Here is a 144,179-nt window from a genome sequence, read left to right on the forward strand (position 1 = left end):
CTGTCACTTCTGCTCTTGGTATTGTATCTAGGAAACCAAAACCTATCCTAGGACCACAAAGATTTATACTGTGTCTTCTTTTAGAAAGTTTATAGGTTAGGTTATTATGTTTCTGTCTGTGATCCATTTTGAATTAATTTTTATTTGTTATATACAATATGGGGGGTCCAGATTCCATATTCATTCTTTTGCCTGCAGATACCCAGCTGTCCTTGCACCATTTGTTGAATAGACTATTCTTTCAATGGAGTGTTGTTGGCACTCTTGTGGAAAACTGACTGTAAATGTAAGATTTTCCCCTCTGGGTTTTATTGTGTCTCATTGACTTATTTATCCAAACTTATGCCAGCACTATACTGACTTGAGTACTATAGCTTTTTAGTAAACTTTAAAGTGAGTCCTCCAACTTTGTTCTTCTTTTTCAAGATTGTTTTGTCTGTCCTGGTCCCCTTGCACTTCCATATGAATTTTGGTATCAGTTTTTCAATTTTTGAAAAGAATTCAGCTGGAATTTTGATAGCGATTCCACTGAATTTGTAGATCACTTTGGGGAGTCTTAACATTTTTAACAATATTGTCTACTATTCCATGAACATGGGATGCCTTCCATATATGTAAATCTTTTAAAGTTTTCTTCGGTGATACTTCAAAATGTTCAATGTACAAATCTTGTAAATTTTTGTTAAATGAATCTCTCATTTTATTTTTAATGCTGTTGTAAATGGAAAGGCTATGCTTCTTCAGGCGGACTATATATCAATTTGTTTATTTCTAGGATTCCTACACAACAAATACCCTAGGTTTAAATTTGCTACATAAATCTATCCACATCTCTTCCCAACCCTGTGTTATAAGAAACCAAGACCCAAGTTAGGCTACATGAACACCTATGTGGAAGTGAGAAATGAGAAATGAGACCCTTGGGTGGGGCTTTGTGTAGATGATACTGACAGCTTATTCAGGATGGCTTTATCTTAATTTCTTTTAAACAACTCTTTCGGTGTATTTAGTCAGATACATTAAGAACATGCCCTTTTGATGTGCAGAGGAGCTAAGATTATCATTTTCAAATAATTTCTAGTAAGAGTGTTGTACTTGAAACCCAATTTGCATCAATCTTTGAAGATTTATGTTTCAGGAGCTTTGACTAAATTACACATGTTTATTCAATAATGACAACTAAATGCTCAAGCAACATGTAAGAGTTTGAGCAAACTGCCCCCGCCCCATAGTGCTGGTTGGCTGCAGCTGTAAATGGAGTCAGCACTTACCTCTCCCTGTACGCTTGTGCTGATCTGCTCAAAGGGTTTCATCCAAAAGTTTGTCTGTAGTCTGTTGGACAAAGCCATAAAACGTTGATTTAAGTTTGCTGGAATGGAATATATTCTTATTAATATTAAGTAAGCACATATTGAGCACTTACTGTATGGTGGAATTGTCCCTCAGCCTCACATGAATATTATTTCTCTTAAAACCTCACATATTTCCTTGTTATTCTCACTTTACAGATAAGGAGACTGAGAATTAGGTCTTCTCTCTTTTGGGGGGAGCTCATTATCAATGACTGGAAGTTGTGAGGAAAAAGATATTGATTCATCCTGAAAAAACATTTTTTTGAGAGTCAGCAATGAAGAGGGTGGCCACTGAAGAAGGTGATCATTGTTCGAGTGAGATGAGCCCCAGGTTGTACGGAGTCAGCATCCTTGTCTTGGACACGGCCAGTGTAGAGCTGCGTTGTGGGTGAGGTGGCGTGGCCGTGCAGGGAATGAGGATGCCGGGCCATTGGGCTGTTCTCAGGCCCAGTGGGGTTTTCTCTTAAGGGCAGTGGACCGTCATTGACAGATTTTAAATAGGGGAGTAGGGTGCTCTCATAGATCACTTTTGTATTGTAGAATGCTGGGAAACATTTAGAAGGCTCGGCAGGAGGTGATGTGATGAGTCAGAGTAGGGTGGCTGCGAGGTGTAGCAGTGTTCAATTTTCAAGTGGTTTTCAGTCCCATGTTTGTGGCTTAGTAGCCGTTTCACTTTGGATGACGCACTCAAGGAAGTGAAACAATTTATCTAATCAATTAAAGCAGTGACGTACCGACTTCCAAGGACTGCTGTGGAGATCCAGTGAGATAACGTGTTCACAGTGTGCAGCATGGACCCCAGCACAAAGTCAGTGCTGAGTGAGTTCCAGTGAGTACCTGGTAGGTCAGGTGTGGGTGGTGGGGCTCGGTGACTGAGGAAATCTGGGCCCTGAAGGATGGGTCCAGTCACATCTGTGAGTGATGGGCCTGAGCTGGGAGAGGCAGAGAGACCTTGCCCCCCAACCAGTGGCCCTGGGCAGGACGGCTATGGGAGGAGATCCATGAAGTCAGCTCTTTGCAGGTGGAGTTGGAGGTGCCCATGAGACATCTAAGTGCAATGTCACGAGCTCAAAGAGGAAGTCTGGGCTCAGGCTGTGCATTTTCCTCTAATCTCAATCCCTGAGGACGCCGAGGTATTGATCACTGAACGTGAAGACATACTTTACAGGACAAGTGAATAGTAGTATCATCTCTGTCATGAAAGCTCACGTCTCTTTATTCATCACCCACTTTCCTAATTGGGTACTTACAGGGCGGTTCTTCACCGCCCTCCCCTGGGCTCTGGCTCCACATTAAAGAGCTGGTGGGCCTCCCTCTTTTCCAGAAGAAGACACATTAAGCTGGTAGCCTTCTGTACCTTGCCAGACGTAGAATTTCAGTTTGTTGTTTTAATTCTATTTTCTTTTGGCCATCTCCTGACAGGAGAGAAGTTCTACCTCATGGTCATGTTTCAATTAGCTGTTACTGAGAATTGCTGCTCTGATCCATTATGTATGTATTTTATTAACTTTGTAGAGTATTTCTCATTTTTCTGTCTTTGCCCTTTAATTTTGTATGCCATTTCAAGGTTCTATCCTATTTGGGGCCTTATTTTTTTTAATTAAACAGTATCTGTTAGTTAAGAAAAGAAAAGCAAAGAAAAAATGCACATGATACCTAAATTTAGAAAATATCTACTGTGTTTCCTGTCTCGGCAATGGAGTGATATAGAAACTCGTTAAAACCTTCATTACATAAGTTCCTTAAAATGCTGATTAAGAAATAAAACCTTCCTTCCTCATCTTTCCAGCTGCACAGCTAATTGCCAAGAAAGTGAGGGGAAATACTCAGAATCCAAGACAAAAAAGAAAGGGATTCTGGGAAGTAAGCGAGCATTAGAAGCGCTTGGGGGGCCGTTTGGCTCCTGAGCTGGGTTTCAAATGCCCTGACAGGAGGGCAGGAGTTGAGCCCCAAGCCTCTCACAATGGGAGTTGAGTGGCTGATCTTATGTAAGGCCAAGCAGATCCTGAGAAGCCTGGTTTACTAAAGGGTGAACTAAGAAAAAAAAATTCCTCAAGGCAAGAAAGTAAGGAAAGTCAATTTTGTTGGGAGAGGGGAAAAATAACAAATCCAAAGTAGGGATATAATTTAAAGCTGTTCTGGCATGAGAGTGACCACAAACTCCTGGCAGAAAAACACAGCTACTCCTGGAATGAGAAATTGTGTTTTGAATGGATCAGTGAACAGCCATTCCGAAAAAGGCCTCCAGAGTCTTGTGGATCAAGATACTGGACCGCAAACACCTCTCTTCCAAGGTCTCATTCAAATAACCAGAAAGGTTTTAAAGGAAAGAAGCCATAATCATAGTTCTATTTATTGACATTACTGTATGCTAGGAATTCAGAGGTGACTATGGAGTCACCTCTTTTATGGACCTCACTTTCTGTTTGGGGAGACAAACTGACATAGTTTGGGAGCTTGGTGGAGGGAGTTGTTAGTCTGTTGCAATTAGCTAGGAAAGGAGATTAAGAAATCAGTGAAGAGTGGGTGAACTTTTTAGCTGAGGAGAGTCTTGTTCAGTTGGCTTTTAATTGCAGGCTCGATGAGTTTTCACTGGAGGGAACAGATCTTATGGAGGATGGACTTAGCTCAAGGCTCTTTAGAATGGACAAGTGAACCTGGACAAAGACAGTCAAATCTGTGCAGACATTGAAGTTCACTTGAATGAGCTCCATCCCTGAGCCAAAAATAGGACAAATATTCAGCACTCCTTGAGGACAGAGGAGTGGTTTTTAAGGTTCTCCAAGAATGAATCCCAGGGAACTCTGATGGCCAGTTGTCAAACTGTGACTTTGTCCTTTGGACGGTGTACCCACCAAGTGTATTGGAATTTTATAGGTTTCCATTTCTCTTTAATTCATGTCAGGTGATGAGGACGTGGTCACAAGCATTTGACACCTTGTCGAGGTGACTTTGGGTACCTGCCTAGAAGCGCAGGCACAGCTGAGGATGCATCATACGTCTTGCCGCCCTTCCCGTTCCCTGGCTCCGTGATCACGGCAGAGTGGTTCCTTGTTGACCTGTCCGTCTCCTCTGTGACATCATAACCCATGAAAAGACTGGAGCATATTAACTTGGCTTTGTTAAAGTCAAAGGAACAGATCTAATATGGAGTCAGATTTGTTCTTTCCTACTTCAGTAGTACCATGGAGAAGGCACTTTGGGCAGCTTTTTATAGGGTCCTGGAGGCTTTCTCTCTCAGCCTCTGGGCGCCTCTATAACAAACTCTTCATAGATATCTGGCTTGCTGGAAATCACTCCGACTCTTTTGCCCTGAAAATGTGTTCTGTTTATAACTCATCCCTACACCTTGGAAAAAACTCAATAAAAACTCAGTGGGTTTTACACAAACCAAGGGCAGGGGTGAGGGATAGCATGTTACAATTTTATAAAACTAATAATAATAATAATAATAATAATAATAATAATAATAATAATAATAATAATAATAATAATAATAATGATGGAATACTTAAAACAGCACTGGGCACATAGGAGAGAGTCAATAAATGGTTCCTGGCTTAAATCAAAAGTGATGGTTCAGTGATTCCATGGCTGCTGTATTTGCTGTGCTAGTTACTCCTTTGCTCCATTACAATTTTTTTTTACTGAAAAAGAAATACATGCATGTGGTTAAAAAAATTCAAACAGAGCACAAAAATACACAAGTGAACGAAGTTTTCCCTCATCCTCTGTTCTTTCAGCCCTCCCTGGAGATGCCACTGTTTACTAATCTTTGTGTGATTTTCCAGATATGCTATGCACATTCCCACCTATGTATGTAAATTCCTTTAAAGTTTTAGTTATATTTAACTTAAAGTGATGTAAATACTGAAGTGGCTTCTTCCCCGGTAACAGAAAAGAACAAATCTGTCTCCATATTAGATCTATTTTTTTGATTTTAAAACTGTGCTTTGCCTCCTAGGCTTCATCTTGCTTGTATGAAAATGTTGCCTAGAGCCTGAAATATACAGGAGAGCCTATTCTGAAGGCTCTGCCCTTTAAGGATATTTAACACTTTTTCATTCATAAAAAGATTACAAGTTGCAGAATAGAAAATAACGTTTGTTTTGCTGGAGGTTTACAGAGATTTGACCCAGGCAGATAGCTGCAAGAAAAAAGGATTCTAAAAACAAAGAATTCCTACACCAAGAAGTTTGCTACAACTAAGCACGTAGGAAAGGAGCCTGAATTCTGACTTGGGGAGATGGTTTTCCAGGACATTAGTTTGCCATCTAGGTCTACAGAAACTTGCTGTTCCATGCCCCAACACCTGGTCTCCGAACTTATTGGCCTGTCCTAAACTGAGGAGAATGAATTTGGACTCGGTAACACTCCTATCTACCTAGCAAGCTGGGCACTGGAACTGAGGACAGCTTTCCCACACCCAGGGAACTGCTGTGAGCCCTTGATGGTTCCACTAGGGTGGGGTGTGGTTTATCCAGGAGGGATAGGGACTATGCACCAACACTGAGGCAGTCTGCTCTGTCTGGGGCTCTGATCTACCTCCCGCTCCCCACCAGCCCAACAACTGGGACAGTGGAGCCAAGGCAGAGATCGTGCCTGCCTGTTTCCTAGCGTGTAAAAGCTGAATATGTACTCTTCCCAAGGTAGTTCTGAGCGACAACACCTTCAGGCACTTGGTTCCCAGAGCAACAGAAAACCCAGCTCTGCGTGGGGGCAACGGGTGTGATCCCTGTAGGGGTTCTGCAGAGGCCTTGGCTGGAGGGCTGGACCAGGGAGGTAAAACTTGAGCTGCGGGCCTTGAAGTGTTAGAGAAGGGTACAGAGGCAGGACTGCCTCCTCCTTTGTGGTGCCCCCAGAGGTAAAGATTTTTCTCCCCATCTCCGCTACTCCCCTCCCCTCTCCAGATCCCTCCCTTCTCTCTGCACCTCCTGTCCATCTGTTTCACTCCACTTTCCCCTCCTCTCCTCCTTCTTCCATCTTATCCCTCCATTGCTGCCCCAGCTTTTCTCGCAGAACCAAGAGGATCCCTGGTCCTCCTGCGCATGCGAAGTCGGTGCACGCTGGACCGCCGGGTTGGAAGCCCCAGCTCCAAGCCGGGGATCGGCCCCAAAGGCTTCTCAACTCTGTCTCCCTGTAGGCTTTGGCTCCTTCCAGAAGCCTGGGCCTCTTGCTGTGGAAGTGCAAGTTGGGGTCTCCCGGGAAAGGGGTCAGGCGGCTGCGGGAGGGCGGTCTGCGTGTCACAGCACGCGAGGGTGTGAGTCAGAGTGTGTTCAGCTGAATTCCTTGGACCAGGCACCTCTGACCGCACCACCTACCCCGGCGCCCCGGCCACAGCTGTCCAGGGCCAGGTGTGCACCTGCCGCCTCTCGCCCCTGCCGGGCTCCCCTCAGTCCGCGGCTGGCGTCCCCTTCCCCTCTCCCGCTCGTGAGTCCTCTCCTCCCGGGCTTCCTCTCCTCGGCTGCCGGCCCGTCCCTGCCCCTGGGAGGGCTGTGTCCCGGGCAGGCGGGGTCTGTGGACCCAAACGGGGGCGGGCGGCTGGGGCTGGAGCTGGCCTCCGAGCGGGGCTGCAGCCTGCGTCCACACACCGCCACTTTCCCTGCACCGCGACCCCGGGGCTCCCCTCCTCTCCCTTTCCCGCTCCCTGAGGACAAGCTCAGCAGCGTGGGTGCTGCTCCCCGGGCTGAGAGTCTCCAGCTGTAAAGCCCAGCTTCTCCTGGTGGAGTCAGGAAAAGGGAGCGCCAGTGCTGAGCGAGCTTCCTTCTCCTCCCTCAGTGTTTCTGCCCCAGGTAAGTACCTTGAACACTTTCAGTTTTTATGATGGCGGTGCTTGTTGATGACACGTGTTTTTATAGTGAGAGGGATTACACTGTTGAAAGCAGGGCTTTGTTCAGTTAGAAATGAACTGAAGGCATGAGGCTGCGACATCCTCCTTCCTTCCCTCTCCCAGAGTGAAACATGTGACCGCTGATTTTAGGAATACAGTTACAGTCCCTAAGTAGTCCATCCCAGCTAGTATGTGTTAACAGGAACAGCACCACCAGAGGCGTTGAAGACCTAGGGACATTGCAGTCCTAAAGAGCTCCTGGCACAGTTTGGTTTGTTTTGGTTTTTTCTTTTTCTTAAATTGTGGGGCAGACTAGTTGTATAGAGTGAAAAATAATTGTCAAGAAATATTTTTTCATATAACAGCTTTATTGTGATATTCTTCACACACTGTGAAGTCCATCCATTTAAATGGTACAATTCAGCAGCGTTTAGCATATTCACAGTGGTGCAACCATTATTATTCCAGAACGTTTTCATCACTTCAGAAAGAACAGTGGAAATGAATGACCTAAATACCCTTCCCCAGTGGTGGTTCTAAAGAAGTTTCTTGGCTGTTCCTGACCCTAAATTAACTTGTTACATTCCATGTAATATCTGGTTGGTATTCTAATCAGAATTGCATTGAAACTGTCTATCAAAACAGGAAGAATTAATGTCTTTATGGCTTAAACTTCTTCTATGCATGAATAAATCTGGGATCCTATCTTTTCATCTGTCCAGAGCCTGGCCTATGGGAAGTCCTCACTAATTTTGGGGCTTGTGAATGATGAGATTCTATACATCGTTAGTTGCAACTGTTGCCTTTCACAGGAGAGAAAAGTAACCTCAGTGAAGCCAAGTAACTCTCTGATGGTGAGAAAGATTTCAGTCAGTGCTGGAGTGATCCAGTGGACTTGGTGCTTGCAACCAGAATTCTCCACCACCTACTGCTAAGGGGATTAGAGTTTTCTTCTATTTTTTTCTTAATGGCGTTGCTTTTATTTTTACTTATTTTTTAAATTATTTTTATTGAAGTGTAGTCAATTTTCAATGTTAGTTTCAGGTTTACAACAGAGATTCAGTTATAAACATATTCATATGTATATACATATGTTTTAGATTGTTCTTAGTACAACTCATTACAAGAAATTGAATATAGTTCCCTGTGCTATATAGTAGGTCCTTGTCATTTATTTTATATTTATTAATGTGTATCTGTTAATACCCCCTTTCCTGCCTGCTAAACACAGTTTGCTTTCTATGTACATGAATCCATTTCTGGCAGCACCGTTTTTCCTAGTAATATATGCTGGTTGGCTGCTTTCAGTTTCAGTAATTCCATCTTATCTGTGGGCGTTTTTCTTCTGGTGGGCCTCTATGTGTTTTGCACACGTGGTATTAGAGATCTGTATTTGGGAGAACTCCAGGCCTAGTGTCGTCCCTGGTATGGAGCGCCCACTGAGCTGATGCTTGAACTGGGAAAAAAGCATATTAAATGTTGGAATTTCCACTATGGTTGAGAATTCCAGGTTTCTATAATCTGTTTAGCCCACCTTAATATTGGCTGCACCCATACTGGGTAATTTGGTGGAAATTCATGGTATTGTGTTGTAGATACAAGGACGTGTATGCTTCTTCTCTTTCCTTTTTCTAACACATATTCTCCTGGGCCTCCCAGATCCTCCCCCAGAAGTGCCGAGGGACGGTTTGGTGCTATGCTGAGGCAATATCTGTTAATAAGGCCCTTTCCTCATCTCTTCTGAGCATCCATTTCCTTCTCTGCACAATGAGGGTTTAGACTAGATAAGTCCTTTTCAGTTTCTTTTTAAGCCATGTTTCCTTTGAGAAACAAATATGCAAATCTCTCCTCCCATCCCAACACTTTAGATTTTGATAAGTCCTCCAAGGAGTGACATAGCTCTTTGTGGAAAATTGATGTGATTGTGATTCCAGGTGTCATAGAAAAGACTCTTCAGTGATTTATTGCAAGGAGAAAGCAGGAAAGGGTCAGTATGTCACACTTTCTAGTGTGAGCACTGGAGTAGGGGCTTGGGTTTAAATACGGTGACTGACGTGGCCTCTCTCTAATCTTGCACAATGTGATAAACCTCTCTCCCTCAGTTTCCTAATGTGTCAAGTTGGGGTGATAGTATTTTAAGGCTTTTGTGAAACATTATACACATAAACCATTTGTGTCTCGGTAGAAACAAGACCTGCTAAGGAGTCAGGGATTTCTTCGAAAAAAAAAAATCTTGTCCATAGCAATCTGTCTGTGTGTATTTTGAAGTTTCTGGGGAGTGAGGGTTGAGTCTAAAGTCCATCATGGGACAGGTGGCCCATGGGTCTGTGTGCCTCAGATTGCCCCCCCTCCCCAGTCCTCTTCCTCTCAGTCCAGGATGAAGTTCCCTAGTATATTTACACAAAGGCCTTGTGGAAATGGCTTTTCATTTTATTGTTTCACCAAGAAAGGCTGCCATCATGATCTCTGTGGTCAGTTTTTGGTGACCTGAAGGCTATGCAACTGGGGGTTTCTATTTAATAAAAAGAAAAAAAAATTACGAATACAAAATAAGACCTAGGGTGGTGACAGGGGCTGTTGGAAGTGGGGAACATTAGCTTTGTTAGTTTCAGGTGCAATGTCCTCTGGCCACGAGGACACATCCTCGTGCTCTTAAGTTGGAGGGACAAGTGGGTTCAGTTTGAAATTTAACTGAGTGTATCTCATGGGCTGGGCATTGTTCTATTTGTACTGTGTGTTCCTTATTTGAGACTGTGAGCTCATTTAACCTCAATAGCCTCTTTAAAAAATTAGACTTTTTATTTTAAGATGTAATGTAGATTCCCATGTAGTCGTAAGAGATTATATGGAGAGGGCCTATGGTCTTTTGCCCAATTTTCCTTAATGGTTCCACCTTGCAAAGTTGGGATACAATTCATTACTGACTCACTAACCCTTTGAGGTTTGTGTTATTGCCCTCATTTCTATTCATGATTAACCTGGGTCTTAGAGAAGCACACAGGCATGCCCAGGCCACCCACATGGTTAATGTAGAGTCAGGTGGAATGTGGGCTTGGAATTTCCAGGCAGTACCATTATGATGGTCTGTGGCAGGCAGCAGCATTCACTTTGCTTGTTTATTCATTCATTCAACAAACTTTTATTGACTAACCTCAGTGGGTCAGATGCTTTCATAGGGTTATCTGATTCTTCAGCAGTACTGATAATCAGGTAATATTTTCTTTTTTAATCTGAGAAAATTAGCTCTGCGAAGTTATAAACCCCCAAAAGGAAATATAGTTCATAAAGGAGGGATAGTAAATTTGTACAGTTCCCATTTTTTATGCAGGTGGTACCCTAGGCATTTTACATTTTACATATCCATAATCCAGATATATTTTTGTAAGGCAAGGATTTTTTTTTAATTGAAGTATACTCAAGTTTACAATGTTGTGTCAATTGCAAGGTGTTTTTTGAATTTTGAATTAAAAAATATTTTTTGAGGAGAGTAATTAGATTTATTTATTTGTTTCATTTTTTAAAATGAGGTACTGGGGATTGAACCCAGGACCTTGTACTTGCTAAGCACGTGCTCACCGCTGAACTGTACCCTCCTCCCCAAGGCAAGTTTTCTTATCCATTATTCTGCAACTTAGGAGTTCAAATAAATTGGAGTTGAAATCCAGATGTTTTGATCCCACTGTGGTTCTTTTGTTTATATTCTGCTGAAGCGGGTTCGGGAAAGCAGTTCCTTTGTTCATTTCTTTATTCAGCAGTTTTGAGGACTGACTATGCATAAGGGTCTGGCTAGGTGCTTGGTACAGTAAACAATAAATGATCCTTCTCTGCAGGGCCCGGAAGCCTAGACCAAAAGCTGGGTAATGTGATCCGAGCTACGGTAGCCATGTGCAGACTCTGAGGACAAACTGTACCCCCAGCTTTGCTTGGACTTCCCTTGCCTTCTGGCTGGTACACACCAGGTCACCGCAACCCAGAGGGGCCCGCAGCCCACAGCACAGTATGTACTTCGATCTCCTCTCCCCTCTCTGCAGGGCCTGCAACACGAGCATCCCTGACTACGTTCAGAGTGCTGAGGACTACAAGACTCTCCCCGTGGTGGTCCAAGCCGTTGGGATCATCTCAGAGGAGAATTTCTTTTGCATTTATAAGCAAATCTCCTTGGTGAGCCGGATCATCCCCTGCGGCTCCCAGTGGGCACTCTGTATCTACTATAGGCACCACTATGCGCCCGAGAATGGGTGGAGCGAACTCCAGACCAACCGCAAGGTCGTGGGCCTTGTCACCATTGCGGACTGCATCTTGGCCAAGGCCTTCGATAAGCTCCACATGCAGAGGAGCTGTATGGCACCACGCTTAATGACTCTCAGCTCTTTGTCTTTGTTCTGCATGGGGAGGTAGCCGAGCAGACACGCACCGACGTGGCGTTCAATCTACAAGGACTGCAGTGTGGTGAAGAGGATCGAGGGCTTCACTGAGTCACTCTTCATCTCGCTCAAGTCTAAGTGGCTGGATGGGGCCCCCGACAACTCTGGGGACAAGATCCCGCTCCTCTGCATCCTGTTTGAGAAGGAGGACTTCATGGGACTGGACACAGACTGAAGGTAATTTACCTGGCGGCCCGCCCGCCCTGGTTCTGTGCCAGGTTGCTTCCCTACATCCAGAAAGGGATCAACAAGGAAGAGGGCTGTCTAGTAGCCAAGGGTGGAGGGAGGTGCAGCCCGCCGGTTTACAGACATTTAAAAGTGAATCCGCCTTTGTTTCAGAGAGATCCTTTTAGGGTTAGTGTGGACACTGCCTCCCACTTTTCAGACGGGAACCCTGGTGGGACACTTGGAGTTGCTGTCCAATAGATTAGCCACAGCCACTGATGCTAGGAGCTCTGGGGAGGAGGCTGGTCTGAGCTGAGAGGTGCTGTAGGTCAAATGCACATCAGATGCTGAGACTTGTCTAGGAAAAAGAATGTAAACTATCTTGTTACTTTCTATATTGATTACATGTCAAAATGATAGTATTTTACATACAGTAGAATAAGTAAGATCTGTTCTTAAAATCAGTTTCTAGTGTTTGTTTTTGTTTGTTTGTTTAGTTCTTTGTTTACTTTTTAAATGTGGCAACTGGGAAACTTTCTTTACATGGATCTCATTTCATTACTGATGGGCAGCGTGTCCTGGGATAGTCTCATCCCTTTGCTTATAGATGAGATGCTGAATCCCAAGATGCAGAATGAGGCTCCAGTTGAGGTGGGGGTGGAGCCTGTGTCTCCTGACTCCTAGGCTCAGCACCTGCACGGCTCAGGCCCTCTCTTCATGCCTGACAGTCACCATGCCAGGTTAAGACATCAGAAACACCGCCAGGGACTTCCGAAAGAACTCCTTATGCAGGAAAAGGCTTGTCACGGTGTTTGGGACAGAGCAGGGAAAGGTTCATATTCACTTTGTCCCTGTGATTATGTCAAAGGCCTCACTTTGCCTCGAAAGTGCAGACGAGCTCTTCTGGGCTGCCTACTCCCCACCTTCTGCTCTGTTTCCCCATGTGTCCAACATGCTGTCCCTCGGGCAGGAGAGGTTGAGATGCCTTTGCAGAGAGGTGGTACCCCTTTGCTGCGGAGAGTGAGGGAATCTGTGTCTCCCCGGCCTACGGCCTTGGGCCTTGAGTCTGGAGAGCGCTCATGGCGGTCTCACAGGTGACGGTCGGAGCTCCTAGAATGTGCAGCTGGGTCCTCTGTGGAGGCGGTGATCTGTGATTCTTGAACTTACTTAAGATCAGATCCTAATTTCTGGTTGTTGGTCAGTTGGAGGAGAAGGTGCCAGAGAATTGATAAAAAGAAAGTCCAGAACAGCCCTGTGAGTGAGAGGCACAGGGGACCCGAGTCCCACCTGCGTGTGTTGCCTGGCGAACTCTGGATGAATTTTCAGTTCCTCCCCGGAGATTCTTCTATGGCTTAAGGAAGGGGCAAGTAATGTCGTGGCCATGATCTGTACTTGTCCTCACAGGGTCCTGTGATCTACATGTCCGCACTCCCCTTCTGCTCCTTGGAGATGAGGTGGCAAGTTTAGGAGCCTGGGCACTGCTGAAGGCACTGCTGCCAGCATCGGGCTTCTCCCAGACTGGCTCCGTTCACCTCACCTGTCACCCCCTGCTGAGCCCCCAGGCATTAGTCCAGGTAGGTGCATCGGTGCAACGTAAGCAGGGACCAACTTCTCCCCCTGGACAGACTGCTGCGTGAGCAGTGGAAGCCTGGAGCCATGCCCCAGCCCCGTGGCCATTGCCTCCTCTATTGTCATAGGAGGCACTGGTGACATTTTTGCTCAGCAACTGCTTGGCTCTGAGTCTGTAGACCCACCAGAGAATGCCAGCTTGTTTTTGCCTTTTCAAGTCTTTCCTTGGGATTTCGCATAGTAGTTGGATGTGTGCTTAGCCCATAGTGTTTGACACAGTCACCATTGTTTACCCAGAACCTCGTGTACCAGGCATGGTTCTCAGCATCAAAATACAGCAGCGCATTAAACCTCCCTCCTGGTGGGTCTGTCTGTTGTGGTATAAAAAGCACCCAGCCAGCATCAGAACGTCAGTGAGATAACGCGGCCTGTGAGATCGGGTCAAGCACGTTCTTCTCCAGTCACTTTTACTCCATTGTTCCTTTTACTATTCTACAGTCATTAATTTATAAAACAATGCTTTGGCGCAGGAGCAGAGCCTAATCCTCTCCTGCTACTCTTGGTGGGAGTGAGTAAAACTGTCCAGCCTGAAATGTGACCATAATTTGTAGCTCAAAATCTATCTAGATGCATGTAGGTGGAGTTTTGGTTTGGGGCTCTGACCACTTTGGTGTCCCCCGGCAGCACTGCTCCACACAGGCCCCTGCCTTCCCTGGAGCAGGAGGTGAGAATGGGTCTCATTGTCCCTGCGTCCCTGGCCTCACACACTCATGTAAATTCTTGTACAGGCTGTCAAATTCATTTTTGTTCTTGTGTGTTTCTAATTTTCGCTTGTTTCTCTTTTCCTTTTTCTTTTTCCCTTTTTCTCTTGTACTGGCCTTTGAGTATGTTGTTGCGTCTGAAAAGGTGGGCTGTGCACACCCTGCATTGGAAATAGCTGAATCGCCCTCCGTGCAGTCTCCATCACTTTAAAAGGCAAAAACTTAACAGCTGCCTTGATCCATGTATTATCCTAGTCATCTTTTTATTTTCTTATTTTTGGAATGTTTGCTTTGTTATCACATCACCCACTGGTGTTTGATACCTGTTAAAATCCTTGCTTTGAGGAACCTGTTTGGTCCTCCTTATATTTGGTGACAAATGCGCCCTTATTAAATTTGTTTGATTGTTTTCAAGAAGTGAGATGCGAATTGATTTAGGCGGCTGCTGAGGGATTATTTTCATAGAGTATTTAAACTTGTAAATTCAAAGTCTGCAGAATCTTGCTCAATTCCTGCTTTTCCACAAACGTGCTCTGCACGCGGTTCCTGGCTGTGGCTCTGTGACGTGCGTGATGGTGCTGCCTGGCCGGCGGTCACTGGTGAGGAAGTGGCCGGCTCATGGGTGAGCAGCTGTTGGAGGAAGCAGTCACCGTTTTTTTTTTTTTTTTTTTGCATTCAACTTCCCAGTGCCATTTACTTTACTTTGCCTTCATAAAGGGGCAGAAGCGGGTCTAAAATCCATGCCACTCTTTTGTTCCCTTTACGAGGCTGTTTTTTCTGAGTATCAGGACAACATTGCCTTCTCCTAAGTAGCTGGCTCACCTGGATCTGGTGGACACAGGGTCCGCTAAAGGGGACCGTGGCTTCCTCTCTGCTTCAGCCAGTTGGCATGCAGAGCCAGGTCTGTGGTTTGGCTCAGCAGCCATGCAGTCCTCCCTACACAGGACTTTACTTTTAACACATGTTTTCAGTAAGTAGCTGACTCTGTGTCTGTTGCAGCTGACGTCCACCACTGACGGCCGTGTCGTTAGTTTGCCGAGTGAGTCTCCAACACCTAAGTCAGCCGTGTAGGAAGAAGCTTTGACCGACCTAGGACCTTGGATTTTTACCCCCACTCTGGTTCATCTCACCTGGGGTAAGTGTTTGGCCACCACCGTCATGCTGGCCATGAGGCCTTGTTCTCCTTTCATGCTCTGGTCCAAATGTCGACACTTCACCCTTCACTGACTTGGTCTCGCTTGAGACAGGCCAGGCTTTCTGAAAGAGTCCATCACATTCTCGGGGGGAAGAGAACAGATGTAAGTGTCACAAGTAGAAGGAGTCTAGGCTGTCCGGGTTGGCAAATGCAGGCTTGGATCTGTGATGGCTGGGCTGTGCCCTGGACACAGGCCTTTCCCGTGGCTCCTGAGAGCCCAGGGTTCAGAGTGAGAACAGCCTTGCCTGGGTTCCTCCATCCTCATCTGCTCACTGTCAAGTGTGTCTGCTAATTAGGAGCTTCCACAGACCTCGGGCCCTTCAAAGTTCAGACCACGGGAGAACCTTGAGTCCCTTCTCCAGGGCCTCCTTTGTGAGAATCCAGTGCCTACTGAGGTGACCCGTGCCAGGAGATGCCTCCCCATCCAGGGAGCACCCTTCAGAAGATTGTGACTCACTGCACCATGCTATGAGCTTGTGGGGTTCCGGCCGTAGTCCCTGCAGAACCAGACTTGAGATGGGCTTAGCGATGGAAATGACAAGACAGATTCCAGTGCAGGGCTAGGTGGAGGGAACAGGGGAAATTTAATGTGACCTCAAACACATAGGTGGGTGCTGGGGCTGTTACTAATATGGGGAGCGTGGGAGGTACCTCCAGAAATCGAATTCCAGCGTAAATGGTGGACATGAGGCATTTTTAAGATGCCATTTGTCATCCAAGTTAGGACTTCAAAGACGCACTCTGGTCTATGAGCCTGGGGCCCAGGTGAAGGTGCCGGTCTAGAGATACACGTTGTGAGTCGTCATTCTTAGCTGGTGTTCACAGCCGTGTAGGTGAATGAGCTCATCTAGAGAGGTGCAGACTGAGGCTGAGGGGGGGCAGGGCTGTGCCTCGGTTAGAGGAAAGCCCAGGCAATGCAGGTTTGGTGTGTCAGTCAGCGGCAGCGTTTGCGATTTTCAGAGCAATACCATTTAACCTTAAGGGGCGGGGGGATGGGGAGGGCCACCCAGGAAGAAATCTGAAGGGAAGGTTGTGGCCACGTGTGCGCGTCTTGGGACGATGCAGTGGCTGCAGGGTCCAGGGTCCGGGAGGGGAGTCTCCTCAGAAGCTAGAGTTGGAGTGGGGAGAAGGTAGTCACACCCATCTGTGAGGGAGAGAGGGAGGCCTAGGAAGTCCCCACCCTACTGGACTCGCTTTCCTATGAACAGAAGGCAATCAGACAGAGGATCTGAGGTGAGAAGGGATGGGGGCTGGGAGGGGAGTCAACCTGGAGAATGGTGCTTGGACAGTTTTGGAATAATCTCCCTGCAAAATAGAGTTAAAAATTCTCAGACTCTTAAGAACATTGATGGTGACTGGGGAGGAGACAGTTGTTTTTCTGGCCTCCTAAGGGTAAGTCATGTATCCGGGGACACACAGAAGAATCAGGCAGTCTGTTCCGGGGGCTTGACCCTTACCTGGGGGAACAGAGCAAGTTTGAAGGGGGAGGAGGGCAGCGGAGGGAAACGAGCCAGGCCCCGTGTCAGGTACCTGTTGGCCGCCCTACTTGCGTGTTGCATTCACATCCATGCCTCCCAGGTGGGTGGTGGCAGCCCCCTTTTGCAGATTGGGAAGCCTTCTCAGAGGGGTTTAGGAATTGGTCTGTTTTGCAGCTAGTAAATGCTGTAGCAAGATTCAAGCAGGGCCTTGTCAGATTTCAAGAGCATGTTTTCTCTACTAATTCCGGTACCTCCCTGTTGTACGTGGAATGGTGAAGTGGGTCAGTTTTGGAGCCTTTCAGAGAAAGTGCAACTTATGTGCCTCAGGACTGTTTCACAAATCTCAGTGTTCTTTGATGGTTCGGCACCGCAGTGCTTTTCGCCCCACAGAGGTAAGGTCTTACTCTTTTGACGATGACGTGGTTGCAAATGACGTACAGGTGCAAAACCAGACTTAGCAGCTTCTGAAGGGAAACTCTCTAGTTCTCCCTTGATAGACTTTCTTCCGCGGGATGTAAATGTGCTGCAGCGTAGGCCTGAGCTTTCCGTATGGAGTGAGGGTTTCATATATAAAGTTAGCATAAAACGGTCAGATGAAGAAAATCGACGTTGACAATTTATTTTTGGGTTTCACTAGACAAGATATACTATCAGTTCATGGCCCTTATAGCGAATGAAATTGAGTACAGAACATTGCATTTCTTCCTTTCTATTTAGAGTTCTCTTACTGCATAAGGCTGCCTGCTTTGGAACATCAGCTCCACCACCAGGGCGCTGTCTTTGTGTTGGTGTGATTGCATTTACACAGTGCATGTAATCTGGGCTTCCTCAGCCCCAAACACTCCAGTGCAGAATTACGGGCTGTAGCCATCTCTTAGACACGCAAATACTTCTAAAATTATATGATGCTAGAAAAGAAAAAAGAGAGAGAGAGAGACTGCCCTTATCAAAATTCATTTCAATTCTAACTGCAAACTGTTGTTGAGCAGCTCTGGTTTCCTTTGGATATGAATATATACATTTCTTTGCATGTAACCTAGATTTTGGACTAGAACACCAAGCTCTTGCTGTCCACAAGCCACAAAAATAGTAACCATATTGCATACGTGTGAAATATTTTATTCTTTTTTTCTGAGAAAGAATCCTTGAATTTGGGACTTCAGCTGTGATTTTTGCTTTTTGCTTCTCCCACCCCTCTTGTAATCTCTCACTCCTTCACACGTGGCCCCCAAGAGGTCGTGGTCTCAAAGGAGCAGGCAAACACCCAGTTGGTCTCCATGCAGTGCTGATGTAGAGGGAGCCCAGTCAAGACCTAAAGGACATTATCAGAGAGGACTTCCTGGAAGAAATGGGCTCTACATTCAGTTGTGAGGACATAGTAAGTGTCAGCCAGGAGAAGGCATCAAGAGGATGGCTCACGTGGCAGGAGCAGCCCGGGCAGAGGCCTGGAGGCTTGTGGGGTGGAAACTCGGGGAGTGTGCCTTGTGTGGTCCAGGGTGGAGGGTGCCCTGCTGGGGAGGACACTGGAGATGACCTTGGGTGGAGGGCTTTGGATGAGTTTGGGTTTTACTAGAACTGACACAGGAGGCAGTGAAGGGTGTCAGCAGGCAGTGACCCTCAGAAAAGGTACTTCTGGTTTTGCTTCTGATATTCTACAGAAAGAAGGGTCGGGATGGGCGAGAGCAGGTATGTCTGTAACTTGGAGTCCCACCCCGTCATTCATTTATTCATTACACTAGCACTTCTGAGTGGCCAGGGGAGAGAGAGTGGACCCACATTAGTAAGCAAAATGTATTTGCTTCTTGGGAGCTTAGCAGTGTCAGAAGTTGACAGCCTAGAATATTCTAGGAACAGAGGAACAAAGTGTGGAGGTTGGGGGGAGGGAAGGCTTCGAGAAACAGTCAAAATGAGCCTGGAGGCAAGTGGGAAGTAGGAGCAGGTCAGGGGGCCCCTGTGGTTACTGGGGACCTGGGAACTGTGGTGAGGCTGGGTGAGCAGTGTCGGGGGTGGGGCTAGAACTCCACCAGGGAGCCTCTGAAGGGTTTGAAGTGGGGGTGATGTAATCAAATTTGTGCTTTGGGAAGGCTGCCATTGCTCTGTGTGTGTGTGTGTGTGTGTGTGTGTAGCGGGGAAGAGCGGGAGGGTGCCACCAACTGGGGGGGTCATTAGAAAACCATTCACAGGCTGGGAGGTGACCCGTGGGAGAGGGGCGTAGGGGCTGCTTGGGGACGGCAGGAGCAGTGTGGATGACGGATTTTCTTATGGGGAGGGCTTGTTAGCGGGGCCGCCCTTGCGGCGCCTTTTGGCTGGAAGAAAACAGATGGAGGCCACCAGGTGGACTTTCCTCTTCTCTCCTTCCCTGCCTTGTGTGATGATCTTAGCTCAGCCAACATTTGGAAGAGAAGAGCTAAGTTCCAGGGTAGCCCAGGACTTTGTTGAGCTCGTTCGCTTGAGATCTGATAGGATTTAGGTTTGTGTTCAGATCTGCATATACACTCTGGTAGAAATATCCGTCTTTTGGATTTCCATAGGTGTTTTATTCTTGATAAAAATTGCGTTCTTGGTGAGAGGAAATTTAATACAGCTGTTATCTTTCTCAAAAAAAATCATATCTTTTAAGAACATTAATATTCAAAAAATAGGAATATTTAAAAATGATAAAGTAAGGCTTTGGTGTAGTTTCTTTGGTTTCCTAGTTAATGTGGACTTAGAGCCTTTGCATTACTTAATAGCACATCCTTGTCAGTATTTAAAGAGCTGTTAGGGAGCGCCCCAGGCCCCACCTCTCAAAGCATCATTAAAGTTTGCTCTGAAATAGTGAGGTCATAAAGGTCTTGTTTGCAGAAACCAAACAGTTGGTTTATAATATGCAGCATAGCTCCCTTTATAAAATAATAATAGGATCAACATTAAGAATGTGGAAGATAATTGATTTTTTTGAAATCTGAAACATAAACTTTTTTGTGCTAAAGTTGCAACTGGAAATTTTGAAATGAAAAATCCTACTGTAATATAATCCACGGAATACATATGGGCCTTTCACGATTCAAAAGTAACTGCGCAGTGGTTTTTGAAGTCAGGAGCATTCCAGCTCAGATACTGGCATTGATGGTTGCTGGTTTTCAATGGAAGAGCCTAAATTTGCCTTCTTAGCTGTTTTTGTTGTTGTTGTTGTTGTTGTTTGTAGTAAGAGGTTTGAGTAATACTTTGACAGCATGATTTTGGGGAAATTTAGGGTTAGATGTCGTGTAACAGCAGTGAGATATTTCCATGCATTTTATTTTCCGGACATCACCAGGGCACATGTGTGGTTTGTGCTTGCAGGCAGGGATGCTGCAGTACTCCCTGATACATCACCGCTATGTCCTGGAGCTGCTCCGGTCAGTGAATGATTTTCTGTGGCTTGGAGGTAAGGTGGTCTGATGCAGATGATCAGATGTGTAGTTAAAGTGCTATTTCTTGAAATAAGAGAAACCAGGAAACATGGCTCTAACAATACAGGATGAGGGAGGAGAACTGGCTGAGATACTTGCAGTGGGGCGTCTTCTCAGGTGATTCCCTCCCCGTGATTCCTGCCAATATCCTCCCCAGCCCTGCACGGTAATGCTGCCAAAGCAAGCATGCACTTTGCTCAGAAACGCAGTGAATTTCCTTGTGCCTCCATTGGTTGGCTTTTTTTTTAAAGCACATCTTGCCCTTTGTTTAATGTCATCCCTGCTAGTCACCTCTTAAACTCATTCTTCTGGACCTCGTCCATACATAGCTGCTGAATGGATGAACAGAATGTAGTATCTCCATGTATTGGAACATTATTCAGACGTAAGAGTGAATAAAAAAGAAAAAAAAATAAAGGGGAAGATGAAAATGTCCACCTGTTCTGGGAAGTCCACCCTGACTGCTCAACCCGACTTTTTCCCTTTGAAACACAATAACTTATGCTCCAATCTACTCTTTTTGATAGTACTTACCACCTTCTAATAAACTTTAACGTTTTCAAAAAAAAAAAAAAAAACAGAGCGAGATGCTGATACCACTTCAACATCTACGAGCCTTGATAACAGCATGTTAAGTGAAAGGAACCAGACACAAACGGCCACATATTGTTGATTTCAGTGATCTGAAATGCCCAGAAAAGGCACATGCAGAGGCAGAGAGCAGGTGATGGATGCAAGGGGCTGGCTGGAGGGGGGATGGGATGTGACTACTAGTGGACAGGGGGTTTCTTTTTGGATGATGGAGTGTTCTGGAGATAGATGGTGGTGAGGGCTGCACAACCGTGAGTGTGCAGAAGACTGCTGAGCGCTGTCTCTGGGAGTGCCTGTTGTTGGGGCTGCTTTATTTTGGCCTCATCCTGCAATGTGAGGAGTCATATTCTGCTGTGGCCTTTCTACTCCTGTGAGTGGTGAGGCTCAGACACTTTGCAGAGTCATGTTTCATTTTTCCCCTTTGCTAATTGTAGGCAAAAAAGGTTTAAGCCTGAGAAATTACTCCATCTGCAGAAATGTCTTTCAGTTTTGCATGGTGTAAAAATATTGAGAGCTTTTAAATCATTGAGGACAGTCTGTGGGGGGAAAGAGCCCGTGAAGCCTGGGCGTGACCTGGAAGAGCCACGCTTCCCTCCCAGACACGGGTGGGGACTTCACCCCCGTTCAGGCAGTGAAGGGCCCAGACCCGTGAGCAGAGTTGACACTCGTGAATATTTACGTGTATCCGCTGCTTCATCTTGGATATTAATTTCAAGCTGAGTCAGTTTGTGGCGGCAGCCTCATCCTACATCAGGAATTTATAGTATCTGCTCTTTGAGGTGAAGACCAGACAGACTTGATTATTTAACAGTCTCTCTTGAATTGATATCTCAGATTCCTTTGTCAAAAGCAAAACAGCAGAAATACAGACGTCCTTTAATGCCGATGTGACCTGGAACGGGTTTAGTCTCAGTGCCTCAGTAGCCTTGTCTGCGGGTGGAGAACATAACAATGCTTCCCTCAGAGGGGCTGGGGAGGGGGGAGTGAGAAGCACAAATGTAGGACTTACACGTGATGCTCATGAATGACCGAATTTAGTGCTCTCAGCCTGGTGAGGCCTCAGGGGCAGAGATGTCAGAACAGAGCAGTCCTAGCCGGAACTCATCCGTGTTGGCAGCTGTTACGATCACTATCACCACTGTGGGTTATCAGGTAGTTTTAAGACTTGGTAATATGAATTCTTGAATAATGTTAAAAGACTAGACATCTCAGACCCAGTTTACATAGTTCTCAAGAATTCCTCTGAGAAATGGATGTTTTTTTCCCCATCTTAAATCTGAGTTGAGTCTCTTAAATAATTCTGTATTCCTCCATCATTTTGCTTTAATTCTCCATTTCTTAAAAAATTTTTTTAAATGGAGTTACTGGGGACTGAACTGAGGGCCTCATGCATGCTAAGCACATACTCTCCCAAATGAGGTATAATCTCCCCCCTGTTTTTTTTAAACTTTACTTTCTTAATATTCAGAGTTTAGAGGCCTCTAATTCTTTTTCTGGAGACTTATCCGTGAATCTGTAAATCTATTATTAATGGACAATACTTGGTGTATTAAAAAAATCAATAGATTATTCTGCAATCCATCCAAAAGGAAATGTTCATTGACTTAAAATATTTCTCCTTTATGGTGATTTCTACTTTTTGGTCTAGCTTAATTTATTAACAGCCATCCTCATCATCATAATGACCAAACTCGCTGTGAGTGGACACCTGCCTAAGGCTAAAGTGCTTTCCTCATATTTTATTTCATAGCAGGTGTTTGAGCTTAAGTATCATTGTCTCCTTTTTTGCAGCTGAGGATTTTCAGATGGAGCAGCTTGTCCCAAATCATACGCAGCTGGTGGTGGCTACCTCTGTTCTGGAACCCTGGCTGCACAGGATGAATTTTTAATTGCTCCTCTAATCAGCCTCCCATTGAGTGCTTTCCCGAACACCTCTAAGTCCATAAATGGCCGATTTTAGTGATCTCAGCCTGATGAGGCCTTGAAAGGAGAGACACCAGTGAGAATGTGAGACAGAGTGGCATAAATTAAAATTGCACATTTTCAGAAATTATTTATTCTCAGGTAATGACTTAAAAATTTAGTATTTTTTAATTTTAGTGCCCTGTAAGCATTAAAACAAAACATTTAAAATAATTATTGTGCAAAAGAGAAGTGGGCTTTGAAAGTCCAACCATTGCTTATGATGTTACATGTTTTTCTCTAGTGGCCCTTATTGACAGATATACTTACAAAGACTGAATTGGTTTTATGTAGTCTTAGTATTGAAGAAAAGATTGTCAGTGAATATTGTAACTAAAATCTTTACTCTTTTCTTTCCTGATGATGAATATGTAATTTGTTTTCATGACTTAAGTACATTTCCTCATTTGTGAAATTTGAGTAATATGGTTTAAGTTGTCTGTGAGAGTTAGACGCCTTGTATAAAAAGCACCCATGGTGTGCTTAATAAAAATATGCTGTCACAACGCCAGATAGTTTAGAAGGATCAACTCTGAATACTAAAGAATGTGGCTTATTTCTGATGCATATTCAATATGTTTATATATGATATATATGAATATGGTTTAAGGTAACAAGGATTCTTTTTATTTTTGTGTGCAGTATGAAGTTTTAATGAAATCTGTATCATTCTAATGAGACAGGGACTAGTTAAATTGCCTTAAGCAGACGACCTTGAAGATTATTTAATCAGAATATGTATTGTTACATCTCAGAATTCATGTTGCCGTGTAACCATCCCCTCAGACATTTAAATTCGTCTGATTCTGAACAGATCCATTAAATTTAGAAAAATCCACATTGATCATTTTCAGGGAGTAAGCTTCTCAATTTTGTGATTAAAGAAAATTTTGATTTTTTTTCCTGCACTCTTAACAGGTTTAAAATATCAAAACATTGATTTGACGTGTCACTTTTTAATAGAGAGAATAAAGCTCATGCTGTTTTACTACGTAAATAAATGTTTTTGTATTTCAACAAACTTATATGATTTCTGGCTCTTTGAGAAGTATTTTGCAAGATACTTAGATTATCTGCTTTTGGATAAATACAGACGTGACTTTTATGAATATAGGCCTAGTACAGATCTGTTGGTTTTTGCTACAGTTCAAGACATGAGGCCTAGGGGAACTTTGCTCCGGATTGACAGGAGGACAGATCCCAGGTCTCAGTCTCCCCTCCTGTAAAATGAAGTGGCTGGACTGGATTCTTTCCTCTTCTAAGATGAGTTTCCATGAGCCTGTGTCTTTTGTTTATATTCAGGAGTATTAGCAATATCAGATTAAATACTGACTACCCCTCCCTTCCCCTGAAGCAAAGTGCAGTATGTGGTACACAAGATTTTAGTTACCTGATTCTCGTTTCTCATCCTACAGGCAATTTTTGTGTTGCATGTTTCCCGGCAACCTGGAAGGTCTTTTTAGCCATAGGTGGCACTGTTGCACATTCTTACAGTCTTAATTTTCCTGTTTTTAAAAGAAGGCTTAAACAACGTGATTTTATTTTGATTACTTTGCTTAATGCTTCAGAATACCACAATGTCCATTGTGTCTGTCTGCCTGGAAAAATTATTCTGCTTATATCTTAGTTTTATTCTGTCATCTCGCTGTGAACTTTTCAGACTTGCTGTGCAAACAATGGCAAAATCGGACTTTTCTTCCAGTGTTAGAAACCAGTGAGCGTGAATTTTATAAAACAGCTCTAAGCGGCCTCTGGAACACCTTAAAGGTGAAAAGTGTATTGAGTTCCCTGAGTATTGACCCCGCTGCTGTGTGCTTATTGGTGGGAGATGATTTGGTACATATAAGAAGGGGTGTAGTGTTTTGACTTGGGTTTGTCTGCACGTGCTGCCACTGAGCCACTTGAGCCTGAGTCAGTTCTTTCTGAGTCTTCCCCTCGTCTGTGAGATGGGGACGCTCGTATCTGCTTTGTAGAATTCTGAGAATTAGAAGTTATGTAAAATGTTTACCACAGTGGGTATGTCAAGAGGGCTCTTAAACTTTTGCTGCTGTTTTGTGTGAAGCCATCATTTGACGGTCTTTGGCAACTACTAAGAAGCACGAAAATAAGAAAAGCTGGTTTTATGATGAAAGATATTTGAGGAGGTTCCATAGATCCTATACCCATAATTTAGCATCAGCAGAGTCAGAACTGTTACACAGTGGCCCTGAAACAATGTTAAGCCACAGAATTTTTTGTTACTTCATATATGTTGGGGCTTAAGGGGATCCAATACTTATACACATGTTGTCTCCAGCAGCCAACTGAGAGATGACACAAAAGAGTAGGCAGGCGTTAAATGTCTTCTTTGTTACTGATGAAGCCACGTTCTCCATGAACTTCAGGGCTGTGGGTAAATGAGTGTCGTGATACTGTGTCCCAGAAGTAGAGACTTACCCTGTCCCAGGTATCTCTGGGCCACAGCGAGCCTTCCCTTGAGAGGATCTGCCCCATCATGCACAGGGATGTCCTGCCATGGAGCTGAGCATCCCGGGTGCTTCCTAAGGGTGGCCAACCCTGGAGGGAAAGGAAGGGTTTCACATGCCCTGCTTGTCTCCCTGGAATCACACCTCACTCTGTTAGTGTGAGGAGGGCTAGCTGTGGGCAAGGTGTCAGGGGTGTGAAGGGGGAAGCACTCTCCATGGCCCAGAGGAGTTGGGAGGAGGCATCCCCTCCCTCAGTTTAAAGACGTGGTGGGATCAACAGAAGGGTGCACCCCAAGAGTTTATAAAAGGAGAAATAAGGGTTTTCTTTGGGACATAGACTAGCCAGGAAACACAGAAGATGATTAGAAGGGAGACTTGTAAACCACTGTAATATTAAGTTGACATTTGTTGAGCACCATAAAAGTGCTACATTCTTTTCTGAGCGTTTTACAGAAGTGTATCCTTCAATCTTCTCAACAAGCGAGTAAGGAAGGTTTGATTTTTATCCCAGCTTTACAGTGTGGAAATTGAGGCACACAGAGGGTATGTTGGCCAAGGTCACAGAGCTAGTAAGTGGCAGAGCTTGTATTTAAAACCTGGCTGTCTGGTTTTGAGGCTCACAGAGACGGTCTTTGGTTGTTTAGATCTAACTGCATGCCTTGATCACTGTACATCTGTGCATCTGTTAGCCCAGAAAGGACAGGGAAAGGAGAGTCACACAGTTGCTCACAGTCGTGTCTCGGCCACTGTCCATGAAGAGTGCACCGTGATTAGCGTTATTTTCCAGGCAGTAGATCTGTTGGTATAACAGAAATTTAGTCCATTGAGTTAATCTAAAAACCCTTCCTGCTCTACTTCTGTCCATGCTTGCCATGTGACTGCCTGCCCGTGATTGGTACATTGAGGAGAAAATGTACTCATGGTTGAACTCTGATATTTCAGTCTGGTTCATAGTTTCACGTCTTCTGTTACATTAATAATTTAAGTTTCTGGTTTTCTTGCATCAGTGTCTCATGCGTTTGGTTAATGTGAAATCAGTCCATGGGAGCCCAGGGGTGCTGACTGCATAATTTTTGAGCACGTTGTGGCACTTCTACCCGTGCAGACCTGACTGGATGTTGTCCGCCTTCAGCACTTTTTTACCCCAATATCAGGGTCCTATCCCATCCCCGGATGTGAGGCTGGAAGCTTTCTGAGAAGGCCAGTCAGAGGCCAAATCCACCAATCAGAAAATGATGAACTACCTCAAAGTGGGTTTAATAGAAGAAAAGGGCTTCCAGGTAATCCGATGGGCTGTTCAAATCCCTTTGGTGAGAAGCTGTCCACTGTCTGTGGTTGAGCTGATTCTTTGCTGTTGAAAAGTCTGGAGTAGATGAAGGGACTTTAAAAAGCAGAAAGGAGCGATATCAGGTGGTACATCCACACCGGGGAGAAGTGATGGATGACCGCCTGTGTGAGGCATAGACAGAGTCCTACAAACTTCATAAAACAGCTTCAAATGATCTTCCATCTGAGTGCACTTCATATGGGGTCCAGTTCATCAATGGTCGCGCTGAGAGGGCAAATATTAATGATGGCAGAAAGGACACAGCGGCATCAAAAATTCTCAGTCATGTTCCCTGTTTAAAGGATGTGGCACAGTGTAATATATTTGAGCTGGTTTTTCACTGAACAATTTTTGTGTTTTCTGGGACTCCCCAGTGCCCCAACGTTCCATACAGCTGGGTGTCCCCTCAGTGCAGCTCCATCAGCGGTTGCCCTGGGCAGACGCGGTGTCACGGGGAGCAGGACGGTCAGCGTCCCCGGCTCCTCCGAGCCCCGTCTCCTCATCCGCAGTGCCGGGTTTCTCATCCATGTCTACTTAGTAGTGTTGCTGAGAATCACAAGTGATGGTTATCAGGTGTGATTTGTGGTTGTCTCTGTGATTGGAATATAGTCAATATTTGATAGAAACACTTGTTTTTTTATTCCAATTGTGGCTCCTAGATTGCAGTGGTTTTTAGTCTGCATTTTTTTATATCTTTACTCATTTTTAAATATGCACTTATTTTTATTTATTTTTTTGGAGGTACTGGGGACTGAAGCCAGGATATTTTGCATGCTAAGCAGGTGGCCTACAACTGAGTAAGACCCACCCTCCTTGTCTGCACTTAAAAATAAATATTGTAATACACAAAAGAGCTCTTAAACACCATCATGGGACATAGTCTCTGTATAGGCATTTGAACACGTATACTATATCAAGAAGAATAAATGTTGTTGGGACAAACCTTTCTGAATCTGTTAATGTGCTTAAAAACGATCATAGCTAGTGATAAACACGAGACTTGGATCCAGTACTTCTTAGGGTCTGTTTTGTCATCATGGGAAATTACATTCTACAGAGAAGGCTAATTGGGTCTCTTTGAAAATTGGATATTTTAGCAGATGATCAAGGCTTTCAAAAGCTGACAGTTTTGTATGTTAAACTAACTACAAATTTATGTTCTAGAAGTTGGAAGTCCTAAGCTTGTGAAGTGCCCAGTAATCCAGGGGGAATATGTTTGTGTCTCTGTGAACGATTGTGTGTGTGATTTAAGGAAGGTAGAAATAAGTTCCATATAGACTTCTGATACCATTCTCCTCCAGTTCAAGGTGTAGGCATATATTTACACAAGTAAATTGATGTTCTTTTGTCATTTGGCATATTGGGAATAAGAGGTTCTCATACTTGTTTCAGAAGGGTTGGGGAGCATGAGCTTAGAAAACGGGAGGAGAAAGAGGCAGGGAGGCACTTCACACTTTGTGTAGGATTTGAGGAACAGTAGCTTTTCTTTTCTCTTTTATTCTAAAGCAAACTGGCACTGAATTGTAACTTACTATTACTCAGAATTGCTTTTCTAATCAGATATAAGTGCCTCAGATTTTTCAAGGCAACATGAATGATGAAATGTGTTTTAACATTTATCTTTAAAAGTAGTTTTATTTTTCAAGGAAAAGGCTATAGCCTGTTCTTTCTTCCAGCTGCAAAAGAAATTCTCATTGATCTATGTACATGATCTATGTGCTTAGTTTCTTTGGGGTTTTTTGGTTTTTTTAAGTGCTTGTTTCATTGTGGTGTGAATGAATGTTTAAAATTTTTGGATTTTCACCTTTAGAACATGCTGATTTATCAGAACTGTTAAAAACTTGATTGTTCTTTGGTCGTTGTTTGGTGGAGCACCCTATTGATTTCTGCTGTGTGTTAAAGAGGGAAATTCTTCCTCTAGCCTGCATATCATTAAGTGAATGGCTTGCCGTGTGCCTTTAAAATTCATTGAATGCATTGAGCATGTTTGTCCAGTGAATTTTGAATTGACTCATAGTATTACTTTGTTTTTTTTTTTCTGTGGCTTTTGCTCCTCTCCACAAGAATTTGAATTCCCTGTTGCATTTTGTATACGTGTTCTTAACAGGGGAAGATATTTTGAATTTTTTACAGAGGTGGGTTTTCCTATCCCCTCTGAATGCCTTCTGTAATTGATACAACAAAAATCTGTTATTGCAGTGCTAAATAATTTCATAAACTATTTTTTGGCTTAATCAGAAGCAATGAGAAAGAGTGATAATAAAAAATACGAAAACCTTCCTTCCTTTGAAGAATATAAATCAGGTGGTTAGGCTGACGCATGCTTTGTGCCTGACATACTTACTCTCATGTCATTGTGTATCATGATTCGGAGATGGAGATACTTCAGGTTTATAGATTTTTGTTTTAACATTTGTGTTGAATTCTTTCTTCAGGCTGATGTTTCCTGTTTGGTTTGTGGAATGTGTAGAAGAAGGGAAACAAATGCTTTTTTTTTGTTTGTTTTCAGGAGGCCTGAGTTGCTGATGAGAAAAAAGTTGAGGGTGGGCTGAGGAACAGAGTGACACTCCCTCTCCTCCCGGCTGAAATTGATGAACAATAAAATCAATTAAGTGTATCGATATTTGACCAATTTAAGTTAACGAGCTCAAACTGGCTAGTTATGCCCAATGGAAAGTATTGAATTCACCTGCAGATTTAGGTGCTTTACCAAGTAGAAGCAGCTTAGAGCAATCAGAAAAATCAATCCTATGAGCTATAAAAAGTATATAATATCTTTTATTTTTGAAACTTTTCTAAGTTAAGTTGTGTAGAGCTAAAATTAAGTTTCAAGCACCAGGAGTTATGAGTGTGGGTGGTTCTGTGGGATCGTTATTCAGGGATGTGCATAGACCCTTCTAGAGTGGCTGAAGCTGGCAGGAAAAGACCCAAAACCAGGATTTGTCATCCCAGGATATTCTCCATAATGGTTCAATGTGGGAGCCCTTGATTGGGTTAACAAATTGTAGCAGACCCAGGCCGCCTGTCAACTTTAAGAAGAAAAACTATGCTTAGTAACTGCTTTGCAAGCAAGCGCCTGTGCATCCTCACTCCTGTCTCCTTGCCTTAAAAAGCAGAGACAATGCTTTGCTTGCGTAGTTGAGGTTTTAGATAGCACTCTGCTCATTGCAAAGCAAGGACCCAAGACCTCAGCTATAAAAGCTGGGCTTGTGTGCTGTTAGATAGTCTGTTATCCGCAAAACAAGGAACTGGCAGGTTTGGTGGTCTGTTTTGAAATTCACATATCTAAAGAATGTATTTAGTTCCCCTCACCCCATGACTTCCCTAAAGATACACTAAGACTTTGTACTCATGGTGGATTCTGTAATCTCTGTCTCATCCACTTTTCCCAAGTTTCTGCTTACTATCACACAACTGTTAATGACTATTTCCTTTGATTATACACAATAAATACGGGAGCATTTGATAGGCTCGTGGAGTTCGCTCCCTACTCCCTATCGATTGCTGGACTTTTTCCAGTCTTGAATAATCATTCCGTGTCTGTAAGATTTCTGCCAGCCAGAACCCACAGTTCCAGGTGAGAAAGATGCAGGTTTATCTCTCCTACCCGAGGGAGAGAGAGTAGAGAATTGAGATCTGCTTCCTTGTGGTCCCTTCCTGCCCCAGGGCAACTCCAGTTCACCTGCACCCTTCTGGCCTCTGCTCACAGGGCCTCTGTCCCAGGACTGACTGCAGCCTTTTCTTCCCCGGTCAACATTTCCTGTGCCTTTCAGTACTTGGTCTCTTGTCTGCAATTGAAACCTGGCAGATGTGATGGTGGTCTGCGTGCTGGTGGGCAGTCACTTGGGGCTCCCAGGAACCATGCTGATTCTCCTGAGTCTCTCATTCGGGGTTACAGAACTGTCGAGCACCGTAGGAAGCCCATTCACGTGAGGTCAACACAGCATTGCGTCGCTTTCATTTTATATTTGAATTTTCAGTGGAGAAATTATTTATAGCTAACTGTTCCAGATTTTCGGCCTCTTGCTTTCCTCACCACCATTTCCTTGTTGGCTCTGGTGCTTGTTTTAAGAACCAGGTTTCTTCTCTGGTCATTTTTAGCAGGTGGGCTTGCCGAATCCTTGATCTTCATTTGAAGCAGAATGCTTCCTCGTGATGTCAAACTGATTTTCCTATTTCTGAATATTTCGTGTAAACTCAGCAAGTGTTTCAAGTGAAATGCTCTTGTCCAATTTCAGTTTACCCACATTTGAAGATCTCCTGCTTTCATGCTGAGGGCAGTTTCTTCTTCCTGTAATAAAATTAGCAATTTGCGTTTACTATGGGAAGGTACTGGCCCTAGGTGCTTTTGTTCTTAACAGTTTTAATACAATTCACTCATTAAAATGTACAGCGGTTTTTACTCTATGCCATAATTGTGCATTGCAGTCAATCTTAGAACATTTTCATCCCCCAACAGGAAGCCCCGTATACATAAGCAGTTATTCACATCTTCCCCATCCTCCCCCAGCCCCAAGGAGCCACTGTTCTCTCTACGAGGATTTGCCTGTGCTGGACATTTTCATGTAAATCGAGTCATTTCAAGTAAATGAAACCGTCTATTATGACTGACTTCTTTCACACTGAGTAATGTTTTCAATGTTTGTCAAACTTGTGGCCTGGGTCAGTACTCTATGCTTTGCAATTGCTGAATAATATTCCACTGTATGACTGGGCCCCACTGTTTACCCATTCATCAGGTGATAGGCATTTTGTTTGTTTCTGCTTTTTGTCTGTGATGAATAATGGCGCCGTGAACATTCCTGTAGGAGTTTTTATGTGGACACTTGTTTTCAGTTCTCTTACTTGTGTGCCCAGAGAGCAGAAAGGCTGGGTCATTCATAAACCAAATGTTTAACTCTCTGAGGACCTTCCAGGCTGTTTTCCAAAGTGGCCTCACTGTGTTAAGTCCTCACCAGCAAGGGCTGGGATCTCCGCTTCCTCTGTGGCCTCATTAATGTTTGTTATTCTCTTTTTGAGTATATACTACTGTAGTGAGTGTGAAGCAGTTTCTCCTAGTGGTTTTGACTTGCTTTCAATTATAGCTAATGATATTGAACATCGTTTCTTTGTGCTTATTGGCCATTTGTATATTTTCCTTGAAAAATACCTTTTCAGATCCATTATTCAGTTTTTAATTGAGTTGCCTTTGTATTGTTTAGTTGTAGGAGATTTTATTTTTTTTTTGGAGATACAAATTCCTAATCAGATAAATGATTTGAAAAAATTTTCTCCTGTGTGTTGTTTTATCACTTTCTGGATTGTGTCATTTGAAGCAAAGTTTTCACTTTTGATGAACTCCAATTTATCTCTGTTTTCTTTGTTCCTTGTGCTTTTGGGGTAATATTTAAAATCTGAGGTATTTTATTTAAACTTTTATATATAAAATAACTTAATTTAGGACTGTTCTAGGAGACGGGTGCTGTTGTTGTCCCCAGTCTATGGACAGGAGACTGAGATGCAGAAAATTTCACTGTCATATCAGTGTCACAGCTACCCAGTGCTGTGGGAGTTCAGACCCTCATGTTTGTCCCCAACATCTGTGCTTTTCATCAACATGCTCCACTCCTTCCTGGAATCGTTATTGAAAAAGTGTTTCCGTTTTTGATTTCTTGTTAGTTTGTTTTCTCTTTGGGGACCTCATCTCCTCATTTTCCTTGCAGAGGTCAGTGTAGGTTTATTTTAGGTCTCATATAGGCAGAAGCATTGCTATCAGTTAACTTCTTTATTACTCACTCTCCAGTGATGATTGTTGCTAGTTGACCTAATCAAGTCATGCTTAAGTCTTTCCTGCTCATGACACTAAAAACACAGTCATGACTTACAGAATGCTCAAAGAAGAAAGTACTTGAGTGATTTTATTTTTCTAACAAATCAAACCAATGAAATAAAAACCCCTGTGTTGACACATATATAAGCCCTCCAGAATAGGGTCACTGTCTTCCTTGTGTTTCATTGGTTTGGTCACATTGTCTGGATAGTGTCTTGCTGTCCAGCAGTTTTTTTTAGGATACAGTGCTCGTGAACCATTTTAAGGACAGAATTTTGACAACAGACTGTGTTCATTTCACGAGGGAAAAGATCATATAGAAATACTGCTCTGATCTATTTTAAAATTTAGCTTGGAATTTTGAGAAGAGTTCAGGGAACCATAAAAAGATTTTTTCACTAATTTTAGAACTATCTTAGACAAATTATGGTTACATAGCAGAGTAACTTATCAACTAGATTTGACAAGAGGATTGTATTATTGATTATTTGTTTTAGTTGAAATATTCTACCTGGGAAAAAGTAATCAGTGCCCATAAATGAACAAATATGTTTGTATTTCTATGCAACATGGGAGCAGACTTCATATGTTTCTGTATAATATATATGACTGTGTTTTAATATGCCTGTCAATGTTTTTATAGTTTTTCAGCAATGTTGTAGCCTTAGAGTTCGTCTAAGAAAATCACCCCTGATTCTAGTGCAGTTTGTACTGCGTATCCTGTCTTATGCATGGGATTCCACTGTCCTCTCAGTGAGGAATTTCCTCTCCTACTGAGGTAGTAGCAGAGTTAAAGGAACTGTGATTTCTAGGACTTTGCTCTCCATGTGTTTGCAGTTGGCTGTCAAACATGATTTTACCTTTCTTGAGTTTTCATTGTTAAATTAGAATTTTGGAAATAAATATTAATATGTTGCATCGGTCTCCTTAGAATCTTGATGTGTTTGTGCTTTCAGATTTCAATTTATGAAAAATGAAAATGCACTCTTGTTTTTAAGTAGTCCTTTTTCACTAGATATTTGTTTACCTCTTTATAATTAAAATATTTTTTTTCCCAATGAATGAATCGGTGTGCATGTTTTAAAAGATACCTTACTTTTTATTTTTCTTATTGTAAAAGATATATTCATTTTAGAGAATTTGGAAAATAAGGATAAACACAATAATAACTTAAAAATGGCCTCAAATATCACTTGGAGATACAGTTGTAAGGTTTGAAATTGAGAATTACAAGTCCTCTCATTTTGTTCTTCTTTTACAAGTACGTTTTGGTTACTGAGACCCTCGAATTCCCATATGAATTGTAGTAGCAGCTAGTCAGTTTTTGCAGAGGAGCCTGCTGGGATTGTAATCGAAACCACGTTGTATGTATGGATCTCTCTGGGGAGCACTGCCACTCCAAGAGCACTGTCTTCTGATCCAGGAATGTGCGTGGTGTGTCTGTCCAGGTATTTAGGACTTCTTTAAATTTTTTCAGCAATGCATTTTTTTTATAGAGTATTATTTTACTTTTTTTCTTTGCCTTTATACTGAGTAAAAGTGTGCAAGTTACCGGGATCAGAAGTGTATTTGAGCCCTGCCAATTGCTGCCACCATGTAGGCTGCGCTCTTTCTTTGCCCTGTGAAAAATCTTGCACAAAATAGGACCTCAGTAACCCTCTCTTGAATGAATGATTATATGATTGTTGGATGATGCTTGAGAGTCCTTCTGATGATGTCTTTTTCCCAGCCTTTCCCCTCCTCTTAACTATGCCCTTTGTCTTCCTTTCATCTAGTCTGGTTTTCAGCCTGCCTGTGGCATTGATTTTCCCTCTCTGTACACTCTTCCTTTCACTGGTACATGATAATGTTACATGTGGGCTGTGGAAACTTGCTAGATATCAAGAAAGCGCAAATCCATGGCATGGTAGTATTTTCAAACTGTGGTATTCTTTTATCAATTGAAATTAAATCAGGCTGACCCCCTGAGCCCTCCCGTGAGCTCTTTTCTCCTTCCTACAGGTGATACTGCTCTGGTTGCTGCCTGTGCCCTACCCCCAGCCTTGGTTTTGGAGTTGAGTAAGTCACCATCACTGGAGCCCTCTCTTTAAAAGATGAAAACATTTGCTCCTTCTCCCTGGTTGGGGACTTGGATGAGATGAGGTACCAGATAAAGAATGCAGCCCCTCTTATTCTGACCCCTGCTCTTTCCGTTGTACTCTTTTTGAAATAGTACAGTTCAACTGTATAAAGATTGATTGTGAGCTAATGAGATAGACAAGACAACCGAAAATTTATTAAATATCCTTTCATGCCAGAAACAAATGTATTATACACACAAAAAGCACATAAAGCACGGTAGTACTGTGGTTACAAACATGGGTCTGAGATCGAGTCCTGCTCTGGAGTGACCAGTCCTGTGAGATGGAGAACTGGTAGGTCGGCTTAGCCTCTCCCATACTTGTTTCCTGTCCTGCAGAGACGGGTCTCGCTAGGCGTCCCTCCCCCTTAGAGGTGCTGTGGGGTGTAAATGACGCACGTGGGCAGCCCGAGCACAGCTGTTCATTCCTCGTAAGTGCAGGATAGAATGGATTTGCGGAGACAGCTTTATGACCACCCCGTGTAGACTCTCAGTGTGCCAAAGGGATGTCTTCTGGTTTGGATGTGGGATTCTCACTTCTCTAAATACCCAAAAATTGTGTTATTGGGCCTTGATGATTTGAATCTATTCTTTAGAAAGTACATATTGTAGATATATTTTTCAAGCATGCATGCTTTTTTTCTTTTATTATTTATAGTTCTACCCTCTCATCTCTTGTTGTGGCTTTTCATGGAATCCAGGGAAACAGCCCTAAGCCACCTGCCTCTTCACACGTCTCCATGGCGGTTTTCTTCCCTGACTAGAAGAGGGTTCTGCATAGGAAATTTTCTTTGTTCCCCTTTTCTTGGAGTCTCTCTGTCTGTCTGCCCACCTCTCACCTGTCCATCTGTCCAGTTCTCTACTCACTCATTCTTCTGACTTGTTCCAAAAAGCATTTCAGGCAGCTTATAGAAGAACAGATACCAAAAAACAGGTGAGAAAATGGGGCCAAGTTCAGACAGTGAGGCTAGGAGGCGAGCTTGTGTGAGGGTTGCAGGCGTGAGACATATAAGACTTATAAGATTGCTGTGACTTATAAGATCGACAGCAACAGTGTGCCTGAGGCTCCCAGCAGACACAGGGAAACAGGGTTTGTGGGAGATTCTCACTGGATGTGAAATAAATAAGTGGATGTGAAGAAGCCCAGCCTTTCCAGCTACTAAGGCTTAGGAGAATATTTTGAGTGTCTTCCAAAATCACAGTATTTCATCTTTTCCTTTGTCAGAGTTCTATGTATAGTTGGTTACATTCTATACCTGGAAATTTCTCCAAAACTGCTTCCCACGTGAGTCTCATGGCTCGGAATGGGGTGGTTCTGCTCATTGACGGGTGTTGGCCAGAAACAGAAAATGACATCCTCCAAGAAGCCTGGGATTTGTCAGTTATGTTTTGTCAGTTCTGTTGACTTCAGAAAATGCTTTCACAGTTCCTCTCCATCTGAGGAGGCAGCGTGCTCTCTTTGCAGCATCAGGAGCTCAGGGCCACGGGATGGTGGGGGCTGACTTCACTGCCGTCAAGACAGATGAGGTAGTCACTGCAGGCGTGGTACTTTCACGTAGTGCATTTCATGTTCTTTAATAGGTTTCAACAGGGAGTTAATTGAGTTAATTAACATTTAATAAATATGATGCTTTGTTGTACAGACAGTTATAGGCAGAATATAAGCTGTGAAGACTTTAAAAACGGTTTCATTACTTAAATTTTAGCAGGGAAGATTCAGTTTATCTTATTTATGCCTCTCTTTTACAGTAACAAAGAAACAAGACAGAAAAAGCAGAGGATGATTTCTGTTCTTCCTCTTGGCTTGCAGGTGCCCTCACCTCCAGTGGCATCCATCCAGACACCAGCACTGACACTGGCTGTGCTCAGATCTGCCTCAGCCCTGAAGAAACAACTGACAAATAGAAGGGGGCCATGCCCTGTTACAGCAGGTGCTCTCACTTTGTGGGTCCTTATGTAACTGCGCATTGTTATTCAGGATCGCCCATTCTACATTGTTTGAAGCTGCTGCGGTGTCTCCTAGTTATTTGTTTCTGTAAGTACTCATGTATTTTCTCCAATGCATGGTACTAGACATCTAAAAATGCTTTTTTCAGATGAAAAGTAATGTGTATTTAATATAATAAGTCTGAAAAAAGGGGCAAAAGAGGGTATCCTTGTCCCACTACTCAGAGACAGTAATTAACACTTTAACATCTATTTTCTGTCCTTTTCGTCAGTGTGTATCACCTCTGTCATAAAAACCAGCGATCACTCTGTGCCTGTGTACTGTGTGGAGATCTCCATTTTCCATTCGGCTTATTACATTTTTTTCTGCAATATTCTATCTCCGCTGGCATGATTTTTAATGACCAGTATAGCATTATGTCTTGTGGAGGCATCGTCCATTTTACTTCGGACTTAAATAAACTTTTAAATTCAAGTATACTTAACTGAAATACTGAAAAGAGAACTGTGGTGGTACCGAAAGGCCCCTAAATCCCTTCCCCTTATTTCCTGAGTGTAAAAGCTGTTGCCAATGTGGTGTATATATTTCATGACCTTTATGTCTATGACATATATATATACCCATAAATACATACATACCTACATACATACACTTATATGAGAAATCTATGTATATGTGTGTATATATGCTTTATTGAAAAATAAGACCGTACTATATGTGTTCTGCAGCTCGCTTTATTCACTCACGGGTATATCATAGACGTCCTCCCACTCCAGACTCACCCGGTCCTTTCAGATAGAGAGGAGGGGTCTCCTGATGTGCAGGTGTGGTCTCTTGTGGAAGGACACCTTTGGTGGGAGAGTGATGTGGACAAGGCCCTGGACAATGCTGAATCGCTGGCCCTTTCAGAGCCCACATCTTGCCGTGATTTACCGCATCATTTTCTTGATGTTGGACCCTTAAGTTTTCTCCATTTTCCACTTTCAGAAAGGATGTTTGACTGGCATCCCTGTTGTACAAACATACCTGTGATCTTGTATGAGTATTCCTTTAGTTAAGGCTTCTGGAAATTTAGTCCCTGGATGTGACATTTACATTCATCACAGGCTCCTTTCAAGTGACTCTAGAAATTGCTTCTCCAGTGGGGAATGAAAAGCTGTAGAATAGCTTATGTAACCAATTCTCTATCACTGGATATGATTTCACTTCAGCTTTTCATCCCACCATTGTAAACAGTGCTGTGTAAATGCTCTGATGAGTACATCTTTTGAACTGATATTTTTTCTAAATGAAATGATTCCTAGAAGTTGAGTTGAGTCTGTGTGTACACACGTTTTTCAGAGTTTACATATCCATTGACATGTCGTCCTCTAAAATGTCACTCACAGTTTGTTCTCTCACAGATGGACACTAGCTAGAATATCGTTTATAAATATTTGCCAATATGATGAACAAAAGTGCTTTTTCATTGTTTTAGTTTGTATTTGATGACCAGTGAGGTATTGAGCATTTTTCACTCATTAGCCATCTGACTTTTTAAAAGTGAATGATCCCTTTTGTCCTTTGCACACATTTAAGTGAGGGAGCTTCTTGTTGCTTTGTGACAGCTTTTTGTATGTTATGAACATTAACCCCTTGTCTTCATCAACATGTATCACAGAGCTTTTTCTTGTCATTTCTTGCCTTTCATTTTGTTCAGTAGTTTTTTTTATTTTCTTTGTGGCCCAAAATATTTTTAAGATTGTAAATGTCTTCCTTTTGGGTTTTATCTTTGGTATTATTCTTAGAAACACTTTCTTATAATGATATAAATCTCTTCTGTAAGTTTTTTTAATCTCTAAGATGGAGATGATAATAGTACTTGTTATAGTGAGGAGAAGTTGAATTAATATGAGCAAAGAGTTGCATTTGTTGTTATTAGTATTTTAATATTTACATCACTATCTGTAATTTTTCTTGTGATCATTAGCACAGGAATAGAATTTGTTCTTTCCAGGTGATTCTCTGATTGTCCCAGGAAAATTATTGAATTCATACTTTGCTCTTTGATTTGAAATCCCAAGTGTACAATATACTTATGTACACTAGAGTCTCTTTTTGAGCTCATGGTTTATTTCTGTCAATTTTACTTTCTTACTCCAGCGCTATATCTTACATATTGTAAAAATTTATTTAATAACTGAAAGTGTGATTTTTTTTGATTCTTTTCTTCCATCACAAATTTTCTTGGCTAGTATGAATTTATTATTCCTGAAGAATTCTAAAATACTTTGTTCAAGTTAAAAAAGACAGATATGGGTTTTCATGGGATTTTTTAGTAAGTTTTGAATTATCTTTAGGAGAACGTACATCTTTACAAAACTGCTTTCCTCCATGCAATATGTTGATGTCTCTACATTCACACCTCTTACTTTACTCCTCAGTAGAGTCCAGTTTTCTCCATGTAGAACATGGGCTTTAATTTTGAGTTTATTCCAGATTATTGTTGATGTATTTGTTAATTCTGTAAGTGAGAATTTTTTGCTATTATATTTTGTAACTGTTAAAACTGACACCTAGGAAGGCAGAATCGGTTTGTAAATACTCACTTTGTAAATTGTCATTTAAAATTGTAAGTATTAAGTACTTGTTCCAGAATCCTTTCTTTCCTGTTTTTAAAAATTTGTTTCCAAGATTATCAAAATGGTCATAGCTAAGTAGTATATTTGGGGAGACAGATGGAGAGAGGTAGTGTGGCTTATGTACAAACTCTGAGCAGTTTCATGGCTGCCTTTAGCCTGGAGAAGCCGCAGAAGAGCCCAGGTTAGACCAGGGATGGCTTTGTATGCACTGGAAATCCAGCTTTCCTGCCTTTGTGGAGAAGCCTGTTGGGCGTGACAGGTAGATGATCAAGGTCCGATGGAGGCCATTGGCTGCACAGAGCGCTGTGACTGTGAGAACTGGCGACCATTAACATGGGAAATGCTTGGGGCCAGGAACACTGCAGGGGAGCTGGGGAGCCTGTGTGTTAAGGATTTTCCAGTCCTGGGAGTGAGAAGAGCAGACTCTGCATTCAGATCTGAGTTTGAATTCATCCTCTCTTGTTTACTGGTCCTCTGACTTTTGTCAAGTTATATATATGCTTTGAACTCCTGTTTTCTTGTCTCTCAAAACAGGAGAATTACGGCCTGCTGCTAGAGTGTTTGATCAGGGTAAATGATTTGTGTCTATGAGATGCCACGTACAATCACAAGCTCAGTAAGAAATGGGCTGTCACCTTTCTTCTGCAACTCAGTGCTTGACAAGACTTGGGGGAAAGCCAGTCCATAATTTGTGTGTGATGTAATTAGGAACAAAATTAATGTCTTGCCTTTCCCTAGCAGTATTCGTACTCTTTTGCTTCATTTACTTCTTTCCTCCTTTCCTTTCCCCTTTCCCCTCTTTCACCATAAGAGCCTGAGACTCTCTCAGAACACTAGATTCAAATTACTTTAAAGGTTGTCTCATCCTCATGAAATGACTGTAAGATAAAAAAATCTGTAAATATCCCAGAATTCATTGTATTTCATTTACACACACACGCACACACACACGCACACACACACACACAATCAGGCTACCTCCCACTTGCTGAGGGAGAAGGAACACTTTTTCTGCGTCTCCATTCACTGAGCGTGAGAACAAAGTCTCTTATGCAGAAATTCTCCCGGCTTCTTGCATGGTGTTTTTAATTGGATTTCTGCTTTGTTGCCATAGAAATATTCTCCTAATAGAAGAGAGGAAGTGGAGATATAGACATTCTGCTGAGATATTGGTTTAATCATATTTGAGTTGGAAAGTACTTAAGATCATAGAGCCGTAAATTTTTATGGTTGAGAATCCATGATGTTGTAACTTGGACAAGAACCTGGGTCTTCTGCCATCGTGTCCATGCGGGCGAAGAGACAACTGGGCAGGTGATGGCAGGGGTCCTTCTTGCTTGAGTTCCAGGGTCTTGCTAGTTTTCATTGCTCACCTGCCTTTAGTTTATGTCCATGTGGCCTCTCATGGGAAGGCCACTATGTCCTGGTAGACTGAGTTTCTAATCAGCAAAAAGCTCTGGATCCACTCATATTTCCCAGAGTTTTTCTGCTGACCTGCTGACACTTTATATAAATGAGGCCTAAGAAACTACTGAATACAAAATCCTTATTGATATCACTTGCCCTCGAGTTCCAAAGGAATGGGGTGCTGTCTCAGGCTGTCTAAGGCTAGATCTGAACAAAGATATGGTGATAGGCTGTGCTGCTGGACCCTCCACAGTCAAATGGGATTTCCACCTGGTTTTTAGAATCAGGCAGATGAGTTCAAATCTTGCGTTTACCAGTTATTAGCTTTGTGACCTTGGGGAAGAAACTGTACTTCTTTGTGTCCAATTTTCTTTGTCTGTAAGTAAGTTCAGTAAATAATTTAAGGTTTTTTTTATAGAATTGAATGAGCTAATTCCCTCATTTATACCTAAAGTACTGATCACGTGGTTCTATGTTGGTGCTTTTGTAGTTGATTACTAAGGAACTCGGCAGTGAGAATGTGGGTGGTGGACCCCTGGATCATAGAGCTTATATTCCAGGATATGATTGTAAAAGACTGGATGTGCAGTGGATTTTTAGTAAATATCCATACCTTTCCTAATCCACAATGATTTTTTAGATATCTTTACACTAATATATGAACAATTTTTTATTGCAATTTAAATATCTTTTTAGTATTTAAAATATGCAGCTATAACAAAAATACATGAAATAAATAGATTTGACTTTTATTTTCTTTTCAATAAGCAAAACAAAATAAAATAGAAAAGAAAAAAGTTTTGAAGGAGTAGAAATAATTTTATTTCCATGGAATCAATTCCCTATGTTAGGTTTTTTGGTTGTGTTGCTAAACAGCATATAAAATTTATAGGTTGTGACATTTTGGAAATGGGGAAACAGTGGAGACATACTACCTCCAATGAAGTCATTTAGTTACCACGCCAAAGCTAGTTCTACCTCCTGAATGACAGGCCAGTAAATCGGGAGATGAGGTGTTAGAGCAAGGAATAGTGACTTTATTTGAAAAGCTGGCAGACCCAGAAGATGGCATACTGATATCCTGGAGAACCCTCTTCCCCAAGTCAGAATTCAGTCACCTTTTTTAATAAAGAGGGGTGGGGATGTGGTTGGTTGTTGCAAACTTCTTGCTGTACGAATTGATTTCCTTGGAATCCTTTGTTCTTGCAGCTGTCCATGTGGGTCAAATCACGGTGACCCTTTAAAACCTCAAAAAAAAAAAAAAAACAGGTTATTCTCTATTTTGCAAATTGCCATCTCTACATAAGTGTAGAAGAGCTAACATCCTTAAAGATCAGAGCCCGCAGAATAGGCCCTCCTGGATATTTCAGGCTAAAGGCAACTTTCTTTTACAAAAGGTGCAGAGCTAGCATGTCTAAGCCTAGAAAACAGGGCACAGGTTTAAAGCCAAAGGAAAACATCTAACATTAAGTCAAATTTTTTCTTTTCTATTACAATTCCTTTTTCCACCTCATAAATAATTTTAGTAAGGAACATGAACAATTTTTAATTTTTTTCTCAATAATGGATAAATGAGCCAACTACATTTTTGTGAGCAGCGATGCTGTGCGTGCCTTGGGGTCACAGCAAACTCTTGTTGGGGGTGGTCGACCCTGCAACATGTCTGATGCCCTGAGAGTGTTGGTGAGTGTCTCCCTAACCTGGGGCTCTCTTCAAGAACCAGCATATGGGCATTGACTTCTGGAGACCTCTTTTTCAGCTGCAGAAAATTTTTTCAGATACTGTGATTGAAAAATCACTCCAGCTGGGGATAAGTAGGGAATAAAGGAAGAGGAAAAGTGCTTGGAGTAAAGTAGAAGAGAAGGACAGAAGATTAGGGAGCCTGGGGGCTTGGAAGCGGGGCTTCGGGAGAGGGACTAGCAGAGGTGGGGAGGTGCCCGGCTCCGGAACCAGCTCCTGCACCTGTCCGTGCGCCCAAGCCACACAGCATTTAATTGGCCCAGGACGCTATCCTGTCTGGATGTCACCCTGGGCAGAACCTTGAGAATCGAAGGTAAGGGGTGGGCAGCACTCACCTAGGGGACACTGAAGGCTTTAGTCAAGTCCACAGTGCCTTTTATACTCATGTGTCTTCACTTGCCATTTATCTTAGGATCTGAGAAGCAGGAGCAAGGAATTCAGGGAGAGATCCAGGAAGACATCTGACTCTGTTAAGAGACGACATTCACAGCGACAAGGGGAGCGAAGACACTTGCAGCAAAGCAAAATGAATTCACAACGATTGCATCAGAGCTGCAGGTGTGAGAGAGCCTAAGCCTGTCTCAGAGTGCAGGGGACAAGTGGAAAGGAATGGTAAAATTTCCACTGACAATTGAAATTTTGTTAAATAGCCTGCTACTCTTAACTGTATCACTTCATTGTATGTAGGTGTATTTCTGTGAGCATTTATATGTTCACACAACCCCACCAGCACCTCTTGCCCCCATCGGGGATGGGCTTTCTCAAGCACAGTGCACCTCATGCTTGATTGGGCCACGCTACGTGTCCTGGCCTGGGGCCGGGTTGCTTCAGGGCACTGAGTCCCCGAGGCACGGGCAGTGAGACAAGACAGGAACATCTCAGCTCATGACTGAGGGCCTCCGTTTCCCCCTGCAGTGTAAGAATGCCGGTGACTCAGTTAGAAGCATGCTTCGAAGCTGTCCGTGTACTTGCCACCCAGAAGCAGAGCCTGGGGGCTACAGAATTTCTCCAGAATGCAGTTTACATTCACCTTGACAAGTGAGTTATGTCCTTTTACAAGTGGAGGAATTGCTGCCGTTTCCCTAGAACTTACTCACCACTAGTGTATATGATTTTCCTTTGCTAGGATTCAGTATAGCCTGCTAAAAATTCTGGAGGCAGATCTTGAAACCCTGATGAAGAGGATTATTTATTTTATTTCTTTATATGATAGTATTTTACTTTCAAAATTCAGAGTTTTCAGTTCATTGAGGAATTTTTTCGGGGGTTGGAGAATCAACGTTTCTCTTACCATCTTTGTGACCTGTTGCTATATGCCTCTCACCTGTCTTCTGTCACTTATGAGGCAGTTCCATTTGTGACCCTGTGCGGGTTGTTCATGTTAAAAAATATAAATTCTGTAAAACTACATTCCCTTTTACTCCGAAGACATTCCACAAGTACTACTTAAATCTGGGTGTGGTTTTTAGAAGACAGAATCATTAGAACATGTACTTGCAGGTTGCTAGTGCAAAATCCCCAAATCAATAGTCTAGCTCAACATCTAAAATCTTTCTAATCTACCTTGGATTTGTATGGATAAGTGAAGCAGTTTGCTAAGAAATCAAGACCAGGTTAAGAATACAGGCTGGTGTAGCTCAGCAGGTCCTCCCATGCTGATGCTCTGCCAGAGGGTGGGGCCAAGGGGAGAGGGCGTGTCCTGCCCTCCCTGAGCTGACAGTTTGATGGCAAAGACCTTCACCAGGTGAAGAACTGGGAATTTCTTCTAAGAAAAGTGGGTTTGAAAAGAGTCCTAAAAGCGCGGGAGTGACACAATCCCATTTGTCTCAAGTAGGGGAGAGTGGCTGTAGGGCCAATTGGGAGACTCGTGAGTCCAGGAGTGCAGTGTTGGTGGCTTCCACTTGAGCGGTGGGACGGTCAGTGTGTTAAAGCGAACAGATTGAAGACATGTTTCGATGGTAAAAAGGAAAGGATGAATGCTGTCTGTGAAGTTAGAATGGAGTAAGGCCCAGGTTTCTGGGTGGATTAATGAGGTAAATGATAGTCCTGCTGTGCTGTGATGAGGGAAACCTGCAGAGGGAGTTATGGGGAAAATCTGATGAGTTCAGCTGTGGGTAAATGAAAGGCTGTTAGATGTGTGGACATGGAGCTCTGGTGAGAGCCAGTAGTGAGTAGGGGGAGGGGAGAGAGTCTTTCAAATAATTTTGTCTTGTGAACATACAAATAAGGATGAGCAATGACACACTTAACACCTCCATATTCTGGATTTAAAACCCAGTAACATTTTGCATTATTGACTGCAGAGGTTCTTAATTTTTTTAAGAGAAATAAAATAAATAGAAACAAAATAGTGGAGTTAATCAACATCTTAGATTTGATGTGTGTCCTTGTGTATATTTTGATACCTCATCTGTTTATAACTATAATCTACAAAAAGTTAACTTGCTTAGCATAAGAGTTAAACAGAGGGACATGACACACACTGTTAGGGGTGGAAGCTGATCACCTTGGGCAAATTATGTCACCTCTCTGTGCCTTAGTTGCATCTTCTGTGACTGCCCCTGGGCCCCTTATCACAGCTGATTTCCTAGACTTGATGTTGGGAGGGAGGCTGCTGAAGGGATTAAGAAGTGGCAACTGCTAGAGATACTGAAGAGTGAGACAAAAGCAGATTAAAGCCTATAAACTTAGTACAAATACCCTCAAAAGAGAAAGAACCTTGCAGTGTTTTGAGCCACTTAGCGTAAGGAAAACAAAATCACGTGGACCCAATTCTCTTGAACATTTGAGTATTGTGGGTGGGAGGGTGTCATCAAAAAAGTGTCAAGAAAAGGCCTTTTGGTTTCCCTTGACGTTTCCAGTAAGGGTGAGTAGCATAAGCAAAAACCCTCCTGGTTCACAGTGGAATGTCCTTTTTGTGCAAAACTGACCAAAGGTTGGAAACCACTCTTCAGCGGTGCTGGCAAATGAAGAGACTTCTGGATTGGGTGGGGCACTTGCTGTGACTTCCAGGTGACCTGCTGGCTGGGGACTGTTAGGCGGGCAGTAGGTTTGCAGGGAGACACGGGTATAATCCCTGGCTCTGAGGCTGCTAGTCTGATTAGTCCCCTGGGTACATGCAGTCCTAATGGGGCAGCCCGGGATGTGGCCTGGGACACCTGCAATTCTGAGGGCGAAAAGAGGGCTTCCCTGATGGGGTGTCCCTGCAGAGAGTGGAAACGTCCTCCTGCAGGTGAGGAAGAGCCTCTGAGCAGGGGGAAGGATGCACAGGCAAGACCAGCATGAGCACGGAGTGTTTGGGAAGCCAGAAGTCATACAGTGGCCCGAGCAGCCTTGTTCCTGAGAGACTGGAGGTAAAAGATGCTGAAAAGGCAGGCTAGGTTCAGACCCTGTGGTGTTTTATGAGTGACAGGAAAGGACTGGTCAGGCAGGCATGAGAGAACCCTGTGGGCATCCCAGCTGGGGCGTCACGCCGGAGGGAGGAGCAGAGTTATAGACTTTCCCACTTATTAGCTGTGTGACTTTGAGCAAGATCACCCCAGTTCTCTCTATATATATCTTCAACTGTAAAGTGACACAGTGACAAGCTCGTGTCATCAGAAGGCTTAGTTTAGCTCTGATCCTCTGTGTCCAGTCCTGTCAGTGCTGCCCTGTGAGGTTCTGTAGCGGCTGCTCTTACCCTGAGATGGGAGGGCGTAGAGGGACATTGTAGCACCCGAGGGCAGGATGGGTTTGCTTTAAAAGCAGACATGTTGCCGCCTGCAGCTGCAGACCTGCAGGGAGCTTGGTTGATGGTCGTGGAGAGAACTTTGGAGTCCTTAGCGTCGTCTTAAGACTTGTTTTCACTTAGGGACCAGATATGCCTTTGCAGATTAATGTTGAATATTTGGGCTTCTGGCAAAGCTGTTTTCAGAGATGGGTATATACGTAACATATCATATAAAATAAAATGATTTTCTTAAGTGTGGGACTTTGCAGCTGTTGGGAACATCTCTGTTGCCCTGGTCTCCACAGAGGACACTAGGTGTCAGCAGAGCGTGCGGGAGGGCAGGCAACCCACAGTGCTTTTGCCGGCTGTTCTCCCCAGTAGGGCAGTCTGCTGAGTTGACTCTTCTCTGAGTTTGGTTACCAGATGAGCAGACAGCAAAGTAATGAGTTCTGGTGGGACTGTATAATGACAGGAAGAAAGAGGAACCAGTAATTTTTCAGGACTAGAACACGCTTTTGGTTCCTGATCCAGTGTATTCCATTACAGAAGTGATGAGTTGTGTCTATTCTGGGACTTGATTGAAATAAACGTTCAGCCTAAAATTAAGAGTTGTGTTTCATTTGGCGGGAGGACTCGAGCCGGGATGACAGCCTCTCAGATCACTCTGAGGAACTGCTCCCAAGAGGTATGGGAAGAGCTAGGATATACAGGAGCTTTACAACAAAGACCAGGTAGTTGGAACAATAAAAGATTACTTGTTATCTAAAGAAAGCCAGGTATCTCAAGTTCAAGAATTTAGTGGTTTTCTATGTATGGGGGGAAGCAAACATTTGGACTCACTGAATTCATACTTTAACAAGCACCTAGCTATCTAGGGCAAGTATCCTGTCCTTTCTTATTCTGAGTCTGCTCAGAGGGCACCAATATGAGTGGCTGAGAGGCTGGGTTTCAGGCATGTACTCGCTGGGGTGTGGCAGCGGCTGCTGATGGCTTGGCTTCAGGATTCTTTGTTTACTGACGTGGTTGCAGTATTTTCTTTCACATTGTAGTACTTTCATTCACAGTGCTCCCCCTTGGTCCTAAATTTGACCAATATTTTGAGAGAGGTTTCATGACCAATTTTGTCCCACGGTGCTAGGATGGCTCATTCCTACTTCTGGTGAAGTATCTTCTGAGCTGCCATTCAAGGTGTTAGTTTTTTATCAGACCCTATTGATACTAAAAGTTCTCTGGATCGCCTGTCTTACTAGTCTATTATGATCCAGGAATTGTTTACACTTCGTTGCTCATTACCATAACTAGAATCGCACTATTACAATTATTTTATACAGGGTTATAAATTTTATCTATTCCTTCAAGATGTTTAGCCATCATCAATCTTGTAGGCCTAGTTACACATTGGGAAATGTAACAGACAACAATTTTATTATATAGACAGGATATAAGTAATTCAGATAGTAACGTTTATAAAGTCATGAGTAAGAATTTAATAGTCGAGAAGTTATATTTTTGGGTTAAAATTTTGCTTGTGTTCCTGATTGAGTTTGAGTGATCTTATGAGAAATTTCATATTTATGGTCAGGGTCAGAGCAGGTATTAATTGGCCAGGTGAAGTCTCCCACCTTGTAAGATCAACAGTGGCCTAAACAGAACTATTATTTTTTTTAGAGTAACGTTTCTGAGGGCTATCTAGTTAGAGCCTTGGAGTAGGGAAACCCACCAAGGTAACACAGAAGTACTAGACATAGGTAATTTACCATAAACTTAACAGTTGGAGTAGTTCATAATCAAAGGTAGGAGAAATTATCAAAGTAATTGGCATACAGGCCTGGTTCGGTGTCTTGGGTCTGCAGTCTTCTTCAGATGTTGTCTTCTTCTCATCCTGACCTGGTAGATTTTTCTCCATTTCGGCATTGTTTTAAGATGAGCAGTGCTCTATAGGCCAGTGCACTGCAGGGGCTGTTTCTGATAGGAAATGAATCTGAAAGTCCGTTTCCTTCAGCTTTGGTGTGTATGGTCTTGTTAAGAGTACCTGATAAAGGGTCCTTCCATTCAGGTTGGAGACAGTTCTTTAAGTCATGCCTGTTCCAGTATTTATAATACCCTGGCTGCTGGTCATGGGGCATTGGAACTTTACCAAGGATAGATTACTGAGCCTCAGAAACAAACCTAGAGTATTCTTTTCATAATTCAATTAACCTTTACAGCAATGTGACATAACAGAAAGGAATGATCTGGGAAATGTCTAAGTAAATATAGACCTCAATCAACAAAACTAGAATTTAATATCCACTAAAATATAATCTTTTTTCTCTCTAAAGTTACCCTCAGTTTTCTCAAATATAGTCAAGTCAAGATTAATTTATTTACAAGCTAAGTCTGATTATTTGATTATATAGGCTTTTTTTAAATTGGCTGTGTTGGAACTTTTAATTAGGAGTCTCAGTGTAGAATGTTAATAAGGTTTTCTTAGGCCCGGAATGCCTCGTCAAGGGCTTGTCATGGATTTCTGCCTTACACATTTAGGTAAATTCTTTTCTCTTTAAAATCCTTAAAATACTTTGAGATTGCTATATCTGTTAGGAGATGATCTTCCTCATTTGTCTGATAGACCCACTTGGGACCTTAGAGATTTTAGTCTCTTGAGGGATCAGATAGAGAGAAAAGATAACTGTTCCAAGTCTGCTTATATAGGTATAACTTATCAAATTTCTGTGAATCATAACTAGCTTAAGGAGAAGAGTTTCTTTATGTCTGGGAAACAGGTTAAAAGCCAGTAATATGTCAGACAAAATCAAAAATTATAACCATATTCACCAGTTTACTCAGTCCCATCTAACTAATTCTTTTACTCAGAGTTTTCATTAGACCTTTAAAATTTCTTACCCAGTTTAGTTCAGTGCTATAGTTCGAAATTTATTTGAAATCAATAAATCTCCTTGAAGAGAAAGCAATTTGCAAAATCATCAGAAGGAAACAATTAACTGTATATAAATGACAAGTGATTTAAAAGCATGGTTAAACAACGTCACACTATAATCGATAAAGAAAGCTGGTCACTATAACTAGAATTATGACTGGTAACATTTCAGATATACCAGAATTTTAGGGAATCCATATAATTTATAGAATATTCTTATTAATAATATTTTCTCATACAATATAACCTAGGAAGATCTATTATTCATTTGACAATACCATGTTATTTAGCATGCCAAATGAAACTTACTACTTTAAAATCTCTCTTTGGGATGTTTCAGGGGCCCTCTGTAGCATCCCAAACTTAACTGGAGATTAAAAGAACTTTAATTAGAAATTGATATTTGGGGATCTTGTTAAAGGTTTTCAGAACACTAGGTCAGATAAACATATAGATCACTGTAAAGTAGTTATTTTTCATTAACAAGAAAATACGTTAAAGTAAAAGCAGAACAGGTCAGTTATGTGGTATAAGAAGCTTTACAATTTGTTACTGAAAGTGGATTAACATTTTTAGAAAATTTTGTCATCTTAACAGAGAGAAAACCAAATCTATTGTTGTACCAGATTACTTCTAAGATTCATTTACTTTGCCCAAGTTGATTCTAAACTTAGACAATTCCGACAACGTACAAAACTCTTTCCTCAGGGTTCCTCTTCCACAAGCGTTCCACAGCTTTCTATACTCACATTAGTGTGTCCTTTATTTTCTCTTCCATTCAGAAGTAACCAGCTTCAGAAGAAAGTCACTATTTTTTATTAACAAAATATAATTACATTCATATATCTTCCTTTACACATTTATCTTACTTTCCTAGGATACTGAGATTATACCCTTAATAATAGAGATTATTTCAGGGTAGCACCAACCATTTATTAATATTTCTAAACACCTTTACTTTCTTTGTAAGGGTAAGTTAAATGTTAAATAATTCATATTTCAATCTTATTTTATCTGAAAGTGTCATAGCTATTTAATAAAATCCTATCATTTAACTTAATTTAGCACAACTCTAGAATTTAAAGATACCAAACATTTAGAGATTATCTTAACCATACATTTTAAAAATATATTTTAAAAATTTACCCAAAGCTCTCATCTCATTTGCATTTAATTTACTTAAAATTTTACTACACCACATTACTATTTTTTTTTCTTGACAATTCTGCAACAGATACAACAGGATCTTATTTGACTTTCATTAAAACTAGGTACAGTAAAGGTATTGTACTTAATATTGATGATTTTAAAGAAGTCTATATTAATTAGAACATACTTAAACTAAACAATATCAAATATTATCTTAATATTGAATATTTTCCAGTTCACGTGACGCTGAAATTCAACTTGGTCAGTTTTTATTTTAAAAATACTTAATTTGTAAGCTCTTATTTTTTTTTACGTCAATTAAGCAGAGATCTTTGACTTTGATTTTTTTTTTCAGCTGTAGAAATATCTCACATCTATAATGTGTACGCAGGCTTATAAACAGACAAAAGCTAGAGATCTCATAGGTTCACTTTAAAACTTACTTATAAGATAGGTATAATAATAGTTGGAGTAAGCTGAATTTGCTTGCTCAAATCACTAAGGCTTACTATTTATGAAACCGACATTTAAGATTTCTTGACAAATGCTGAAGGACGCGTCAGAATTCTGAGTTCTAAAATGCCAAAAATTTCTTGGCCTTAAGTATTATCTCATTGAGCTAATTAGGCTCAGTCCTAGGTCACTGTTTGCTGTATTTATATTTCTGATCTGCAAGACAAAGACAGACGCTTCCAGTTCCCCAGAGAACTGCTCTGTCACGCAGGTCCAATTGTATCTCCTTATTTGGCTTTTTTGTATCAGTGAGAAGAGCTGTTAACAAAGAATTCCATGTTTTAAAACTTTAAGATTTACTTTAGCATGTCTTCCAAAGCTTGCATAAGGTATTTAGTGAGGTCTCTTTTCCTTGAGTTATAAGTTAAACCCAGGGTAAACCTCTTACTTTATTGTCTATTAGCCACTGAATATTAGTTTTTAATTTTACGTTATATTGGAAGGCTCACGAAACTCTATTGGTTTCCTTTACTTTGTTCAATTAATATTTTCTAAGGGACAGATATGTGCCCAGCCTTATAATACCAAGAAGGGGAAGCGTTTTTCCATTGAAATATATCTATCCCACAATATAATTAAGCAAAAGTTTTATATAAAGTCCATTTAATATACCAATTTTACAAATTTTATCTCAATTTTATTAAATATTGTACCCTTAATTTTTATATATATTAGGTTTAATCAGTAATTCCTATTTCTAGAAGGAGTGTCAGAAGCTTTTTTTTTTTTTTTTTTTTTTTTTGTGCATTGTATCTAATTATATAGAAAAGTCTCTGGGATTCCCAAGTATCAGCCAAAGAGATTAGGCCCTTCTCAATTTTCAATTTGATTAATAGGTCTGTTGTCCCAATCATTGATCAAGTATTTCAGTCTATAATTATGTATTTTTTTTGGCTCTATAAATACATATATTTTAAACTGTGCTAAAGCGGACTTGTTTGAACTTTAATGTTAGGGGGCAGTAGGTGATCTCTTTGGCCCCTTTTTTTTACTTTACATAGTGTAGTATCAAAACCTTCTATCTAAATCCAAAAATGTCCATTTTATTTATCTCATTCAAAATAACCTTATAAAAATATTTATCCATTTGGGATAAGCCCCTTATCTTTTTTTTTTCCGACATTTTTACAATCCTTTTTCCAGTTATTCAGCCTAATTAACATTAATTATTCTAAGTATTTATTAGCATCTCTAAAACCATTGATCGGAATGGAAAAACACAAATGTAGCTTTTCAAACCAGTTTTTTTTTTTTAACTAATTTCTTAGGTTAAACATTAGATATATTTTCCTACCTTTAAACTTGATTTTAATAGGTACCAATAAAACGGCTGTTTATAATGAGAGCTCTTTCAACTTTCACCAATTTAAAAGTTTTCCCAAATTAAAGGAGCCATCACATGGCCATCAATTTATATATATATATATAATAATATATATATTATTATTATATAATATATATATATATAGTGATTTTAAACCAATAAGATGAAGAGGCTTTTCCACATGAGAGTGGGGGTGTTGCTTAAATAAAATTCAAAATTTACTTTCCAAAAGCTAAAAGCCTTTGTGGTCCAGGCTGATGCAACAACGGTTAAGATGGCAAAATATCTGAAAATTGTTACAATCAAAGGATTTTTGAGAATCCCAATTTATTTGCTTGGCCACAATATGTACACAATACTTGTACCTTTTGTATGACAGAGTCCAAGGTTTCATTTAAAATAAAAGAAACACATATATACATACATACACACACATAAAACACACAGAGAAAGATAAAACGTTTACATTTCAAGGACACAGGAAGAGAAATCCAAGTTCCCCCTAAATGGGATTTTGTTCCTATAAGTTCAGAATTCCAAAAAATATTTTATCAGGCCTGGTTAGTTACTTTCAGGGTGAGTTTTTTTTTTCTAATTCCTAATTAATGTTGTAAGTTTTGTACGTATATAAACCAGGCTAGTGTATTAGTTGGAGGCTGGCAATCTGTCAATTCTTTTTCTTTTCTGTTCTGTGTTTTTTTTTTTTTTTTTTAATTTTTTTTTTGAAAGTTCTATTCCCCATTGTAAGGTCGGGTTTTCAGAATAAAATTGCTGGTAATATTTCCCGCAGGGACAACACTATGGCATGAAGTCTTTGCATCTACCATTCCTGTAAGTTTCTCCATCACCCAAGAAAGCTGTTAACAGCCAGGAGGAGGGTCCCATTTTTGGAGTTGAAAGGTTACTCATAGGAGTTTTACTTTTATTCCAAAAAATTCAGTGGAGGTAACCAAATCGAGGACAACATTATACCAGCCTCTTACATAACCACTCAGTCCTGAACCCAGTGTCTTTCAACTTGGACCCACTCAGGACGTTTTCACTGGGTGAGTATTTTCCTGGTATGTTTCCACCAGCCCCACATCGGACGTCTCCTCAAGGTGGGTGTTTCCTGTTATCTTTCAACCAGGCCCCACCCAGTATGTCTCCACTTGGTGGGTAATTCCGCCCAGTCTCTTTCAACTGGAGGGCCAGGTACCTGGATACACCGCAAAATAAAACTCAGGATCATCAACCAATATGGGAGATCCGAGAACCAGGAGAGACTCGCCCAAATTCATCTGGATTCCCCAAGGAGGCAGATGGGCACAAAGTGCCAATGCTGGTACCAAGGCTCCGGTAATTCGGAGAGTTCAGCTGGAGAGAAGTCTGCTCTGGGTCCCTTCCTGGTGTCCAAAACTTTTGACTGAAATACATGTGCAGCCTAAAAGTTAAGAGTTATGTTTTATTTGGCGGGAGGACTCGAGCCAGGATGACAGCCTCTCAGATCGCTCGGAGGGACTGTTCCAAAGTGGTTGAGGAGGAGCTAGGATATATAGGAGCTTTACAACAAAGACAAGGTTGTTGGAAGAATAAAAGTTTGCTTGTTATCTAAAGAAAGCCAGGTATCTCAAGTTCAAGAATTTAGTGCTTTTCCATGTATGGGAGGAAGCAAACATTTTGACTCACTGAATTCATTCTTTAGACAAGCACCTAGCTATCTAGGGCAAGTATCCTGTCCTTATTCTGAGTCTGCTCAGAGGGCACCGTTGTGAGTGGCTGCAGAGGCTGGGCTGCAGGCCTGTCCTCGCTGGGGTGTGTTGGCAGCCACTGATGATTTGGTTTCAGCATTCTTTGTTTACTGACATGGTTGCAGTATTTTCATTCACATTGTAGTATTTTCGGTCACAGAATGATTATGGATAATCTGCAATCTTGGAAAGCAACCGAGATGGAATTACTTCAGGTACCTTCTAATTTAATAAGCCGTGTGCAAACATAAACATGGAGGATGCTTACAAAAGAATTTGGTGGTGTAGGGAAGGTGTTCTGCACATTACAGGAGAAGGCAGAATTCCTTTTCTTTGTGGGCAGGGACGTAAGCCCACCTTTCTTTTCTGTAGTGGCTTCTGAGAACACTTTATGGTAATTAATGAACATTGAGAAACGGTGGCAAACATTGCATTCAAGAGCTGGCCAGCTGCAAACTTGTGTATTGGACAGGTGGATTTCATAGGCAAGTGGTCAGGTGGATGGGAGAGAGATGAAGCCCAGGCCTGGGCCCAGATTCAGGTTTAAATCGCCATTTCCTCACCATGGGGCCTTGGACTACAATGTAACCACTCCTAACCTGTTGGTGAATCTGTGAAATGGGCATGATAATATTCGTTTGTTCCTGGGATTGTTGTAAGTTTTAAAGACTATTATAGCACACATGAAGCACTTAACACACTGGTACTTAGCAGTGTTCACTGTGTGTGGACGTCCCGCTTCGCGTGTGTCAGAGCCGTAAAGGCAGCATTTGTCTGTTGAGGATGCACTGGTAGCCCCTTGAATACGTTGTGAATTTGGTGATTTCCTTTTATCTTGGTAAATCTGTGTGCCATGGGCAGTTATTTTCATGGACAGATGAGGAATCTCAGGGTAAAGAAGAATGTGTAATTTGCCCAAAGTCAGACCATAATTTTGGGTGCAGGGGCCTCAGTTCAGCATGGGTCCCTGGGCCTTCTGCCCTCTCCTTTCAGCACCTGAGACAGATGTGTGCTCGGCTGTCTCCCAGCCCAGAATATCTAGCAGGGAGCAAGAAATACCTGGCCCTGTGCTGCTTGAGCAAAACTCCAGGGTGGAGGCAGTTACAAAAAGGATAAACATAAAAACAGATGACTGCAAACTGTGATCAGCTCTGAGAAGGAAAGGAACAGGCCTCGCCGTGCAGCGCTTGGACCTTTCCCGTCACGGCTGCTCTGGTGGCGTTCATCTCAGCTAAACAAGCTCTGCTGCTGCACAAAGGCAGGAAGGCAGGGCGCGTGTGACCAGGTAGACTGGGCCTCGTTGGTCATACTCATTCCCCATTAAGCGGCAGCTGTCATGGGCACTTACCTAGTAAACAGATGTTGGCCATAATCATCACGCACTTTGCTTGGTAGTTTTATTGGCCCCACCTTTGAGATGAGGTAATTGAAGCTGGGGAGTTTGCTGCATGCCCGTGATCACCATGGAAATACCCCCACTGGTCTTTCAACCTAGACTGGCGTGGCTGTCATGCCCCAGCCCTGTGAATGGCATCGTGTAGCTTCTCCCAAGTGGCCCAAATGACTGATATTGATTTTCTTAATTCGTAGGAAATGGTAAGTGACAATAGGAGAAAAAGGTAGTAAGAAATTGTTTGGAAAACTAGAAAAAAATTCAATTCTTCCCAAGCTGGGGGAGCGTAAGCTCTGTCACACACTCCACTCACTGCCTGTCACCTCCTCCCTGCCGATTCCGTGTTCAGAAGCCACTCTGAGCCTTTGAAGAACATTTTGCCTCATGACACTCTTGACTAGGACCTGCGACCTCTCTGTCCCTGGTTAACAGTCTATTCAAAGCCATTTAAATTTTATGCTGTCTCCTCCGCTCAGATGTAAGAATAGCCTCTTTAAACTTCTTGATGCAGCTCCTTAATGAGGATCTTGTGAAGGAAACCTAGTCAAAACCTGGGATGTATGCACATAGTGACCGTAAAATCAGCACTTTGTGAAGTTCAGAATCAGACGGGTGGGAGACTCAGGAAAGGCTTTTTAAGGTAGAAAGGGGAAAGTGAAAGGACGTAGGCTGTGTAAGACTGAAACATCTCGGTCGCAGCCAGCAAGGCACCTGCGTTCAGGATGGTGGGTGGGGAGTGCAGAGTTGTCACAAAGAAAGAAGTGGTTGGATGGGAGGGAGGACAGTTAGGTACTTTACTGGGGAGGGAAATAGTGGGCTGAACATTTCCTGGTTGAACAAGAGGACTGTGACATGTTGTGCTTGTATTTTGGAGAGAAGGGTTTTGTGGGGACAGGCCTAGGGAGAACGCTCTGTGGCTGGGGATTCAGCACAACAAAGAAACACAGAGAACCGGGCAGACCCCAGGGCCCCTGCTGGGGGAGAGGCTGCCCGCCAATTCGAGACCTTGGGGCTGCTTCTGTCCCTTAGCCGGGGCCTTAGAGCTCCCTTCATATCCCAGTCCTGTTGATACAAGAAAAAATAAGTGAGGCATGAGAAGGGCTGTGTGCCAGGCTTTGGTTTAGCCCCTTGGATGTGCCCTGCCAGATGTGGGTACTTGGCTTCATGCAGGAAAGTATTCAAGCGCAAGCCACTGTTGAGTAAATGTAGACTTATTCAGAGAGATTCATTGAAAGGCAAGAGAAATTCCACGATGTGTGGGGGTTTGATGCTCAGATTAAAGTAGGTACACACTCCACAGAGTGTGGGCCTTCTCTGAAGCGGGAGAGAGAGGTGTGACCCCTAGGTGGTGCTGTGTTGCTTGTATTCATGGGCTTGGTGGTTTCATATGCTAATAAGTAGAAGGACCAGCCTAAGGGCAAGGGGCTGGAATTCACAGGGAGTTGGGCATTTCCCACCATTTGAATTTTTTGGCTAGCCTTGGGACTGCCATGGTGCCTGGGGGCGTGTTATTCACCATGATACTATTACAATGGGTGTATAATGAAGCTCAAGATCTGCTAGAACTTAAATCTCTTCATCCTGAGCCTCAAGGCCTATTGGGGGTTGAATCCTTCACCATTTTGATGTTAATTGCTGTGGCCTTCCTTGAATGGCTGTGCTCTGCCCCCTTCCATCCTGTCTCACTGTGATGACACAGAGAGAACAAAGGCCCGGCCCTGGCTGTGCTCCTGCATTTAACAGGGGGAGGGGTGGGGTGGGCTGAGGATGACTCTGGGTGGTGTGAAGGATGTTTCAGATTTTCCCACGTGGGACATGAGGACCTGCCAGCTGCCACCGCAGAATTATCTCATGGGCATTATCGCTTGTGTCACTCATTTGTTTCTATTGTTCTTTTTTTTTTTTTTAAGTATTTAATCTAAATTTAATATCAGGTATTTTTAGGAAACAAATTTCTCTTTTTCTTTTCTTTGGGGCTCTTTTCTTTTGGGGGGGTAGGTAATTAGGTGTATTTATCTGTTAGTGGAGGCCCTGGGGCTTGAACCCAGACCCCGCGTATGCTATACACACGCTCTAACACTGAGCTCTACCACCCGCCCCTTCATCTTTTTCTTTTTGCTTTAGCTGCCAAAAATCTTACAGCTGAATTTCTAGTCGGCCTTTAACACTTACCCTGACTTCATGGCATCCATTTTTATGACTTTACCTCCCCCTGGTTTCATTTAAGTATTGAATCTCCAATTTCTCTTCATTCTCAGTTTTGTCTTTTTGTTGTTATGGTTGTTAAGCTGTGTTTAAAAAATTGTTTAAATTATCTTTTAGCAGGAGGCTGAAAGTAAATAACTATGTAAATAAACATCACACTTAAATGCTTTTATACATTCTAAGCTGTTTAGTAGTTACTTAAAAACTGGACTGATATTAAAGTTATAACATTTTTACATTATTTTTTAATTTTTTCTAAATGTATAGCTGATTTACAATATGATATGTTTCAGGTGTACAACAGTTGCTCCATTTATACTTATTGTAAAACATTGACTGTATTACCTATGTTGTAAGATACATCCCTCTACCGTGTTTACGTTACATGTAGCAGTTTGTATAAGAAAGTTGGGTAACACAGAGCCTGTGGCGTGGCTGTGTCTGACTCAGGTTCCAGGTCACCTTGTCTGTCAGACCTCAGGCCCTCACACCTGTCTGCAGGGCAGCGAGTGGAGGCAGCTCTCATCAGCGCTGGTACAAACCTCTGAGTGGCAGTGACAGCAGTGACTGTGGACGTGCAAAGTTTTGTTCCAGGAGATTTACATGCATTTCTTCATTTATTATTTAAAGCCCTCCTGTGAGGAATCGTTTTATGTTTTTAATGAATAATACATTTTATTTTTAATTTGATAGACTTCAAACTTCCGGAAAATTTACAGGAGTAGTACAATGAATACTTAGATACACTTCACATAAAAGGGCAGTATTTGTCCTTTTGTGTCTGGCTTATTTCAGCATACATTTTTAAGGTTCATCCATGTTGTAGCCTGAAACAGTAATTTATTCTTTTGGTTTAATAATATCTTTTTTCTTTTTTTTTTTTTTTGTTTTTGGTCTATTTAAAAATGGTTTCATTGAAGTCTAGTCAGTTTATAATGTTGCATCAGTTTCTTGTTTACAGCACAACACTTCAGTTATATAGGAATATACATGTATTCATTTTCATATTCTTTTTCAACATAAGTTACTATAAGATATTAAACATATTTCCCTGTATTATACAGTATAAACTTGCTGTTTATTCTATACATAATCAGTATCTGCAAACCCTCAACTCGCAATTTATCCCTTCCCACACCATCTCCCCTCTGGTAACCATAGTTTGGTTTCTATGTCTCCGTGGTTCTGTTCTGTAGATAAGTTTATCTTTTTGTTTGTTGGTTGTTTTATTTTTTTTTAGATCCCACATGTGAGCGATCTCATATGGTATATTTCTTTCTCTTTCTGGCTTACTTCTCTTAGAATGACATTCTCCAGGTCCATTCATGTTACTGCAAATGGCATTATTTTATTATTTTTTATGCCTGAGTAGTAGTTTATGGTATAAATATACTGCAACCTCCTTATCCAGTCATCTGTCAGTGGACATTTAGGTTGTTTCCATATATTGGCTATTGTAAATAGTGCTGCTGTGAACATTTGGGGGAAGGTGTCTTTTTGAATTAGGGTTACTTCTGGATATATGCCCAGGAGTGGGATTGCTGGGTCATAGGGGAAGTCAATTTTTTGTCTTTTGGTGAATCTCCATACTGTTTTCCACAATGGCTCCACCAAACTGCATTCCCACCACAGTGTAGGAGTGTTCCATTTTCTCCACAGCCTCTCCAGCATTTATGGTTTGTGAACTTCTGAATGATGGCTATTCTGACTGCTGTGAGGTGATACTTGATTGTAGTTTTGATTTGCATTTCTCTGATAATGATATTGAGCATTTTTTCATGTGCCTATTTGCCATTTGTATGTCTCCATTGGAGAAAAGTTTCTTTAGCACTTCTGCCCATTTTTGGATTGAGTTGTTTGTTTTTCTTTCTTATGAAGTGTAAAAGCTGTTTATATATTCTGGGAATTAACCCCTTGACAGTCTCATTTAATATAAATATTTTCTCCTATTCCATACGTTGTCTTTTTGTTTTGCTTACTGTTTCCTTTGCTGTGCAAAAGCTTGTAAGTTTAATTAAACCCCACTTGTATATTTTTGCTTGTATTTCTATTGCTTGAGTAGACTGCTCTAGGAGAACATTGCTGAGATGCATGTCAGATGTTTTGCCTACGTTTTCTTCTAAGAGGTTTGTAGTGTCTTGTCTACATGTTTAAGTCTTTAAGCCATTTTGAATTTATTTTTGTGTGTGCTGTGAGGGAGTAGTCTAACTTCATTGATTTACATGTAGCTGTCCAGTTTTCCCTACACCATTTTCTGAAGAGGCTGTCTTTACTCCATTGTATGTTCTCACCTCCTTTGTCAAAGATTCAATGACCAAAAGTTTTTGGGACTATTCTTGATAATTTTTTTACCGATTCATTGATGGATGGATATTGTTTGTAACTTTTGGCTACTCTGAATGATACTCCTATGAATATTGATGTGCAAATTTTTGTGAGAATATGTTTTCATTCTGTTGGCTGTACAGTTGGCCCGCCATATCTGTAGTTTCCACTTCATGGATCCAGATGGCTGATTGTAAAGGGACTCGAACATCCTTGGATTATGGAATCCAGGGTGGTGGGTTCCTGAAACCTATCCCCCGAGGATACTGAGGGATGACCCTATATGTAGGAGTAGAATTGCTGAGCCATATGATAACACTAAACTTTTGAGGAAACACCAGGCTTTTCCAAAGAAGCTGCACCATTGCCCCTTTCCAATGGCTGCATATTGAGGGTTCCCATTCTTTTGCCTCGTGACCGACACTTGTTATTGTCCGTGTTTTCATTATAACCATCCTAGTGGGTGTAAAATGAGATCTCATTTTAATTTTGATTTGACAAGTGATGCTGAGAATCTTTTCATATGCTTATTGGCCATTTGTGTATCTATTTAATTCCTTGGTAAATTTAAAAATTGGGTCGATTTTCTTTGTATTGGTCAGTTGTAAGCATTTGATTTATATCCTGGATATTAGTCTCTTATTAGATATATGCTTTGCAAGTTTTTTCTACTATTCTGCAGATTGTCTTTCCACTTTATTTTTTTAAACATTAAGAAAATTTCTTTATAGGGGAGGTAATTAGATTTATTCATTTATTTTCTTAATTTATTTATTTATTGCCAGGCATGCACTCTATCACTTGAGCTACCTCCTTCCCCTTTCATTTCACGTTCTTGATGATTTCTTTTGTAACAATTGGTTTTAATTTTGATGAAGTCCATTTTATCTGGTTTTTTTTTTTTTAATCACTTCTGCTCTTGGTATTGTATCTAGGAAACCATAACCTATGCTAGGACCACAAAGATTTATACTATGTCTTCTTTTAGAAAGTTTATAGGTTTAGATTTTATGTTTCTGTCTGTGATCCATTTTCAATTAATTTTTATTTGTTATATACAATAGGGGGTTTCAGATTCTAAATTCATTCTTTTGCCTGCAGATACCCAGCTTTCCCTGCACCATTTGTTGAATAGACTATTTTTTCAATGGAGTGTTGTTGGCACCCTTGTTGAAAACTGACTGTAAATGTAAGATTCCCCCCTGGAATTTTTACTGTGTCTCATAGATTTATGTATCCAAACTTATGAGAGTACCATAATGACTTGAGTACTATAGATTTGTAGTAACCATTAAAGTGAGCCCTCCAACTTTGCTCTTCTTTTTCAAGATTGTTTTGGCTGACATGGGTCCCTTGCACTTCCATATGAAATTTGGGATCAGTTTTTCAATTTTTGAAAAGAAGTCAGCTGGAATTTTGATAGCGATTCCACTGAATTTGTAGATCACTTTGGGGAGTCTTAACATTTTTAACAATATTGTCTACTATTCCATGAACATGGGATGTCTTCCGTATATGTTGATCTTCTAAAACTTTTTCAGTGATACTTCAAATTGTTTAATGTACAAATCTTGTAAATTTTTGTTAAATGTATCTCCCATTTTATTTTTAATGCTGTTGTAAATGGAAAGGCTGAGCTTCTTAAGGGTGGGACTATATATCAATTTGTTTATTTCTAGGATTCCTACACATCAAATACACTAGGTTTATGTTTGCTACATAAATCTATCCACAACTCTTCCCTCCCCTGTGTTATAAGAAACCAAGACCCAGGTTAAGCTACCTGAACACCTATGTGGAAGTGAGAAATGAGACCCTTGGGTGGGGCTCTGTGCAGATGATACTGAGAGCTTATGTAGGATGGCTTCATCTTAATTTCTTTTAAACAATCCTTTCAGTGTATATAGTCAGATACATTAAGAACATGCCCTTTTGATGTACAGAGGAGCTAAGACTATCATTTTCAAGTAATTTCTAGTGAGAATGTTGTACTTGAAACCTAATTTGTATCTATCTTTGAAGATTTATGTTTCAGGAGCTTTGACTAAAGAACACCTGTCTTTATTCAATAACAACAACTAAATGCTCAAACAACATGTAAGAGTTTGAGCTGTAACTGGAGGCAGTGCTTACCTCTCCCAATACACATGTGCTGATCTGCTCAAAGGGGTTCGTCCAACTATTTGTCATTAGTCTGTTGGACAAAGCCTTAAAACATTGATTTAATGTTGCTGGAATGCAACATATTCTTATTAATACTAAGTAAGCCCATATTGAGTGCTTACTGAATGTTGGGAATTGTCCCTCAGACTCACATGAATTTTATTTCTCTGAAAACTGTACATATTTTCTTGTTATTCCCACTTTACAGATAAGGAGACTGAGGATTAAGTCTTCTCTCTTTTTGGGGGAGCTCATTATCAATGACTGGAAGTTGTAAGAAAAAAAGATATTGATTCATCCTGAGAAAACATTTTTCTGAGAGTCAGCATTGAAGAAGGTGACCACTGAAGAGGGTGATCATTGTTCGAGTGAGACGAGCCCCGTGTGGTACGGAGTCAGCATCCCAGTCCTGGACACGGCACTGTGCTGCATGGTGGGTGAGGCGGCGTGGCCGCGCAGGGAACGAGGATGCCGGGCCGTTGGGCTGTGCTCAGGCCTGGTGAGGCTTTCTCTGAAGAGCAGTGGACCGTCATTGACAGATTTTAAGTAGGGGAGTGGGGTGCTCTCGTAGATCACATTTGTGTTTGTAGAATGCTTGCAAACATTCAGTAGGCTCGGCAGAAAGTGATGTGACGAATCAGAGTAGGGTGGCTGCGAGGTGTAGCAGTGTTCAGTTTTCAAGTGGTTTTCAGTCCCAGGTTTGTGGCTCAGTAGCCGTGTCACTTTGGATGATGCACTCAAGGAAGTGAAACAATTTATCTAATCAATTAAAGCAGTGATGTACCGACTTCCCAAGACTGCTGTGGCAATCCAGTGAGATTACGTGTGCGCAGTGTGCAGCGTGGTCCCCAGCACAGAGACAGTGCTGAGTGAGTGCCATTGAGTACCTGGTAGGACAGCTGTGGGTGGTGGGACTCCATGACTGAGGAAATCTGGGCCCTGAACGAGGGGTCCAGTCACATCTGTGAGTGATGGGCCTGAGCTGGGGTAGGAAGGGAGACCTTGTCCCCCGACCAGGGGCCCTGGGCAGGACTGCTATTGGAGGAGAACCGTGAAGTCAGCTCTTTGCAGGTGGAGTTTGAGGTGCCCTTGAGACATCTAAGTGCAATGTCACGAGCTCAAAGAGGAGGTCTGGGCCCGGGCTGTGCATTTTCCTATAATCTCAATCCCTGAGGATGCTGAGGTTTTATCACTGAACGTGAAGGCATACTTTACAGGACAAGTGAATTGTAGTATCATCTCTGTCATCAAAGCTCACGTCTCTTTATTCATCACTCACTTTGTTAATTGGGTACTTACAGAGCTCACTTTACCACCCTCACTTGGGTTCAGGCTCCACAGTAAAGAGCTGGTGAGCCTCCCTCTTTTCCAGAAGAAGACACATTTAGCTGGTAGCCTTCTGTACCTTGCCAGACTTAGAATTTTAGTTTGTTGTATTAATTCTATTTTCTGTTGGCCATCTCCTGACAGGAGAGACGTTTTACCTCATGATCATGTTTCAATTAGCTGTTACTGAGAATTGCTGATCTGATCCATAGTGTATGTATTATATTAATTTTATACAGTATTTATCATTTTTCTGTCTTTGTCCTTTAATTTTGTATGCCCCTTCAATGTTCTATCCTATTTGGGGCGTTATTTTTTTTAATTAAAAAATGTCTGTTAGCAGTTAAGAAAACAAAAACAAAGAAAAATGCACATGATACCTAAATTTAGAAAATATCTAGTGTGTTTTCTGTCTCGGCAATGGAGTGTTCTAGGATCTCGTGAAAACCTTCATTACACAAGTTCCTTGAAATGCTGATTAAGAAATAAAACCTTCCTTCCTCATCTTTCAAGCTACACAGCTAATTGTCAAGAAAGTGAGGGGAAATCCTCAGAAGCCAAGACAAACCAGAAAGCAGGGATTCTGGGAGATAAGGGAGCCTTAGAAGCCCTGGGGTGCCTGTTGGCTCCTGAACTGAGTTTTAGTTGCCCTGACAGGAGGGCAGGAGGTGAGCCCAAGTCCTCTCACACTGGGAGTTGGATGGCTGATCATATGTAAGGCCAAGCCCATCCCGAGAAGCCTGGTTTACTAAAGGTTGAACTAGGGAAAAAAATCCTCAAGGCAAGAAAGTAAGGAATGTCAATATTTTTGGAAGAGTGGAAAAATAACAAATCCAAAGTAAGGATATATTTTAAAGCTGTTCTGGCATGAGAGTGACCACAAACTCCTGGCAGAAAAGCACAGCTATTCCTGGAATGAGAAGTTGTGTTTTGAGTGGATCAGTGAACAGCCATTCCGAAAAAGGCCTCCAGAGTATTGTGGATCAAGATACTGGACCACAAACACATCTCTTCCAAAGGTCATTTAAATAACCAGAAATTTTTTAAAGGAAAGAAGCCACAATCATATTTCTATTTATTGACATTACTATATGCTAGGAATTCAGAGGTAACTATGTGAAGGAAACTTAGCATAGAAGCTGTGGATGTGCCTGCACGCAGGACATTTCACAGAAGTGGCCGGACTTGTCTGCAAACAGAAATTCCTGCCAAGGGACTCTGCCCGTTCCCAGGGGAAACATTGCTTGCAGACAAGAATGTTTAGTAGTTCCTCAAAAGGGACAGGCCTGGGAACAGGAGAGTCTGAGTGTAATTAAGATAAGGAAGCCTTAGATGTAGTGCACATGTGTCAACCTAAAAAATGTTTAATCTCTGTGCTTGGCAAGAGTTACTCCTTTGTGTAGATGGTATAAAAAATAAAGGAACCCGAATCTCGGGAGACATTTTGCACCACAGCAGCTCTCTGATTCATTTCGTCGGCAACAACTATGGAGTTGTCTCCTATTTTATGGACCTTACTTTCTCTTTGGGGAGACAAACTGACATAGTCGGGGAGCTTGGTAGAGGGAGGTGTTAGTCTGTTGCAATTAGCCAGGAGAGGAGATTAAGAAAGCAGTGAAGGGTGGGTGAACTTTTTAGCTGAGGACAGACAGTCTTGTTCAGTTGGCTTTTAATTGCAGGCTCAATGAGTAGTCACTGGAGTTAATAGATCTTACGGAGGATGGACTTAGCTCAGGCCTCTTTAGAATGGACAAGTGAACCTGGAGAAAGACAGTCAAATCTGTGCAGACATTGAAGTTCACTTGAACGTGCTGTATCCCTGAGCCAAATATCGGACAAGAAGAAAGCACTTCTTGAGGACAGAGGAGTGGTTTTTAAGGTTCTCAAAGAATGAATCCCAGGGAACCGAGATGGCCAGTTGTCAAACTGTGACTTTGCAATTTGGACGGTGTATCCACCAAGGTTATTGGCATTTTATGGGTTTCCATTTCTCGTTAATACATGTCAGGTGATGAGGACGTGGACACACGTGTTTGACACCTTGTCGAGGTGACTTTGGGTTCCTGCCTAGAAGCATGGGCACAGCTGTGGCTGCGTCATACATCTTGCCGCCCATCCCGCTCCCCGGCTCCGTGATCACTGCAGAGTCGTCCCTTGTTAACCTGTCCATCTCCTCTGTGACATCATAACCCATGAAAATACCGGAGCGTATTAATTTGACTTTCTTAAAGTCAAAAGAACAGATCTAATATGGAGTCAGATTTGTTTTTCCTATTTCAGTAGTGCCATGGAGAAGGAAGTTTGGGCAACTTTTTGTAGGGTCCTGGAGGATTTCTCTCTCAGCGTCTGGGTGCCTCTATTGAAAACCCTTCATAGCTGTCTGGCATGCTGTAAAACCACTCCACCTGTTTTGCCCTGAAGATGTGTTCAGTTTATAACTCATCTCTACTCCTTGGAAAACAACTCAATAAAAACTCAGTTGGTTTTCCACCAGCCATGGGCAGGGATGAGGGATAGCATGTTACTATTTTATAAAATAATAATAATAATAATTAATAATAATAATAATAATAATAATAATAATAATAAATAACAGCAACAACAACAATAATAATAATAAAATTAATAATAATAAAAGAAGTTTTAAAACAGCACTGGGCACATAGGAGAGAGTCAATAAATGCTTCCTGGCTGAAATCAAAAGTGATGGCTCAGTGATTCCATGGCTGCTGTATTTGCTGAACTTGTTACTCCTTTGCTCCATTACACTTTTTTTAAACTGAAAAAGAAACACATGCATATGGTTAAAAACAATTCAAACAGCACAAAAATACACAAGTGAAAGAAGTTTTCCCTCATCATCTGTTCTTCCAGCCGTCCCTGGAGATGCCACTGTTTACTATCCTTTGGGTGCTTTTCCAGATATGCTATGCACATTCCCACCTATGCATGTAAATTCCTTTAAAGTTTTAGTTATTTTTAACTTAAAGGGATTTAAATCCTCAAGTGGCTTCTGCCCGGGTAATGGAACAGAACAAATCTGACTGCATATTAGATTTTTTCATTTGACTTTAACCATATGCTCTTTCTCCTAGGCTTCATCTTGCTTGTAAAACAGTGTTGCCTAGAGCCTGAAATATACAGAAGAGTCTATTCTGAAGGCTCTGACCTTTAAGGATATTTAACACTTTTCCATTCATAAAATGATAACAAGTTACAGAATAGAAAATAACTTTTGTTTTGTTGGAGGTTTACAGAGATTTGACCCAGGCAGATAGCTGCAAGAACAAAGGATTCTAACAACAAGGAATTCCTACACCAAGAAGTTTGCAACAACCAAGCACATAGGAAACGAGCCTGAATTCTGACTTGGGGAGATGGTTTTCCAGGACATTAGTTTGCCATCTAGCTCTACAGAAACTTGCTTTTCCATGCCCCAGCAGCGGGTCTTCCAACTTATTGGCCTGTCCTGCACTGAGGAGAATGAATTTGGACTCGGTAACACTCCTATCTACCTAGCAAGCTGGGCACTGGAACTGAGGACACCTCTCCCACACCCAGGAACCTACTGTGAGCCCTTGATGGTTCCACTTGGGTTAGGTGTGTTTTACCCAGGAGGGATGGGACTATGCACCAAAAATCAGGCAGTCTGCTCTGTCTGGGGCTCTGATCTTGTACCTCCCGCTCCCCGCAAGGCCAACACCTGGGACAGTGGAGCTAAGGCAGAGATCGTGCCTGCCTGTTTCCCAGCCTGTAAAAGGGGAATATGTACACTTCCCAAGGTAGTTCTGAGAGACAACACCTGCGGGTGCTTGGTTCCCAGAGCTAAAGGAAACCCAGCTCCGCGTGGGGACAACGGGTGTGATCCCCGTAGGGGTTCTGCAGAGGCATCGGCTGGAGGGCTGGACCAGGGAGGTAAAACTTGAGCTGCGGGCCTTGAAGGGTTACAGAATGGTACAGAGGCAGGACTGCCGCCTCCTTCGGGGTGCCCCAGAAGTAAAGCTTTTTCTTTACATCTCCGCTACTCCCCTCCCCTCTCCAGATCCCTACCTACTCTCTGCTCCTCCTGTCCATCTGTCTCCCTCCACTTTTCCCCCCTCTCCTCTTCCCCCATCTTCACCCTCCCTCGATGCCCCAGCCTCTATCACAGAACCTACAGGATCTCTGGCCCTCCTGCGCATGCGCAGTCGGTGCCAGCTGGACCGCGGGTTGAAAGCTCCAGCTCCGAGCTGGGAATCGGCCACAAAGTCTTCTCAGCTGTGTCGCTCGGTAGGCTTTTGGCTCCTGCCCGAGGCCGGGGCCTCTGGCTGTGGAAATGCAAGGTGGGGGCTCCCGGGAAAGGGCTCAGGCGGCTGTGGGAGGGCGGTCCTCGTGTCAAAGCCCGCGAGGGAGCGAGTCTGCGTTTGTTCAGCTGAATTTCTCGGGCCAGACCCCTCTGCCCGCGCCACCTACCCCGGCGCCCCGGCCACAGCTGTCCAGGGCCAGGTGTGCACCTGCCGCTTCTCGCCCCAGCCAGGCTCCCCTCAGTCCGCGGCTGGCGACACCTTCCCCTCTCCCGCCCACGAGTCCTATCCTCCCGGGCTTCCTCTCCTTGGCCGCCGGCTTGTCCCTGCCCCTGTGAGGGCTGTGTCCCGGGTGGGCGGGTTCTGCGGACCCGATCTGGGGGGCGGGCGGCTGGGGCTCGGGCTGGCCTCCGAGCAGGGATGCAGCCCGCGCCCCCCCACGCTTTCCCTGCCCTGTGACCACGGGGCTGCCCTCCTCTCCCTTTCCAGCTCCCTGAGGACAAGCTCAGCGGCATGCGCGCTGCACCCCGGGCTTAGAGCCTACGGCTGTAAAGCCCAGTTTCTCCTGGTGGAGTCTGGAAAAGAGAGCGCCAGTGCTGAGGGAGTTTCCGTCTCCCCCCTCAGTGTTTCTGCCCCAGGTAAGTACCTTGAACAATTTCAGGTGTTATGATGGCGGTGCTTGTTGATGTCACGTGTTTTTATAGTGCCAGGAATTACAGTGTTGAAAGCAGGGCTTGGTTCAGTTAAAAATGAGCTGAAGGCATGAGGCTGTGTCATGCTCCTTCCTTCCCTTTCCCAGGGTGAAACGTGTGACAGTCGATTTTAAAAACATAGTTACAGTCCCTAACTAGCCCAGCCCAGCTAGTGTGTGTTAACAGGAACAGCACCACCAGAGGCGTTGGAGACCCAGGGACATTGCAGTCCTAAAAAGCTCCTGGCACAGTTTAGTTTGTTTTGGTTTTTTGTTTTTATTAAATTGTGGGGTAGACTAGTTGTATAGAGGGAAAAATAATTGTCAAGGAATATTTTTTCATATAACAGCTTTATTGTGATATTGTTCACACACCATGAAGTCCACCCATTTAAATGGTACAATTCAGCAGCTTTTAGCATATTCACAGTGGTGCAACCATTATTATTCCAGAACGTTTTCATCACTTCAGAAAGAACAGTGGAAATGAATGACCTATCCACCCCTCCCCAGTGGTGGTTCTAAAGAAGTTTCTTGGCTGTTCCTGACCATAAATTAACTTGTTACATTCCATGAAAAGCCTGGTAGGAATTCTAATCAGAATTGCATTGAATCTGTCTATCAAAACAGGAAGAATAAATGTCTTTATGGCATAAACTTCTTCTACCTATGAATATATCTGGGACCCTATCTTTTCATCTCTCCAGATCCTGGCCCATGGGAAGTCCTCACTAATTGTTGGGCTTGTGAATGATGAGATTCTATACATCATTAGTTTCCACTGTAGCCTTTCACAGAAGAGAAAAGTAACCTCAGTGAAGCCAAGTGACTGATGGTCAGAAAGAGTGACGGTCAGTGCTGGAGTGATCCAGTGGACTTGGTGCTTGTAACCAGAATTCTCCACCACCTACAGCTAAGGGGATAAGAGTGTTCTTTTATTTTATCTTAATGGCGTTGATTTTATTTATACTTATTTTTTAAAATTATTTTTATTGAAGTGTAGTCAATTTACAATGTTAGTTTCAGGTGTACAGCAGAGATTCAGTTATAAACATATGCATATGTATATACATATGTTTTAGATTGTTTTTAGCACAACTCATTACAAGAAATTGAATATAGTTCCCTGTGCTATATAGTAGGTCCTTGTCATTTATTTTATATTTATTAATGTGTATCTGTTAATCCCCCCTTTCCTGCCTGCTAACCACAGTTGGCTTTCTATGCCCATGAGTCCATTTCTAGCAGCATCGTTTTTCCTAGTAACATACGCTGGTTGACTGTTTTCAGCTTCAGTAATTCCATCTTATCTGTGGGCACTTTTATTCTGGTGGGGCTTTATGTGGTTTGCACACATGATAATAGAGATTTGTACTTGGGAGAACTCCAGGCCTCGTGTAGTTCCTGGAACAGAGTGCCCACTGAGTTGATGCTTGAACTGGGAAAAAAGCAGAGTAAGTGTTGGAATTTGCACAATGTTTGAGACTTCCAGGATTCTATAACCTGTTTAGCCCACATTAATTTTGGCTGCACCCATACTGGGTAATTTGGTGGAACTTCATGTTATGGTGGTGTAGAGACAGGGCCTTGTATGCTTCTTCTCTTTCCTTTTTCTAACACTCATTCTCCTGGGTCTCTCAGATCCTCCCCCAGCAGTGCCCAGGGCTGGCTTGATGCTGCGCTGAAGCAATAATTGTTAATAAGGCCCTTTCCTCATCTCTTCTGAACTTCCGTTTCTTTCTCTGCACAATGAGGGCTTAGACTAGATAAGTGCTTTTCAGTTTCTTTTAAAGCCATGTTTCCTTTGAGAAACAGAAAATGCAAATCTCTCCTCCCATCCCAACCCTTTAGATTTTGATATGTCCTCCAGGGAGTGACATAGTTCTTTGTGGAAAATTGAAGTTATTGTGATTCCAGATGGCACAGAAAAGACTCTTCAGAAATTTATTGCAGGGAGAGGGCAGGAAAGGGGCAGCGTGTCACACTTTCTAGTGTGAGCACTGGAACAGGGGCTTGGGTTTAAATACGGTGTCTGACGTGGCCTCTAATCTTGTACAATATGATAAACTTCTCTACCTCAGTTTCTTAATGTGTCAAGTTGGGGTGATAATATTTTAAGGCTTTTGTGAAACATTATACACATAAGCCATCTGTGTCTCGGTAGAAACAAGACCTGCTAGGGAGTCAGGGATTTCTTTAAGAAAAAATCTTGTCCATAGCACTCTGTCGGTGTGTATTTTGAATTACCTGGAGGGCGAGGGTTGAGTCTAAAGTCCATCGTGGGGCAGGTGGCCGATAGTTCTCTGTGCCCCAGATTGCCCCCTCCTCCCCAGTCTTCTTCCTCAGTCCAGGATGAAGTTCCCTAGTAGATTTACACAGAGGTCTTGTGGAAATGGCTTTTCATTTTATTGTTTCACGAAGGAGGGCTGCCATCATGAACTCTGTGGTCAGGTTTTGGTGACCTGAAGGCTATGCAATTGGGGGTTTCTATTAAATAAAAAAATATTACAAATAGAAAATTAGAACAAGGGTGGTGACAGGGGCTCTTGGAAGTGGGGACCATTAGCTTTGTTAGCTTCAGGTGCAGTGGCCTTTGGCCACGAGGACCCATCCTCGTGCTCTGAAGTTGGAGGGATTAGTGGGTTCAGTGGGAATTTTAACTGAGTGTATCTCATGGGCTAGGCATTGTCGTACTTGTACTGTGTGTTCCTTATTTGAGACAATGAGCTCATTTAACCTCAATAGCCTCTTTAAAATATTAGACTTTTTATTTTGAGATGTAATGTAGGTTCCCCTGTACTTGTAGGAGATAATATGCGGAGGCCCTATGGACACTTTGCCCAATTTTCCTTAATGGTTCCATCTTGCAAAGTTGGGGTACAATTCATTACTGACTTACTAAACCTTTCAGGTTTGTGTTATTGTCCTGATTTCTATCTATGATTAAACTGGGGCTTAGAGAAGCACACAGGCCTGCCCAGGTCACCCACATGTTTAGTGTGTAGTCCGGTGTAACGTGGGCTTGGGATTTCCAGGAAGTACCATTATGATGTTCTGTGGCAGGGAGCAGCATTCACTTTGCTTGTTTATTCATTCATTGAACATTTATTGAGTAACCTCTGTGGGTCAGATGCTTTCACAGGCTTATCTGATTCTTCAGCAGTACTGAGAATCAAGTACTGTTTTGTTTTTTTTAATCTGAGAAAATTAGCTCTGAGAGTTTATAACACCCCTCAAAGGAAATATAGCTCATAAAGGAGGGATAGTAAATTTGTACAGTCCCCCCTCTTTATGCCGGTGGTACCCTAGGCATTTTACATTTGCAAACTTCCGTAATCCAGATATATTCTTGTAAGGCAGGGATTTTTTTTTAATTGAAGTATAGTCGTTTACAATGTTGTGTCAATTGCAAGGTGTTTTTTGAATTTTGAATTAAAAAATATTTTTTGAGAAGGGTAATTAGGTTTATTCATTTGTTTCATTTTTTAAAATGAGGTATAGGGGATTGAACCCAGGACCTCGTACATGCTATGTATGTGCTCTACCACTGAACTGTACCCTCTTCCCCAAGGCAAGTTTTCTTATCCATTATTCTGCAGTTTAGGAGTTCAAATAAATTGGTGTTGAAATCCAGATCTTTTGATCCTACTGCGGTTCTTTTCTTTATAATCTGCTGAAGGGGGGTGGGGAAAGCAGTTCCTTTGTTCATTTCTTTATTCAGCAGTGTTGAGCACTGACTTTGCATCAGGGTCTTGCTAGGTGCTTGGAAACAGTAAACAAGAGATGACCCTTCTGTGCAGGGGCAGGAAGCCTAGACCAAAAGCTGGGTAATGTGATTCGAGCTACGGTATCCATGTACAGACTCTGAGGACAAACTGTACCCCCGGCTTTGCTTGTGCTTCCCTTTCCTTCTGGCTGGTACACACCAGGTCACCGCAACCCAGAGGCGCCCGCAGCCCACAGCACAGTATTTACCTCGATCTCCTCTCCCCTCTCTGCAGGGCCTGCAACATGAGCATCCCTGACTACGTGCAGTGTGCTGAGGAATACGAGACTCTCCCCGTGGTCTTTCAACCCGTGGGGATCATTTCAGACGACAATTTCTTTTGCATCTATAAACGAATCTCCTTGGTGAGCCAGATCAGCCCGTGCAGCTCCCAGTGGGCACTCTGTATCCACTACAGGCACCACTATGCATTCGAGAATGCGTGGAGTGACTTCCAGACCCACCGCACGGTCGTGGGCCTTGTCACCATTACCGACTGCCTCTCGGCCAAGGCCTTCGAGAAGCTCCATGTACAGAGGAGCTGTATGGCACCACGCTTAATGACTCTCAGCTCTTTGTCTTTGTGCTGCATGGGGAGGTAGCCGAGCAGCCGCGCACCGACGTGGCCTTCAAACTATGAGGACTGCAGGGTGGTGGAGAAGAGGATCGAGGACTTCACTGAGTCACTCTTCATCTTGCTCAAGTCCAAGTGGCTAGATGGGACCCCAACAAGTCTGGGGAAAGGATCGCCCTCCTCTGCACCTTGTTTGAGAAGGAGGACTTCATGGGACTGGACACAGACAGCAGGTAAGTCTACCTGGAGGCCCGGCCACCCTGGCTGTGTGCCGGGTTCCTTCCCTACATCCAGGAAGGGATCAGCAAGGAACAGGGCTGTCTTGTACCCAAGGGCGGAGGGAGGTGCAGCCCGACGGTTTACAGACATTTAAAAGTGAATCTGCCTTTGTTTCAGAGAGATCCTTTTAGGGTCAGTGTGGAGACTTCCTCCAGCTATTCAGCCAAGACCCCTGGTGGGACCCCTGGAGTTGCTGTCCAATAGAGTAGCCACAGCCACTGATGCTATGAGCGCTGGGGAAGAGGCTGGTCTGAGCTGAGATGTGCTGTAGGTCAAATGCACATCAGACGCTGAGACTTGTCTAGTAAAAAGTATGTAAACTATCTTGTTACTTTCATATATTGATTACATGTCAAAATGATACTATTTTACATACAGCAGATTAAGTAAGATCTGTTCTTAAAATCAGTTTCTAGTATCTGTTTTTTGTTTGTTTGATTGGTTCTTTGTTTACCGTTTTAAATGTGGCAACTGAAGCTTTCTTTACATGGCTCTCATTTCAATTTTGTTAGGCAGCCTGTCCTGGGACATTCTCATCCCTTTGCTTATAGATGAGATGCTGAATCCCGAGAGGCCGAACGAGTCACTGGTTGTGCTGGGTCTGGAGCAGGTGTCTCCTGCCTCCCAGGCCCAGCACCTGCTGGGTTCAGGCCCTCTCTTCCTCCCCGACAGCCAGCATGCCAAGTTAGGACATCAGAAACACCTCCAGGGAATTCCGGATGAACTCCTTATGCAGGGAAAGGCATATCACGGAGTATGAGACAAAGCAGGGAAAGATTCATCCTCACTTTGTCCCTGTGATTAAGTCAACGGCCCCACTTTTGCCTTGGAAGTGCAGACGAGCTCTCCTGGGCTTACTACCCCCCACCTTCTGCTCTGTTTCCCCGTGTATCTATCATGCTTTCCCTCGGTCAGAAGAGGTGAGATGCCTTTGCCCAGAAGTCGTCCCCCTTTGCTGGGGAGATTGAGGGAAGCTGTGCCCCCACGGCCAACGGCCTCGGGCCTTGAGTCTGGAGGGCACTCATGGCGGTACCACAGGTGACGGTCGGAGGACCTGGCACGTGCTGCCGGGCCCGCTGTGGAGGCAGTGCTCTGTGATTCTTGAACTTACCTAAGATCAAATCCTACTTTCTGGTTGTTGGTAAGTTGGAGGAGAAAATGCCAGAGAATTGATTAAAAGAAAGTCCAGACCAGCCCTGTGAGTGAGAGGCACACGGGGCCCGAGTCCCACTTGCGTGTGGTGCCTGGCGGGCTCTGGATGAATTTTCTGTTCCTCCCGGACATACCTCTATGACTTTAGTAAGGGGTGAGACATGTAGTGGCCATGATCTGTATTTGTCCTTGCAGGGCCCTGTGATCTACACGCCCGCACCCCCTTCTGCTCCTTGGGGATGAGGTGGCAGGTTTAGGTGCTTGGGCACTGCTATGGGCACAGCTGCCAGCATAGGGCTACACCGAGGCTGGCTCCGTTCACCTCAAATGTCACCTCCTGCTGAGCCCCCAGGCGTTAGTCAAGGTAGCTGCATCAGTGCAACATAAGCAGGGACCATGTTCTCCCCCTGGACAGACTTGTGGGTGAGCAGTGGAAGCCTGGAGTCCTGCCCAAGCCCCATGGCTAGTGCCTCCTCTTTGTCATAGGAGGCACTGGTGACATTTTTGCTCAGCAACTGTTTGGTTCTGAGTCTCCAGACCCACCAGAGAATGCCAGCTTGTTTTTGCCTTTTGAAGTCTGCCCTTGGGATTTGGTGGAGTAGCTGGTTGTGTGCTTAGCCCATAGTGTTGACACTGTCACCATTGTTTACCCAGAACCTCGTGTACCAGGCATGGCTCTCGGCATCAAAATACAGCAGCCAATTAAACTCCCTCCTGGTGGATCTGTCTGTTTTGGTACCATAAGGGCTTAGCCAGCATCTGAACGTCAGTGAGATAACGCGGCCAGTGAGCTCGGGTCAAGCACGTTCTCCTCCAGTCACTTTTACTCCATTGTTGCTTTTACTATTCCACAGTCATTAATTTTTAAAACAATGCTTTGGTGCAGGAGCAGAGACTAATTCTCTCCTGCTACTCTCGTTGGGAGTGAGTAAAACTGTCCAGCCTGTAATGCGACCACATTTTGTGGCTTAAAAGCTGCCTAGATGCATGTATGTGGAGTTTTGGTTAGGGGCACTGACGACGTTGGGATCCCCAAGCAGCGTCGCTCCCCTCAGGCCCCTGCCTTCCCTGGAGCAGGAGGTGAGGGTGGGTCTCACCATCCCCGCGTTCCTGGCCTCACACACTCACGTAAATTCTTGTACTTGCTGTCAAAGTCATTCTTGTTCTTGTGTGTTTCTAATTTTCGCTTGTTCCTCTTTTCCTTTTTCTTTATTCCTTTTTCTCTTGTACCGTGCAGTTGCGTCTGAAAAGGTGGCTGTGCATATCCTGCATTGGAAATAGCTAGATCGCCCTCCGTGCTGTCTCCATTGCTTTAAGGAGCAGAAACATTTCAGCTGCCTTGATCCTTGCATTATCCTAGTCATCTTGTTATTTTCTAATTTTTTGGAATATTGCTTTGTTAGCACATCACCCACTGGTGTTTGATACCTGTTAAAATCTTTGCTTTGAGGAACCTGTTTGGTCCTCCTTATATTTGGTGACAAATGCACCCTTATTCAATTAGTTTGATTGTTTTGAAGAAGTGAGATGCGAATTGATTTAGGCGGCTGTTGAGGGATTCTTTTCATGGAGTATTTAATCTTGTCAAGTCAAAGTCTGCAGCATCTTGCTCGATTCCTGCTTTTACACAAACATGCTCAGCACGCGGTTCCTGGCTGTCTCTGTGTGACGTGCGTGACGGCGCTTCCTGACCGGCGGTCACTGGTGAGGAAGCGGCAGGCTCGGGGGTGAGCAGCTGCAGGGGACATTGTTGGAGGAATCAGTCACCGTTTGGTTATTTTTTTTTTTTTTTGCATTCAACTTCCCCGTGCCATTTACTTTATTTTTCCTTCATAAAGGGACAGAAGTGGGTCTAAAATCCATGCCACTCTTTTGTTCCCTTTACGAGGCTGGTTTTTCTGAGTACCAGGACAACATGGCCTTCTTCTAAGTAGCTGGCTCACATGGATCTGGTGGACACAGGGACTATTAAAGGGACCGTAGCTTCCTCTCTGCTCCAGCCAGTGGGCATTCAGAGCCGGGTCTGTGGTTTGCCTCAGCAGCCGTGCAGGCCTCCCTGCACCTGCCTTTACTTTTAACCCATGTTGGCATTAAAGAGCTGACTCCATGTTTGTTGCAGCTGACGTCCCCCACTGACGGCCGTGTCGTTAGTTTGCGGTAGTGAGTCTCCAACCCCAAGTCAGCCATGAAGGAAGATGCTTTGGCCAATCTAAGACCTTGGATTCTCACCCCTACCCTTGTTCATCTCACCCAGGGGAAGGGTTTGGCCACCACCATCATGCTGATCATGAGGCCTTGTTTCTCCTTTCATGCTCTAGTCCAAATGTGGACACTTCATCCTTCACTGACTAGGTCTCGCTTGATACAGGCCAGACATTCTGAAAGAGTCCATCACATTCTCGGGGGGAACAGAACAGAAGTAAGTCTCGCAAGTAGAAGGAGTCTAGGCTGTCCGGGTTGGCAAATGCAGGCTGGGATCTGTGATTGGTGGGCTGTGCCCTGGACACAGGCCTTTCCCGTGGCTCACGAGCACCCAGGGGTCGGAGTGAAGACAGCCTTGCTTGGGCTTCTCCATCCTCATCTGCTCAGTGGCAAGTGTGTCTGCTAATAGGAGCTCCAACAGACCTCGGGACCTTCAAATCTCAGATCACGGGAGAACTTTGAGTCCCTTCTCCAGGGCCTTCTTTGTGAGAATCCAGTGCCTTCTGAGGTGACCGGTGGCAGGAGATGCCTCCCCCTCCAGGGAGCACCCTTCGGAGGACTGTGACTCAGTGCACCTTGCTGTGAGCTTGTGGGGATCCGGCCGTCGTCCCTGCAGAACCAGTCTTGAGATGGGCTTAGCGACGGAAATGACAGGACTAATATTCCAGGCCAGGGCTGGAGGGAGGGAACAGGGGAAATTGAATGTGACCTCAAACACCTAGGTGAGTGCTGGGTCTGTTACTAAAATGGGGAGCATGGGAGGTACCTTCCATAAATTGAATTCCAGAGTAAATCTTGGACATGAGGCATTTTTAAGATGCCATTTTTCGTCCAAGTTTGGACTTCATAGAGGCACTCGGGTCAATGAGCCTGGGGCTGAGTTGAAGGAGCCGGACTAGAGATACACGTTGGGAGTCGTCATTCTTAGCTGGTGTTCACAGCCGCGCATGTGAATTAGATCATCTTGAGAGCTGCAGACTGAGGCTGAGGGGGGCAGGGCTGTGACTGGGTTGGAGGAAAGCCCAGACCATGCAGCTTTCGTGTGTCAGTCAGCGGCATTTGGGATTTTCAGGGCAATGTCATTTATCCTTAAGGGGCCGGGGGGTGGGCAGGGCCAGCCAGGAAGAAATCTGAAGGGAGGGTCGTGGCCACGTGTGTGTCTTGGGAAGTTGCAGAGTCTGCAGGGTCCGGGAGGGTAGACTCCTCAGAAGCTGGAGTTGGATTGGGGCCTGGGTTGAAGGTAGTCACACTAACATATCAGGGAGGGAAGAAGGCCTAGGGAGTCCCCGCTCTTCCTGACTCGCTTTTCAATGAACAGAAGGCAGACAGAGGATCTGAGGTGAGAAGGGATGGGCGCTGGGAGAGGAGCCAACCTGGAGAATGGTGCTTGAAAAATTCTGGAATAGTCTCCCTGCAAAATAGAGGTTAAAAAAATCCAGACTCTTAAGAACATTGATAGTGACTGGGGAGGAGGCAGTTGTTTTTCTGGCCTCCTAAGGGTAAGGCATGTATCCAGGGATACACAGAATATTCGGGCAGTCTATTCCGGGCATTTGGTACCGGGTAAACAGCACAAGTTTAAAGGGGGACAAGGGCAGCGGAGGGAAACTAGCCAGGCCCCGTGTCAGGTACCAGTCGGCCGCCCTACTTGCGTGTTGCATTCACATCCATGCCTCCCAGGTGGGCGGTGGCAGCCCCCTTTTGCGGATTGGCAAGCCTTCTCAGAGGGGTTAAGTTATTGGTCCATTTAGAGGGTAGTAAATGCTGTAACAGGATTCAAGCAGGGTCTTGTCAGACTTCAAGGGCGTGTTTTCTCTACTAATTCCGGTACCTCACTGTTGTACGTGAAATGGTGAAGTGGGTCAGTTTTGGGGCCTTTCAGAAAAAGTACGATTTAAATGCCTCAGGACTGATTCACAAAGCTCTGTGTTCTTTGATTGTTCTGAAGCACCGCAGTGCTTTACGCCCCACAGAGGTAAGGTCTTACTCCTTTGACGATGAAGTGGTTGCAAATGATGTACAGGTGCAAAACCAGACTTAGCACCTTCTGAAGGGAAACTTTCCAATTCTCCCTTGATAGACTTTCTTCTACGGGATGTAGCTGTGCTGCAGCATAGGCCTGAGCTGTCCGTATGGATTGTAGGTTTGATAACCAAATTTAGCATAAAACAGTCAGATGAAGAAAATCAACGTTCACAATTTATTTTTGGGTTTCATTAGACAAGATATACTATCAGGTAATGGCCCATATAGCTAATGAAATTGAGTACAGAACATTGAATTTCTTACTTCTTATTTAGAGTTTTCTTACTGCATAAGTTTGCCTGCTTTGGAACATCAGCTCCTCCACAAGGGCGCTTGTCAGTTTGTTGGTGTGATTGCATTTACACAGTGAATATAATCTGGGCTTCCTCAGCCCAAACTCTCCAGTGCAGAATCACGGGCTGTAGCCATCTCTTAGTCACGCAAAAACTTCTAAAATTATATGATGCCAGAAAAGAAAGAAGAGAGAAAGAGAGAGATTGCCTTTATCAAAATTCCTTTCAATTCTGACTGCAAACTGTTGTTGAGCAGCTCTGGTTTCCTTTGGATATGTATATATACATTTCTTTGCATGTAACCTGGGTTTTGGACTAGAACACCAAGTCCTTGCTTTCCGCAAACCACAAAAATAGTAGCCAAATTGCACACATGTGAAATATTTTATTCTTTTTCTGAGAAAGAATCCTTGAATTTGGGACTTCAGGTGTTATTTTTGCTTTTTGCTTCTCCCACCCCTCTTGTAATATCTCACTCCTTCCCAAGTGGCCCCCAATAGGTCGTGGTCCCAAAGGAGCAAGCAAACACCCAGTTGGTCCCCATGCAGTGCTGCTATAGAGGGAGCCCTGCCAAGACCTAAAGGATATTATCAGAGAGGGCTTCCTGGAAGAAATGGGCTCTAAATTCAGTTGTGAATACAGAGTATGGGTCAGCCAGTAGAAAGCATGAAGACTGTGGCTCATGTGGCAGAGCAGCCCGGGTAGAGGCCTGGAGGCTTGTGCGGTGGGGACTCGGGGAGAGTGCCATGTGTGGTCCAGGGTTGTGGGTGCCCCTGCTGGGGAGGACACTGGTGAGGGCCTGGGGTGGAGGGCTTTCGAAGAGCTTGGGTTTTACTAGAACTGACAGAGGAGGCAGTGAAGGGTGTCAGCAGGAAGTGACCCTCAGGAAAGGTACTTCTGGATTTGCTTCTGATATTCTACAGTAAGAAAGGTCGAGGCCGACGAGAGCAGGTCTGGCTGTCCCTTTGAGACCCACCCCATCATTCATTTATTCATAACATGCACACTTCTGAGTGTCTAGGGGAGAGAGGTTGGACCCACATTAGTAAGCAAAATATTCCTTGGGAGCTTAGCAGTGTCAGAGGTTGACTTAGCCTAGAATGTTCTAGGAACAGAGGAACAAATTGCGGAGTTTGGAGGGAGGGAAGGCTTCCTTGAGAAACAGTCAAAATGAGCCTGGAGGCAAGTGGGAAGTAGGAACAGATCAGGGGGCCCCTGAGGTCACTGGGGACCTGGGTACTGAGGTGAGGATGGGCGAGCAGGTTCGGGGGTGGGGCTAGAACTCTACCAGGGAGCCGCTGAAGTGTTTGAAGTGGGGTGATGTAATCAAATTTATGCTTTGGAAAGGCTGCATTGGCTCCGCGTGTGTGTGTGTGTGTGTGTGTGTGTGTGTGTGTGTGTGTGTGTGTGTGTGTAGCGGGGAAGGGGGGGTTGCCACCAACTGGGGAGTGACATTAGAAGACCATTCACTGGCTGGGAGGCCACAAGTGGGAGAGGGTCGTTGGGGCTGCTTGGGGACGGCAGGGGCCGTGTGGATGCCGGATTTCTTTATGGGGAGGGCTTGTTAGCTGGGCCGCCCTTGCGGCGCCTTTTGGCTTGAAGAAAACAGATGGAGGCCGCCAGGTGGACTTTCCTCTTCTCTTCTTCCCTGCCTTGTGTGATGATCTTAGCTCAGCCAACATTTGGAAGAGAAGAGCTAAGTTCCACGGTAGCCCAGGACTTTGTTGAGCTCGTCCGAGTGAGATCTGATAGGATTTATGTTTGTGTTCAGATCTGCATGTTCACTTAGCTAGAAACGTCCTATCTTTTGAATTTCCATACGGGTTTTTACTCTTGATAAAGATTGCTTTCTTGGTGAGAGGAAATTTAATACAGCTGTTGTCTTTCTCAAAAAAATCATATCTTTTAAGAAATTTAATATTCAAAAAATAGGAATATTTAAAAATGATAAAGTAAGGCTTTGGTGTAGTTTCTTTGGTTTCCTAGTTAATGTGGACTTAGAGCCTTTGCATTACTTAATAGCACATCCTTGTCAGTATTTAAAGGGCTGTTAGCGCCCCAGGCCCCACCTCTCTAAACATCATTAAAGTTTGCTCTGAAATAGTGAGGTCATAAAAGTTTTGTTTGCAGAAGCCAAACACTTGGTTTATAATATGAAGCATAGCTCCATTTTTAAAATAATAATAGGTTCAAAATTAAGAAAGTGGAAGATAATTGAGTTTTTTAAAAGCTGAAACATAATCTTTCTTGTGCTAATGTTGAACTGGAAATTTCGAAAATAAAAATCCTACTGTAATAACATCTACGTGGAATACATATATGCTTTCCCGTTTGAAAAATAAGTGCGCAGTGGTTTTTGAAGTCAGGAGCATTCCAGCTCAGATACTGGCATTGATGGTTGCTGGTTTTCAATGGCAGAGCCTAAATTTGCCTTCTTAGCTTTTTTTTTTTTTTTTTGTAGTGAGAGGGTTGAGTAGTGCTTTGCCAGCATGATTTTGGGGCAATTTGGGGGCAGATGTTGTGAACCAGCAGTGAGATATTTCCATGCATTTTATTTTCTGGACATCACCAAGGCACATGTGGGGTTTGTGCCTGCAGGCTGGGATGCTGTAGGACTCCCTGGTCCATCACAGTTTTGTCCTGGAGCTGCTCCGGTCAGTGAATGATTTTCTGTGGCTTCGAGGTAAGGTGGTCTGATGCACATGATCAGATGTGTAGTTAAAGTGCTATTACATGAAATAAGAGAAACCTAGAAACATGAGGGAGGAGAATTGGCTGAGCTGACATCAGTGGGGAGTCTTCTTATGTGACTACCTCCCCGTGATTCCTGCCAATATCCTCCCCAGCCCTGCACGGTAGTCCTGCCGAAGCAAGCATGCACTTTGCTCAGAAACGGACTGAATTTCCTTGTGCCTCTGTTTATTGGCTTTTTTTTTTTAAAGCACATCTTGCCCTTTGCTTAAATGCCACCCCTGCTAGTCACATCTTACACTCATTCTTCTGGATGTCGTCCATATATAGCTGCTGAATGGATGAACTGAATGTAGTATCTCCATGTAGTGGAACATTATTCATACGTAAGGGTGAATAAAAAGGAAAAAAAAATAAAGGGGAAGATGAAAAAGGCCACCTGTCCTGGGAAGTCCACCCTGACTGCTCAACCCACCCTTTTCCCTTTGAATCCCCACCCCTTATGCTCCACTCTAGTCTTTTTGATAGTACTTACCACCTTCTAATAAACTTTAACGTTTTCAAAAAAAAAAAAAAAAAGAGAGAGATGCTGATACCTCTTCAACATGGAAAAGCCTTGATAATAGCACGTTAAGTGAAAGGAACCAGACATAAACGGCCACATATTGTTGACTTCAGTGATCTGAAATGCGCAGAATAAGCAAATGCAGAGGCAGAGAGCAGGTGATGGTTGCAAGGGGCTGGGTGGAGGGGGATTAGGGAATGACTGATAGTGACAGGGGGTTTCTTCTGGGATAATGGAGTGTTCTGGAAATAGATGGTGGTGAGGGCTGCACAACCATGAGTGTGCAGAAGACTGCTGAGCGCTGTCTCTGGGAGTGCCTGTGGTTGGGGCGGCTTTATTTTGTTCTCACCCTGCAATGTGAACTGTCATCTTGTGCTGAGGCAGTTCTACTCCTGTGAGTGGTGAGGCTCAGACACTTTGCAGAGTCATGTTTCTTTTCTCCCCCTTGCTGAGTGTAGGCAAAAAAGGTTTAAGCCTGAGAAAGTGCTCCATCTGCAGAAATATCTTTCAGTTTTGCATGGTGTAAAAATCTTGAGAGCTTTTTAATCGTTGATGACAGTCTGTGAGGGGAAACAGCCCTTAAAGCCTGGGTGTGACCTGGAAGAGCCGCGCTTCCCTCCCTGACCTGGGTGGGGATTTCACCGCCGTTCAGGCAGTGAAGGGCCCAGACCCGAGAGCGGAGTTGACAGTCGTGAATATTTACTTGTATTCGCTGCTTCATCTTGGATATTAATTTCAAGCTGAGTCAGTTTGTGGCGGCAGCCTCATCCTACATCAGGAATTTATAGTATCTGCTCTTTGAAGTGGAGACCAGACAGACTTTTATTATTTAACAGTCTCCCTTAAATTGATATCTCAGATTCCTTTGTAAAAAGTAAAACAGCAGAAATACACACGTCCTTTAATGCCAGTCTGACCTGGATCGGGTTTAGTCTCTGTGCCTTAGTGGCCTTAACTGCGGGTGGGGAAGATGATAACAGTGCTTCCCTCAGAGGGCCTGGTGAGGGGGGAGTGAGAAGCACAAATTGAGGACTTACACGAGATGCTCATGAATGTCCGAAGTTAGTGCTCTCAGCCTGGTGAGGCCTCAGGAGCAGAGATGTCAGAACAGAGCATTCCTAGCCGGAGCTCGATCCGTGTTGGCAGCTGTTATGATCACTATCACCACTGTGGGTTATCAGGTAGTTTTAAGACTTGGTAATATGAATTCTTGAATAATGTTAAAAGACTAGACATCTCAGATCCAGTTTACATAGTTTTCAAGATTTCCTCTGAGAAATGGATGTTTTATTCCCCATCAGAAGTCTGAGTTGAGTCTCTAAAAAAATTCTGTACTCCTCCATCTGTTTGCTTTAATTCTCCATTTCTTAAAAAAAAAAGTTTTTAAATGGAGTTACTGGGGACTGAACTTAGGGCCGCATACATGCTAAGCACATACTCTCCGAAATGAGGTATAATCTCCCCCATAATTCTTTCTAAACTTTACTTTCTTAGTATTCAGAAGTTAGAGGCCTCTAATTCTTTTTCTGGAGACTTGTCCATGAACCTGTAAATCTATTATTAATGGACAAATCTTGGTTTATTAAAAAAATCAATAAAATATTCTGCAATCCATCCAAAAGAAAATGCTCATTGATTTAAATGTTTCTCCTTTATGGTGATTTCTACTTTCTGGTCTAGCTTAATTTATTAACAACCATCCTTATCGTCATAATGACCAACCTCGCTCTGAGTGGACACCTGCCTAAGGCTAAAATGCTTTCCTCATGTTTTACTTCATAGCAGGTGTTTGAGGGTAGGTATCAGTGTCTCATTTTTTGCAGCTGAGGGATTGAGAGATGGAGCAGCTTGTCCCAAATTACACACAGCTGGCAGTGGCTAGTTCAGTGCTGGAACCCTGGCTGCACAGGATGCATTTTTAATTGCTCCTGTAATCAGCCTCCCGTTGAGTGTTTTCCCGAACTCCTGTGACTCCATAAATGGCCAATTTTAGTGATCTCAGCCTGATGAGGACTTCAAATGAGAGACACCAGTGAGAATGTGAGACAGAGTGGCATAAATTAAAATTGTACATTTTTACAAAAGTTTTATTCTCAGGTAATGACTTAAAAGTTAATTTTTTTTTAATTTTAGTGCTCTGTGAGCACTAAAAAAAAACATTAAAAATAATTATAGTGCAAAAGAGAAGTGGGCTTTGAAAGTCCAATCATTGCTAGTGATGTTACTTGCTTTTCTCTAGTGGCCCTTATTGACAGAAATACTTAGAAAGACTGAATTGATTTTATGTAGTCTTAGTATGGAAGAAAAGATTGTCAGTGAATATTGTAAGTAAAATCATTACTCTTTCTTTCCTGATGATGAATAGGTAAGTTGTTTTTATGGCTTAAGTACATTTCCTCATTTGTGAAATTTGAGTAATATCGTTTTCCTTGTCTAACTGTGAGAGTTAGACGCCTTGTACACAAAGCACCCAAGGGGTGCTTAATAAAAATGTGCTGTCACAATGACAGGTATTTTAGAAGGATCAACTCTGAATACTAAAGGGGGTGGCTTATTTCTGATGCATATTCAATATGTATATATATGATATATATGAATATGGCTTAAAGTAACAAGGATTCATTTCTTTTTTTTAGTGCACTATGAAGTTTTAATGAAATCTTTATCATTCTATTGAGACAGGGACTAGTTAAATTGCCTTAAGCAGACGACCTTGAAGATTATTTACACAGAATGTGTATTGTTACAACTCAGAATTCATGTTGCCGTGTAACATCCACTCAGATATTTAAATTCGTGGATTCTGACCAGATCCATTAAGTTTAGAAAAATCCACATTTATCATTTTCAGGGAATAATCTTCTGTCTTTTGTGATTAAAGAAAATTTTGATTTTTTTTCCTGCACTTTTAACAGGTTTAAAATATCAAAACATTGATTTGACATGTAACTTTTTTAATAGAATAAATCTCATGCTGTTTTAATATGTAAATAAATGTTTTTGTATTTCAACAAACTTTTACGATTTCCTGGCTCTTTGAGAAGTATTTTGCAAGATACTTAGATTACCTACTGTTGGAAAAATGCAGACGTTATTTTATGATTATAGGCCTAGTAAAGATCTGTTGGTTTTTGCTACAGTGCAAGACATGAGGCCTAGGAGAGCTTTGCTGCCGATTGCCAGGAGGACAGATCCCAGGTCTCAGTCTCCCCTTCTGTAAACTGAAGAGGCTGGACTGGTTTCTTTCCTCCTCTAAGATGAGTTTCCATAAGCCTATGTCTTTTGTTTATATTCAGGAGTATTAGCAATATCAGATTAATTACTGAATACCCTTCCCTTACCCCAAAACAAAGTGCAGTATGTGCTACAGAAGCTTTTAGTTATCTGATTCTCGTTTCTGATCCTACAGGCAATTTTGTGTTGCATGTTTCCCGGTAACCTGGAAGGTCTTTTTAGCCATAGGTGGCTCTGTTGCACCTTCTTACCTTCTTAATTTTCCTGTTTGTTAAAGAAAGCTTAAACAACGTTATTTTATTTTGATTTCTTTGCTTAATGCTTCAGAATAGCACAGTCTCCATTATGTCTGTCTACCTGGAAAAATTATTCTCCTTATATCTTAGATTTATTCTGTCATCTCGCTGTGAACATCTCAGACTTGCTGTGCAAACAATGGCAAATTCGGACTTTTCTTCCAGTGCTAGAAACCAGTGAGCCGGGAATTTATAAAACAGCTAGAAGTGGCCTCTGGAGCACCTTAAAGCTGAAAAGTGTACTGGGTTCCCTGAGTATTGACACCGCCGCTGTGTGTTAATTGGTGGTAGGAGATTTGGTACATATATGAAGGGGTGTAGTTTTTTGACTTGGCTTTGCGTGCACGCGCTGCCACTGAGCCACGTGAGCCTAAGTCAGTTCGTTCTGAGATTTCCCTCGTCTGTGAGATGGGGATGCTCATATCTGCTTTGTAGAATTGTGAGAATTAGTAATTATGTAAACTGTTTACCACAGTGGGTATGTCAAGAGGGCTCGTAAACTTTAGCTACTGTTTTGTGAGAAGCCATCATTTGATAGTCTTTGGCAATTACTAAGAAACAGGAAAATAAGGAAAGCTGGTTTTATGATGAAAGATATTTGAGGAGGTTCCATAGTTCCTATACCCATAATTTAGCATCAGCAAAGTCAGAACTGTTACACAGTCGCCCTGAGCCAACGTTAAGCCACAGAATTTTTGTTACTTCAAATATGTTGGGGCTTAAGGGGATCCAATACTTATACACATGTTGTCTCCAGCAGCCAACTGAGAGATGACAGAAAAGAGTAAGCAGGCGATATATGTCTTCTTTTTTACTGATGAAGCCACGTACTCCATGAACTTCAGGGCTGTGGGAAAATGCGTGTCATTATACTGTGTCCCAGAAGTAGAGACTCACCCTGTCCCAGGTAACTCTGGGCCACAGCGAGCCTTCCCTTGAGAGGACCTGCCCCATCATGCACAGGGCTGTCCTGCCATGGAGCTGAGCATCCCGTGTGCTTCCCAAGTGTGGCCAGCACTGGAAGGAAAGGAACGGTTTCACATAACCTGCTTGTCTCTCCGGACTCACACCTCACCCTGTTAGTGTGACGAGGGCTAGCTGTGAGCCATGGGTCTGTGGTGTGGAGAAGCACTCTCCGTGGCCAAGAGGAGTGGGGAGGAGGCGTCCCCTCCCTCAGTTTAAACAGGTGGTGGTATGGAACAGAAGGGTGCTCCCCAAGAGTTTATAAAAGGAGAAATAAGGATTTTCTTTGGGACTTAGTCTAGCCAGGAAACACAGAAGATGATTAGAAAGGAGACTTGTAAATCACTTTAATATTAAGTTGACATTTGTTGAGCACCAATAATGTGCTACATTCTTTTCTAAGAGTTTTACAGAAATGAATCCTTCAATCTTCTCAACAATGGAGTAAGGAATGTTTGATTTTTATCCCAGGTTTACAGTGTGGAAACTGAGGCACACAGAGGGTAAGTTGGCCAAGGTCACAGAGCTAGTAAGTGGCAGAGCTGGTATTTAAACTCTGGCTGTCTGGTTTTGAGGCTCCCAGGGATGGGCTTTGGGTGTTTAGAGGTATCTGCATCCCTGGATCTCTGTACATCTGTGCATCAGTAAGCCCAGAAAGGACAGAGAAAGGAGATTCACACAGTTGCTCACAGTCGTGTCTCGGCCACTGTCCATGAAGAGTGCACCGTGATTAGCGTTGTTTTCCAGGCAGTAGATCTGTTGGTATAACAGAAATTTAGTCCATTGAGTTAATCTAGAAATCCTTACTGCTCTGCTTCTGTCCATGTTTGCCATGTTACTGCCTGCCCGTGGTTAGGCCGTGGAGGAGAAACTGTACTCATGGTTGAACTCTGATATTTCAGTCTGGTTCATAGTTTCACATATTCTGTTACATTAATAAGTTAAGTTTCTGGTTTTCTTGCATCAGTGTCTCGTGTGTTTGGTTAATGTGAAACCAGTCCATGGGAGCCCAGGGGTGCTGACGGTATAATTTCTGAGCATGTTGTGGCACTTCTACACGTGCAGTCCTGACTGGAGGATGTCCGCCTTCCTCACTGATTTCTCCCAAGAGCAGGGTCCTATCCCATCCCTGGATGTGACGCTGGGAGCTCTGTGAGTAGGCCAGTCAGCGGCCAATTCCACCAATCAGAAAATGATGAAGTACCCAGAAGTGGGTTTAATAGAAGAAAAGGGCTTCCAGGTAGTCCAATGGGCTGTTCGAGTTCATTTGGTGAAAAGCTGTTCACTGTCTGTGGTTGAGCTGATTCTTTGCTGTTGAAAAGTCTGGATTAGATGAAGGGATTTTAAAAAGCTGAAAGGAGTGATTTCAGGTGGTACGTCCACACCGGTGAGAAGTGATGGATGACCGCCTGTGTGAGGCATAGACAGAGTCTTAAAAACTTCATAAAACAGCTTTAAAAGCTCTGCCATCTGAGTGCACTTCATAAGGGGTCCAGGCCATCACTGGTAACGCTGAGAGGGCAAATAACTGATGATGGCATAAAGGACACGGAGGCATCAAAAAGGTCTCAGTCATGTTCCCTTTTTAAAGAATGTGGCACAGTGTAATATACTTGAGCTGGTTTTTCACTGAACAATTTTTCGTGTTTTCTAGGTCTCCCAGCTCCTGAAGTTTCCACGCAGCTGCATGTCCCCTCGCTGCAGCTCTGTCAGCACTTGTCCTGGGCTGATGTGTTGTCACGGGGAGCAGGACGGTCAGCGTCCCCGGCTCCTCCGAGCTCCGTCTCCTCATCCCCAGTGCTGGGCTTCTCATCCATGTCTACTTAGAAGGGTTGCTGAGAACCACACGTGATGGTTGTCAGGGGTGATTTGTGGTTGTCCCTGTGTTTGACATATAGTCAGTATTTGATAGAAACACATGTTTTTTATTATAGTTCTGGCTTCTACATTGCAGTGGTTTTTAGTCTGCATTTTTTTTTATAACTTTTTTCTTATTTTTAAATAAGCACTTTTTTTGGGGGGGGAATTACTGGGGATTGAAGCCAGCACATTGTTCATGCTAAGCAGGTGCTCTACAACTGAGTAATACCCACCCTCCTTGTCTGCACTTAAAAATAAATATTGCAATACACAAAATAGCTCTTAAACACCATCATGGGACCTATTTTCTGTATAGACAATTGAATACATATGCTATTTCAATAAGAATAAATGTTGGGACTTACTTTTCTCAATCTGTTTACTTGTTTAAAAACGATCATAGCTAGTGATAAACACGAGTCTTGGATACAGCACTTCTTAGGATCTGTTTTGACATCATGGGAAATTACATTCTACAGAGAAGGCAAATTGGGTCTCATTGATATTTGGATGATATAGCAGATGATCAAGTCTTTCAAACTTGACAGTTTTGTATTTTAAACTAACTGCAAAGTTATCTTCTAGAAGTTGGAATTCCTAAGTTTGTGAAGTGCTCAGTAATTCAGTGTGTATGTGTTTGTGTCTGTGTGAACGTGTTTGTGTGTGATTTCAGGAAGGTAGAAAAAACTTCCATGTAGCCCTCTGATACCTTCCTCCTCCAGTTCAAGATGTAGGCATATATTTACACAAGTAAATTAATATTCTTTAGTCATTTGATATATTGGTGGGAATATGAGTTTCTCACACTTGTTTCAGAAGGGTTGGGGAGCATCAGGTTTGAAAACAGGAGGGGAAAGAGGCAGGGTGGCCCTTCACACTTTGTGCAGGATTTGAGGAACAGTAGCTTTCTTTTTTCTTTTATTCTAAAACAAACTGGCGCTGAATTGTAACATACTATGACTCAGAATTGCTTTTCTGATAAGATACAACTGCCTCAGAGTTTTCAAGGCAACATGAATGATGAAATCCGTTTTAGGAGTTATCTTTAAAGTAGTGTTAATTTTCAAGTAAAAGGCTATAGCCTGTTCTTTCTTCGAAGGGTAAAAGACGTTCTCATTGATCCAAGTGCATGATCAATGTGCTTAGTTTCTTTGGGGTTTTTTTCTTTTTTTTTTAAGTGCTTGTTTCATTGTGGTTTGAATGAATGTTTAAAATTTCTGAATTTTGTTCTTTAGAACATGCTGATTTATCAGAACTGTTAAAAACCTGATTGAACTTTCGTCTTTGTTTGGAGGGGCACCCTTTTGATTACTGTTGTCTGTTAAAGAGGGAAATTCTTCCTCTAGCCTGCAGATCATTAAGTGAATGGTTTGCAGTGTGCCTTTAAAATTCTTTGAATGCTTTGAGCATGCTTGTCTAGTGAATTTTGAATTGACTCATAGTAATGACTTTGCTTTGATTCTGTGGCTTTTGCTCCTCTCCGCAAGAATTTGAATTATCTGTTGCATTTTGTATACGTGTTCTTAACAGGGGAATAAATTTTACATTTTTTACAAAGGTGGGTTTTCCTATCCCCTCTGAATGCCTTCTATAATTGATACAACAAAAATCTGTTATTGCAGTGCTTAATTATTTCATAAACTAATTTTTGGCTTAATCAGAAGCAATGAGAAAGAGTGATAATAAAAAATATGAAAACCTTCCTTCCTTTGAAGAATAGAAATCAGGTGGTCAGGCTCACGCATGTTTTGTGCTTGACACACTTACTTTCATGTCATTGTGTATCATGATTCGGAGATGGAGTTGCTTCAGGTTTTATAGATTTTTGTTTTAACATTTTTGTTGAATTCTTTCTCCAGGATGATGTTTCCTGTTTGGTTTGTGGAAAGCGTAGAAGGGAAACAAATTCTTTCTTTTAATTTCAGGAGGCCTGAGTTGCTGATGAGAAAAGAGTTGAGGGTGGGCTGAGGAACAGAGTGACACTCCCTCTCCTCCCGGCTGAAACTGATGAACAATGAAATCAATTAAGTGTATCAGTATTTGACCAATAGAATTCAGCGAGCCCAAACTGGCAAGTTATGCCCAATGGAAAGTACTGAATTCACCTGAAGAATTAGGTACTTTGCCAATTAGAAGCAGCTTAGAGCAATCAGAAAAATTAGTTCATAGGATGAGATATAAAAGAATGTAATATCTTCTATTTCTGAAACTTTTCTTTGTTAAGTTGTGTAGAGCTAAAATTAAGTTTCAAGCGCCAGGAGTTAAGAGTCTGGGTGGTTCTGTGGGATCGTTATTCAGGGATGTGTCTAGATCCTGCTAGAGTGACTGAAGCTGACAGGAAAATACCCAGGGCTAGGATTTGTTATCCTAGGGTGTCCTCCATAATGGTTCCATAATGGTAACATGTGGGAGCCCAAGATTAGGTTAACAAATTGTAACAGACCCCAGCCGCCTGTCAATGTTCAGAAGAAAAATGTGTGCTTAGTAACTGCTTTGCAAGCAGGAGCATGTGCATCCTCACTCTTGTCTCCTTGCCTTAAAAAGCAGAGACAATGCTTTCCTTGCATAGTTGATGCTTTAGATAGCACTCTGCTCATTTCAAAGCAAGGACCCAGGCCCTCAGCTATAAAAGCTGGGCTTGTGTGCTTTTAGATAGTCTATTATCCCCAAAACAAGGACCTGGCTGGTCTCGTGGTCTGCTTTGTAATTCACATATCTAAAGAATTTATCTTATTCCCCTCACCCCATGACTTCCCTAAAGATACACTAAGCCTTTGTACTCATTGTGGATTCTACAATTTCTGTCTCCTCCCGTTTTTCCTCAAGTTCCTACTTACTATCACACAACTGTTAATGACTTTTTCCTTTCGTTATACACAGTAAATATAGGAGCATTTGAGAGGCTCGTGGAGTTGGCTCCCTACATCTTCTCTTTTTCTGGACTTTTCCCACAGAGTCTTGAATAATCATTCCGTGTCGGTACGACTTCTGCCAGCCATAACCCACAGTTCCAGGTGAGAATGATGCAGGCTTTATCTCTCCTACCCAAGGGAGAGAGAGAAGAGAATTGAGATCTGCTCCCTTTTGGTCCCTTCCTTCCCCAGGGACACTCCAGTTCACCTGCAGCCTTCTGGATTCTGCTGTCAGGGCCTCTGTCCCAGGACTGACTGCAGCCATTTTTTCCTTTGCCAACATTTCCTTTGCCTTTTAGAAGTTGGTCTCTTCTCTGCAATTCAACCCTGGCAGATGTGATGGTGGTCAGCGTGCTGGTGGGCAATCACCTGGGGACTCCCAGGAGCCATGCTGATTCTCCTGAGTCTCTCATTCGGGGTTACAGAACTGTCGAGCACCGGAGGAAGCCCATTCACGTGAGGGCAGTGCAGCATTGCATCACTTTCATTTTATTATTGAAATTTCAATGGAGAAATTATTTGTAGCAAACTGTTCCAGTTTTTTGGCTTACTGCTTTCCTCACCACCATTTCCTTGTTGGATGTGGTGCTTGTTTTAAGAACCAGGTTTCTTCTCTGGTTATTTCTAGCAGGTGGGCTTGCCGAATCCTTGATCTGCATTTGAAGCAGAATGCTTCATCTTGATATCAAACTGATTTTCTTGATTCTGAATATTTCGTATACACTCAGCAACTGTTTCAAGTGAACTGCTCTTGTCCAATTTCGGTTAACTCACATTTGCTGATCTCCTGCTTTCATGCTGAGGGCAGTTTCTTCTTCCTGTAATAAAAGTTAGCAATTTGCATCTACTATGGGAAGGTATTGGCCCGAGGTGCTTTTGTTCTTAACAGTTTTAATACAATTCACCCATTAAAATTTACACCGGTTTTTACTCTATGCCAAGAAATGTGCATCCCAGTCAATCTTAGAATATTTTCATCCTCCTAACAGGAAACCCTGTATGTATAAGCACTCATTCCCATCTTCCCCATCCACCCCCACCCCCAGGGAGCCACTCTTCTCTCTCTGTGGATTTGCCTGTGCTGGACATTTCATTTAAATCGAGTCAATTCATGTAAATGGAACCGTCTATTGTGACTGACTTCTTTCACACTGAGTAACGTTTTCAATGTTTGTCCACGTTTTTGCCTGGGTCAGTACTCCATGCTTTGCTATTGCTTAATAATATTCCACTGTATGGCTGGGCCCCTCTGTTTACCCATTCATCAGGTGATAGGCATTTTGGTTGTTTCTTCTTTTTGGCTGTGATGAATAATGGCACCTTGATCATTCCTGTAGGAGTTTTTATGTGGACATTTGTTTTCAGTTCTCTTACGTGTGTGCCCACAGAGCAGAATTGCTGGGTCATTCAGAAACCAACTTTTCAACTCTCTGAGGTCCTGCCAGGCTGTTTTCCAAAGTAGCCACACTGTGTTACATCTCACCAGCAAGGGCTGCTATCTCTGATTCCTGTGTGTCCTCAGTTCTTGTTATTCTTTTTTTAAATATAACCTTGTAGTGAGTGTGAAGCGGTTTCTCCTAGTGGTTTTGATATGATTTCCCTTACAGCTAATGATTTTGAACATCGTTTCATTGTGCTTATTGGCCATTTGTATATTTTCCTTGAAAAATACCGTTTCGGATCCTTTATTCATTTTTTAATTTAGTTGTCTTTTTTGTTGAATTGTAGGAGCTCTGTTTTATTTGGAGATACAAATTCCTAATCAGATAAATTATTTGAAAATATTTTCTCCTGAGTGTTGTTTTTTCACTTTCTGGATGGTGTCTTTTGAAGCGAAGTTTTAAATTTGATGAACTCAAATTTATCTCTGTTTTCTTTTTTCCTTGTTCTTTTGGGGCAATATTTAAAATCTGAGGTATTTGATTTAAAATTTACATATAAAATATCTTAATTCTTAGGACCGTCCTAGAAGACGGGTGCTGTTGTTGTCCCCAGTCTATGGATAGGAGGCTGAGATGCAGAAAATTTCACTGACTTATGAGTGTCAAAGCTACCCAGTGCTGTGGGAGTTCAGAGCATCATGATTGTCCCCAGCATCTATGCTCCTCACCATCATGCTCCACTACTGCCTGGAATCGTTAATGAAAAAGTCTTTCCTTTTTCGGTTTCTTGTTTGTTTGTTTTCTCATTGGGAACCTCATCTCCTCATTTTCCTTTCGGATATCAGTGTAGGTTTATTTTAGGTCTCATGTAGGCAGAAGCATTGCTATCAGTTAACTTCTTTATTACTCACTCTCCGGTGATCATTGTTGCTATTTGACCTAATCAAGTCATGCTTAAGTCTTTCCTGCTCATGAAACTGAAAAGAGTCATGACTTACAGAATGCTCAGAGAAGAAAATAATTTATTGATTTTATTTTGCTACCCAATCAAACCAATCAAATAAAAACCCCGGTGTTGACACAGTCGGTAAGCCCTCCAGAATAGGGTCACTGTCTTCCTTGTGTTTCATTGGTTTGGTCACAGTGTCTGGATAGTGACTTGCTGTCCAACAGTTTTGTGAGGATATGGTGCTCGTGAATCATTGTAAGGACAGAATTTTGACAACAGACTGTATTGGTCATTTCACGAGGGAAAAGATAATATAGAAATATTGCTCAGATCTATTTTAAAATTAAGATTGGATTGTTGAGAAGAGTTCAAGAAACCATACAAAGATCTTTTTCACTTATTTTAGATCTATGTTAGGCACATTATGATTACATAGCAGAGTAACTTATCAACTAGATTTGACAAGAGGGGTGTATTATTGATTATTTGTTTTAGTTGAAATATTCTACCTGGGAAAAAGTAATCAGTGCCCATAAATGAACAAATATGTTTGTATTTCTATGTAACATGGGAGCAGACTTCATATGTTTCTATATAATATATATGACTGTGTGTTTTAATCTGTCTGTCAGTGTATTTATAGTTTTTCAGCAATGTTCTAACTTTAGAATTCTTCTAAGAAAATCACCCCCGATTCTAGTGCAGTTTGTACTGTGTATCCTGTCTTATGCATGGGATTCCACTGTCTCCTCAGTGAGGAATTTCCTCCCCTACTGAGGTAGTAGCAGAGTTAAAGGAACTGTGATTTCTAGGCCTTTGCTCTCCATGTGTTTGCATTTGGCTGTCAATCGCGATTTTCCCTTTCTTGAATTTTCATTGTTCAATTAGAATTTTTGAAAATAAGTGTTAATATGTTGTATTTGTCTCCCTAGAAACTTGATGTGTTTGTGCTTTTCAGTTTTCAATTTCTTAAAAATGTAAATGCACTCTTGTTTTTAAGTAGTCCTTTTTCACTAGATATTTGTTTACCTCTTTATAGTTAAAATACATTTTTTCCAATGAATGAATCGGTGTGCATGTTTAAAAGATACCTTACTTTTTATTTTCCTTATTATAACAATTATATTCATTCTAGAGAATTTAGAAAATAAGGATAAACACAGTAATAACTTAAAAATGGCCTCTAATCTCACCTAGAGATACAGTTGTAAAGTTTCAAATTGAGAATTACAAGTCCTCTCATGTTGTTCTTCTTTTTCAAGATCGTTTTGGTTACTGAGACCCTCGAATTCCCATATGAATTATAACAGCAGCTAATCAGTTTTTGCAGAGGAGCCCACTGGGATTGTGATCGAGACCACGTAGAATATACGGATCACTCTGGGGAGCACTGCCATTCCAAGAGCACTGTTTTCTGATCAGGAATGTACGTGGCGTGTCTGTCCAGGTATTTAGGCCTTCTCTAATTTTTTTTCAGCAATGCTTTGAGTTTACAGAATATTATTTTACTTTTTTTCTTTGCCTTTATACTGAGGACAAGTGTGCAAGGTACCGGGATCAGAAGTGTATTTTAGCCCCGCCCCTTGCTGCCAACATGGTCGCTGCGCTCTTGCTTTGCCTTGTGTACAATCTTGCACAAAATAGGACCTCAGTAACTCTCTCTTGAATGAATGATTATATGATTGAAGGATGATGCTTGAGAGTCCTTGTGATGATTTTTTCCTCCAGCCTTTCCCCAATTCTTAACTATGCCCTTTCTCTTCCTAAACTCCAGCCTGGTTTTCAACCTGCCTGTGACATTGATTTTCCCTGTCTGTAGACTCTTCCTTTCACTGGTTCACGATAATGTTACATGTGGGCTGTGGAAACTTGCTAGATGTCAAGAAAGAGCAAATCCATTGCATGCTAGTATTTTTACACTGTGGTATTTTTTATCGATTGAAATTAAATCAGGCTGACCCCCTGAGCCCTCCCGTGAGCTCTTTTCACTTTCCTACATCTGATACTGCTCTGGTTGCTACATGTGCCCTTCCCCCAGCCTTGGTTTTTGGGTTGAGTAAGTCATCATCAGTGGACCCCTCTCTTTAAAAGATGAAGAGAACATTGTCTCCTTCTCCCTGGTTGGGGACTTGGATGAGATGAGATACCAGATAAAGAATGGAGCTCCACCTCATTCTGACCCCCGCTCTTTCCGTTCCGTTCTCCAGAGGAAAAGAGTACAATTCAACAGTATAAAGATTGATTGTGAGCTAATGAGATAGACAAGACAACCGAAAATTTATTAAATATCCTTTCATGCCAGAAACAAATGTATTATACACACAAAAAGCACATAAAGCACGGTAGTACTGTGGTTACAAACATGGGTCTGAGATCGAGTCCTGCTCTGGAGTGACCAGTCCTGTGAGATGGAGAACTGGTAGGTCGGCTTAGGCTCTCCAGGACTGGTTTTCTGTCCTGCAGAGATGGGGCTCGCTAGGCTTCTCTCCCCCTTAGAGGTGCTGTGGGGTGTAACTGTCACGCGTGCACAACTGCTCGTTCCTCGTAAGTGCAGGATAGCATAGATTTTGCGGTGATGGCTTTATGACCGCCCCGTGTAGACTCTCAGTGCTCCAAAGGGATGCCTTGTGGTTTGGAGATGGGATTCTCATTTCTGTAAATACCCAAGTATTGTGGTATTGGGCCCTGCTGATTTGAATCTATTCTTTAGAAAGTACATATTGTAGATATATTTTTCAAGCATGTGTGCTTTATTTCTTTTATTATTTATAGTTCTACCCTCTCATCTCTTGGTGTGACTTTTCATGGAATCCAGGAGACAGTCCTAAGCTACCTGCCTCTTCACTCTTCTCCGTGGTGGTTTTCTTCCCTGACTAGAAGAGGGTTTTGCACAGGAAATTTTATTTGTTCCCCTTTTCCTGGAGTCTCTCTTTCGGTCTGCCCATCTCTCACCTGTTCATCTGTCCATTTATCTACCCACTCATTCTTCTGACTTGTTCCAAAAAGCATTTCAGGCAGCTTACAGAAGAACAGATACCAAATAAACAGGTTAGAAAATTGGGCCAAGTTCAAACTGTGAGGCTAGGAGGCGAGCCTGTGTGATGGTTGCAGCCATGAGACACACGCCTCTGCCCTGTGACTTATAAGATCGACAGCATGAGTGTACCTGATGCTCCCAGCAGACACAGGGTAACAGGGTTTGTGGGAGATGCTCACTGGCTGTGAAATAAATAAGTGGCTCAGGAGAAGCCCAACCTTTCCAGCTACAAAGGCTTAGGAGAATATTTTGAGTGTCTTCCAAAATCAGGGTATTGCATTGTTTCTTTTGTCAGAGTTCTACGTATAGTTGGTTACATTCTATACCTGGAAATTTCTCCAGAACTTCTTACCAAGTGAGTGCCATTGCTCGGGAATGGGGTGGTTCTGCTCATTGACGGGGGTTGGCCAGAAACCGAAAATGACAGCTTCAAAGGAGCCTGGGATTTGTCAGTTATGTTTTGTCAGTGCTGTAGATTTCAGGAAATGCTTTCACACTTTCTCTCCATCTGAGGCGGCAGCGTGCTCTCTTAGCAGCATCAGGAGCTCAGAGCCACGGGATGTTGGGGGCGGACTGCACTGCCGTCAAGACAGCCAGGCTAGTCACTGCAGGCGTGGTCCTTTCACATAGTGCATTTCATGTTCTATAGTAGAAGGTTTCAACAGGGAGTTAATTAACTGAGTTAATTAACATTTAATAAATATGAAGCTTTGATGAAAAGTCTGTTATAGGCAGAATATAAGTTGTGAACACTTTGAAAACGGTTTCATTACAGAAATTTCAGTAGGGAAGATAAACAGTTTATCTTATTTATGCCTCTCTTTTAAAGTAACACAGAAACAAGGCAGAAAAGGCAGAGGATGATTTCTGTTATTCCTCTCGGCTTGTAGGTGCCCTCACATCCAGTGGCATCCATCCAGACACCAACACTGACACTGGCCATGCTCAGAACTACCTCAGCCCTGAAGACACAAGTGACAAATAGAAGGGGGCCGCGCCCTGTTACAGCAGGTGCTCTCACTTTGTGGGTCCTTATGTAACTGCGCGGTGTTAATCAGGATCGCCCGTTCTACATTGTGTGGCGCTGCTGCGGTGTCTCCTAGTTATTTGTTTCTGTAAGTACTCGTGTATTATTCTCCAATGTGTGTTACTACACATCTAAAAATGCTTTTTACAGATGAAAAATAATGTATATTTAATATAATAAGTCTGAAAAAAGGGACAAAAGAGGCTATCCAGGTCCCACTACTCAGAAATAATAATGAACACTTTAACATCTACTTTCTGTCCTTTTCATCAGTGTGTATCAGCTCTGTCATAAAAACCAGTGAGCACTCTGTGCCTGTTTACTGTGTGGAGACTTCCATTTTCCATTCGGCTTATTACATGTTTTTCTACAATATTCTATCTCCCCTGGCATGATTTTTGATGACCAGTATAGCATTATGTCTTGTGGAGGCATTGTCCATTTTACTTCGGACTTAAATAAACTTTTAAATTCCAAGTGTACTTAACTGAAATACTGAAAAGAGAACTGTGGTGGTACCAAAAGAGCCCTACCTCCCTTCCCCTTATTTCCTGAGTGTAAAAGCTGTTGCCAATATGGTGTATATATTTCATGACCTTTATGCCTATGACATATATATATACCCATACATAGATACATACATACATATGAGAAATCTATGTATATGTGTGTATATATGCTTTTTTGAAAAATAAGGCCATACTATATGTTTTCTGCAGCTCGCTTTATTCACTCAGGGGTATATCATAGACGTCCTCCCACTCCAGACTCACCCGGTCTTTTCAGATAGACTGGAGGGGTCTCCTGATGTGCAGGTGTGGTCTCTTGTGGAAGGACACCTTTGGTGGGAGAGTGCTGTGGACAAGGCCCTGGGCCACGGGGAAACGCCGGCCCCCTCAGTGCCCACAATTCGCCGTGATTTACCGCATCATTGTATTGATGGTGGACACTTAAGTTTTCTCCATTTTCCACTGTCAGAAAGGATGTTTGACTGGCATCTTTCTTTAACAGACATTCCTGTGATCTTGTATGAGCATGCCTTTAGTTAAGTCTTCTGGAAATTTAGTCCCTGGATGTGACATTTATGTTCATCACAGGCTACTTTCAAGTGACTAGAAATTCCTTCTCCAGTGTGGAATGAAAAATGTAGAATTACTTATGTAACCAATTCTCTATTGCTGGATATGATTTCACTTCAGCTTTTCTTCCCACCACTGTAACCACTACATCTATTTGAACTGATTTTTTTTCTAAATGAAACGATTCCTAGAAGTGGGGTTGAATCAGTGTGTACACACGTTTTCAGAGTTTACATATCCATTGACATGTCATCCTCCAAAAAGGTCGCTCACAGTTTTTTCTCCCACAGATGGACACTAGCTACAATATCTTTTAAAAATATTTACCAATAAGATGAGCAAAAGTGCTTTTTCATTGTTTTAGTTTGCATTTGATGACCAGTGAGGTATTGAGCATTTTTCACTCATTAGCCATCTGACTTTTTAAAAGTGAATGATCCATTTTGTCCTTTGCACAAATTTAAGTGAGGAAGCTTCTTTTTGCTTTGTGACAGCTCTTTGTATCTTATGAACATTAATCCCTTGTCTTCATCAACATCTATCACAGAGTTTTTCCTTGTCATTTCTTTCGTTTCATTTTGTTCAGTAGGTTTATATTTGTTGTGGCTCAAAATATTCTTAAGATAGTAAATGTCTTCCTTTTGGGTTTTATCTTTGTTATTATTCTTAGAAATACTTTCTTATAATGGTATAAATCTCTTATGTAGGTTTATTTAATGTCTAAGATGGAGATGATAATAGTACTTGTTATAGTGAGGAGAAGTTGAATTAATGTGAGCAAAGAGTTGTATTTGCTGTTATTAGTATTTTAATATTTAAACCACTATCTGTAATTTTTTTTGTGGTCATTATGTCAGGAATAGAATTTGTTCTTTCCAGGTGATTCTCTGATTGTCCCAGGACAATTATTGAATTCACAATTTGCTCTTTGATTTGAAATCCCACATGCACAAAATACTTATGTACACTAGAGTCTCTTTTTGAGCTCATGCTATATTTCTGTCAATCATACTTCCTTACTCCAGCGCCATATCTTACATATTGTAAAAATTAATTATTATCTGACAGTGCGATATTTTTTTGTTCTTTTCTTCCATCCCAAACTTTCTTGGCTATTATTATGACTTTATTATTCCTAAAGAATTCTAAAATATTTTGTTCAAGTTAAAAAAAAGTCAGATAAGAGTATTCATGGGATTTTTATTAAGTTTTGAATTATTTTTAGGAGAACTTCCATATTTACAAAACTGTTTTCCTCCATGCAATATGTTGATGTCTCTACATTCACACCTCTTATTTACCCCTCAGTACAGTCCTGTAGTTTTCTCCATGTACAACATGGGCATTAATTTTGAGTTTATTCCAGATTATTGTTGATATTTTTCTTAATTTTGTAAGTGAGAATTTTTTGCTATTATATTTTTTAACTGTTTAAACTGACACCTAGGAAGGCAGATTCGGTTTGTAAATACTCACTTTGTAACAAATCATTTAAAATTGTAAGTATTAAGTAATTGTTCCAGGATCCTTTCTTTTGTGTTTTTAAATATTTGTTTCCAATATTATCAAAATGGTCATAGCTAAGAAGTATAGGTGTGGAGACTGATGGAGAGAGGTAGTGTGGCTCATGTACAAACTTTGAGCACTTTCATGGCTGCCTTTAGGCTGGAGAAGCCCCAGAAGAGCCCAGGTTAGACCAAGGGTGGCTTTGTATGCACTTGAAAGCCAGCTTTCCTACCTGTATGGTGAAGCCTGGTGGGCGTGGCAGGTAGATGATCAAGGTCTGATCAAGGTCATTGGCTGCACAGAGCGCTGTGTCTGTGAGAACTGGAGTCCATCGCCATGGGAAATGCTTGGTGCCAGGAACACTGCAGGGGAGCTGGGGAGTCTGTTTGTTAAGGATTTTCCAGTCCTGGGAGTTGGAAGATCAGACTCTGCATTCAGATCTGAGTTTGAATTCATCCTCTCTTGTTTACTGGTCCTCTGACTTTTGTCAAGTTATCTACCCTCTTTGAACTCCTATTTTCTTATCTCTCAAAATAGGAGAATTACGGCCTGCTGCTAGAGTGTTTGATCAGGATAAATGATTTGTTTCTATAAGATGCCACGTACAGTCACAAGCTCAGTGAGAAATGGGCTGTCACCTCTTCATCTGCAACTCAGTGCTCGACAGGACATCGGGGCAATGCCAGTCCGTAATTTGTTTGTGATGCAATTAGGAACAAAGTTAATGTCTTGCCTTTCCCTTGCAGTATTCTTACTCCTTTGTTTCATTGACTTCTTTCCTCCTTTCCTTTCCCCTCCTCCACCAAAAGATCCTGAGGCTCTCTCAGAACACTAGATTCAAATTACTTTAAAGGGTGTCTCATCCTCATGAAATGACAGTAACTTAAAAAAAATCTGTACAGATCCCAGACGTCATTGTATTTGATTTACACACACACACGCACACCCACCCACACACACAATCAGCATACCTACCAATTGCTGAGGGAGAAGGACCAATTTTTCTCAGTTTTCATTCACTGAGCGTGAGAGCAAAGTCTCTTACGCAGACTTTCACCTTGCTTAGTGCATGGTGTTTTTAATTGGATTTCTGTTTTGTGGCCATAGAACTATTCTTGTAGAAGAGAGGATGTGGAGACATAGACATTCTGCTGAGATATTGGTGTCAAAATATTTGAGTTGGAAAGGACTTAGGACAGCATAGAGTCGTAACATTTTATGGGTGAGAATCCATGATGGTGTAACTTGGACAAGAACCCGGGTCTTCTGTCTTCGTGTCCACGTGGATGAAGAGGCAACAGGGAGGGAGATGGCAGGGATCCTTCTTGCTTGAGTTCCAGGGTCTTGCTAGTTTTCATTGCTCAGCTGTCTTTAGGTCCGTGTGGCCTCTCATGGGAAGGTCAATCTGTCCTGAAAGACTGAGTTTCTAATCAGCAAAAAGCCCTGGACCCACTCATATTTCCCAGAGTTTTTCTGCTGTCCTGCTGACAGTTTATATAAATGATACCTAAGAAACTACTGGATATAAAATCCTTATTGTTATCATTTGCCCTCAAGTTCCATAGGAATGGGGTGTTGTCTCAGGCTGTCTAAGGCTAGATCTGAACAAAGATAGGGTGATAGGCTGTGCTGCTGGACCCTCCCCAATCATAAGGGATTTCCACCTTAGTTTTTAGAATCAGACAGATGAGTTCAAATCTTGCCTTTACCAGTTATTAGCTTTGTGAACTTGGGGAAGAAACTGTACTTGTTTGTGTCCAATTTTCTTTATCTGTAAATAAGTTCAGTATTTATTTTAGGGTTTTTGTTTTAGAATTGAATGAGCTAATTTCCTCATTTATACCTAAAATACTGATCGCGTGGTTCTATGCTGGTGCCTTGGTAGAAGATTACTAAGGGACTCAGCAGTGAGAATGCAGGTGGGGGACCCCTGGATCATAGAGCTTATATTCCAGGATATGCTTGTAAAAAACTGGATATGCAGTGGATTTTTAGTAAATGTCCATTCCTTTCCTTGTCCACATTGATTGTGTATATATCTTTGTACAATATATGAACAATTTTTTATTGCAATTTAAATATCTTTGTAGTATTTAAATTATGTAGCTATAACAAAATACGTGAAATAAAATGATTTGTCTTTTATTTTCTTTTCAATATGCAAAACAAAATAAAATAGAAAAGAAAAAAAGGTTTTGAAGGAGTAGAAATAATTTTATTTCTGTGGAATCAATTCCCTATGTTAGGTTTTTTAGTTGTGTTGTTAAACAGCATATAAAATTGATAGGTTGTGACTTCAGTGTTGATAGCTAGGTGAGTGTAGTTTCTTTTTGTGGTTGTCTTTGATGAATTATTTGAACTAGATCATAAATGATGTGCATGTTACATATTGGAAACGAGGAAAGAGTGGGGACATACTACCTCCAATGCAGTCATCTTGTTACCAAGTCGAAACTCGTACTGCTTGCTGTATGACAGGCCAATAAATCGGGAGATTGAGGTGTTGGAGCAAGGAATAGTGACTTTATTTGAAAAGCTGGCAGACCCAGAAGATGGCTGAATGACATGCTGGAGAACCGTCTCCCCCAAGTCAGAAATCAGTCTGCTTTTATACTAAAAAGGGGCGGGGATGTGGTTGGTTGTTGCAAACTTCTTGCGGTACGAATTGTTTCTCCTTGGAATTCTTTGTTCTTGCAGCTGTCCACGTGGGTCAAATCATGGTGCCCCTCTTAAACCTCCAAAAAAAACCAAAGTTGATTTTCTATTTTGCAACTTGCCATCTCTATATAAGTGCAGAAGAGTTAACATCGTGAAAGATCAGAGCCCGGAGAATAGGCTCTCCTGGATATTTCAGGCTAAAGGCAACTTTCTTTTACAAAAGGTACAGAGCTACCAAGTCTGAGCCTAGAAAACAGCAAAGGTTTAAAGCCAAATGAACAGATCTAACATGCAGTCAAATTTATTCTTTTCTATTACAATTTCTTTTCCCACCACATAAATAATTTTAGTAAGAAACATGAGCAATTTTTTTACTTTTGCTTCTTAGTAACGGATAATTGGGCCAAATACATTTATGAGAGCAGGGATGCTGTGTGGGCATTGGGGTCACAGCAAACTCTTGTTGGGGGTGGTCGACTCTGCAACATGTCTGATGCCCCGTGGGTGTTGGTGAGGGACCCCATAACCAGGGGCTCTCTTCAGGAACCAGCATATGGGCATTGACCTCTGGAGACCTTTTTCAGCTGCCGGAAATTTTTTCAGATAATGTGACTGAAAAGCCACTTCAGCTGGTGATAATTAGGGAATAAAGGAAGAGGAAAAGGGCTTGGATTAGATTAGAAGAGAAGGACAGAATATCAGGGAAACTGGGGGCTTGGCAGTGGGTCCTTGGGAGAGAGGGGAGCAGAGGTGGGGAGGGGCACGGCTCTGGAACCAGCTCCTGCACCTGTCCCAGGGCCCAAGTCACACAGCTTTAAATTGGCCTAGGACGCTTTCCTGTCTGGATGTCACCCTGGGCAGAACCTTGAGAATCGAAGGTAAGGGGTGGGCAGCACTCACCTAGGGGATCACTGAGGACTTCGTTCAAGTCCACGGTGCCTTTTCTGGTCATGTGTCTTCACTTGCCCTTTATCTTAGGATCTGAGGAGCAGGAGCAAGGAACGCAGGGAGAGATTCAGGAAGACATCTGACTGTGTTAAGAGACGACAGTCACAGCCACACGGGGAGCGAGGACACTTGCAGCAAAGTAAAACGACTTCACAACTATTGCATCAGAGCTGCAGGTGTGAGAGAGCCTAAGCCTGTCTCAGAGTGCAGGGGACAAGTGGAAAGGAATGGTAAATTTCCACTGACAGTTGAAATTTTGTTAAATAGCCTGCTACTGTTGCTTGTATCACTTGAATGAATGCAGGCATATTTCTATGGGCATTTATATGTTCACTCAAAACCACCAGCCACTCTTGCCCCTATCGGGGATGGGCTTTCTCAAGCACAGTGTACCTCCTGCTTGGGTGGGCAATGCTGCGGGTCCTCGCCTGGGGCCGGGCTGCTACAGGGCACTGAGTCCCCGAGGCACGGCCTGCGAGACACGACAGGAACACCTCTGCTCTTGACTGAGGGCCTCCGTTTCCCCCTGCAGTGTAAGAATGCTGGTGACTGAGTTAGAAGCATGCTTCGAAGCTGTCCATGTCCTTGCCATCCAGAAGCGGAGCCTGGGAGCTACCGAATTTCTCCAGAATGCGGTTTACATTCATCTTCGACAGGTGAGTTTATGTCTTTTTACAAGTGGAGGAATTACTGCAGTTTTCCTGGAACTTACTCACCACTAGTCCATCTGATTTTTCTGTGCTTGGATTCAATATGGCATGCTAAAAATTCTGGAGTCAGATCTTGAAACCCTGATGAAGAGGATTATTTTATTTCTTTATATGATAGTATTTTACTTACAAAATTCAGAGTTTTCGGTTCTTTCAAAAATTTTTTGGGGGGTTGGAGAAACAACTTTGCTCTTACCATCTTTGTGACCTGTTGCTTTGTGCCTCTCACCTGTCTTCTGTCACTTCTGAGGCGGTTCCATTTGTGACCCTGTCCGGGTTGTTCATGGTATAAAACATAAAGTCTGTAAAACTACAGTCCCATTTACTCCGAAGACATTCCACAAATACTACTTAAATCTGGGTGTGGTTTTAAGAAGACAGAATCATTAGAACATGTACTTGCAGGTTGCTAGTGCAAAATCCCCAAATCAATAGTCTAGCACAACATCTAATATCTTTCTAATCTACCTTGGATTTGTATGGATAAGTGAAGCAGTTTGCTAAGAACTCAAGACCAGGGTTAGAATACAGGCTGGTGTAGCTCAGCAGGTCCTCCCAAGCTGATGCTCTGCCAGAGGGCGGGTCCTAGGGGAGAGGGCGTGTCCTCCCCTCCCTGAGCTGACAATTTGATGGGCAAGACCTTCATCAGGTGAAGAACTTGACTTTCTTCTAAGAACAGTGGGTTTGAAATCAGTCCTAAAAGCGTGGGAGTGACACAATCCCATTTGTCTCAAGTAGGGGAGAGTGGCTTTGGGGCCACTTGGGAGACTCGTGAGTCCAGGTGGGCAGTGTTGGTGGCTTCCACTTGACCGGTGGGATGGTCAGTGGGTAAAAGCGAACAGATTGAAGGCATGTTTAGATGGTAAAAAGGAAAGGATGAATGCTGTCTGTGAAGGTAGGATGGAGGAAGGAACAGGTTTCTGGGTGGATTAATGAGGTAAGTGATGGTCCTGCTGTGCTCTGAGGAGGGAAAGCTGTAGAGGGAGTTCTGGGGGATAACTGATGAGTACAGCTGTGGGTAAAGTGAAAGGCTGTTAGATGTGTGGTTTGGGAGCTCAGGTGAGAGCCAGTAGTGAGTAGGGGGAGGGGAGAGAGACTTTCAAATCAGTTTGTCTTGTGAACATACAAATAAGGATGAGTAATGACACACTTAAAAACTCTATATTCTGTATTTAAAGCCCAGTAACATTTTGCTATATTGACTGCAGAGGTTCTTAATTTTTTTTAATAGAAATAAAATAAATAGAAACAAAATAGTGGAGATAATGAACATCTTAGAGTTGATGTGTGTCCTTGTATGTATTTTCATACCTCATCTGTTTATAACCATAATCTACAAATAGATCGCTTGCTTAGCATAAGAGTTAAACAGAGGGACGTGACACACAGTGTTGGGGCTTGAAGCTGATCTTCTCGGGCAAATTAAGTCACCTCTCTGTGCCTTAGTTGCATCATCTGTGACTTCCCCCGGGCCCCTCATCACAGCTGATTTCCTAGACTAGATGTTGGGAGGGAGGCTGCTGAAGGGAATAAGAAGTGGCAACTTCTAGGGATATTGAAGAGAGAGACAAAAACAGATTAAAGCCGATAAACTGAGTAAAAATACCCTCAAAAGAGAAAGAATCCCGCAGTGTTTTTAGCCCCTTAGCGTAAGGGAAACAAAATCAGGTAGACCCAAAACTCTTGAGCATGTGAGTATTATGGGTGGGAGGGTGTCATCAGAAAAGGGTTGAGAAAAGGCCTTTTCATTTCCCTAGACGTTTCCAGTAAGGATGGGGAGCAGAAGACAAAACCCCCTGCTTCACAGTGGAAGCTGCTGTTTTGTGCAAAACTGACCAAAGTTTGGAGACCAGTCATCAGCGGTGCTGGCAAATGAAGAGACTTCGGGATTGGGTGGGGCACTTGCTGCGACTTCCAGGTGACCTGCTGGCTGGGGGCTGTGAGGCGGGCAGTAGGTTTGCAGGGTGACCCGGGCATAATCCCTGGCTCTGAGGCTGCTGGTCTGACTAGCAAACCTAGGCACCCGCAGTCCTAATGGGGCAGCTTGGGATGTGGCCTGGGACACCTGCTGACCTGAGGGTGAGAAGAGGGCTTCCCTGAGGGGGTGTCATGCGGAGAGTGGGAACGTGTTCCTGCAGGGGAGGAAGAGCCTCTGAGCAGGGTGCTGGATGCACAGGCAAGACCAGCCTGAGCACGGAGGCTTCTGGGAGCCAGAAGTCATACAATGGCCCGAACCGCCTTGTTCCTGCGAGACTGCAGGGAAAAGATGCTGAAAAAGTAGGCTAGGTTCAGACCCTGTGGTGTTTTATGAGTGCCAGTAAAGGACTGGTCAGGCAGGCACGAGAGAACCCTGTGGGCGTCCCAGCTGGGGCGTCACGCCGGAGGGAGGAGCAGAGTTATAGACTTTGCCACTTATTAGCTGTGTGACTTTGAGCAAGATCACCTCACCTCTCTATATATATATCTCCATCTGTAAAGTGACAGAGTGACAAGCTCGTGTAATCAGAAGGCTTAGTTTAGCTCTGATCCCCTGTGTCCAGTCCTGTCAGTGCTGCCCTGTGAGGTTCTGCAGCGGCTGCTCTTACCCTGAGAAGGGAGGGCGTAGAGGGACATTGTAGTGCCCGAGGGCAGGAAGGGGTTGCTTTAAAAGCAGACATGTAGCCGCCTGCAGCTGCAGGCCTGCAGGCAGTTTGGTTGAAGGTCCTGCAGGGTACTTTGGAGGCCTTAGGTCGTGGAGAGTACTTTGGACGCCTTAGCTTCGTCTTAAGTCTTGTTTTCCCTTGCGGACCGGATTTGCCTTTGCAGATTGATGCTGAAGATTTGGGCTTCTAGCAAATCTGTTTTCAGAGATGGGTATATACGTAAAATATCATATAAAATAAAATGATTTATTTAACGTGTGGGACTTCGCAGCTGTTGGGAACAGCTCTGTTTTCCTGGTTGTCACGGAGGACACCAAGGGTCAGCAGAGCGTGCGGGAAGGCAGGTAGCCTGCAGTGCTGCTGCGGGGTGTTCTCCCGAGTAGAGCACTCTGCTGAGTTGACTCCTCTGAGTTTGGTTGCCAGATGAGCAGACAGCAAATTAATGAGTTCTGGTGGGATTGTATAATGACAGGAAGAAAGAGGAAACCGTAGTTTTTCCAGACTAAAACAAGCTTTTGTTTCCTGATCCAGTGTGTTCCATTACAGAATTGATGAGTTGTGTCTATTCTGGGACTTCATTGAAATAAACGTTCAGCCTAAATGATAAGAGTTATGTTTTATTTGGCTGGAGGACCCGAGCCGTTATGGCAACCTCTCAGATCACTCTGAGGGACTGCTCCCAAGAGGTAGGGGAGGAGCTAGGATATATAGAAGTTTTACAAGAAAGACCAGGTAGTTGGAACAATAAAATATTGCTTGTTATCTAAAGAAAACCAGATATCTCAAGATCAAGTATTTAGTGCTTTTCTATGTATGGGAGGAATCAAACATTTGTGTCATTGAATTCATCCCTTTGGCAAGTACCTAGCTATCTAGGGCCAGTATCCTGTCCTTTCTTACTCTGAGTCCGCTCAGAGGGCACCACTGTGAGTGGCTGAGAGGCTGGGCTGCAGGCATGCACTCGTTGGGGGTGGCAGCAGCCGCTGATGACTTGGTTTCAGCATTCTTTGTTTACTGACATTGTTGCAGTATTTTCATTCACAGTGCTCCCCCTTGGTCCTAAATTCTGCCAATGTTTTGAGAGACATTTCATGACAAATTTTGTCCCATGGTGCTAGGATGGCTCAATCCTAGTTCAGGTGAAGAATCTTCTGAGTTGCCATTCAAGGTGTTAGTTTTTTATCAGGCCCTGTTGATACTAAAAATTCTCTGGATCACCTGTCTTACTTGTTTGTTATGATCCAGGAAGTGTTTTCCCTTCATTGCTCATTCCCATACCTAGAATCACACTATTACAATTACTTTATTCAGGGTTATAAATTTTATCTATTTCTTCAAGATGTTTAGTCATCATCAATTTTGTAGGCCTAGTTACACTTTGGGAAATGTAACAGACAATTTTATAAAATAGATAGGATATAAGTAATACAGCTAGTAACGTTAATAAAGTCACGATTAAGAATTTAATAGTCGGGAAGTTGTATTTTGGGGTTAAAATTTTGCTTGTGTTTCTGATTGAGTTTGAGTGATCTTATGAGAAAGTTCATATTTATGGTCAGTCTCAGAGCAGGTATTAATTGGTCAGGTGAGGTCTCCCACCTTGTAAGATCAACAGAGGCCTAAACAGAACTATAATTTCTGTTTAGAATAACGTTTCTGAGGGCTATCTAGTTAGAGCCTTGGAGTAGGGAAACTCACAAAGGTAACACAGAAGAACTAGACATAGGTAATTTACCATAAACTTAACAATTGGAGTAGTTCATAATCAAAGGTAGGAGAAATTATCACAGTAATTTTTATGCAGGCCTGGTACGGTGTCTTGGGTCAGCTGTCTACCTCAGATATCGTCTTCTTCTCATCCTGGCCTGGTAGCTTTTTCTCCATTTGGGCATTGTTTTAAGGTGAGCAGTGCTCTATAGGCCAGTGCATTGCAGGGGCTATTTCTGATAGGAAATGAACCCGAAAGTCCGTTTCCTTCAACTTTGGTTTGTATGGTCTATTTAAGAGTACCTGATAAAGGGTCCTTCCATTCAGGTTGGAGACAGTTCTTTAAGTCATGCCTGTTCAAGTTTGTATAATCCCCTGGCTGCAGGTCATGGGGCATTGGAACTTTACCCAAGGATAGCTTAGTGAGCTTCAGAAACAAAGCTAGAGTATCCTATTAATAATTCAGTTAAACTGTACAGCAATGTGACATAACAGCAAGGAATGATTGGGAAGTGTGTTAGTAAATACGGACGTCAATTAACAAAGCTAGAATTTAATATCCACTAAAATATAATCTTTTTTCTCTCTAAAGTTACCCTCATTTTTCTCGAATAAAGCCATGTCAAGATTAATTGCTTTACAAGTTGTCTGATTATTTGATCATATAGGCTTTTTTAAATTGGCTGTGTTGGAACTTTTAATTAGGAGTCTCAGTGTAGAATGTTAATAAGGTTTGCTAAGGCCAGGAAAGCCCCGTCAAGGGCTTGTCATGGATTTCTGCCTTACAGATTTAGGTAAATTCTTTTCTCTTTAAAATCCTTAAAATACCTTGAGATTCCTATATCTGTTAGGAGATGATCTTCCTCATTTGTCTGATAGAGCCACTGGGGACCTAAGAGTTTTTAGTGTATTGAGGGATCAGATAGAGAGAAAATATAACTGTTCCAAGTCTGATTACATAGGTATAATTTATCAAATTGCTTTGAATCATAGCTAGCTTAAAGAGAAGAGATTCTTTATGTCTGGGAAAAAGGTTAAAAGCCAGTAGTATTTTAAACAAAATCAAAAATTATAACCATATTCACCAGTTTACTCAGTCCCATGTAACTAATTGTTTTAATCACAGTTTTCATTGGAAATTTAAACTTTCTTACCCAGTTTAGTTCACTGCTATAGTTTGAAATTTATTAGAAATCAGTAAATCTCCTTGAAGAGCAAGCATTTTGCAAAACCATCAGAAGACAACCATTAACTGTCTATAAATGACAAAAGATTTAAAATCATGGTTAAACACCGTTACATTATAATCGATAAAGAAACCTGGTCACTATACCCAGAATTATCACTGGTAACATTTCAGATATACCAGAATTTTAGGGAGTCCATATAATTTCTACAATATCTATATTAATAATATTTTCTCATACAATATAACCTTAGAAGATTTATTATTCATTTGACAATACCGTGTTATTTAACATGCCAAATGAAATTTACTAGATTAAAATCTCTCTTTGGGATGTTTCACGGGCCCTCTGTAGCATCCCAAACTTAACTGGAGATTAAAAGAACTTTAATTAGAAATTGATATTTGGGGAGCTTGTTAAAAGATTTCAGAACACTTGGTCAGATAAACATATAGATCACTGTAACGTAGTACTAATTCATTAACAAGAAAATGCGTCAAAGGTAATGGCAGAACAGATCAGTTAAGTGGTATAAGAAGTTTTACAATCTGTTGGATTAACATTTTAAGAAAATTTTTTCCTCTTAACAGCGAGAAAACCAAATCTAGTCTTGTACCTGCTTACTTCTAAGATTCATTTACTTTGCCCAAGTTGATTCTAAACTTAGCCAATTCCGACCACGTATGAAACTCTTTCCTCAGGGTTCCTCTTCCACAAGCCTTCCATAGCTTTCTATACTCATATTAGTGTGTCCCTTATTTTCTCTTCCATTCAGAAGTAACCAGCTTCAGGAGAAATTCACTATTTTTCATTAACAAAATATAATTCCATTCTTATAACTTCCTTTACACATTTATCTTACTTTCCTAGGATACTGAGATCATTCCCTTAATAATAGAGACTATTTCAGTGTGGCATCATCCATTTATTAGTATTTCTAAACACCTTTATTTTCTCTGTAAGAGGAAGTTACATGTTAAGTAATTCATATTTCAATCTTATTTTATCTGAAAATGGCATAGCTATTTAATAAAATCTATCATTTGACTTAATTTAGCACAACTCTAGAATTTAAAGATACCAAACATTTAGAGATTATCTTAAGCATACATTTTAAAAATATATTTTAAAAATTTACCCAAAGCTCTCATCTCATTTGCATTTAATTTACTTAAAATTTTACCATACCACATTACTGTTTTTTTCTTGACAATTCTGCAACAGATATAACAGGATCTTATTTGACTTTCATTAAACCTAGGTACAGTAAAAGCATTATACTTAATATTGATGACTTTAAAGATGTCTATATTAATTAGAACATTCTTAAATTAAACAATATCAAATATTATCTTAATATTGAATATTTTCCAGTTCACGTGATGCTGAAAGTCAATTTGTTCAGTTTTTATTTTAAAAATACTTAATTTTCAAGCTCTTATGTTTTACGTCAATTAAGCAGATCTCTTTGACTTTGATTTTTTTTTAGCTGTAGAAATATCTCACATCAATAATGTGTACACAGTCTTATAAACAGACAAAAGCTAGAGATCTCATAGCTTCACTTTAAAACTTACTTTTAAGATAGGTATAATAATAGTTGGAGTAAAGTGAATTTGCTTGCTCAAATCACTAAGGCTTGCTATTTATGAAACAGACATTTAAGATTTCTTGACAAAGTCTGAAGGACACGTCAGAGTTCTGAGTTCTAAAATGCCAAAAATTTCTTGGCCTTAAGTTTTATTTCGTTGAGCTAATTAGGCTCAGTCCTAGGTCACTGTTTGCTGTATTTACATTTCTGACCTGCAAGACAAAGACACAATCTTCCAATTCCCCAGAGAACTGCTCTGTCACCCAGACCCAATTTTCTCTCCTTAATTGGCATTTTTTTTTTTATCAGTGAGAAGAGCTGTAAACAAAGAATTCCATCTTTTAAAACCTTAAGGTTTAATTTATCATGTTTTCCAAAGCTTGCATAAGGCATTTAGTAAGGTCTCTTTTCCTTGAGTTATAAGTTAAACCCAGGGTAAACCTCTTATTATATTTTTTTATTAGCCACTGAATATTAGTTTTTAGTTTTACGTTATACTGGACGGCTCATGTAACTCTGTTGGTTTCTTTTACTTTGTTCAATTAATATTTTCTGAGGGACAGATTTGTGCCCAGACTTATAAAACCAAGAAGGGGAAGCGTTTTTCCATTGAAACATATCTATCCCACAACATAATTAAGCAAAACTTTTATATAAAGACCATTTAAATATACCAATTTTACAAACTTTTATCTCAATTTTATTAAATCTTATACCTTTAATTTTTATATTTATGTTTTAATCAATAATTCTTATTTATAGAAGGAGTGCCAGAAGCCTTTTTTTTGTGTGTGTGCATTGTATCTAATTTTATAGAAAAGTCTCTAGGATGCCCAAGTTTCAGCCAAAGAGCTTAGACCCTTCTCAATTTTTAATTTGATTAATTGGTCTGTTGTCCCAATCATTGATCAAGTATTTCAGTCTATATATACATATATTTTAAACTGCGGCAAATAAAACGGACTTGTTTGAACTTTAATGTTGGGGGGCAGTAGGTGATCTCTTTGGCCCTTTATTTTTACTTTATGTAGTGTAGTATCAAAACCTTGTACCTAAATCCAAAAATGTCCATTTTATTTATCTCATTCAAAATAACCATATAAAAATATTTATCCACTTGGGTTAAGCCCCTTATCTTTTTTTTTTCGACCTTTTAACAATCCTTTTTCCAGTTATTCAACCTAATTAACATTAATTATTCTAAGTTTTTATTAGCATCCCTAGAACCATTTATCGGAAAGGAAAAACACAAATGTAGCTTTTCAAACCAGTTTTATTTTTTTCACTAAGTTCTTAGCTTAAACATTAGATATATTTTTCTACCTTTAAAATTGATTTTAATAGATACCAATAAAACAGCTGTTTATAATGAGATCTCTTTCAACTTTCACCAATTTAAAAGTTTTTCCAAATTAAAGGATCCATCATATGGCCATCATTTTATATATATATATATATATAATAATATATATATTATTATTATATAATATATATATAATATATATATAGTGATTTTAAATCAATAAGATGAAGAGGCTCTTCCACATGAGAGTGGGGGTGTTGCCTAAATAAAATTCAAAGGTTTACTCTTCAAAAGCTAAAGGCCTTTGTGGTCCAGGCTGATGAAACAAAGTTTAAGATGGCAAAATATCTGACAATTGGTACAAAGAATTGCTTAGAATCCCAATTTATTTGCGTGGCCACCATATGTACACAATACTTGAACCTTTTGTAAGGCAGAGTCCAAGGTTTCCTTTAAAAAAAAAGTAAACTTATATTTACTTACATACACACACTTAAAACACCCAGAGAAAGATAAAACGTTTACATTTCAAGGACACAGGAAGAGAAATCCAAGTTCCCCCTAACGGGAATTTTGTTTGTATAAGTTCAGAATTCCAAAAAATGTTTTTATCAGGCCTGGTTAGTTACTTTCATAGTGAGTTTTTTTTTTTTTCTAATTCCCAATTAATGCTGTAAGTTTTGTACTTACATAAACCTGGCTGGGGTAATAGTTGGAGGCTGGCAATCTGTCATTTTTTCTTTTCTTTTCTGTTTTTTATTTTTTTTTGAAAGTTCTATTCCACATTGTAAGGTCGGGTTCTCACAATAAATTTGCTAGTAAGATTTCCCTCAGGGACAACTCTATGGCATGAAGTCTTTGCCTCAACCACTCCTGCAAGATTCTCTGTCACCAGAGAAAGCTGTTACCAGCCAGGAGGAGGGTCCCATTTTTGGAGTTGAAAGATTACTCATAAGAGTTTTACTTTTATCCTGAAAAATTCAATGGAGGTAACCAAATTGAGGAAAACATTAGACCAACATCTTACCTAACCACTCAGCCTGAACCCAGTGTCCTTCAACTTGGACACACTCGGGACGTCTCCACTGGGTGAGTATTTTCCTGGTATGTTTCCACCAGCCCCACATCGGACGTCTCCGCAAGGTGGGTATTTTCCGTTATCTTTCAACCAGGCCCCACCCAGTATGTCTCCACTGTGTGGGTAATTCACCCCAGTATCTTTCAACTGGAGGGCCAGTTACCTGGAAACACCGCCAAATAAAACTCAGGATCATCAAACAATATGTGATTTCCGAGAACCAAGAGAGACTCACCCAAATTCATCTGGACTCCCCGAGAAGGCAGATGGGCACAAAGGGCCACTTATGGTACCAAGGCTCCAGATACTCGGAGAGTTCAGGTGGAGAAAGTCTGCTCTGGGTCCCTTCATGGTGTCCAAAACTGTTGACTGAAATACATGTGCAGCCTAAAGGTTAAGAGTTATGTTTTACTTGGCGGGACGACTCGAGCCGTGATGACAGCCTCTCAGATCTCTCTGAGGGACTGCTCCCAAGAGGTTGAGGAGGAGCTAGGATATATAGGAGCTTTACAACAAAGACCAGGTTGTTGGAACAGTAAAAGATTGCTTCTTATCTAAAGAAAGCCAGGTATCTCAAGTTCAAGAATTTAGTGCTTTTCTATGTATGGGAGGAAGCAAATATTTTGGACTCCCTGAATACATTCTTTAAACAAGCACCTACCTACCTAGGGCCAATATCCTGTCCTTTCTTATTCTGAGTCTGCTCACAGGGCACCATTGTGAGTTGCTGCAGCTGCTGGGCTGCAGGCCTGTCCTCGCTGGGAGTTGGCGGCAGCCGCTAATGACTTGGTTTCAGCACTCTTTGTTTACTGACATGGTTGCAGTATTTTCATTCACATTGTAGTATTTTCATTCACAGACTGATTATGGATAATCTGCAAACTTGGAAAGCAACCGAGATGGAATTACTGCAGGTACATTCTTCTTTAATAAGCCGTGTGCAAACATAAACATGGAGGAAGCATACATTTGGATTTGGTGGTGTAGGGAAGGGTTTCTGCACAATACAGGAGAAGGCAATGCAGAATTCCTTAAGTCCACCTTTCTTTTCTGTAGTGGTTTCTGAGAACAGTTTATGGTAATTAACCAACATTGACAAATGGTGGCACACATTGCATTTAAGAGCTGGCCGGCTGCAAACTTGTGTATTGGACAGGTGGAATTCATAGGCAAATGGTCAGGTGGATGGGAGAGAGATGGAGACTAGGCCTGGGCCCAGATTCCGGTTTAAATTGGCATTTCCTCACCATATGGCCTTGGACTAGAATGCAACCTCTCTTAACCTGTTGGTGAATCTGTGAAATGGGCATGATAATATTGGTTTCTTCCTGGGATTGTTGTAAGTTCTAAAGAGTATTGTAGCACACATGAAGCACTTAACACACTGGCACTTAGCAGTGTTCACTGTGTGCGGCCGCCCCGCTTGGCATGTGTCAGAGCCGTAAAGGCAGCATGTGTCTGTTGAGGATGCACTGGTAGCCCCTTGAATAGGTTGTGAATATGGTGATTCCCTTTAATCTTGGTAACTCTGTGTGCCATGGGAAGTTATTTTCATGGACAGATGAGGAATCTCAGGGTAAAGAAGACTGTGTAATTTGCCCAAAGTCAGACCATAATTTTGGGTGCAGGGGCCTCTGTTCAGCATGGGCCCCAGGGCCTTCTGCCCTCTCCATTCAACACCAGAACCAGATGTGGGGTCGGCTGTTTCCCAGCCCAGAGTATCGGGCAGGCCGCAAGACACACCTGGCTCTGCACTGCTTGAGCAAAAACTCCGGAGGAGAGGAAGTTACAAAAGGGATAATCATAAAAACAGATGACAGCAAACTGTGATCAGCACTGAGAAGGAAAGGAACACGCCTCGCAATGCAGAGCTGCGAGCTTTCCCGTCGGGGCTGCTCTGGGGGCGTTCATCTCAGCTAAACAAACTCTGCTGCTGCACCAAGGCAGGAAGGCAGGGAGTGTGTGGCCAGGTAGACTGGGCCTTGTTAATCATACTCATTCCCCATTAAGCTGCAACTGTCACGGGCACTTACCTAGTAAACAGATGTCTTCCATAATCATCACGCACTTTTCTTGGTAGTTTTATTGCCCCACCTTTGAGATGAGGTCATTGAAGCTGAGCAGTTTGCTGCATGCCCGTGATCACCATGGAAATACCCCCACTGGTCTTTCAACCTAGACTGGTGTGGCTGTCATGTCCCAGCCCTGTGAATGGCATCGTGTTGCTTCTCCCAAGTGTCCCAAATGACTGACATTGATATTCTTAATTCGTAGGAAATGGTATGTGATAATAGGAGAAAAAGGTAGTAAGAATTTGTTTGGAAAACTAGAACAAAATCCAATTCTTCCCCAGCTGGGGGAGCGTACCCTGTGTCACTCACCCCACTCACTGCCTGGCACCTCCTCCCTGCCGTCTCCGCATTCAGAAGCCACTCTGAGCCTTTGAAGAACATTTTGCCTCATGACACTGTTGACTAGGACCTGCGACCTCTCTGTCCCTGGTTAACTCTCTCTTCAAAGCCATTTAAATTTTTTGCAGGCTCCTCCGCTCAGATGTAAGAATATTCTCTTTCAACTTCCTCATGAAGCTCCTTAATGAAGATCTCGTGAAGGAAACTTAGTCAAAACCTGGGAGGTATGCACACAGTGACTGCAACCTCAGCAATTTTTGAAGTTCAGAATCAGATTTGTGGGTGACTCAGGAAAGACTTTTTTATGGTAACAAGGGGAAAGTGAAAGGATGCAGGCTGTGTGAGACTGAAACATCTCCGTCCCAGCCAGCAAGGCACCTGCGTTCAGGATGGTGTGTGGGGAGTGCAGAGTTCTCACAAAGAAAGAAGTGTTGGGATGGGAGGGAGGACAGTTAGGTACTTTACTGGGGAGGGAAATAGTGGGCTGAACATTTCCTGGTTGAACAAGAGGATTGTGACATGATGTGCTTGTATTTTGGAGAGAAGGGTTTTGTGGGGACAGGCCTAGGGAGAACGCTCTGTGGCTGTGGAGTCAGCACAACAGAGAAACAGAGAACCGTGCAGACCCCAAGGCCCCTGCTGGGGAAGAGGCTGCCCGCCAATTCGAGCCCTGGGGGCAGCATCTGTCCCTTAGCTGGGGCCTCAGAGCTCCCTTCACAACCCAGTCCTGTTGATACAAGGAATAAAATGTGAGGCATGAGAAGGGCTGTGTCCCAGGCTTTGGTTGAGCCCCTGGGAAGTGTCCCACCAGATTTTGTTCCTTGGCTTTGTGCAGTAAAGTATTCAAGAGCAAGTCAGTGTTGAGGAAAGGTAGATTTATTCACAGAGACACATTGAAAGGCAAGAGAAAGACCACGAGGTGTGGGGTTTGGGTGCTCAGATTAAAAGTAGGTACACACTCCACAGAGTGTGGGCTTTCTCCGAAGAGGGAGAGAGAGGGGTGACCGCGAGGTGGCGCTGTGTTGCTCGTTTTCTTGGGCTTGGTGGTTTCATTTGCTAATATGTAGAAGGACCAGCCTAAGGGCAAGTGGCTGGGATTCCCAGGGAGTTGGCCATTTCCCACCCTTTGACATTTTGTGGCTAGCCTTGGGACTGCCATGGTACCTTGGGGCATGTTATTCACCATGTTACTATTACAATGGGTGTATAATGAAGCTCAAGCTCTGCTAGAAGTTAAATCTCTTCATCCTGAGCCTCAAGGCCTACTGGGGGTTGAATCCTTCACCATTTTGATGTTAATTGCTGTGGCCTTCCTTGAATGGCTGTGCTCTGCCCCTTCCATCCTGTCTCACTGTGATGACACAGAGAAAGCAAAGGCCGGGCCCTGCCTGTGCTCCTGCATTTAACAGCAGGAAGTGTGGAGTGTGCTTATGATGACTCTGATTGGTGAGAAAGATGTTTCAGATTTTGCCACGTGAGACATGGGGACCTGCCAGCAGCCATCACAAATTTATCTCAAGGACATTATCGCTTGTGTTGTTACAGAAACAACAGGCCAGCCAAGAAACATGCACTGAGATTTATTACGCCGGCGGGCTCAGAGGGGCTTCTGTTCCGAAGCTCTGAGCACCTCCAAGACCTGCACATGAGGTTCTATAGGGTTAATTACAAGTAAGGGGCTATTAGCCAATAAGGCTCAAACAACAAAAAGCAAGGAATCAGTACACTGAAGCTTATGAACTTGGAACAGATCACTTTACTGACAATTGTTGACCTTGGATTTACGAGTTAGCTTATTAGCCCATTCAACTGACACTAAACTTCAGATTTACGAGTTAGCCCAGCAATACTTAGATCAGTAAACCGACACTTATCACACTTAGATTTGTGACTTAGCTCGTTAGCCCAGCTGGGCTTTTCCTTCACAGTGTCATTCATCTTTTCTATATTTCTTTTTTTTTTTTTTAAGTATTTAATCCAAATTTAATATCAGGTTTTTTTGGAAAGAAATTTCTCTTTTTCTTTTCTTTGGGACTCTTTTGGGGGGGTAGGTAATTAGGTGTATTTATCTGTTAGTGGAGGCCCTGGGGCTTGAACCCGGGACCCCGTGCATGCTAAGCACACCCTCTACCACCCCCCCATGATCTTTTCTTTTTGCTTTAGCTGCCAAGAATCTTACAGCTGAATTTCTAGTCGGCCTTTAACACTTGCCCTGACTCCAGGGAATCCATTTTTATGACTTTACCTCCCCCAGGTTTCATTTAAGTATTGAATCTCCAATTTCTCTTCACTTTCAGTTTTGCCTTTTTGTTGTTATGGTTGTTAAGGTGTGTTTAAAAAAATTGTTTAATTTCTCTTTTAGCAGGAGGCTGAAAGTAAATAAATATGTAAACAAACAGCACACTTAAATGCTTTTATACATTCTAAGCTGTTTAGTAGTTACTTAAATACCGAATTGAATATTAAAATGATAACATTTTTAAATTATTTTTTAATTTTTTGCAAAGATATAGCTGATTTGAAATATGATATGTTTCAGGTGTACAATAGATGCTCCATTTATAGTTACTGTAAACATTGGCTGTAATCCCTGTGATGTAAGATACATCCCTGTAGCCTTACATTACATGTTGCAGTTTGTATAAGAAAGTTGGGTAACGCAGAGTCTGGGGCATGGCTGTGTCTGACCCAGGGTCACGCTCACCCTGCCTGTCAGAGCCCAGGCCCTCACTCCTGTCTGCAGGGCAGCGAGTGGAGGCAGCCCTCATCAGCGCTGGCGCCACCCTCTGAGCGGCAGTGACAGCAGTGTCTGTGTGTGGACGTGCATAGTGTTTTTCCAGGAGCTTTACATGCATTTCTGCATTTAATAATTAAAGCCCTCCTGTGAGGAAGCGTTTTATGATTTTAATGAATAATACATTTTATTTTGATATTGATAGACTTCAAACCTCCGGAAAATTTACAGAAGTAGTACAGTAAACGCTTAGATACAGTTCACCTTAAAGGGCACTATTTGTCCTTTTGTGTCTGGCTTATTTTAGCATAAAGTTTCAAGGTTCATCCATAATGTAGCCTGAGTCAGTACTTTATTCTTTTGGTTTCATAATATCCTTTTTCTTTTTTTTCATTTTTGGTCTATTTAAAAATACTTTCATTGAAGTCTAGTCAGTTTATAATGTTGTGTCAGTTTCTTGTGTACAGCACAACAATTCAAATAGGAACATACCTGTATTCATTTTCATATTCTTTTAAACATAAGTTACTATAAGATATTAAATATATTCTCCTGTGCTATACAGTATAAACTTGCAGTTTATTCTATACATACTCAGTATCTGCAAATCTTGAACTATCAATATATTCCTTCCCACACCCTCTCCCCTCTGGTAACCATAGTTTGGTTTCTATGTCTCTGTGTCTGTTTCTGTTCTGTAGATAAGTTTATCTTTTTGTGTCTTTGTTTTTTTATTTTTTTTTTAAGATTCCACATGTGAGCGATCTCATATGGTATTTTTCTTTCTCTTTCTGGCTTACTTTTCTTTGAATGACATTCTCCAGGTCCATTCATGTTTCTGCAAATGGCATTACTTTATTATTATTTTATGGCTGAATAGTAGTCTATTGGAGAAATATACTACAGTCTCTTTATCCAGTCATCTTTCAGTGGACATTTAGGTTGTTTCCATGTCTTGCTATTGTAAATAGTGCTGCTGTGAACATTGGGGTAAAAGTGTCTTTTTGAGTTAGGGTTCCTTCTGGATATATGTCCAGGAGTGGGATTGCTGGGTCATATGGGAAGTCAATATTTTGTCTTTTGAGGAACCTCTATACAGTTTTCCACAATGGCTCCACCAAACTGCATTCCCACCACAGTGCAGGAGGGTTCCCAATTCTCCGTAGCCTCTCCAGGATTTACTGTCTGTGAACTTCTGAATGATGGCTATTCGGACTGGTGAGAGGTGAGTCTTGATTGCAGTTTTGATTTGCATTTCTCTGATAATGATATTGAGCATTTTTTTCATGTGCCTATTGGCCATTTGTATGTCTTCATTGGAGAAAAGTTTCTTTAGGACTTCTGCCCATTTTTGAATTGAATTATTTGTTTTTCTTTCTTATTAAGTGTAAAAGCTGTTTACATATTCTGGGAATTAAGCCCTTGTCAGTTTCATTTATTGCAACTATTTTCTCTCATTCCATATATTGTCTTTTTGTTTTGCTTTTTCTTTCCTTTTCTGTGCAAAAGCTTGTAAGTTTAAATAGATCCTACTTGTATTATTTTGCTTGTATTTCTATTGCTTGAGTAGACTGCTCTAGGAAAACATTGTTGAGATGTATGTCAGATGTTTTGCCTATGTTTTCTTCTAAGAGGTTTATAGTGTCTGTCTACATGTTTAATTCTTTAAGCCATTTTAAATTTATTTTTGTGTATGCTGTGAGAGAGTGGCCTAACTTCATTGATTTACCTTCAGCTGTCCACTTTTCCCTACACCATTTTCTGAAGAGGCTGTCTACTCCATTGTATGTTCTCACCTCCTTTGTCAAAGATTCAATGACCAAAAGTTTGTGGGACTATTCTTGGTAATTTTGTTTATCCGTTCATTGATGGATGGATATTGTTTGTAACCTTTGGCTACTCTGAATGATACTGCCATGAATATTGATGTGCAAGTTTTTGTGAGAATATATTTTCATTCTGTTGGCTGTACAGTTGGCCCGCCATTTCTGTAGTTTCCACTTCATGGATCCAGATGGCTGATTGTAAAGGGACTCGAACATCCTTGGATTATGGTATCCAGGGTGGGTGTTTCCTGAAACAAACCCCCCGAGGAGACTGAGGGATGACTCTATATGTAGGAGTGGAATTGCTGTGCCATATAATTCTAACCTTTTGAGGAAACACCAGGCTTTTCCAAAGAAGCTGCACCATTGCCCCTTTCCAATGGCTGCGTATTGAGGGTTCCCATTTCTCTGCCTCCTGACCGACACTTGTTATTGTCCATGTTTTGATTATAACCATCCTAGTGAGTGTAAAATCAGATATCATTTTGATGTTGATTTCGCTAGTGATGCTGAGCATCTTTTCATAAGCTTATTGGCCAATTGTGTATCTATTTAAATACTTGGCATATTTAAAAATTGGGTAGATTTTCTTTGTATTGGTCAGTTGTAAGCATTTGTTTTATATCCTGGATACTAGTCTCTTATTAGATATATGCTTTGCAAAATTTTTCTCCTATTCTGCAGATTGTCGTTTCACTTTAGTTTTTTTAAACATTAAAACAATTTCTTTCTAGGGGAGGTAATTAGATTTATTCATTTTATTTTTCTTGATAAGCACGCACTCTATCACTTGAGCTACACCCTTCCCCTTCATTTCACTTTCTTGATGATGTCCTTTGTAACAAATGGTTTTAATTTTGATGAAGTCAATTTTATCTTTCTTTTTTTCACTTGTGCTCTTGGTATTGTATCTAGGAAGCCATAGCATATCCTTGAACCACAAAGATTTAAACTATGTCTTCTTTTAGAATGTTTATACATTTAGTTTTTACGTTTCCGTCTGTGATCCATTTTGAATTAATATTTTATTTGTTATATAAAATACGGGGGTCCAGATTCCAAATACATTCTTTTGCCTTCAGATACCCAGGTGTCTCTGCACCATTTGTTGAATAGACTATTCTTTCAATGGAGTTTTGTTGGCACATTTCTGGAAAAATGACTGTAAATGTAAGTTTCCCCCCTGGATTTTTTATTGTTTCTCATAGATTTATGCATCCAAACTTATGCCAGTACCATAATGACTTGAGTACTATAGATTTGTAGTAACCATTGAGTGAGTCCTCCAACTTTGCTCTTCTTTTTCAAGATTGTTTTGGCTGTCCTGGGCCCCTTGCACTTCCATATGAATTTTGGCATCAGTTCTTCAATTTTTGCAAAGAAGTCAGCTGGAATTTTGATAGGGATTCCATTAAATTTGTAGATCACTTTCAGGAGTCTTAACATTTTTAACAATATTGTCTACCATTCCATGAACATGGGATGCCTTCCATATATGTAGACCTTTTAATTTTTTTTTTGGTGATACTTCAAAATGTTCAATGTGCAAATCTTGTAAAATTTTGTTAAATGTATCTCTCATTTTATTTTTAATGCTGTTGTAATTGGAAAGGCTGAGCTTCCTAAGGGTGGGACTATATATCAATTTATTTATTTCTAGGATTCCTACACAGCAAATACCCTAGATTTATATTTGCTACATAAATCTATCCACAATTCTTCCCACCCCCGTGTCATAAGAAACCAAGACCCAGGTTAAGCTACCTGAACACTTATGTGGAAGTGAGAAGTGAGACCCTTGGGTGGGGCTTTGTGCAGATTATACTGAAAGCTTATTCATTATGGCTTCATCTTAATTTCTTTTAAACAATCCTTTCAGTGTATATAGTCAGATACATTAAGAAAATGCCCTTTCGATGTGTGGAGGAGCTAAGACTATAATTTTCAAATAATTTCTAGTGAGAGTGTTGTACTTGAAACTAATTTGCATCAATCTTTGAAGATTTATGTTTCAGGAGCTTTGACTATATAATACCTGTCTTTATTCAATAACTACAACTAAATGCTCAAACAACATGTAAGAGTTTGAGCAAACTGCCCCCGCCCCGTAGTGCTGGTTGGCTGCAGCTGTAACTGGAGTCAAGTCTTACCTATCACAGTACTCTTGGGTGGATCTGCTCAAAGGGGTTCGTCCAATAGTTTGTCGGTAGTCTTTTGGACAAAGCCATAAAGCATTGATTTAAGGTTGCTGGAATGGAATCTATTTTATTAATATTAAGTAAGCACATATTGAGTGCTTACTGTATGTTGGGAATTGTCCCTCAGCCTCACATGAATATTATTTCGCTTAAAACCTCTCATATTTCCTTGTTATTCACACTTTACAGATAAGGAGTCTGAGTATTAGGTTTTCTCTCTTTTGGGGGGATCTCATTATCAATGATGGGAAGTTGTAAGGAAAAAGATACTGATTCATCCAGAGAAAACATTTTTCTGAGAGTCAGCACTGAAGAGGTTGATCATTGTTTGAGTAAGACGAGCCCCGGGTTGTACGGAGTCAGCATCCCTGTCCTGGACACGGCACGTGTAGCACTAAGTGGTGGGTGAGGCCGCGCGGCCGCGCAGGGGACGCGGATGCCGGGCCGTTGGGCTGTGCTCAGGCCCGGTGGGGCTTTCTCCTAAGGGAAGTGGAACGTCATTGTCAGAATTTAAGTAGGGGAGAGGGGTGCTCTCGTAGATCACTTTTGTCTTGAAGAATGCTTAGAAACATTTAGAAGGCTCGGCAGGAGGTGATGTGATAAGTCAGAGTAGGGTGGCTGTGAGGTGTAGCAGTGTTCAATTTTCAAATGGTTTTCAGTCCCAGGTTTGTGGCTCAGTAGCCGTGTCACTTTGGATGACGCACTAAAGGAAGTGAAACAATTTATCTTATTACTTGAAGCAGTGATATACCGACTTCCCAGGACTTTTGTGGAGATCCAGTGAGATAACGTGTGCACAATGTGCAGCGTGGTCCCCAGCACACAGTCATTGCTGAGGGAGTGCCAGTGAGAACTTTGTAGGTGAGGTGTGGGTGGTGTGACTCGTTGACTGAGGAAATTGGGCCCTGAAGGAGGGGTCCAGTCACATCTGTGAGTGATGGGACTGAGCTGGGAGAGGCAGAGGGTGGAGTTGGTGGTGCCCTTGAAACATCTAAGTGCAGTGCCACAATCACAGAGGAGGTCTAGGCCCGGGCTGTGCATTTTCCTATAATCTCAATCCCTGAGTACGCCAAGGTATTGATCATTGAACGTGAAGACATACTTACAGGACAAGTGAATAGTAGTATCATCTCTGTCATCAAAGCTCACGTCTCTTTATTCATCACTCACTTTGCTAATTGGGTACTTACAGAGCTCAATTCACCATCCTCACCTGGGCTCAGGCTCCACAGAAAAGATCTTGTGAGTCTCCCTCTTTTCCAGAAGAAAACACATTTAGCTGGAAGAATTCTCTACTCGCCAGACTTAGAATTTTAGTTTGTTGATTTAATTCTGTTTTCTGTTGGCCGTCTCCTGACAGGAGAGACATTTTACCTCATGGTCAGGTTTCAATTAGCTGTTACTGAGAACTGCTGATGTGATCCATAGTGTATTTTTTCTATTAACTTTGTAGAGTACTTATCATTTTTCTGTCTTTGCCCTTTAATTTTGTTTCCTCTTCAATGTTCTATCCTATTTGGGGCCTTATTTTATTTTTTAATTCAAAAATGTCTGTTAGCAGTTAAGAAAACAAAAGCAAATAAAAAATGCACATGATAGCTAGATTTAGAATATATCTAGTGTGTTTTCTGTCTCGGCAATGGAGGGTTCTAGAAACTCTTGAAAACCTTCATTACATAAGTTCCTTAAAATGCTGATTAAGAAATAAGACCTTCCTTCCTCATCTTTCAAGCTGCACAGCTAATTGTCAAGAAAGTGAGGGGAAATCCTCAGAAGCCAAGTCAACCAGAAAGCAGGGATTCTGGGAGATACACAAGCCTTAGAAGCACTGGGGGCCAGTTGGCTCCAGAACTGAGTTTCAGTTGCCTTGACAGGAGGGCAGGAGGTGAGCCCCAGACCTCTCACACTTGGATTTGGATGGCTGTTCTTATGTAAGGCCAAGCACATCCTGAGAATCCTGCTTTATAAAAGGGTGAATTAGAAAGAAAAGTAAAAAAGCATTCCTCAAGGCAAGGAAGTAAGGAAAGTCAATTTTTTTGGAAGCGGGGGAAAATAACATATCCAATGTAAGTATTTAGTTTAAATCTGTTCTGGCATGAGAGTGACAACAAACTCCTGGCAGAAAATCACAGCTCCTCCCGGAAAGAGAAGTTGTGTTTTGAATGAATCAGTGGGCAGCCATTCCGAAAAATGTCTCCAGAGTCTTCTGGATCAAGATACTGGACCCAAACACTCCCTTCCATGGTCTCATTTAAATAACCAGAAAGGTTTTAAAGGAAAGAAGCCATAATCATAGTTCTATTTATTGACATTAATATATGCTAGGAATTCAGAGGTGACTATGGAGTTGTCACCTCTTTTATGGACCTTACTTTCTATTTGACATAGTTGGGGAACTTGGTGGAGGGTGGTGTTAGTCTGTTCCAATTAGCCAGGACAGGAGATTAAGAAAGCAGTGAAGGGCGGATGACATTTTTAGCTGAGGACAGTCCTGTTCAGTTGGTTTGTAATTGCAGGCTCGTTGAGTTGTCACTGGAGGGAATTGATCTTATGGAGTTTGGACTTAACTCAGGCCTCTTCAGAATGGACAAGTGAACCTGGAGAAAGACAGTCAAATCTGTGCAGACATTAAAGTCCACGTGAACGTGCTGTATCCCTGAGCCAAAGATAGGACAAGTAGGCAGCACTTCTTGAGGACAGAGGAGTGGTTTTTAAGGTTCTCCAAGAATGAAGCCCAGGGAACCGGGATGGCCAGTTGTCAAACTGTGACTTTGCTCTTTGGACGGTGTACCCACCGAGGTTGTTGGCTGTTAATAGGTTTCCATTTCTCTTTAATGCATGACAGGTGATGAGGACGTGGGCATACACTTTTGACACCTTGTCGAAGTGACTGGGTACCTGCCTAGAAGGGAGGGCACAGCTACGGCTGCGCCATACATCTTGCCGCCCATCCCGTTCCCCGGCTCCGTGATCTCGGCAGAGTGGTTCCTTGTTGAGCTGTCCGTCTCCTCTGTGACATCGTAACCCAACAAAATACCGGAGAGTATTAGCTTGGCTTTGTTCTTTTCCATCCTTCCCTTCAAATGATGATGAATGATAATGGACCCAGTTACGTTTGCAGATGATTTACACGTAGTGCTGTCAGTACAAACCTTGTAATCCCCACTGTGTGATCTAGAGAAGAAAGTTACATTCTTTCCAAATTGTTTTGATGCACTTATGTGGGAAAATGATGTACGTTTGAATATGTATTTCCTCTCTGAATCATCATGGCTACAGATGAATATTTGTAGACATGGAATGAGTTTACTTTATTTGAACTGTATGGTCCCCTAAATTCTCCCCAGCTTTTTAAAGTCATCACTGGAGTGCTACCTCCACAGTGTCCCAAAGCATCCACCACTGCCTGTTCTTCGGACACTGTGAGTTTCCAAGTTGGAGAAGGCTGCTGGCTGTTGAGGCATTCTCTGGCACATCTCTGGCTGGCTGATGTGAGCTTAGCACACAAGACTTGGCAGACAGTATCTAACCATGGTCACGTCCATTTCTGGAACACTCATGGAGGATTTTACACCTATGCTAGTGGCATACGTTATTTCTTTTAGTTTTCAAAACAATCATAATTAGATTTTATCACCTGTATTAATAAGGAAACTGTCAAAGCGAGTGATGTGCAGACTTTGGACTGGAACACGGGTCTTTCTGATCCCTATCTCTGTTCCCTCCCCAGCCTATCCTTCCAAATGTCCAGGAGACTCTTCCTCAGTCTTGAGTTTCCCGCTGATGTTACCACTGTCTTTGTTTCTGGAGAGGAAAACAAGTCTAAACTTACTTTCCAGTTGGAAATGGAATGGAGAGTTAACGTTGGAAGCCGGGAGAGTCTGTCCTGTGATGAAGCGGTCTCTGAGCCACTTCCATGGGGACGTCACGTCACTGTCTGGGCCCCTTGCACAGCCTGTGCACAGGTGATAAGCCAGATGTGCTGAGCAGTCCTACCGGACAGGGAAGTGCGTTGGAAATGAGTTTGGGTATTTGGTTTCATTACATATGTTCCTGAGGGCCTTGGCCTGGCACTTCAAATGGGACCACTCCCTGTCCCACAGACTCGTGCTCTGGGCCGGTGCAGACCTAACGTGGCCTCAGCCTGAGGCTCAGGGCCCGTGGTGATGAGGAGCATTTTAGTCCAGGGTCTGCCGGAGGCTCTGACACTTCTGGGCCATGGGAATTTGTCCAGGATGATAATAAATCCTCCCCGAGATTCAGATTTCCTTCCCTGTGAGCCGGGGTAGTAATAGTTTCTGAAATGATTGTAATGATTCAGTAACGGGCACAGCGTGTGCTGGCAGGTAGCTGGTGTTTAAGGAGCAGAAGTCGCAGTCACTCTGTCAGCCTCTCACTGTGTGCTCTGTGCTTTGAGAGGTTGTGTGTTTGGTGAAAGTCCCGCCCAAACCCTAGGGTGTAGATGAACTGTTGTTCCTTTACTTTCCCGTCCTCTTCCTCTTTCCCTTCTCTGTGTCCCATGTTTAGGTAGCAGATTCCTCTGTTTCAGGGAATACGGACCTTTCTAATAAAAGGAGAGGCGGAACACGGAAAGGTGGGGCCCAGAGGGGGTCTGGAGCATCCGCACAGCGCTGCTTCCCTGCATTTCTGCATCCGGTCCCATCAGTGCATGAAGTCAGCCTTCCTCTTCCTTCCTGTGTCGTTGGGTCTCTGTTTTAAGGGAAAATTTTTTACGGGTCTTTTTTCCATTACATGTTTCGTTCAGATGCTTGTTGCTTTTCTCCCTGTGCTTCAGCATTCCTAGGAGAGAATTCAGCAGTGAGCATCCTCTCCGAGCTCTATGAGTTGATCGGCTTCCACCGCAAGTCCGCCTTCTTCAAGTGGGTGGCCCCCGTGCAGCGCGTGGCCCCCGGCATCCCGGAGCATGGCTGGAAGGCCTGCTACCGACTCCTTCTGCAGACGCTTCCTGGCTACAGTCTGTCGCTGGATCTGCAGGACTTCAGCAAAGGTGTTGGAACTAAAACATTGCTTCAGTCCCATTAACCATGCCTGGTATGGGCCCTGCTGTCCTGTCTCATCAGGGTGAATTCTGATTCGTTTAGAATAGGGCTCAGCAGACTTTTTCTGTCAAGGGCTTGGGAGTAAGTATTTCAGGGTCTGCAAACCTCCTGATCTCTGGTGCAGCTGCTCAGCTCTGCTGTTCAGACGCCAGAGCATCCGGACATTCCACACACCCACAGAGCTTTATTAACAGCGGTGTCTGGGGCTGGATTCAGTGTATGAACTGCAGTTTGTCCCCACAGCCTCCTCACTATTGACGCCTGCACCAGAGCATGCATTTGCGACAATGGGTGAACCTGCACTGACACATCATCATCACCCAGAGCCCAGACTTGACACTAGGATTTACACTTGGTGGTGTGCACTCTGTGGGTTTGGACAGATGTGCAATGACATGTATCCACCGTCACAGCATCATACAGAGTAGTCTGTCTTAGTGACCTTAAAATGCTACGTGCTGCACCTCATTCATTGCTCCTTCCCCTCTAGCCTCTGACAGCCACTGATCTTTTAGTCTCTGTGGTTTTCCCTTTCCCAGAACACCATACAGTTGGAATCAGACAGTTGCGGAACCTTCCCAGATTGGCTTCTTTCCCTTAGTAATATGCATTAAAGGTTCCTCCATGTCTTTCCATGCCTTGATAACTCATTTCATTTTAGCACCAAATAATAGTCCATTTTCTGGCTGGAACACAGTTAATCCATTCACCTACTGAAGAACAGCTTAGTTGCTTCTGAGTTCTGGTGATTATGAATAAAGCTGCTATTAACATCTGTATGCAGTTTTGTGTGTGGACATAAGTTTCCATTTCGTCGAGTAAACACCAAGGAGCACAGTTGCCGGATCATGTGTTAGGAGTACGTTTAGTTTTGTAAAAAATTGCCAAACCGTCTTCCAAAGTATCTGGGCCATTTTACATTCCCACCAGCAATGCATGAGAATTCCTTATGCTCCACATCCTCACCAGCATTTGGTGCTGTCAGTTTTCTGCGTTTTGGCAGTTCTGACAGGTGTGCAGTGGTACCTCGCTGTTTCAGTCTGCATCCCCTTGATGACAGATGCTGTGGAGCATCTTTCCATAGACTTCTTTGGCATCTAGATTTTTTGTTTGATGAGATCTTTGTCAGGAATTTTGCTCATTTTTTAATCAGGTTGTTTATCCTTCTTGTTGAGTTTAAAGAGATTTTGGTATATTCTGGATATCAGCCCCTTATCAATGTGTCCCTGCCCTTCACCTGCAGCACCGGAGTTGTCCTTTGGGTCTCAGTGGAGTGTCAGCCCTTCAAAGAGGTTCCCTGTCTTCCCTCAGCCTAAATACTGTCCTTGTATTTTTCACTTTCATTGACTCATTTTGTTCTTTTTAAATAGCATTTCCCATAATTTGTAAGTATATTAAAAAAAAAGGGCAATGATTGAACACCACCTCCCCCACCAGGCTGTGTGCCCTGTGAGAGCAGAGGCCCTGTCCCCACTCACCATTTCCCATGACAGCACAAGGCACATGTCCATGTAAAAGTGTGTAACGTGGGGCCAAACCTGATGAGCAGCTATGATGACATGTGTTGGCTACCATTTATTGAGTAGACTTTGTTTCTGATGTAAATTATTAAATCACATGAATGAAACTTGTTTGTTTTGAAAAATAAAACAACAAAGCACACCTCCATTTGATTGGTACTTTCTACTTAGCCTTCTGACACAGGAGGGGATGTTCACAATCATTTTTTGGAGGAGGTTGGGGAGGTAAAGTAAGAGAGTGAGATCAAATAAAGTAAAAATGATAACTATCAGTTGGCTTTATTTTCACTAAGACATAAAAGTTACTTTAAACCCTATCTCAGCTGTTGTTCTGTTGTTTTAAACATTTCTCATAGAATTAAATGGAAGCCCACTAAACCCTGAAAGGGAAATTGTGTGCTCAGGTCCTGAAAATTGTTTATGTCTATTTCTTGAAATGCACATTTTCCCTGCTGGTTAAAGAAATTCGAGGCGGGAACACAGCCGTGCGCTGTGTGTCTGCTGGCTTCACGGGCTGCTCACTGTCATTTTCATTTTCTTGTGTTGCAGTTTATGAAGGTTTTCCCATGAGATATATTGCTCAGCCTTTTCCTGAATGAAGGATTGAATTTTCCACAGGAAATCTTATGAAAGAGAGTGACAAGGCACATGGGTTTCCCAAAAAGGAATACTTGATGTAATAAACTTTCACTATCTTGAACCTTTTTTAATACAAGCCAGTTGAAAATTTTATCACTAGGTCATAGGCCACAAATCTGTCTTAAGAATAAAAAGATTCAAATTTTATAGAAGAAACAGTTTGAATCAAGTAGAAATTATGATTTGTACAATAGTTGGTGTTAGAAATTATACTCAGTCTTCTCATAATTGCCTGTGGTAGGAACTGGATTATTATTTATTTATTAAAAAAAAATCCACTAGGTGCTATTTGCCCCATTCTTGATGCAGCAGTGCTGAGGTTAGTTAAGTTGGAACATTTAGGATTGTTAGCTAGGTTTTCCGGACATTGATTTCAGCCTCTTTATCTTTTTTACAATCTCTTCTTTTGTATCGGCCTTTGGTCTTTTGACAACGTGGAAATACTGCACGGATCTGCCTTTCCCTTTTTTCCTGTCTTTGTGGGAAAAGATTTCTGAAAGACAAACTACTAGGATATTAAGGATTTTGTGTGGGGTAAGTTTGTTCTGTTCTAAGGATTTCAATTAATACGCATTAATACTTGCTATTCAGCTAATGACAGTAAAATTATAAACTAACTTAAGTATACATGAGTAAGTATAGTACAATAAGCCCATCACCCAGATAAAGGAATTCACAAACTTTTCCATATTTCCTTTATTCAGACCTTTGTTCTTTTATTTGTCCTTTGTTGAAGTATTTGACAGCAAATCCAAGAAGACATGTCATTTTACCCTATGTGCTCAAGTAGGCATGTCTGAAAAATGAGGGCCTTTTTTTGATCAGGTTTTTCGTTTGACCCATGTGCTCATTAAGTACCAGCTTTATCATGCATCTCACTAGGCATTAGGGATCCTTGGGGCAATGAGACAGTCCTGGCTCCCAAGGAAGTAAGGGCTGATGGAAGAAACCAACACAGGAGCTTGGGTGCCTCACTTAAGGTCCCTACTGTATGACACCAATTGGACAAAATTTGTGCACAATACAATAGGATTCACAGAAGGGACTGGTCAGACTTGTAGGGCAGGCCGTGAGAGAGGCGGTCAGCAGGGCTACAAGAGGAGGACTCATTTGATCAGAATCTGAAATCCTTTCTGCCAACCTTTCTACCAAGCCCCCAAGGCCATCACAAACAACCCTGTGCTGTAACTGTTTTTGATTCCAGTTACCACATCTCCTTCAGGAAGGATTTTAAGGTGGAAAATATTTAAAATCCGTAATTGTTGCCAGAAGGGACATAGAACAAGGAACATGTAAACAACACAAATGTCCATCAGCACATGAATGGATAAAGACGAGGTGATACATATATACAATGGAATACTACTCAGTCATAAAAGATGCCATTTGCAGCAACATGGATGGACCTGAAGACTGTCATTCTAAGTGAAGTGGGGTGGAAAGAGAAAGAAAAATGCCATATGACTTCATTTATGGGGAATCTAAAATTAATAGCAATAATAATAAGACCACAAATGAACTAAATATTGTTTTGATTTCTTGAATATATGCAAGCACATCTGACTGTCCTTTGTGATTGGATTACCATATTCTGTTTATTCTTTTGTAGATGTCCTTATTCCTCTGGTAACTAATTTTAAAAATCTAAAGCTCTAATCTGTTCTTATGAAACAATAATTAGTACATATATGTAAACTAAAAAATGCAGTATGCTCTATACATGTATTTATATGCAATATGTGTATGTGAAGTTGAACTGTAAAAATTCTACCTGATAAAACTGAAAAAGGAAAAAAATAAAAAATTTATTTTAAAAAAACACCCCTCTTTAGATATTAAAACGTTCATTTCTGAGATTCTGTGAAAGACAGCATGGAAGTAGGTTTTTAAGATTTTCTCCTTGTTCCTCGGTGAGCAGCCTGGGCTGCACAGCTTGGCCGCCACAGGCACGCAGGGCTTGCCGGCTTGCTCCTCACTTGTTGGGAGGAAGATTAGCTGCTTCAGGAATATTTATGTTCTTAGAAGTTGCTGAAAACCCCACAGAGCTTCTGTTTACATGGAGTGTATCTGTCAATATACCCCATTATAGAAATTAGAACAGAAAATTTAAACCCAAGAACTGACAAGCACACGCTGCCCCAGCACGTGTTCAAAGTAGTGCTGCCACGGTGGCGTGTGTTGGTTCTAGAAAAAATGCACAATACACTCAAGAATGAGGGTGAACCCACAGATCTCATCTCAGCAATGCTATGAAGAGGTGGGACCCAAAGCCCCTAAAACAGTGCTGAAGTCCCCAGAAGTCCGAGAACACACAGAGCCATGGGACCAAGAATCCAGTGTCCCATGGATCATCAGCTGTGGAGACCGCGTCCTGGGTCAGGAGGAGCAGAATTAGGGATAGAAGGCACACAGTCCTATTGACAGCAAAGCTTTAAAGGTTTTGAATTGACTGAAAGTTTGGCAAAGATTTGCATTTAGACTACTACATTTCCTCTCCTGGAGACGTTAGAAGGAAAACACTGATTAATAGAGGATGATTGTAATGGATTAATTATGATACTGATGACATGGGCTGCGAACACTAACCCTGCACTCAGTGTAGACTAAGCCTTTTATGTACACAATTCATTAGGTCTCCACACCCCTGCAACGTGGCATTAAGCACTCATACAACCATGAAACAAGTGACTATAAAACAGTCACAAGCCTTCCTCTCCAGCATGAGGTAGCAAAACCACTAAGGGTTTTCAATGACAAAAGCCAAAATCATATATTTTTGGGAAAGAAAGCAAATGAAACACTGAAGAACAATAAACCAAAAGAGCAGATGGAATGGAAAATTTTATTGAAGAAAGCAATGATTGATTCAATTAAAACAGCTAATGTCCCTGGTATAATTGAACCATCAATCCAAATTTTTGGAAAAGTGGGTTGTGAAATTACTCTTTCATTTAATATTGGAATTCCTATTTGGACCAATTTGATATGCACCACTGGTGTGAGGTTAGATATTTAGGTAAATTACAATATTCCTATTTTTTAAGTTAACAGGAAACATAACACAGGACTCCAGATTTAGGGAGAGAATGCAAAAAACTACTATCATACTCCATCCAGTAAGGACAAGTGTCCCTGCGTCACCAAAGCAATGAGAATTTGCACAAAGAAAACACAGTTCTCCAATTGTGACAAATACGAGACCGTGAGCCATGAGTTACGAGAACAAGCAACTGTTTAAATGCCATGGGCAAATTTTTTTTATCATCTTGAAAACATCACTGATGTTCTAGGTAAGAAAAATAATTGTTTTACTAGCAAATCCAACTGACACGGGAGTTTTTCCAAGTGAGAAGGTGATTCCAAAAAGTGAAGTAAAATGAGTAAAGATGATCTGCGCAGTGACGGAGATGGTCTTAGACTAACCAGCACCACGATTCCCGGTTTTACACTTGCTCTCTGCTCATCACCTCTGACACAAGAACTCATCAAATGATTGTTTTTTCTTTAGGGAAAAAAAAGATAAATAAAATCTAAATACAAGATGTGGTACGTAAAGCGGTAATGAAGTTTTCTAACCTTATAATGCAGCCAGTGTAATGTAGCACTTATTCGGGCACTTGAATTTTTTAATTTATTTTTTTTATACCCTATTTCTATCCTAAAGGAGACACTTAAAGTTTTCTACTTTATTCAACGTATCTTGTGAGGGTTGTGATATACACTGGTATGGCAGTTTTAAGAGATTCAAAATCGCCTCTTTGGTTGTGGTCAGGAAAGACAAGGCTCCCTCACAGCTGCGACGGAGAAGGAATCCCCGGAGTCAGCCTCCGGGCAGCTTCCGAACCGCATTTGCTTTCACTTGGCACAGGACACCATCAGCAAGTGTAACTCTGACAAGGAGATTTCCCCAGGGACTTGGGAGGTGCTCTAACATTCTGAAGCCACTTGTTTCCCAGTTAGGTAAGGGTTGGAAAAATAGTTTATTAGAAGTGACTCCCTTTGTATGTGCCTTTTGTCCTGAGAGGTCACTAATTAGCATAGAATATAAAATACCCCATAATATAAGAATTTAGGAAAAACATCTTTCCATCTACCTGTCTATTTGTTTATCATATTTATAGTTAGGTTACATTTTCTATGACGTTCACTTCCGGGCACCAGAAAAGAAAGGTTACAAAATATTTATTGTCAATAGGGGGGACTGGGTCTAAGGATTAAAAACCACTCCTGCTAACAATAAAAACCATATAATAATTTTAATCTCAGTTGCATCAGACTTTCCAGAATTACTCCTTCAATTTCACTGTTAAAACAGTAATGGAATCTCTGTTCTTCCAAGACTTGGGCCTGATCGCCACCCATCCAGACATCTGTCTGTGGGTCCCTAATTGTCCTCGAGGCCCCCGAACACACCTTATGGTGTGAACTTTCTTCAGTGTCCCTACTGTAGGGGAAACCAGGAAGTCCCAGGCACTATCCAGGATTCACACCTACCTGCAAAAATCAAAGTCATGTGACTGAAACGGGACAACCCAGGTGGAGTTATAGGACTGAAAGCTCACCAAAAAACAGGTTTGGGGGCCTAACCCAAGCCCTCCAGCTCCTAAAATGAAGAAGGACAGGGAGTCCCAATTAGCCACGAGACTGGGGGGCTTCATTACTCCATGAATAAATGATTTGTTCCAGTGCCACCTTTAGAAAGGGAACCCCAGAACCCAAATTTGGAAGCACCCCGTCCACTCCCCTCTGAACAAATATTCTTTCAAGACACGTAGTGAGAGATGGGAGCCCCGATGAGCTCTGGAATAAGATGCAATCTGAAAGACTGCTGGTAACAAATGGTGTGGAGCTCGGGCAGCCCCCAGGGCCACCAGCCCTTCTGGTACCCACACTTCCATCCACAACAGTTTCTTCAGGACCCTTATGCACACATAACCATCAAACAAAAATGATTGCTTAGACATATTTTAAGAGAAATAACATGAGAATGCCAAATTCAAGACAAGTCAGAATCAAGACCCCAGAGTATTTACTGAATGAGATCTCACGTGTGCTCCACAGTGAGCTTTAAACCCTTAGGACACAGTCATGGAACAGTAGGCATTTTCTTTCTTTCCTATAAGTTGGCTTTACAGCAAAACTCCTTAAACACAGGAAGAATCTGGATCCCACCTCTACTACTTACACAAAGGGCTCATCTCACCATTTGGAGTGTGATCAGCGATGGTGCGGCTGGCTTCAATGTGTGCACTGCCGTGCCCAGCTCCCCGAGGAGCAGAGCTCCCCCCACGGGCACTGCAGTGCCTGCAAGAATCAGGTGTCTGATGAGTGAGCCTGGGGCGGGCAAGACAGGAAGCAAGCACCGCTTCCTCACACTCTGCAGGTGATCTCTGTGTCATCTTGAATAAATACAGTCAGCATTAAAGATGTTTGGCAAGATGGTAAAAGTTAAGGCCTCCCCAAATCTCCTCTCATTCCTTTAGTGGGAGTCCTGTTAGAACACATGGTGACAAGAGACGCTGGCTTTACATGCGCACGTTGCCCTCAGGGCTGCAGGTGAGGCCACGGTGCTGCCTCCGCCCCACCTCCTGCCCTTTTCCCGCAGACCTCACAGGGGCCGCTGACTCATTACTCTGACTTTCTCTCCTTGGTATTGCTGCTCTTCCAGCTTTTAAGAGCTCATAAGAACCTCACCAGAAAATCTTTAACAATGAAAGCAAATCAAATGAAATCAACCACAGAAACACACTGCCTTCATCATTACTTTACATTTTAGGAAGAAATTCTTGAAGACGACTCCCTGACCTGAAGGGATGAATGGAGGAGAAAAGAAAAGAAGACAAGCATTTTTGGCCCACAAAAAATTAAAGGTAACCAGATGGTGGCTAGTTTTCATTGCACCTCTCTGCCCGCCCCAATTTCACATGCCCCTCCCAACTCAACTCATCAGAAATCGACTGAAGGAGACGGCTTTGCAAATTTATTGGAAGCCAAAGAAATCGCTCCAGAAACAGTCTCCCAAACCCAGCGAGAACACTGTAAACTGACCAGTGCCAGGATCTGAATATTAAAACACACAGATTCAAACTCCGACACCCTCCCTGGTGGGTGTACTTACCGTGCAGGTGTTGCCCTGAAATTTGTCAGCATCCAACATATAAAAATGAATGGGACACCAGTTTTCAACATCACAGTCCCTCTGAAACAACTGGTAGTCAATTAGCGTTTGTCGGCAGCAAAAGTCGATTTTCTCCCCTGCACGTGGAGATCAACACACAGAAGAGACTGATGATCCCCGCTGCGAGTGTAGCTAAGTGTGTCTAAGCAAACTGGCTCCATCAGCCTCCTGATGAGCAGGGGAGTGTGTGAGCCGCGGGGCTCTGCAGACTAATGGCCAGGCATTGAGGGCGCTTCCTTACTTTGGGGAGAAAAACGCGGAAGCAGCACTCGTTGTAAATAAATTCTAATTAAAATTTCAGGTGCAGTTACTGCAGCATAACCCAGGCCAATAGATGAGGCTCCCTCCGTGCTGTCCAGTCATGTGAGCCAGGCTCATTATTGTACCTGTGTGTTTGGTTTAGCAAGTGAATCATGTCTGTTTTCTGGAAATTACATTAGGGTGGAAAACCTTCCAAACATGTTCATTTATTTGCTGTGGAATTTGTTTAATACTCTTAAGAACATTTACAATGACAACCTTCTTAAATAAGCATCTTTGCCCGAGAGACATTTCCAGGCACATGTGCCAAAACCTAGGACAAACCAGAAGCAAAATCAAATCCGTTTCAGCTGCACAGCACCACAGAATGCGTCCAGTTTGCGAGTCAACGATTTTTTTCTCCACACCCTTTTACACTTCTGCCCAAATTAATCAGCCTCTGCTTCTCTTGTATAGTGAGTATCGTATGACTCATCTTCTCTGCCTGTAAAATGGAAATGGGAGATAGTTCTACCCAATAAAATGTCATAGAACTAACCACCAAAATTATATATATTAAAAAAAAAAAGCCAGGGCTTTATGCTGTCCAGGGATATGAATCCTTTATTTAATGTGTCAATTGTTACAAGAATAAACTTTTCTAAACGTAAAACCTCCTCAGAAATCTTCAAGTACTTTTCAAGAAAAATATCACAGAAAATTTCTGAAAAGTATTTAAAGGAAAACCATTTTTAACTGAATCATATTCTAGGCACACTGAATAAATTCTCTTTAGAGAACTCCTACTTTTTTTTTAATAAATGACCTATAAAAATACACACAGCATTAATCAGTAAATCTTCATTCCTTATTTTTAAAATTCTTAAGGCATGCTATTTTTCTTAAATCAAATGAGGAGGTATTCTCAAGCCAATGGACAACGGAATTACCTAAGAGGACATTATAAACCAGCAAGAGCAACTAGCACTTTGCCAAGCATTCTGCCTGAGAGTCACTCGTACCATCTCATTTTGACCTGACCACTTGGAGGTGAGCTCCATCAGCCCATTTAACATATGAAGAAACTGAGGCTGTAGGTGGTCATGTTTCCAGTACTTGATGGAGCCAGGATCCAAACCCGGATCTTTGTCTATAGAGCCTGCGCCTTTACCAGATCACACTTAACATTTCTCACTCTTCAAATGCACTCAGTCCCCGAGGTAACACACCTTCCTTGCGTTTCTGAGAATTTTAGGAAGTACTGAATTACAAGGACTAAGAAGTCATTTGTGTGGGCTAATTTTTTATTTTCTGATTTTCCTGAATCAGCTCAGGCTGAATTCATACTACTTACGAGGAGAAGTCCTGAGGCAGAGGAGAGAGGGGAAGATAAGACAGACATAAACAATTTCAAGAGATCCAATTCATCAAGGAAGCAAAGTATTAAATAAACCACTTCAGCTACACGCTTGTCAATAAACCTTGGTGTCTCTGTCTCAGCCTGAAGGAGGGTAAGCCCTCCAACCCATCTGCCTTCCAGCCACTTACCCTGGATGATCTTGGTTCCCTCACCTGTGACACGTGTGTTCTCCCGGGAATCTTTGTAGAGATTAAATGATAAAACTATATGCAAAGGGGATACTTATTTGTTAGAAAGTAGGCACTAAACAAATAATAAAATTATTTTATTTCATGAAAATGGGAGGTAGGTCTCCCAATTAAACATTCCTGATAGAATCCCAACAAGGACTTTAATTTATCTGCCAGAAATTGTAAAATAACTTTTCTTTTTTAAAGGCTGTATCCATTCTCCCTACTTTTTACCAATCCTGGCTGTTATCCTGAAAATCTATTCCCAGAACTTGGCATCCATCTCCCATATTTAAATCCTTAAAGTTTGAAATTATGATGAAGCTTGGGCACATAAAGATTCACACCATAATTCACAGAATAAACAAAGACCACAGGAACAGGGCCACCTCCAGACCCCCTGTGCTCAGGACAGTCTCCAAACTTCATAAAATCAGATGCATGCTGTTTGAACAGAAAGAAAATTGAATGTGATCAAGGAGGCTGACATAGAGCACTGGCCGGCTCACGAGACGACTCCTTCACCCCTCATCTGACTTAAGTCATCTAACAGTTATCAGTTGACCTCTAACTAAAAGTAAAACAGGGGTAGGGTTGGAAAGTAACATTTTTTCCTACAATATATACATATTGTCAACTAAAAATTGGCACTTGTCATCTGCCTCTGATTTGATTAAGTCATGAGCCGCTGCAGCTGCTGACCTTGAACACCCTCTGAAAGTAGTTCAGGGTGGAGATCAGGAATGGGGCGCTCTGTGCTCTGGGAAAATGGGCAGAAAATCTTTCAGATAGTTAGACATTTTCAGGAAATTTTATGAGCCCAAATTCTTGCATCTCCTCCTATCTAGAAAAGCACTAAAATCATTAACAGAGACACCTGTTCCTCGAATAGCAGCAGCCTCTGACTTAACGTATACTTGACTGCACGTCAGCATTCAATGAAATCTCATATAATGCTGAACTCCCCCTCAACTTCACAGCAGTTCCTCCGAGCTCTCTGAGATGCTGACACCTGGGCTCTGGTCCTCATTTTGCCCCAGATAAAACTTAACCCACAACTCTCACGTTGTGTGTTTTAACGACAGTACCACAAAAATTAAGCTTACATACTTGAACTCATAGTAAACTTTCAGTATCAAACATTTCTTGACTTAAATTACTTTTTAAAAGTAAATAATTATTCCATTTTTTAAATATAGCATCTTTAAATATAAAGTAACAGATATTTGTGAATCTTAGGAAAATATATTCTGGAAAAATTTTTAGCTAATTAATAAAAAAGCTATTGTGTGGAGTTATAGAAATTCAGAAGTGGAAAAGAATAGTATTGTAACTCAACTTCTTGTTTTAATTACAGAGGTCCCGAGGCCTCAGTAGACACATAAATTTGCCTGATTTTATACACTGTCCTTTAACAGAAAGCCTAGAACTAAGATCCTGGTCTTTGAGAAACCAAGACTTGCTCTGCTTGTGCAGGGCCGAAAATGATGAAATTGGGTGGTGAGAAATAACCAGAATGCGGGGGGCTGGGTGAGGCAGTGGAGGAAAGGAGGGTCTCACCTGGTCGTGGGTGAGAAATAGGCTCCCACAGTGCTGGTGTGATGGGCATCCCCCAAGTGCCTGAAAACTACTATTTAGCACACCTGCCACCGAAACGCACACAAGCTGTTTAACTAGAAGCCTGACCAGGAGGCTTTCTCAGTGACACAACAAGCTATTTTCACGTTAACTCTACAACTACAGGAAGAGAAAGAATAGAAAGCTGATATTAATTATTAATAATTTACACCAATAGCCAAGGAATTTCCAGGAGAAATATAAAGACTTGTTGGAAGTTTCATTATGTGAACTTACTGCCAATTCAATTGTCTTAAAAATTGTTCTATAAATTATATTGTCCTTTGCTGTTAAAAATCACATTTGAAAGAAATAATGTTTCTTAACGGTGTTTCTGGAATTTTCTTCTATTTCCTAACACCAAATCTCAGAGCTTTAAAGAAATGGAGGGTTGGAATTTTGTCCACTCTTCTCTAGGCAATTTGTTGTTCCTTCAAAGAACAAGGGGGGAATCACACAGAAAAGCATTTGAGCATCAGGCTGCTTACATTTCCTCTGGAAGTCTTGGAAAATAACGTGGAAATGAACAGCAGGACAGCAACCTGGCGGGAGGGTCACTGGCTAGAAGGTGAGAACAAATGTGTTCTCCAACGTGCTCTGGTAGCCACTAGTTTAAATGAACCGAGCAATTGTTCAAGCATACACGCACCTCTACGTGAAAATCTCAACCGTTACCAACCGCTCAGTGCAGCCCAAAGCAATGGGCGGACTGAAGAGGCCCCCGGCGGCTCATCGTGGTGTCTTACACCATGTGCAGGATGATCGGTTCCTCCCCGCGCACTCCCTCCCCTCCCCTCGAGGGAGAAGGCTGGTCCTGAGTTGAGCTTACCTCATAGCAAGCTGTCTCTCAGCCCTCTGTCTAAAGCAAGATAAAAGCAGGAAAGCTACCTGGGACTTTACAGAACCATCCCAAAAGGGAACTGAAGCACCTTTCTTCCCTCCTCTCTGCTGCCTGGAATGTGGACCTGATGGTTGACCCTCAGGCAGCCACTTTGGGCCATCAGGTTGATGGGCTGAAGATAACAGGCATCTTGTTCTCTGACCCAGGGGCCATCATGCAAACCAGCCCTGGGCTACCGATTGCTTGACTTCTTTATGTAAGAGGGAAATACAATTTTAGCATGTTTAAGCCACTGCTGTTATCTGGGGAACTAGGTGTTGTGCATTGCCATGGTAAGACCTAATAATAAAGTTCAATATTCACCAAAAACTCTTTACCAAATAGTTAATAAATGATAAAGAGATCTTGATTTTTGTTTTAATGCTATGAAATGTAAATCAAGTTACAGCATATGCCAGTAAAACAAGACACTGTGGAGATAAACAAAACAGAGTTTGTAGAACAGAGACCCAAAGCATCCTCCTCTCCAAGGCACAGAAGGACAGCAGTGACTCTACGTGCCAAGGATGGAGTCACATGGGCTCCCTGTTTTCCTTGTCTTGGGTTATGTTTTGTTTCCAGCCTTGGGAAAAATGGATAAGACTGCTGGTCAAATCATTTCAGGAGCAGCTTCCATCTTGTAGAACCCCAGTCTCTTCCTTTCCTCTGCCTCCTGGAATGTTCTGACACAATATCAGTCCAGCCTTCTAAATTGAGCAAATGGGGCTCAATCAATCTGCTTTTAGACAGAGTTAAAAATAGACATTAAAAAGCATAACTAGGAAATCTTATCTTCCAGAGGTCATTGCACAGATGAAATAGGAGAATATCTGTGAATCACTCTGTAAACACTAAGTACAATACAAACAATATTAGTACTGATTCTATGTTAGATTCATCAATAAAGGAATACAGAACCCTTTCTTACCAGAAGGAAAAGGTGCTTTGTAATTTTCTGTCACTTTAATTCTTCAAAAGTTTCTATAAAATTGATGTCTTTAAAAAAATCAATGCACATTAGGGACTAATTTTAAATCCTTCACATCCCCCGGTTTAACACATATCAAGAATGTTACCATTTCTAGATATTTTATTTAGGAAAGCCTTTGGTATACATGTGGCACAGAGCACGGCAAATTGTCAGTATCACTCAGGATAGGAAAACCATGTTGGATACCCGAACTTGAGGACATGAAGGAGATGCCTGACATGTCCCACTGACCTTTCAAGCTATTCTTTTGCAAACACTTGTTTCTTCTTGGTCCAGAACAGACACGCATTTGTTGATGTGAGACCCTTTAAGTGAAAAGGTCAACCCATCATTGCCACTTTAGAGACTGAAATCTTACCCTCCTCATCCATGTGGACATAGCATCCTTACTGATTCCGAACATGAAAAATGACAATTGATGACATCTCAGGATGCTCCAATGCAGAGGTCCTCTGCTGCAGTGAGGAGGAAAGAGTCGTGTGCTTCAAGATGTACTTACTGTATTTAGCTCACTTGGCAAGACACGGCAACTTGTCTAAGCTAAATCTTAAAAGTGGCGAATAGAGACAACATCCATGGCAAAGGGCATTCGGAGGCTAATTCCTTGGCCTCACTTCAACGCTTCTCAAGAGCCGTGGGCAATACCTTGAGAAAGGCAGCAACGTGGTACCCAAGTCTTCAAAAAGCTGCACCTCCACTAGTTGACAGTAAAGCAAGTGTCATCTGGCTCAACAGATCTCCCTGTGTCTCTACAGTGTATGGCTACATTTTCTTAATTTTCTCGGTTGGGGGACACTCCATTTTTGAAAATCCCCCTCCCTGCAGTAGAAGTTCTTAGTTTCCCAATCAAAATGCAGGCTTGAAGGGGGGATAACAGAGCTGATAAAACATATATCACTATTTATTCCTTGATATATTATTGGCACATGGACTAAAAATCTTTGGGTCAGTTGGACATCAAGATCATATCTAATTTACACAATTGTCAACTGTCATTTTACTACCAGCTCCTGAAACACTCACGTGGTCACTAGGTATTTTTTTCCTTCCCTTGACACTGGATTTGATGATTTCTAACAAGACACAATAGATTTTTGAAAAGAAATCTGGTTCACCTTTTGTTTTTAAACTAAATTTGTGTACCTGACCCTGACTTCACTCTAACATTCACAAAAAGCTATCCAAGGACACCCACTTTTGACATCATCTCTAGATGTCTCGAATACACTGCTGAGCTGATTCTTCCAGATCATTAAAATATATATGCACATTATGCTGTGGTCCTCTTCAATTTGTGGTGTTTTCAGTAATCATTACCTCTTTGGATACTTTATTACACATTTAACATTTCTTTATCCAATTCAGTTACATTAGTATATAAGATTTCAAAAGAACTGGTTTCTCAAAATGATGATATTTAACATCTATGGCCTTTTCTTAATCAAGTAATTCTATAAGGCTGTCAAGGACAGCAGTGGAAGTTGTGTGTGGTGATTGCTGCTTCAGAGTCTCCGGTCCTGCCCCATGATCTTGCAGGTGTTTACGCATCCTTGTGAATGTCAACACATCAGTCTATTAGGAGCTGAAATTAAACTACCTGGATGTTAATTTTTCTTTTAAAAACAATAAACTCAATTTCCCCTACTAATTCTTTATTGTTTCTCATACTGAGGCTCACCACTTTTCCTAATACATATGTTTGGTGGGGAGGGGGCACAGCCCTGAAAGCCTGCAGACAGCACCCACTCTATAAGATTAACCAGAGGTGGCCGTGGATGTTGTGTGACTTCAGCCACTGAGCACGAGCACCTGCTGTCCCTCCAACTGTTCTGCCTCCATTGCTGACAGTCCTGAAGGTCACTGCCTCTTGTAAAATTCTACAACATTACAGTTCATATATTTTTAAAAGGTATCAAATTGTGAAAGTCGTCTATTGATTGTGTAAAATGGGGGGTACTTGCCTTTGCTCATTTCAGGCTAAACTAAGTCCAGAAGGACACACACACACACACACACACACACACTCAGTTCTGAGTGCCCCCAAAGAAAAGTTTGAAAGTCTTCGGGACAGTGGTGGCACTCAATCCTTTGGAATTTTGAGCTCTGTGAAAGTATCACTTATTCAGAAATTAAGCATTATAGATCTAGACCAACAGAATCAGGGTCCTCCACATGTTACTTACCAGAGATTTTTTTAAAGAAACTATCTTCCCTAAAATCCAATGATAAATCAAATATCCATGGAAAGAATATAGATCAGTAATATCAAGCAACAATTTCTACACTAATGCTGATTAGCCATCAGCCCAAACCAAAGGACATAGAAATAAGACACCTGGAGATAAAGAGATGGAAGAGAGGTGTTAAAAAGCAAGAATATAAAAGAAGTAATGGCCCTATGGAAACCTGCTCATTTTTTTGAAATACTTGGTTAAAAGAACTCACTCTTGAGGATTGGTAATGCACCAAGAGGAAATCTAGCAGGGAAAAGAAGCAGAAGCAGGTCTCAGTTTTCTCCGAGGCTGATCCTAAATGAAAAAAAATTTCCTTGGCTTCCACAATACACAACCTGCATTGATGTCTAAGCAGAAGAGTGAGGATGAGAGAAAGCCGAATATGTATGGAAGCCACCCTTCACCAACACTGCTGGAAAAACAGAATTGTGGTGTTGGGGCACTGCCCGACCGATATATATAACAGCAGGAATAAGCTCTAACTAGGTATCTGAGCGAAAAATGCTTTTAGCTTTAA

At 42.1% G+C, this 144,179-nt stretch overlaps 1 protein-coding gene, 1 long non-coding RNA gene and 1 pseudogene across 2 annotated transcripts; all 3 read left to right on the forward strand.

Moving 5' to 3' along the window:
* Positions 1–15,059: 15,059 nt before the first annotated feature.
* Positions 15,060–62,516, forward strand: LOC135322439 (uncharacterized). Its single transcript, XR_010383018.1, has 5 exons — positions 15,060–15,236; positions 36,292–36,516; positions 42,610–42,809; positions 43,113–43,235; positions 61,837–62,516. It is a non-coding gene; the product is annotated as an uncharacterized LOC135322439 (long non-coding RNA).
* Positions 62,517–71,927: 9,411 nt separating this feature from the next.
* Positions 71,928–94,471, forward strand: LOC135322440 (trafficking protein particle complex subunit 9-like; annotated as a pseudogene).
* A 19-nt stretch (positions 94,472–94,490) lies between these two features.
* Positions 94,491–128,552, forward strand: LOC135322441 (trafficking protein particle complex subunit 9-like). Its single transcript, XM_064491227.1, has 6 exons — positions 94,491–94,518; positions 96,999–97,223; positions 102,418–102,601; positions 103,357–103,556; positions 103,859–103,982; positions 127,509–128,552. The coding sequence occupies exons 5-6, from the start codon at positions 103,889–103,891 to the stop codon at positions 127,754–127,756; spliced, it is 342 nt and encodes a 113-aa protein (XP_064347297.1). The 5' UTR covers positions 94,491–94,518; positions 96,999–97,223; positions 102,418–102,601; positions 103,357–103,556; positions 103,859–103,888; the 3' UTR covers positions 127,757–128,552.
* The last annotated feature ends 15,627 nt before the right edge of the window (positions 128,553–144,179 follow it).

This window comes from Camelus dromedarius, chromosome 11, assembly GCF_036321535.1.
Source record: "Camelus dromedarius isolate mCamDro1 chromosome 11, mCamDro1.pat, whole genome shotgun sequence".
In the NCBI taxonomy this organism is placed as follows: domain Eukaryota; kingdom Metazoa; phylum Chordata; class Mammalia; order Artiodactyla; family Camelidae; genus Camelus; species Camelus dromedarius.

Coding starts and splice junctions, on each gene's coding strand:
- LOC135322441 (XM_064491227.1), top strand. CDS start 103,889: ATGCTTCGAAGCTGTCCATGTCCTTGCCATCCAGAAGCGGAGCCTGGG. Junction 103,983..127,508: donor TTTACATTCATCTTCGACAG/GTGAGTTTATGT, acceptor CCTGTGCTTCAG/CATTCCTAGGAGAGAATTCA.